The sequence below is a fragment of the Osmerus mordax genome, chromosome 14 (genome assembly GCF_038355195.1).
Source record: "Osmerus mordax isolate fOsmMor3 chromosome 14, fOsmMor3.pri, whole genome shotgun sequence".
NCBI lineage: Eukaryota > Metazoa > Chordata > Actinopteri > Osmeriformes > Osmeridae > Osmerus > Osmerus mordax.
The window spans coordinates 12,559,422-12,700,875 of NC_090063.1; the positions used below are offsets into that span (position 1 = coordinate 12,559,422).

Consider the following 141,454-nt stretch of genomic DNA (forward strand, 5'->3'; position numbering starts at 1 on the left):
AGGTAAACAAGTAGTGTCAGCTGGAATGGACCACCTAGGTAAAACTTTCCATGTCAAAGTAGCTTTTCAAACCGACCCGGAGAAATTTTCCCAAACACATTAAAAAGAGTTATGCAAATGGTTTACGGCAGCACTTACGTGCTGTATAGTTATATTAATCTGTATACACTGCGGCTAATCTTGGCACAGCCCTTTGTTTGCCTATTCTCTTAATCTGCATGGCTCATCACAGCCTACATCACGGAGAGTCCACAGTGTAGCAGTGCAGTGTGGACCCACCGTTAACATTGTGTATGTGTGTTCACATCTAAGACACTGCATAGTTCCAGTAAAGGTCAGTTGTCCACTGGTGTGTACAGTGTACAGTGTATACACGCCCAACCTCCTGAATGGAACAAACTTTTGTTCCTGCTCTTTTTATAGCTTCTGAGCATTCTCCATCCATTTGTACAGTACAAAAAAGGCTAAAACAGACCGGTTGCCAGACTTGAGAGCAAACCCTCCTTTGTTGCCTCAGCTTGCCTTTTCCCTGCACTTGGTTCTCATATTTGCTGTTCAAACACTTTCAACTTTGACTTGACTGCAGGGCTGGCTCACTCAAAAGAGCGAGGCGAAAAAAAGGGAGTGAGAAAGTACAGTTGGAGTTCTGTGCTACCCAGGTTGTGTTTTTTTCCCCCATGTTCTGGCAACCCGTGCGTATCTGATGTGAAGCCATGGCTTGCATCACCCGTGTGTCTGTTTGTCCGTCCATGCTGGCTAGAGAGCTCTGCCAGATGCCTGCCGTCTTGTTATCTGTGGAGGCTCCGCCTGCTTCTGCCAACGCCACGCTGTGCCTGCCAACCACCTTATCACACACCAGGACACACTTGGTGTGAGGGCATGTTACACACACACATACACACACACAGGTGCATACATGCACACCTACATATCTGTATCTCAACCACATTCTCACTTTCTCTCTGTCACACACAAACACACAAACCTTCCACCGTCCGGAAAACTCTGTTGATTGGTGTAACATGCCCCACAACGGTAACCATGTCTCCGTTTCTCATCCGTCTTCAGTGGAAATGGTATCAATCTGTCATAGTGGATGTTCCGTGTTGTGTCTGGTGTGTCAACATTAACCCGTAGGCCAATCAAAATACAGCTTACCCCCAAAAAGCACCTGTGTATGGGGACAGTGGAGAAAGCAAACTATTTCCTGTTTTGGTGGATGTTTCTGTGTAGGTGCATTGCAATGCTCTCTGGGACTGGAGGATGAGGTGTTTATGGGGCTCCTGTTGTGCTGCTGAATGACAGCAGTGAATGGCCTTTCCTGCTGGCCCACATACACGCACACATTCAAAACTGACATGTCTTCACATGGAAGGAAGAGTAGGATCACTGCTAAACCACCACTGATTTACAAACCATGTATGTACTCACACACACGTGCACACATGCACATTCACACAGAAACAGAACCCAAATGGAGTATTACTCATGTGCTCTCTCCTCCATTGTCCAATGTCATCCATTGGTGTGACATAATAATCACAAATCCTAGGTCTTTTGTAGAGCTCATTTCGCATGGTGTTGTTCTGTGGCACTGCCATTTCAATACCTAAAACCTAATCCCTGATCTGGTACAGAAACTGCCTGTGGTGGTGTGTTCCAGTGCATCCTAATCTGCCCCCCCCCCCCTCTCTCTCTCTCTCTCTCTCTCTCTCTCTTTCTCTCTCTCTCTCTCTCAATTAAAGCTTTGTGTCCAATGGCAGCCCTATGTTCTTCCTGCTGACTCTCTGTGTACATCATGTCCTTCCAGTCAAAACAAGCCCAACTGGCAGTGCTGGCAATGGATGGAGAGAACATGTAGCAGACAGAAGCGCTGCTATGAGACAGTGTCCTGTGAAGGATTCTGAGGGTTTGCAGGTGTGTATGTGTGTCCCTGTGAGTGAATGTGTGTGAAGTGTGTATTTGCATGCATGTGTGTTTTGTGGTGAACTCACATCCAGGTGACCGACCACAATGTGAGTGACGGGGTGAGACCACCATCACCCCTAACTACCTCAATCTGTCATACAGCCCCTCTCATGCCCTGCTCCCCCCTGTTCCTCTCATCAGTTGCTTGCAGGTGCCCTGTCTGTTGACCTCACCCCAAAACCCCCCTCACCTTTGACCCCTTCACACCTGGGCAACTCCCACAACGACACCCCCCGGTGCGAACTTTGACCCCCCGCCTGTCCGTCACGTGGTCTGGACTCTGCTGCTAAACACATTAGATAAACTGGGTGGCACTGTAGCCTTCCCTGGGTCTGTGTCCCTGGGTCTGTGAATCACAGCGTTACAGACACATGTTTATACATTTATATTTCTATCTGTGTTGTATATATGTATTTCCTAAATTTCCCTTGGGATTAATAAAGTATCCATCTATCTATCTATCTAGTTGTGTGCTGTGACAACCAGCAAATAATATATGAGCTCACCATTCAGATTTAAGGTGTTGTGATAGCTAGCAGGAAAATACACACTAACTTTGTTTAAGTTGTCAAGAAAAATATCTTTCAACGATAGTAGTTATGTATTGATTTAAATTGACAAAAGATTGGCTACACTTTTCACACTGCATTATGCTGTTTGATCGTGTCTAATTTATTAAATTACTACTTCCAGCTTTTTCCCAAGGCAATCAAGTCATTTTTCTCATGCAGACAGAAGGTGGCAGTCCCTTCCCACTGCTCTGCTTGGGGAGACAACTTCAAAGTCCACTGAGACATCTTTGGCTCTCTGGCTCTCTGGCTCTTTGGCTCTCTGGTTCTTGCTAATACGAGATGTAGCGATGAACCAAGGTGCCTCCAAATATAAAGAGTTTGGGCCAAGGGTGAACTATTTCTAAACACATGTTCATATTGCTAACGTAAAGCTGTGTTACATGGCAAAATGCAATGAAGAAAGTATATAGTAAATAAAGAAAGTAAATATTTTCAACCTAAACCCATTCCCCCCTGTGAAAGGGAATCAGCTGGTTAGGCCTCGACACACCTCACACACCACCATGTTATTTCCAAGAACTGTTGCTCAACAGATATAAACACTGTTTGTTGTTGTTGTAATGTTCTCTTTACCTCTTGCATGTTTTGACAGTTTGGCGTGCCATGACAGAGGGAGACATACCAGACACAGTCCACATGTCCCCCCCCCCCCCCAGGCTCATCCACAGAGGTGCAAGATGTTCGATGCTTCCGACCAGCAAATAATCCTAACCCCCCCATGATGTATCCAGAAAAGGTTTCACAGAAACTTTGAAAAGATTCCCTCCTTCAAAAAAATCTCATGTTGTCTGCTTCTCAGCTGGCCTGGTTCTTCTGTACCTCTTCCTCTACTAGACATGAAGTGCGCTATTACATGCTACTGTTCGTTTTTTTTTTATCCTCGCTAGGCATCTGATCTGTCCTGTCTAGACCTGGTATTCAATATGTCTATGGTTATGGGGTCACGGCCCCCCCAGGTTGAAGACCTGGGGGGGCCACCACAGAGACCACCACAGCACAGAGCATCTGATGTGGTCTTTGAAGGAGGAGGGAAGGTCTGATGATTTGGGAGGGGTGGAGAGGCCTGCACATCATCCGTTCTCACCACCAAACCTTGTGAGCATAATCTGAGTGAGAGCAATCTTCTCTGCAGTGTGTTACTATGTGTGTGTGTGTGTGTGCGTGTGTGTGTGTGAGAGAGAGAGAGAGAGAGAGAGAGAGAGAGAGAGAGAGAGAGAGAGAGAGAGAGAGAGAGAGAGAGAGAATAGGGCAGAGGTGACCAGAGAGAAAGAGAAATATAAAGAGAGAGACTGCACTTGCCACACACACTGCAGCATCAACAAGACCACCAAGATATACCTTCCTCTCTCTCCCTCCACCTCCTACCACCACCCCCACCACAACCTCCCAGGCCCCAAACTATCTTTTCTTGGCAGCCAGCATTGTGTTTCACCATATCATCATGGCGAAGGAGAAACTGAGCCTTGGCAGGGAGTCAAAGCAGATCAGACACAACCATGATATGGTCTGGGCTCGGGGGGGACGGGGGGGGGGGACGATGACAGTATAGTGTTCTCTTATAAGCCTTCTCCCCCCCATCCTCACTTCCATTCTTCCCCCCCCATCTACTACACCACATATCATCCCTTCCAACCGCCCTCAATTCCAACTGATCCCATTGACTGGTTGATTCTCCCAGACTTGTGGGAAAGCCAGATACCTCCCATGTGTTCCACGAAGCAGTGCATCGTGGGTCGGTGGTGTGGCGGAGGTGCCCCGGGGGCCATGTCACCGCCGCAGTAATCTCATAATTAGCACAAGGAGCTAGGGAAGGGTTGCCAGGTATGTGCCACTTCCAGTGAGTCTTCACTTGTTTTGGGACTGGACAAATTACTGTGTTGATAGGGATCTGATCTCACTGCTCAATGGCTAAACAAGCATCATATTTGGCCTGTTTTAAAGAGTGAGAAATGTCTCTGTTTTTAGGAGAGGAAAAGAATGACTTGGCATTGACCTAATGATAGAATTTCCCTTATCCACAAAGGTAATTTACAAAGAAAGGACCCCTATGTGTGTGTGTGTGTGTGTGTGTGTGTGTGTGTGTGTGTGTGTGTGTGTGTGTGTGTGTGTGTGTGTGTGTGTGTGTGTGTGTGTGTGAGAGAGAGAGAGAGAGAGAGAATGTGCACAACCATGTGTTTGCATGCGTGCGCACATGTGTTTCATTTGCTCCTCCATTGAGTGGACCACCAGGCGATTAGGCATGAACTCTGCCTTTGAGCCTAATACAACTGATTGCTGACTGATCATTGCTGGAAATAGTTAAGGGCTTAGCTTCCCAGTTCAAAGGCATTGGTTCTGAGCCTGCCAGTAGTCATTTCCCTCCTTAAAATCACAAAATAAGCCTTTACAAATTAACACTTTGATTTCCACAAAGCTGCCCATGGCATATTAAGGACTGAACATGGATCTGGCTTGATTCAGGCAAGCTGATGTCTTGTGGTCTCCTTGCAACAGCAGAAAGCATTCAATAAAAGTCATTATGAAATCCTGACAAGAAATCTACGTTTCAAATCGGCTCTCTCACTCTACTTATCTCTCTCTGTCTCTCCACCGACATAGGTTAGTAGTGTGTCGCTGTTTGTTGACAGCAATTTCAAAGGTATTTTCGACCCTACAATTAAGTGACATGTGATGGGACCCCGCACGCATACATTGTCGGTGACTAGTCCTTGGCTTTGGCGCTAGAGACCTGGCGAAATACTCCTTAAAACACGCACACCAACAAAATAAATTATTATGGGATTTTAGTAATATGTAGTCACTTACTAAGTTATCCATAACAAACTGCGTTAAACTATGGAATTTACAACTGTGAGCAGCCTTTCAGTGCGTCAACAGTTATTGGTCATCACGATGGGTTTCATTGCGCTCTCCTTTGCTAACCAGCACGAAAGGTAGGGTCGATACAGATTTGGCATATTTAAATAACAGTTTTTCATTTGGCCATTGCAATTGAATGACTTTGAGAGTCAGTTAAAGTAGTACTGACGTGAGTAGTACTCTAACGTCCCATAAATGTTATAGTCCGACTGGATTCGCAATTTTAATCAAACTAAGTGAAATAAACGACATTTTTACGTTGTAATTGTGTAATGTGTGGCTTAACAATGGTTTTCCATTCAAATCTTTTAGCTCATATTGTAGTTCAATCCTGCTCGCCAGCCCAGCTGATTCAACCTAACTGACTAGTTAGTAAAGAGCAAGGCCTGTGTATACACCTAATTATGCACATTTTTACACTTGTCCACGACAAGTGTAGAATATCCACAAAAAGTTTGTAAACTGGTACTATCCTACTGATTCAGCTATTCCTTGAATTGTTCAAATAACATCTTAATAACAACTTTTTTTGTCTTTCTTCTTTTTCTAAGGGCTGTGAGGACCGAGTCGGGAGGTATCAGGGGTCTGTCTGGACCAGGGTTTTGTAGCTTTGGGGGATCCATGGCATGCTGTTTGGGGTGGAGGAATGTTAACGGACTCTGTCGGCGTAAGTCACCTGGAAAGCATAACAATCATCCAGTTCTATTGAATCTGCAAGCAACAAAAGCAATACCTAGCAGAACAGCGTATAGGAAACCTCACAGAGGAAGTCCAGAATGGTCTTTGCACTTGGGCAGTAAACAAGTCTAGAGACAATTTATAAATTGGAAATGTACAAGTTATTGACTTTTATTGACAGTTATTGAAGTATTCTAATCCTTCTTTTTTGTAAGTTATTGGTAAATCATTCTGGACATTTTCCCATTCATGTCTGTTTTTGTGTGGATCTATCTGACTGAACAGCGGTGTGTGGAAAGCCATGTGTGAAGGGAGAGTGTGTGGGTCCAGACAAGTGCTCCTGTATAGCTGGTTACATGGGGCAGCAATGTGAAGAAGGTAAACCATCCTATACTTTTCCCCCCTCATAACCTGCCATTAGAGTAATAATAACGTCTGTAAATTTGTGTGTGTGGATGTGTGAGGTCCATGTGTGTGTGTGTAATGTTTGCCTGTGTGTGTGTGTGTTTGGACGTGTGTGGATGTACGTGTGTGCATTCTAGATGTGAACGAGTGTGGCGTGGCTGTGCGGCCGTGCTCCCAGCGCTGCATGAACCTCCCAGGGAGCTACCGCTGCTACTGTGACCCCGGCTACACCCTCAACACAGACGGACACACCTGCACCCGTAGGTACACACCTACCTGCTCGCCTAAAAGGGACACGCAGTTGACAAACCTGTACAGTGTTCACAGTGGTACCGAGAAAGGCGCCTTTAAATAAAATGTATTATTATTATTATATATTCTACATGTTCTACATCTATATTCACGGTCCGTGGGACACAGAGCCAACTCCTCCATAAACAGATTCAACGTTTGCATCCATCGCAGAATGGAACATACCAGAATGTTCAGACGTATGGTGGCATGTGTTCCCCGGGGGTGTTCCAATGGTCTGTGTCTCTCCTCAGCTCCAAGCCAGATTCTCCATGTGTGTGTGTTACAGGAGAGCTGGAGTGTGTCTCTGGTCGTTGTCAGTTTGGTTGCCAGATAGAAAAAGGGGGAGAGGTGCACTGTCTGTGTCCCCCCGGCCTCCACCTGGCCAAGGACAACAGGACATGTGAAGGTAGGCTTCATCGGTAACCCCTACGCTCACCCGCCATCGCTATGGCCAGTTTTTATGGCAACAGACTTTTATTCTGTTCTGTTATCTATCATTAAAGTCTTATTGTGTTAGCAGCCCATGGAGCGGATGCTATGGTCAGAGGTTGCCAGATTGGTGATTATCCTTCAATTAGAGAACAGGTGGAAGAGGAAAGACAGTTTCCAATGCGTTGCTTATAGGACATGCTGTGTCCCCACCACACACACACACACACACGGCACCGAGGCCAGCAACACCATCCCATTAAGTTTAGCCTTCTGACGATAAACCATAGAATTAGCCCCTCTGCTAAGAAAACAGCCCCACCCCGCCTCATTCTCTCCAATACACTCTCTTTAGCACCCAGCTAACCAGCAGTACTCACTTACTTAAAGTCCCCCCTCGGCCGTAAAGAGCTAGATGCCTCCAGCTGTTTTAACGATGCCAGTCAGTCCTCACAGGTCCCCCACCCCCCCCTCTCTTTTTGGTGGTAGTTATAGCCTCATTCTCACATAGTGTGGGAACGACCAAGTCCACTGGGACTCAGTAAAATCACCACTGTTATTAGGACCTAGCTACCTAAGGTGCTATTAGCACCACAGGGGTCCCACTGTATTCAGGGGTGTGTGGCAGTAGCACGCTACAAAAAAAACAGACAATTGGGTGAGCACAGTTAAGTATGACTTATTTTTGTGCTACAGACCTACAGGTTTTGCCATTCTCAAGTGTATATTCAGTCTATAGTTAAGCTTAGTATAGCTTTTTACATAACTCTGGTTTCCTGTTTAGGTTAACATGAACAATGAACTAATGAACAACTTTCGACTATGGGAGAGGGCTGCTTTGAGGCCGATATAGTGCAAACCAGTTCAGTTGTTGAACAGCGGTGTACATTTCAAAGATGCTGTACAAAGAGCTGAGAACAGGGACAAGCTAGTCATTTGTCTCTCTCTTTTTGTCTTTTTGATGTGACGGTAATGATTGTTTTGAGCTGGGAAAAATGACCCTCTGTCTTGTCGGCGGTCTCCCTACATGTTTCCATGCGTTCCTTTAAAAATCTCAGGGATGACTGTGTGTGTGTGTGTGTGCTTGTGTGTCTAGTGTTCTATGTCCAATATAGGCGGACGGTGAGGGGGATATTGTCAATCACACACTTCCAGGGACATTGTTTCAATTGTTTCAAAAGTGTTTTTCTAAGATGTTGAGAGTGTGCGCTGGTGTTGTTGTGTTCATCTTTCAGATGTGAATGAGTGTTTGGAGTTGTCTGACGTGTGCCCACCTCGGCGAACCTGTAAGAACACCTTCGGCAGCTTTGTGTGTGTGTGCAGGGATGGCTTCGTGTTGGGGATGCTCCACAACTCTGTGCAGTGCCGAGGTATGTGTGTGTGTGTGTGTTTGACCTACTTAAACACATGAACGTTGTTCCTCCCTCTGCCAGCATCTCTAAGAAGCCTGGCCACATGTTGCTCGTTTAAAAAAGATGCAGATTTAGTGGTGGTGGTGCTGAGCATGTGTGTGCGTGGGGGGGGGGTTACAGCTGTGAGGAGAGATACTTTTTTTTCAGCCAAAACCACAGCCCTCTGCTCTGTTTTGTGTCAGACCTGTCAGTGACTGGCTGGATCAACGCACACCCTCACATGTTTCTCTCGTGTGTATTCACCGTCTAAGAGACGCAGCATCTGAATGAGTCCTCTGGCAGCCAGGGAACCCTGTTGACTCCATCAACCACCGTTTTTGTTTGGGCTCATCTCCTAGAGGACTGGGCCTCGAAAACCTAAATGTGTTCACATTTAAATGTGATATTCTCCCCTCACCTGTTCTTTCTTCGCTCCTGTCTAGACCACGACGAGTGTGTGACCGGTAGTCACGGGTGCAGCCGGAACGCCCGGTGCATCAACACAGACGGCTCGTACATCTGCCAGTGTGCGGAGGAGTATGCAGGCAACGGGCTCACCTGCTGGCACAGGAAAACCACTCAGTCAAAGTCTACCATGTACTTCCAATACAAACTGTCCAAAAGAACTAAATCCACACAACCTTTGGGGTGAGGATGACTCTGATATAACACCAATTCCAAAGCAAAAGTTGGTGTTCATTTTGAGTTGAGAGGATAAATGTGCCGATGTGTGTAAATGTGAGGGGGCAGGACTTCAAAGGAAAATTCAGGAGGTATTGGGGAGAAAAATGGTGGAAACGAATATTACTTCTCACTCATTCTGGCAACATAATGTAAGCACAGTAATGTTAAGAATTTGCCATTCAACTGGAAAGTGGGGTCACTTTGTGTTTTAGCCTGTCATTGGTCCCCCTCAACAACCAGTCAACAGGGGTGTAGATATATGGTACCATTAGCAGTCAGGTTGTTTGATGTATGTCGAGCCACTCATTTCACGAACACACTCTATGACCGACCACACTCTGTAGTTTGCCTTTCCGTTTGTGTTTCTGGTCAAAATGTCACAGCGTACAATTTTACTTGTTTAGGTTCCCAGATAATAACTCTGTCACACGATTTTCACTGCTTTGACATTTCCAACTAACGATGTATCTCGAACAATATTTTATCTAGGTTTTTATGTTCTTTTCTATAATTTGTTCTGAGGGTCACAGCCAAAGAAAACTAATTTAAATGTTGTGCACCAGTTTATTCCTTAAAAAAGAAATATTTTTATCAATATTTGTTAATAGAAGGCTGACCTCTGGTGGAAAGATAAGGATAAATAGTTATTCTTTGCGTCATGTGTGCCTGTGAGATGTGATCAAGAACCTTTTTTACAGTCACTATTTCACAAGAACGGAAAAGTGAATTACTTTCCAAGAGAAACCTTTGATTCAAAATTCCAAATTGCAGACATATAGTTTCGTCCGTATTTCAGGTGACTTTTCATTTATGTCAATAAAGGGATTTGTTGGTTGTAAATTGACATTTTTCATGCTCATGTAAGTGTGTGTGTATGTGTGTAGTTTGTCGCAGTGGTCATGAAATGGACAGTGTTGTTATTCTGTCCTGTTCTTTCAGCCTTTACCCTCCTACTCTGCTCTGCCAGGATGTTTGGCTAAAACCAGATATTCTCAGACGCTGGACGTCACACACGAGACAGCTGACCACACAGCAAGAGAGCACAGACAGGTCAGACCAAACAAACCAACAAGGGAAAAACACAACATAGCAGTTTTCCATCAGCAACGCTGCCGTTTGCAAGGTTAGCAGCTTAAGCACGTGCTAACCAAGATTAGTACGACACAGGACGAAATTGCCCCCCTAATCTGATCTAGTCAGTTCGGAGGTTCTAGAATACAAAAAAATTTATTATTTTAATGTGATCCTAGATAATACAGGAGGAAACTTTATAGAACGCAAAGCATGCAAGAGCTAATAAAGTCGTTTTTCTATACTATTCCATTCCTTGGGAGTCTGCAGTGACTGCAAATGTTGGCAGGGGGCGCTAAGTGCTACGCGAGGGCCATAGTGTTGGGATGGCCATGGCTCTGGGCCTAGGATGAAGGTGTGTGTGTGTGTGTGTGTATGCAGTGGGAACAGGCAGCTGCCACTGACTCCATTCATCTCAACAGCAGGTGTCACATCGGGGCCTCTGCATTGCCCTCACAAGTGTGCGTACACACACGCGCACACACACAAACCAACAAACACACATTCACAGACACACACACATACACACACACACAGGGTGTGCGCGGGGGTGTGTGGGGGGACCTGGAACTACTTACAGAGAACAAAAGGGTAAATCAGGAAAAAATGCAGCCTCTTCGAATAACTTTCACCACAATGCGGAGAAAAAATCCCCGACCTCACTCCCAGAAACGCAAGGAAAAACCTGGTTTCTCTCTTTCAAAGCAGTCGAAAGTGTCTTACAAAAGCACAAATAGAAAACATTTTCGTTAAAAGGCTCCAGGCCCCCTTTATAAAAAAGGACCTCACACCAAGAAATGTATAATGGCTACCAGAAAATGGTTTATTTACCAAAAAAATTATACGATTTCAAGCCAAAGCGCAAGGCTACAAATGAAGGACAACAAGAGATGGGTAGGGCAAGGGGTGGGGGCGGAGAGAGAAAGAGAAAGAGGAGAATCATTTGGCTGGGGATAGGTTTCTTTCTGCTTGTGCTTATTATTTCCTGGTATTCTGTATATATGACACAATAAGGAATCTCATAGTGGAGTAGCCAAGGAAACCGGACCTATTTGCAGGACTACCCTCTGAGCTATAAAAAATGAAAACAATAAATATGTAAATACAATTTGTCCTTTTGTGATGACAACAACTTGTTGTTTCTCTCTCTCTTTATCTCAGAGGGAGGACTCAAGCAACCCTTGTGGCTTTCATTATAAAACAATATTAACATTTTCCGAGCAAGTGAGCGATGACGCTGACAAGTGCATAGAGCCAACGACAATATGCAGGGCGATGGTAGTAAGGAGTCCTGCCACCCACATCGCTGAAAGAGCACGCTTTCAGACACGGCCGCTGAACTGTAAAACCACACAAACCCCTGTCTTACCCACACTGTCCTATTGGCTTTAGACTGAAATAAGCCAGTCATTCTCTCTCTCTCCTTCTCTCTTTCTCTTTCCTTTTCTCTCTCTCTTGTCCCACACATACACTGTCACACACACATAGTTTCGGTGAATGAATAAGGGAAATAAATGAGTAAATACAGTCCAATCCCAAGAGTTGAACACAAATTCTAACTCTTGATAGAAAGCTGCCTCAACTCCTCATTTCATCTGCTTTTCATTTCCAGCACCCCGCCCTAGTTTGTGGTAAAGCAGGCGTGATACTCTGTGCTTACACAGCCCACCACCATAACATGGCACCTGTCACCTTGTCCCCTATTTGAGTTGAAGTTTTGAGCTGTCAGTAATGGCAATGTCCTTTAACCATGACTTTGTAATCATGCCTGTGTTCTACGATGTCGGCCTTAAAAACATGTGTATTAATCTCTTTGTGATCCCTAGAGAAGGGAACCATGTGCACACACTCAATCTCCCCCCTCTTTGGCATTCCTCTGTGTTGAAACTCTCATTCATATTAATATAATCCTGATGGATGTTCGGCTATGTGGTAGGTAGTCTTGATGTCTGATGTGGAAACACTCCGACTTCAAACATCTTAATAAGTTCACTGTCTCCCGCCCCCAACCCCAACCCCACACACACATATACATTCACTCTCTGAGGACCTGCTGACCTTTACCAATGACCCTAATTCATCGTTCTCATCCATGTGACGACTTTGAACTCTGTTTGCACAGTGGAAGTCGTCCCCTTTCTTCTTCCCCTATTTTCTTCCCTACTTCGCTTCCACAATGTGAAGCCATCAGAACCACCCAAATCATGCCATGAAAGAACGTTCCTGACCTGACCGGAATACAGTATGCCTAAATCATTCCTAATATGCGAGCCTAGTGGCCCCTGTTGAAGGGATTATCCTCGAACAGAGAAGGAAAGATTTCCAGCTAATCTATATCGGAATGCCCACTGGAGAGAGGGCTAAGGGAAGTGGCTGGGACGAGAGGTTGCTCTTGGACGCCAACGCGGCTCTTTATTCCTTTGTACGGCAATTAGGCCTTCGTCGAATGAGGGCAGGAACCTATTTCTGACCTGGAACAACCCGAATTTGCCTGGAAATTACAGAAGGGAAGGCCATGGCATTGGGTAATTATGTGGCAGCAGCTTAAGCAGGTCCCACAAGCGAAGAAAAAAACAACCCTATGAGCTGGCAACCACGAACAATATCAGGGTTGTTTAATGAACACTTGATCTCTCTCCGTCAGTTGGTGGCCAGGACGTTTCTCCTCCTGTGTTTACGTCTTCTATTTCCTGACTCTTGGAGATGATATGCAACTATGTTTTAAGTATTATGACTTGACTGGTGTTTGCCTGGTTGGCAGGCTGGGTCCCCCTGGCCGCGGACCCCCTGCGTTATTTTCCCATGCTGTCCTGCACTCAATAGCAGTACATGGGCGGGTGGAAGGGTTAGAATGGAGGGGAAAGGGTATGTGTGGCAGGGTGGGGAGGGGGGTGGGGGGGCAGAAAGCGCATCCACTGTGAAGGAATCAGTTGCATGCAGATTGAATCAACGAGGGGAAAAAGGGCAAAAGCTGTAAATTTAGTTCACAAAAGGCTGGTCAATAACTCAGTTCAAATGGAAAGCGAAGCTGCTGTTGCAAGGGTTTGCCAGTGGAGGGCCGTGTGGGTAGTAGGGATGGAGGGGAGTGTGGGATGGAGTGTGTGAGTGTGTGTGTGGGGGGGGGAGGTTAGCATTAACGGGGAAAGAGTTTGTGTATGTGTGGGGCGGGGGGGATGGTCTGGCAGCGACGGAGATGGGTGCAACTTTAATTAGTGCTGTATTGGAAGCAGGAACAGAGGGTGCGTTGTGAAGCAGTATGCAACAGCTGCAACAGCCACGTACGGTTCTCTGGCAAGACTCTACTTCTCTCCATCCCTCCCTCCTTCTCTCCATCCATCCATCCACCCGTCCCCTCCTCTCCTTCTGTCCCATGCCAGCTCAGGTGTCTGGGTCTGCCCGGGCAGAGCTGGGTGGCACACACGGTTGGGCGGATCTGCGTTGGCAGCGGGGCACAGTGTTGGGGAATGTCTGAGAAGGCCGCTGGCTGGCATGCTGGCTGGAAGTCCCAGGGGGGATCACTCGATGAGACCGAGTTGTAGCCAAGTCCTTGTCACCAGCCAGCACCCTTGTGGGGGTGGCACAGACACACTGAGACATACAGGGTCCAACTGTAGTATGTTTGAGACTTACGTACATAAATATGAATTGCATTTTCAGTTCATCAGAGTAAGGCGGTTTCATGGAAAAGTAACTTTAAACATTTTATTGTACAAACTTGTATGTTAAGCAAACTCGAACATCCCCAAACGGTTCCTGAAGGTTTCACTGCTTCCATTTGTAAAACCTACCGACCAGGGCCAAACCGAACCTCAACTTCCACTCAAGCCTAAACCCAAGGAGCAGCCCACAGCCCCAGGCCTCACCCCAACATGACCGCGCTGCAACCACACTACAGCCCAGTCCAACGTCAAGATATTATGAACCGTTGGCTTAGATATCGTTTTACTTTAGACCTTTTTCTGTCTATTTTGGCACCGCCGAGATCAACACTGGCTGTCTGTTAGCTCAATGAATTACTGCCACAATATTTCAGATTACAAGAGGTTTCAAAATGTAGAGGTTGTTTTAATGGGAAAGTGTAAATCATTTGACATGGAATGTTTCTTGAGTCCTGAATTTGAGTCCAATTTTCCACCCAAAGGTACCAGTGCTGGCTTTTACGCCAGATATTGCCAAGACTCGCTGAAAAGCCCCATTGATACACTGTTTTAGATCCGAGAGAGAAAACTGGGATGTTCATGTTTCACAGTGATACTAGACTGACCTCTTGTGGACAAATGTGGAAAGTGCATGCAAGAAGAAGATTAAGCAAAAAATTATATTGTTTTTATTATTATTGTAGAGTTGAGAGTTGACCTGTTGAGAGTAAAAAAATGTGTTGTTGAATCCAGCCAGACCAAGTACTTACATGAGCAATGGTTCAGATGAAAAATTATGTGACAATGATTTCTGCGTCTACAGTTACACAACAGAGAGCATTCGGTTCATCGGACCAGTTGCATCCCAGTACTATGGAGGTTATTGTGTAGCTTTTCTACCAGTGGACACAAAAGGGGTTAGTCACATTGGGGGTTTTCAAAAAATTTGCTGAATCAGGTTAGAAAGTCACCAAACACACATCTCTGCCTTCAACTATGCTCCCAACATTCCTTAACTATTATAGTGAGCTGTCAACTATATTTGCATACGTTTTTATAGGTCTTAACTGTTGTTCTCTCTTTTTTGTTTTACTAATTTACTCATTATAATTTTTTTCTCAAAGTCCTGAAGAAATGCTATTGTGAGAAATCGGTATTGTATGAGCTTATTAAACGAATGTTTACGTTATTAAATCAAAGCAGTAGGTGACAAATTCACACTCCCTGTGAGAATTAGACAAATTCAACCAGATGGCCTACATTTGCTTTTACCTCAAATACCCCCGCATTTTTTCTTCTTCTAAAAAGGTAGTACGTCAGACAGACGCATGACTTACGTACTCAATTTTACGCACGGGCGCGCCATATTTCCTCCCGGCATTTGGTCCTCATTGGGAACACGTTGCATGAAACTCCAAATTTATATCGTCACGTTACAGATACAATTTTGAACTCTAAGGAAACGAACACCAAAGCAGCGTATACGGGTGAGTCAATTATCATGCCAGTGATTCATTTAATGACATATTTTTAATAATAACAATGAAAGGATGACCGTCTACCAATTTACTAGCTAGCTAAGCTATCCGTCAGGCTAGCTAGCTAGCTACTTAGGTGGATGGCCGCACTGGATCGCCAGTGCTAACGTCAGAGTAACTATCGTCAGCAATCATGTAGCTAGCTAGTGTGAATTTTAAGACTGCAAGCTAGCTAGCATGTGTCATTTCTCGTATCTTGTGTCAGCTGTTGTTAGCCAGCTAACTAGTCATGTTAGCTGCACTTGATTAATATGAAGTCTTTGTAAATTAATATATGCTAATTCGTGAAACCCAGCTGAATTACTATATTTAGCGTCGTCCAGATGTGTTTTAGGGCCAAAGTAGATAGATAAAAGTTGAAAGAACGAGTTATCTAGTATAGCCTAGACAACGTTGGGTTCAAAGCCAACGCTAGCTACTGTAGCCTAGCTATCTAGTTAGCTAGCTATTTTAGTTTAGCAGGTAGAGTATATTAATTAGTTAACTACATGGAAATTCAGTGCATGGGGACATTGCAGACATTAGCAAACTGATCAGTTTAACGTTCTACCGCTTATCTGTCCATACATTGACTAAGACTCTAACTAGAACGTTTTGCGGTTATTAGTAGTTTTATTGGTTGGCTACGTGCTAACCCAGCTGTGCCAACTTTACAAACGAGTCTTGCGGTACTTGTATGTCAAATTCAAATCTTCAGTCCAATCATTTGTCACTCGCTAGGGTCCGTTATGGTGACAGTTGCCGGCTTTGTTAGCTAGCTCTAGCCTGTTAGTTTAAAATGGAGTTTGGGATGACTCACGACCTTGTTCTCTGTTAGCTAGCTATCTGCAGCAGCAGCAGAGGGGGAGAGGACCTGATCTGCCGAGACCTGATAGGAGGTAGTCAGAATGTCGGAGAAGAACACCCGAATCGCCATCGTCAACCATGACAAGTGCAAGCCAAAGAAATGTCGTCAGGAATGCAAGAAAAGCTGCCCAGTGGTCCGAATGGGTAAGATTGGAAATCATTAATATATCATAAACCTTGAAATCTGTCACCATAGTAACAGTATGCAACATACCACAAGCCCCAAGGCACATATGCCAACGTCATTTATTTTTATGGTATCCTTTTGATGCTTTCATGTACTCCTTTCTATTATGCAGGCAAGCTGTGTATAGAGGTCACCGCTCAGAGCAAAATTGTCTGGATTTCCGAATCTCTCTGTATTGGCTGTGGAATCTGCATTAAGGTAAAACATAATAATTTGACCATGACCAGTGAAATGCTTAATAGTTGGTTGAATGTGGCAAAGTCTTGATAACTCTACCCTTACTCCACCCTCATCAGAAATGTCCATTCGGGGCCTTGTCCATCGTCAACTTGCCAAGCAACCTTGAGAAAGAGACCACTCACAGATACTGTGCCAACTCTTTCAAGTTGCATAGGTAAGTTCAGCCCCAAGTTAAAGACACCGGGAGCAACATCATGACAAGTTTTCATCTAGCGTTTCGGTCTGATTTGTTTTTCCAAAATACAACCCAATGTGTGGGACATGTTTTAGATTACCTATACCCCGACCTGGGGAGGTGTTAGGGCTGGTGGGAACCAACGGTATCGGCAAGTCCACAGCGCTGAAGATCCTAGCTGGAAAACAGAAGCCCAATCTGGGAAAGTTTGATGTGAGTGAGATCTGCCCAGATGGCCACACATCAATCACAGTGATTTCAGTTAACTTTTACATTCCCAGCACAAGCTCTTAAAGGGATTGATCATGGGGAGAGGGGCAATGGCATTTGTAGCATTCCTCATGTCATACCAGGACTGCGAGCTGAAGTGTGTAGGCCAAAACTAAGGCCAAGTCTCAATTAAATTAACATAGCATTCATATTAACACTGCTGAACCAGGACTCATTGAGAGTTGAGAGTATATATATGACTCCGTACACAATAAAGGAAACATTAATGTCAACATGTCTGTTTGGTGTGCCCCAGGCTCCCCCAGACTGGCAGGAGATCCTCACCTACTTCCGGGGCTCGGAGCTGCAGAACTACTTCACCAAGATCCTGGAAGATGACCTGAAGGCCATCGTCAAGCCCCAGTACGTCGACCAGATCCCCAAAACGGTCAAGGTCAGTCCCCTCTCAGCCTGTGTTGTATCACACCACCACCAGAAGGTCGATGAACCAATGCGGTAGTCGCCCTTACACACTGTATTAGTAGTGGCAAAGTCATGTGATCTCCAGCCACATGCATACCAAACATGAACAGGAAGGCTTTGTGTCCCAACGGGCCAGGTGCTACTACCGCCATGTGTAACCGTGTTACTGTGTTGTGCCACCAGGGGACCGTGGGTTCCATCCTGAGCAGGAAAGATGATACCAAGACGGAGACCATCGTCTGTGACATGCTAGGTACGCCGGCTCCTCCTTCCGTTCCCAGCCCAGTAGTCTTTTCTACTGTCCAAATGTAGTTCAAACCTTCTTTTTTTTTGTGGGAAATGTTATCTTACAGGCCGACTTATTCCAAGAAATGATTGTGGAAATTGTTTTAGAGAGCAGACTTTGTTAACTTTTCCGTGTGTGTCTGCAGATCTGACTCACCTCAGGGACAGGAATGTGGAGGACCTCTCTGGAGGGGAGCTGCAGCGCTTCGCCTGCGCCGTGGTCTGCATCCAGAGGGCTGACATGTAGGTCCAGAGGCACTGCCGCCTCAACCAAGAGCACCCCAAGTTCCTTGTTGAGTAGCTCTGATCAGCGCAGTGTTACTATTGAGGTTTCCCGTTGTCGTTCCAGCTTCATGTTCGACGAGCCGTCCAGTTACCTGGATGTGAAGCAGCGTTTAAAGGCTGCCATAACCATCCGCTCCCTCATCACCCCAGACAGGTGGGCAATAAATCAATTAAAAACATCTTGTCTATCCATGGAAAACGGGAGTGTGACTCTTAACCCCGTTTGTTTCGTGCGTGTGTCCCCTCCCAGATACATCATTGTTGTGGAGCACGATCTGAGTGTGCTGGACTACTTGTCCGACTTCATCTGCTGCCTGTATGGGGTACCCAGCGCCTACGGTGTGGTCACCATGCCTTTTGGGGTCAGGGAAGGTACGTGCCCCTTCCCTAGCACTCCTACATCCAGAGTCCAGTGCCTCTCGACGCTACACCATACAGTCATCGCTAGGACTGGCTCTGCAGGCTACACTCTGTGCCGGTCGTCTGTAAAGACAAGTGATCTGGCTCAATTTGAGCTCTGCTACAGTGCACCCCAGTCTGGCTCTGGCAGGCGCTCTCTGACATGGAAGTTGCCTTAGAGCCAGCTGGAACACACCTCCAACATCAATCTTGATGCGTTGTTGCCTAACCTGTTGTGAATGATTTCTGAATGCACATCGAGCTCTCTGGGGGCTATGTTGCCCTTGTTAATGTTGCCAAATTTGGGTCTTCTGTCTGATTGTGTAACTGGTTGATACTAATGCAACCAATTACCAAACGTTGAACCTACAAACTATCTCACACTTCTTTTCTTCGGACCTTCTCGCGCCCCTCCCTTCCTCCCTCTCTTCAGGCATCAACATCTTCCTGGACGGCTACGTGCCCACGGAGAACCTGCGCTTCCGGGAGGTGTCGCTGGTCTTCAAGGTGGCGGAGACGGCCAACGAGGAGGAGATCAAGAAGATGTGCCGCTACCAATACCCCCACATGAAGAAGGCCATGGGGGACTTTGCCCTGGAGATCCTGGAGGGAGAGTTCACAGACTCTGAGATCATGGTGATGCTGGGGGAGAACGGTAAGTAACGTGTGTGAGAGAAAGAAAGAGAGGCTGCTCTGTGTGTGTGTGTGTGTGTGTGCCAGGGACACACTATTGTCTGAGTTTATTTTAATTTCTTTTTGCCTTTCTCAGGGACGGGCAAAACAACTTTTATCAGGATGCTGGCGGGGCGTCTGAAGCCAGATGAAGGAGGTAAGCATTGTCTCACCTCCAGTCTTATGAACAGCTGCTTAACACCACTGCTCCACTGGTATCATCTCAGGAAATCCTCGAACATCAACGTTGATTGTGTCTGCTTAATGTTTAGGTGAAGTGCCTGTCCTCAATGTCAGCTACAAGCCCCAGAAGATCAGCCCCAAGTTCAAAGTAGGTGTCCTTCCTCCTCGTTCAACCCCAGCTGCCTGCTCCTGCTCTCAGAGGACCACACCAGGCTGGCCCCTAACCCTCACCCCCCCTCTCTCTCTCTCTCCACACAGGGCAGTGTGCGGGCCCTGCTCCACGACAAGATCCGGGACGCCTACACGCACCCACAGTTTGTAACAGACGTCATGAAGCCCATGCAGATCGAGAGCATCATCGACCAGGACGTAAGTGACATACTGGCATTGTCGTGGTGACCGCAGGCGCCGCATTGAGCTGGTTTTGTAGCATGTCAACACTGGACAACATTTTTTTTAATGATCCCGCGTGTCAAGCTTTTCTCATGGCAATGCAGCACACTAGACACCCTTTCATTGACTTCAGTCGACTATGTATTAGAAGATAACTTTTAGATTATTTATGATTATTTTATCATGGGTGCTGTCTGACCATTCAATGATGTGTATGTGGATATGTTCTTTCCATCCACCTTTTCCTTTTTCCCCCTCCTCCACTCCCAGGTCCAGAACCTGTCTGGGGGGGAGCTCCAGAGAGTAGCCCTGGCGCTATGCCTGGGCAAGCCTGCCGACGTCTACCTTATAGACGAGCCCTCCGCTTACCTGGACTCAGAGCAGCGTCTCATGGCTGCCAGGGTCATCAAACGGTACGGCCAGACTTCAGGAGAGCGCCACCTACAGCTTGGGGGTGGTCCAGTCCAGTGTCTCTCGACGCTACACCATACAGTCATCCCTATGACTGGCTCTGCAGGCTACACTCTGTGCCGGTCGTCTGTAAAGACAAGTGATCTGGCTCAATTTGAGCTCTGCTACAGTGCACCCCAGTCTGGCTCTGGCAGGCGCTCTCTGACATGGAAGTCGCCTTAGAGCCAGCTGGAACACATTGCAGTCATTCTTAGAACCAAGGCATAAGAGGCCTTGCAGGAATTGGGAGATATCAGCTGCTGGAGTTGTTTAGAAACAAATTTGGTGGAGTGCATCGAGACTAGTTTACTCATTTGAGCTATAGTTATCTTATTAAGTGTGTTTTATTTGAGCTCAGTAGGACCCTAAAGCTAGGTATGTTAATGCCTTTGTCTCCGCACGCGTCCTTAGATTCATCCTCCACGCTAAGAAGACGGCCTTTGTGGTGGAGCACGACTTCATCATGGCCACCTACCTGGCCGACCGTGTCATCGTGTTCGACGGCATCCCATCCAGGAGCACCGCCGCCAACACGTAAGCCCCGCCTTACCTGACGCCTGGCAACACAGCCAGGCAAACCTCTACAACGCTCCAGATCCCTTTTGTAATGTTTAGATCCCCAGCCCTATTTATCAATCTGCGCTCTGATATATAACCTTCACACCTGTGTAAACGTGGTGAATCTACTGGCCTAAGCCTACATAAAAATAAAATAAAAACTTGGGTAGGGTAGAATAGGAGGGTTGCTCCCTTGTTGTGAACTTAAGATGGTGTAGAAAGTTCCAGAACCGTCCCTTATCTCTCCGACCCTCCAGGCCGCAGACCCTGCTCGCTGGGATGAACAAGTTCCTCTCGCAGCTGGAGATCACCTTCAGAAGAGACCCCAACAACTTCCGACCAAGAATCAACAAGATGAATTCCATTAAGGTACCATGTCGGAATTGACAACAAAGATGTTCTGTTTACAACCTAGCCGAATACAGTTTTTTTTTTTTTTTGCATTTGTTTCACACCTGCATATTCTCTCCTTCCAGGATGTGGAGCAGAAGAAGAGTGGCAACTACTTCTTCTTGGACGACTAAATCCCATTCCCTCCTTCATAGAAAGAGAAATCTCCATCCTCCTCACCCCCATCTACAGTGGAAGAGAGAAAGACACTGGCCCAGCAGCAAGCCAAGTCCTGCCTTCCAGGGTCCATGGAATTACAACAGGGTTTCCTTGTCCATTTCCCAGGGGAGCCTCCCATGTCACATGTCTCACACCATGTTCAGATGGCCAAATCAAATGACAAAATATTCATTAAGTGCTAGTATAAGTCATATAGAATGTGTGGATGTGAGTCCCCCTGAGAAATGTATTTGAATATCCTAGCTGAGCTCCCACCTATGCTAAGGGTTAGGGAGTATAGTTATATATATACATACACACGTCTTTGTGACCCAAAGGAGTGTTTTAGCTGAGTCATTTTTAACAAGAATATCTTAAATAAATTGACCCCATATCCTGTGCATGGCCATGTTTTTTTTTTTCCCAAAGAAAAACATAAATTGACCAAGAAAATTAAATTTCTTTCCTATCACAACTGTACATTTGAAATGGATATTGACAAACTATATGTCTTGTAATCATCACAGACCATGGTCTTGAAAGATGACCATAACTTGCTCTGGATCATAGACCTTACTTGCTCCAGGAACCATACATTATTTAATATTCAGTGCATAGCTACAGCTAAATATACAGAAGGTGTACAGTTATGCTTTATTGATAGAAATGATGAATGGGTCTCTGGTCTTCACTGAAATTGTTTTGTTTTCAATTTCTGAAATTCTCACCCAAGTTTAATGTTTCTTCACTACTGCTTGTGATATCTTATGTTTGCTGCTAAGGCATATTTGAAGCTTGCTGCAAAAGTTTCTCAGATCAATGGATCACACCTTTGATAAAAATGGTTGTGTATTTAACCAGTGTCATCTCCCAAACCAACCACTAGATGGGGCTAAATATTAAACATATTTGCTGCTCTTTTGTATTGGTGGGCCTATACCTGCAATATGGACACGTATCTTGTTTTGTAACTCAAAATGGCAAGTGTGTGTGACAAGAAAAAATAATCACCAGAAAAGAGTATATTTGTTTCAATGTTTTTAATTCTGTTTCTGAAAGTGCTGTTATTTGAGAATAATCAATGCTATAGCAGAGGTTATCGACAGTTGGTGTGTGAATCATGCATAACATCAGAAGTTGACTATTACACCACCCTTAACACAAGTCGTTTTGCATGACCAGGACAAGCTTTTTACAAGAGGGTAAATATTTGGACCAGTTGGAAAGGTCAACCTGACATCCAAACATGTTTCAACATTTGTTATTTTTCTATAGTAAGTGCCAGTTTACCAACTGGATAGAGAAGAGGTAACCATAAAAATAAAATACAATGGGCATGAAGTCTGAGCGGGCCTTTAGCCTACATTGCAGAGAGGGAGGTTGTGGCAGGATGGGCTGGGCCTGGACGGTGGGCTGGTGGTACTGTCCTGAGAGGCCTGGGGTCATGACTGACAGGTCTCTACTTTGAAGGAAGGTTGTAGAGTGAGAGGGGGCAGTGCGGGACTAGAAGGAATAGATGAGAGTGTGTGTGGTGGGGGGAGGGGGTATGCTTTGTCTACTGGGAGTAAAACATGACACCACTCTGAACAGGATCTGTGGGAAGGGAGGGGGCACATCAGTTAAAAGGAGTATCCAATCAGATTACAGCAGATTACAACCGGCCCTGTAAATGCATTACCGGGTCTTAACCCCACCACCACACACACACTCACATACACACAGGGGGTATAGAAAGGGCACAGCTGCAGCCCTCAGGCGTGAGGGGGGGGGGTGTGGGTGCTTGTGGTCGTTCTACCAGGGATCAGTTCAGGACTTTGACATGACATCATCACTGCATGTGGCACTCTGTCTTAAAGATCAAATGAAGCAAGGGATGTCCCTGACCTTATGCTGTAGTAAATGTGTAGCGTTCAAACATTCCCCACATGCATCACCATTGTGTTTTGCAATGAAACTAGGCTTATGTACATGTATACAGGCAAGCTGGTCCTCATCCAGATCACCCCACCCTGACATTATCTCGTTCACATAGCATCTATCTATTTATATTAGCAATGTATTTATATTTTCATCAGTCCTACCAAAGGCATGCATATAATATATAAAAATGTTTTCCATTCTTGTTCATCTGAAAGTGCACGTAGGGACTTCTGTTTCATCCTTCATTGTTTTGTTCCAAGTGTTTCAACTTTTAACTATTCATCCTTCTTTGTGTTACTGATTAGCTCTCACTGTTGTAAGCCACCTGCCCCTCCCACACACACACACACGCACACATTCACTGACACCCATAAACGTACATAGCTATATCCCCCTCCTGTTTACCCCTTCACCATGACAGTTGACCCTAAAAGCGCACCAATGATCTAATCCAACGGTGATGATGATTATTCTGAGGCTGAACCAAATCCGTCATCACATCTTTTGTTTTGGGAACCGTGCTATTTTCTGCCTCTGCTGATATGCGTATGGAAGCCCAGATCCAGGAAGAGGTGATGTCATGACACTATCGTTTACAATGCCCCCCCCTCACACACACATACACACACTCCCCCACCCCCAGATGTACAGACCACCACCTCTCGTGAGAGATGACCTCACTGGACTGTATTGAAGGAACATCTGTGTGATGTGGCCAGGCAGGAAGGACTTGCATACAGTCCCATTGTAAAACAGCCACATAGGCAGATACAGCCCTGACTCAGGGGTGAAGTACTGCATCAAATCCGCTTACCAAATCCTGTCTTTGGAGTTGAATTAGGTGTGTGTGCAGGTGCGAGATTCTTCTTCTCGCCCAAGAAGATTCACTTCTTGAGGGATTAACACGAAGTGTTACGAAGTCGTAAATGTAAAGTTATAGAGTTCCTTCCGACATTTTTCTACCACCTGCTGCCTCTCTTAAAATCCATTCTGAGAATTTGTACGCCCTATTGTTTTTCATGCTGTATGTTAAATATGCACACTGCATGCACAATACATACTACAAAAATAGAAATATGTGTAAATCAGAGTCTGACTACATTGGAAATCTTTCAACTTGCACAGAACGGCATGGATGTACACAGAATAAATACCATTCCTCTTCAAATTTTTGAAATCCACCTGTAGAATACCCTCTCGATGTTTACAATTAGTCATTTTTTAGCAGACGCTCTTATCCAGAGCGACTTACAGTAAGTACAGGGACATTCTCCCCGAGGCAAGTAGGGTGAAGTGCCTTGCCCAAGGACACAACGTCATTTGGCACGGCCGGGAATCAAACTGGCAACCTTCAGATTACTAGCCCGCTTCCCTCACCGCTCAGCCACCTGACGCCCGTAGCCCCTAGGACTACGATGTTGTAGTCCTAATCCCCCCGTAGCACAGTTGTCTTCTCCACAAGTTCACTGTGTCATCACCGTCTTCCCCCCCCCGCTGTGACGACCCACAGAGGATCTCTGTCTAGTGCTCCTCATTCTCACCACCTGGGGACAGCTGAAGATTCCCCCAGAGAACCAGGCTGCTGTTTCTTCAGTGTCACCCGGCCGGTAGGCCAGACCACCCTCCATGGTGCCCTGTCACGGGGGAGCTCTTGTGTGGGGAAAAGGGGGGGGGGGGGCATCAGACTCCAACAGGGATTTCTAGACACAGTTGGCAGTTGACTGTGAGTCTGTTTTTCAACAATGGGTTCAGTGTTAGAAATGTCAGCATTTCCTGACATAGATCCACAGCATTTGGCTGCCTAAGAGATCTAGGAGATCGTTGTAGTGTGCCTGTGTTGAATTTAGTAAAAAAATGAGGGATGTGGTTGTAAGGTGCGCGTGTGTGAGAGAGAGAAGTATCTAAAAGAGTGTGTGTGACTGTCTTGTTCATTGTTTCCCATCTGTATGGACTCACTCCCTGGCATTGCATTTTAATGTGGAGATGATTGACATTAACCAACCAGAGACACAGCAATGTGCCTAGGGCCCCAATCATGATGACCTAAGTGACTGACACCTTCCATGCTACTGTATGTGTCTGGTGCAAGGGTCTGTGTAGGTGGAGTGAGGGGGCTTTGGGGAGGGAGGAGGGGGGGGAGGATATCGCTCCTCCGCACATTATTTCTAGGACTTGCGGAAGGCTGCGTCTTCAATCGAGGCGCCCGTTTGAAACGCGAGCCGGACGATAGGCTGCCGAGGCGATGACTCGCGTTTCTCCACCGGCCCCTGCCAAGCAAGCGCCTATGCATGCTGCCTGCCAGGGACCGGGGGGGGGGGGGGGGGGGGGGGGGTGAATGGCATGTGTGAGAGAGTGTCATCCCAACGCATGTATGTCAATCAGCTCCAAGCATTTCCACCCCCGTGCCAGTTCACAGTACTCCGTGGTGACTGTGATGTAAAAGTATCCGACCCTCAGCTATGTTCTTCCTCTTCTGCCCGCCGGCCAGAGACAGGCAGGGATCCAGTAGTTTTAAATGGATCCCGTTCTCCGTAACCTTTGACCTGATACTACTAAGTGAACTCACCATGGCGGAGCGCCCACACACTGGCCATTGACTGACTGACTCTTCAGACCAGCGGACACTACCGACAGGGGGCCAGGGTTGGGGTTGGGGGGTTTAGTTGAAGGACTATTTTATAGGAGTATCTCATGACCCTGAGGTTATTACCTTGTAGGGCCAGTCACACTGTACAGAACTGTGGTTATATTCTGGTCAGATCACGGCAGTAGACAGTGGAGCATCTTCTTTCACATACAGTAGGCTATGGTACTGGCCCAGTCCCAGCTCCCAGTTCTAGCCTAATTCCCAGCCCTATCCCTAGGTCGAGACCTATCCCCAGTCCCTAGCACTAGCCCCAGTACCTACACCCAGCCATAGCCCTAGTCTCTAGCCTCAGCCCCAACCCCAGCCCGCCCCAGACCCTAGCACCAGTTCCAGCCCCAGCCCCAGTCCCAGTCCCAACCCGTCCCAGACCCTGGCACCAGCCCCATTCCCAGTTCCAGTCCCAGACCCAACCCTATCCCCAGCCCATCCCAGGCTCCAGCTCCAGTCCCAGTCCCAGTCCTAATCCCAGACCTTATCACCAGCACCAGTTCCAGCCCAAGCCCAGCTAGTCTTGTTGCCCAGTGTGAGAGAGCAGGAGGGGATGGGAAGATGGTGACCCTTTTCTCCTCTCCTTCAGTGCTGTCCAGCTGTGTGACGGCCAAACAATAAGACATGTCATGGAACGACCTCCCTGAGCAGCTCTCCCACCACCATCAAATACTGGGATGGCAAGGGCATGGGGTGGAGAGCGGCTCCTCAAGTTGTTCCACCCAGGGTTTGGTTTTATTCTCATAAAGGCATTATCTCATGGATGGGATTTACATTGATTCAGAGAGCTTTGTTGATGTCTATGGCAGTGTTACTGCAATTACATCAGTATCAATAATACAGTACTAAGAGCTAATAGTTTAACAGTATCCAATCCAGTTGATCTGTCAAACCAGGACTAATTCTATTTCACATTTTAGTGTGATAACATTGATTAAGATTGCAGGAAAACTGCACCGCCATCATGGATTTACTTATTGCAAAGTTGCTTGCTTATTGTACCATGATGCAAAAGACAAAAAAGCATGTTTCGCTGCTATCATTCAGCAAATATTTGCATTAATAATTGCAGCCTGCTTCTTCTACAAACAAAGTAGGCTTCAGTCGGATGAAGGCACCCAGGGCTGTGACTGTGGATCAGAGGATAGTGCAGGAGGTGTTTGTGGGGGGGAGGGGGCGCAAACTGACACTCTTTTTCTAAATAGCAAAGTAATCAAATTTGCCGACAATTCTAGTCTAATTTGGGCATCTGTAGTGCCTGTCTTTCCCTCTCAACTACTCCCATCGCGCTCCCCAGATCGCACTGTTTTCCCAGATTTTACATTCACGTGCAGCTTGCTCTCGCCTTACTCAGACATTCTGTCGCCAGCTCCGTGACGTAACCTGCGCTAGGAGCGCCCACTTTCAGTGGTTTTCCTCCGCCGCTAAATCAGCCCGTCTTGAGGATAATATAGTCCCCCATTTCACAGGTTCCTGCGACCGGCTTTTCTCACAGTTTGGCAGTGGTGCCTTTGAACTTGACTAAAGACTCAATTTATTTGTAGGCGGTGCTTTAACGTATAAACGAGAATTCCTTGAATTTTCCATATTTCCAAGTTTTTCATGGAAGTGTTTATGTTGTGTGATTTACAATAGCATCACTGGTATAGGTCTTACAGTCTATCTTTTAATACTAGCGTACTGAATGCACTTTTCTTTGCAATTATACTATTAAGTCACTAACATTACAACGCATAATACAATGCAGGCAGACTTTATGCAAAAACAGTCCAGTTTCAAGAACCAGAAAGGAGATGAGGAAACGATATTTTAACTTCTATCCTTTTATAGTTGCATGATATGCAACATTAATAAGACCATTTGATGACAAGCAAGACTCTAGTCTATTTTAATCTCTTATCTATGTATAGATAATATTGTTTACGACTATAAGCTTGGACTGTCCGTCGAGACCTATTTGCTCAAACAGAAAGGTGAGAATTTGAGATGGTGTATGACATGAGTGAACATGTTCTAATGTTTACCCTCGCCTAAGAAACTTTTGTTCTCCTGACAACGTAAATAGTGCTTATCATATCACAATCAAAGCAGAAGAGTGGATTGCTTAACACAGTGCAGTTCAGGAGTTCGCCATCAGATAACCAACACCAGACAAGAGAGCTATCTGTCTGTTAAGGTTGCATGATACTCTGTGGACTAGTTTTGAAAAGAGACCGCAAAAGAAGTTAACTTTTTCGGAAAATATACAAGCTGAAAATCTGTTGCAGAAATGAGTCACAACAGAGATGTTTATTTGCCCAATGCAGAAAACAAGTTCACGTGGAATATCTTTTTGTATGGCAAATGCATTTATATGGATTTGCATGTAGGCTATTGGCCATATGCTTATTGTCATCCCATTCACGTAGTTGTAGTTTGGGCAATTTCACAGTAATGTTAAACACAATAAAACGCTATTATATGGTTCAGTTGTGATGGAAATGCTTCTCAAAAGAGGGGCTGTGAGATAACAATAAAACTGGCACTGCATTAAAAAAAAAGTGTGTTTACTGGCAAAAAAATCCCCTTTAACTTCACGAAAGAATACATTGTTTCACAGTTACATAATCCATTCCGCAGAGTGCATGAAAATGTTAGATGCGTAAAAGTAGGGCTTGTTATTCACGGACCGCCCCAAACTGTGTACCGCGGCATGATACTGGCGCTCAGCGGAGGGTGCGACGGCCCCGCGACTCACTGACGCCAGCGCGAGTAGACCCAAGACGGGCAGCCGTATGAAAGCACTGGAGGCAAGATTGAAAGCGGCACAGAAGGTACTGTTACTTTATATATTTTTGTCATACTCAGCAAGGGCAATTGAAAGAAGGCTACACTCAATTTAGGGTTTTGCCAACTTTTCGGACGTTTTCATACAAAACTTCAAGGGTAAACTTAACTTTGAGCAATTTAGCATTCTTTCTAAGCCTTCAAACTTTTCTATCAGTCTGATGGCAGAAAATATTGACAATTGGCACTGTATGGAACTCATTCGCTAATTGCAATCTTGTGTTATCAACACTATGACTGCAGCATTACCACATTTGAAATCGTGTGAACGTTTCTGATGTGTGGATTGATGGTGTGAATGTAAAAGCGGAAAGTAGCCCAGTCTAACGAACTACTAATTACTTGAAGATGTACCATTGTGATAGCTGACTGAGCTTTTGTGTTTTATCTGTGTAGGCTTGTCGTTTTGCGTTAGCTCACGCAATCAGTTTCGGTTTTAGACGTACCTAATCATATTAATTCTTTTTTGCACACCTTTTCAGAGTGATTTAGTGCCAGTGTTTTTAGTCCAACAGTACATCTTTGTCTTAAAGGATGATTTGATTGATCTTCTAGCAACACAAAGAGCTGCAAAATCCTAAGAATTACTAAGTGACTTTTATGTTGGTCTGCGAGTTTACACACGTCTTAACATCCTCCAGTGGAGGTCTTATGCTTTTGAAAGACAGGGTTGCAGCATCAACATATCTCCTGAACGCAGTGTGTGTGTTTGTGTGTGTGACAGAAAGCAAGAGTGAAAGACTCATGGCAGCCAGGGCCAGATCTCCTGACATCATTGAAGATGACATATCAGATTACCCAAAGGACACGAATTTGTCCTTGTCCGTGATTTACTTCAATTGTTTTATTCCGTTGCATTCAAATGAACATATTTTTTCACTGTCTCATTAGTGTTATGGCTATTTGTGTATCTGCCTTTGTAGCTTGGTCAGTCCGAGCAATGTAGGCAGTAGAATGTGCAAAGGTGCCATATAGTTGCTTGTGACAGAGCTGAAATCAATGAGGACTTTTACAATCTCTGGACATGCATCTAGAACAGTACGTTGAAGCAATAATTCAATTTGAGTTACAAGGCCTAACCTTGAAACCAATGACCACATCAACCTTAAATCTACCGAGTTTTCGTAGCATCCTCTGAAGCTGTTATTATGAAGTGAAAACAACGCATCACTTTCAACTGTCTTTTCGTCTGAGAGACGGCTATCACGTTATAGAACGATGAACTAATTCAGAATCAATTCTCCTGCATAGATATAAACAGAATGACATTGGAGTGTTTTACACGTATGCCTGTGTGCCAGTCATAACAGGATTTAGGCTCGCCAGCCTCAGTAATACCCATCCGTAGAACCCAGACGCCCTCCTCCACCATATGTAGAGGCGAGGTGTCCGCCCCACCACAACACCAACCCCAGAACCCCCCCCCCCCCCCCCACACACCCCCACCCCCTGAGTGCCAGGCATGGTTGGGATTGCTGCCCGAAGCCCATGTGTTGGTTTCAGGCGTGAGTTATGTCTGTGGTCACATGTGTGGAGTTGCCTGTCTGGGTGGAAACGCTAGCCTAGATCAGCTACAGCAGCCCTCTTGGGTCATTGTTGTGGGGTGGTTTGTCTGGGTTTAACAGCTGACCACAGCTCAGTTCCACCAGCCCGTCTGGGTCAATGCCGTTAGAGGCCTTTTCATGGCACAGAACTGACCCAGGATCAGCTTGGTATGTCCTCTCCAGGTATGTGGTGTGACGGCTCTGACAGGGGTGTTGACTGACCCCAGTTTAGTTTAGCACTTGTAGTGGTCTGTCTAGGTCAACGCAGCGTCTAGTCAGGGTGTACAGCATCTCACGTCGGGCTGCAGCTATTTCAGGCCTTGCCGTAGACTACACTATGAAGGCGGGAAACTTGTGGGTGACTGGGGCTTAAGACTACTACTTGAGGGCTTGACTTTCATACTTGCTTTAGCTTATCTGTTTTTAGCCTCATCAGAGACGCTAGCATACTGTGTGAATGTCAGGTTTTGGTGGGTGTATGGTTGCAGCCGCCAGCATGCGGCCTGTGTATAGCGGGTTGTTTTTGTTTGTCATTCTTTGATTATCAAGTATGCTTTGTGTACTGTCTGTGTGTGTGTGTGTGTGTGTGTGTGTGTGTGTGTGTAGGCGTGAGATTTGGTACTGTCTGTTCTGCGGGTTATGTGACACACTTGAATGGAATTGTGTGGGCCACATGGTGAAGTGCATTACAGTGAAGTCTAACAGTAACTATTTACATAGGCATAACTCTTGTGAGAAAACACACTTGTGTGAAGTGGTGGGTTTACCTCGAGAGGCTGCAGGCTGTGTGTGTGTAGAATTTGCATCCCCTTTTTTCATTTTCTTTTTCCTCATTTCTCACTCTCTCCATCTCTCCCTCACCTTCTCCATCAAGCAGACACACACACACACACACACACACACACACACACACACACACACACACACACACACACACACACACACACACTGTATACTCACTCATGCTCCCTAATGAATGCACAAGGAAAATCTCTCTCTTTCTCTCAAATTCTCTTTTTCTCTCCATCTCTGCCCTCTCTAACTCTCCATCCATCCACCCCCTCACTCGCTATCCCACTCTTACCTCTCCCCCCTCCCCCCCCCCCCTCTCTCTCTTTCCCTCTCTCATTCCTCTCTGCTCCCTGTTTTATAGCCAACGACTCAATTGAGCGGCCTCTAATGGAGGCCCTATCCAGGGCTCTGCTGATAAATAATGTAGCTTCTTCATAATGTCCCGTCCCCTGGGAGGGCCAGGAGAGCATCGTTACTGCCTCCTCATCGTCCACAGCCCGGCCCTAAATTGATTAACAGACACTGAAGCAGGGCAAAATGATCCATGCGGCTAGTCTCTAGCGTCTAACTGCTACCTAGCATTAGTGCTAGCCAGGCGGGTCAACCCCACTCACAGCTCGCCAATGTCGCATGATCCCACTCAGCCTCCGATTAGCCCTTTAGCCCGCAGCTCTGGCTAACGGGCTAATGCCAACCCATTACCGAGGGAAATTGCGGGCTGAAGCGAAGGGGATACCGGAGTGATTTTTATGGTGCTCTTGTGTAAACGGTGGTGTGTGTTTCAGGTTTAATAGGGGAGGTAGAAGTTGGCCTGTCCGGACAAGGTATTTATGCAATTCTTCATAGGCGGGACTTGTGTAAGAGAGTGAGAGGGGTTGGGGGGGTGGTGTGGTGTGGGGGGGCAGTTTTCAAAGAATGTGTTGGGTAAGGAGATGGACAACTGCGAGGCAGAGGGATAGATGCTTAGGATGTTAATGTGATTTAGGCTGAGGGAAGCTTCTAGGGATCAGATTATCTTTGATGTAGAGGTTCACTAGGACCCACTGATGACCGATTTGACTTTGTTGAGAATCGCTGCTCCGTATAATGTGGGTAAATTGAGACAGTTAAAGTATACTTTCTGTGTAACCTTTTTTTTATGACTGAAGTGGCTATCTAATCCGATACCTATACCATCGACACTTATCTGTTGTGTTCCCTGAATGAAGTCCCATTGCAAAACTTGACCATAAAAATGTCTCGTGTCTTATTTCAACTGTTTCAAATGTGAACTGTGGACTGCATGAAAAATGAAGGGCCTTTTGTGGCGCCATTTGGTTTGGACTTTCTGATGGGCAACTTCAAACTAGCATTGTCTAAAGAAGCGTCAACACCAACTCAGGTCTCGGCCGCTTACGTAAACATGTGGTCAGTACAGCGGTCAGATGTTATAGATCCCCAGGTTTGGAAATACCCTAGAGGAGGTGGAGGAGGAGGAGGAGGAAGGGGAATGGGTCCAGCTGCATAGCGATGACAGTAAGCAACTGTGCGGCCTGGTCCAGATGTTATAGTGTGTGCTTTCCTGGAATCCTGGAATTGGATTAAAAGTTAGTCGTTGGGTCTCTCTGCAGCTGGTCTCTCAAACATGCAGTTGGGCTTTCAGTAAACCTGTGAAGGCAGATGTTTGTGACGGACTGTTCTCCTGCAGTCCTCTTTACTGTCCCTCTCCTCGTCTTCAGATGCATTTGGAATATCTTCTCCCGCCTAAAGTGTCAAGCAAGAAGGACAGCGAAAGAGGCGAGAGAGAGCGAGAGAGAGCGAGAGAGAGAGAGCGAGAGAGAGCGAGAGAGAGCGAGCGAGAGAGAGCGAGAGAGCGAGCGAGAGAGAGCGAGAGAGAGAGCGAGAGAGAGCGAGAGAGAGCGAGAGAGAGCGAGAGAGAGCGAGAGAGAGCGAGAGAGCGAGAGAGAGCGAGAGAGAGCGAGAGAGCGAGAGAGAGAGCGAGAGAGAGAGCGAGAGAGAGAGAGAGAGGACAAGAGTGTTTTCTCTCCCAGCCCCAGGATCGTTCGTTCTCTCCACCTGCAGAGAGGCCTCCGGGCCTCCAGCAGGAAGTGAGGGCACTTCTGGGACGGCGATGACAGAAGCGGAGAGATAAACGGCCGCGCTGTTTACTCCCTCTCCCAGAAGCAGAGCTTTTGAACAATGCAGCGAGGTGGCATGGGAGTGTGTGAGCCCGGCCACGCCTCACACTCAAAGGATGTCGGCCCTCACATGTTCCCCTTGATGTAGCTCCTCTACACACACACACACACACACACACACACACACACTCAGACTCATAAGCAGAGAGACATACGCAGACCATCAACCCCTACCTGACAACAGTTAGGCCCTGGCTTTTTAAATTAGCCAATGTGATTGGGGCAGCTGGGCTAAATATAGGAGCAACTCCCCTGCTTTACTGTCAGTGTGGTTAGCGATAGCAAGCCTCCAATGACGCCCCCCCTCCCCACTCCGCCCAACACACACACACTAACACACCAGCTGTTGTAAACAGCACCTGTTCTCACAGAACCTCAGTCCAACCTGGTAGCCCGCACTTACAGTGGCCAACACAGATAGAAAACGTCTATCTGTCTATACCACTGCACACATAGCCGGAAATACCAGCTTGTGTGAAAGCTTGAGGTTGTAGGCAGAGTGAAGGCTTGATGATGTTTTGGTTTCTGGTAATAGGAAATCTAATTTAGTCACTGTGTTCACTGTCAGAATGCTTTGTTTGGGTCAGAGAGTATGAAAGGATGAAGTGGAATTCTGTGTGTGTGTGTACGTGCAAGAGCAGGGCAGTGATAGACACTGAGAAGATTTGCGTGTGTGTTTGTGCGAGTGTGTGCACGCATTCTATTTTAGATTCTAGGCATACCAAAAATACCTCCCGGTTCATGTTGTGACACTTGGTGATCCTCAACTGAATTTGAACTTGCTTGTAGTTTCCAAAAACAGGGGACCAATTTATTCAATGTCCTTGGTTACCTTGAAGGTGACAAAATCATTCACCTTCTTAGGAAATGGGTGTTTGGGGACCACAGTGAATAGGCACATTTACCCACACACCTCTTTGTTTTGTTTTACGGTCCCAGAAGTCGCCAGGCTCCTCTTTGGTGGATGTTTTATGGAACATTTCTCTCAACCAAAGCAACCAATAAAGTTGTGTTGATATTTCAACTCAGACAAGTACCTCAACAATGCATGTTGTGTCAAATGACTAAACCATCGTTAGACCAAGATTAAATGCTACCACCCTCACCATTTGTATTCCAGTCGCTGTAATGGCAGTGTGTGTTCATATCGCAACCAACAGTGACATTGGAGAGTGCTAATGTGACGATTCATATGGACAGGAAATCATGTGGAGAATGCGCTGGTCAGCGTGTTCACGGTCAGGCACACCGGCAGCAACTTCCAAGAAGTCATAACAGAGTGACATCATTGGTCGTTGCCTCAGGCAGGACCAATAGAGCGGGCCGGGGCTTTAAGATTTGTATGGTTTGGTTTCCAGGCAGAAGATGTGTAGAGCTGCGCCTTGAGCGGCATGTTTTATAGTGTCTCGTCAATGGTCTTATTGTCTGTCTATTTGTCGGTCTGTCTGTCTTATCTGCTGGTCTGTCTGTGACTGTAATTCGACAGTGTGTTGTTATGCATTTGTGATAAACCGGTCTTGGTTCTCTCTCCAGGTGGTTCGAGTTGAAGCGATCCTTGGTTTTGGGACACTGAAGCTGGCAGCTCCATCTTTCAGCCCCCACAAGAAGAAGCAACATCCCTCCTTCAACGCTCACCCTTTCCCTCTTCTCCCTGGACTATCCCTCCCCAGTTTCCTGAAACTCCTTCACACACACACACACACATACACACACGCAATCAGACACGCACGCACAGCTGTCCGTCCCTCCAAAAAAGCCTCCGCGTGGGACCGATAGGAGGAGGGAGGGTTCCCCGTCCGAAAAATGAACGTCACGTCGCTCTTCTCCTTCACCAGCCCGGCCGTGAAGCGCCTGCTGGGCTGGAAGCAGGGGGACGAGGAGGAGAAGTGGGCCGAGAAGGCGGTGGACGCCCTGGTCAAGAAGCTCAAGAAGAAGAAGGGCGCCATGGAGGAGTTGGAGAGGGCCCTGAGCTGCCCCGGCCAGCCCAGCAACTGCGTCACCATCCCTCGCTCCCTGGACGGACGGCTCCAGGTGTCCCACCGGAAGGGCCTGCCGCATGTCATCTACTGCCGGGTGTGGCGCTGGCCCGACCTGCAGTCGCACCACGAGCTCAAGGCGCTGGAGTGCTGCGAGTTCCCCTTCGGCTCCAAGCAGAAGGACGTCTGCATCAACCCCTACCACTACAAGAGGGTCGACAGTCCAGGTGGGTCCAACGTTTCAACCGCGCACGCAAACCTACAGCTGCACTCCCGCTTTCAAATCGATTCACGTTAGGACACATAGTCACACTCTCTGGTACAATGCAGGTCAAGTTCATTAAAAAGGAAATACTAAAACGGGTATATCTCTGCACTTTACGAAGATGCTTGAATCGTCTTCTGGTTTAGGTCATCGTTGCTCTGCATGTGGGTTTCCAGCTTCCAAACGGCTCTCTCTTTTTTCTCCCTCCCTCCTATCTTCTTTCTATATCCCCCACACCTGTCGGCCAGGTACTTGTCTTTTTGAACTGGGATACTTCAAAACAAACCTCTCGATCTCCAAAACCTGTCAAGCACGGACACAGACTCGTGCAGATACACATGCACACACACACACATATATACACACACATAAAAACCATCCAGGAACGGGCACAATCACACAGGAGCACAGTTTCCTGGCTGTCGATGCTGTTCAGAAGTCTCAGCTGCGTGTGTGTCTGTGTGAGACAAAGATATATTATTTTCTCTTGCTAGGGGAGAGGCAGGGGACATCAAATGCAGCCTTTTGTCTGTCTACTAAGCAGAAGATGAGTGTCAGCTGACCACACAGAAACAGCTGTGCACAGGGTGCTGGAGGAAGGGGGGGAAGCTATGGGCGGTGAGTGTGTGTGTGTGAGTGTGTTAGCAGGAAATTCCACCCGAGGGAGAATGGGGGCTTTGTTTTGGGCATGCTCTGTGCAGCCAGCTGGGGAATACACACACATACAGACACACACACACACACACACACACACACGGTGTTGCTGTGAGGAACACTGGGGCAGGAAGCCTGTCACTCACATACAACAGGAGGAAGGAGTGGTTGCCTGCCTCGCACACTTTTACTGGGGGCGGAGGAGAGGGGGGGTGTAAGGGTCCACGCTCCGTGATCTGAAACAGCTGTCTGTTCACACACATCCTCTCCTCTTCCTCCTCTTCACACCCCCCCCCCCCTCACACACACACACTCCCATCTTCTCTCTCCGATCCTCAAAGCTTTTCCCAAAACATTAACACAAGAGCTGGATGACATCTAATGATTGTGCCACACATCTAGTCTTACACAAACTAATTTGACATCAAATATTTTGGTTTAACTTCAGCCTAACATCGAACTAACTAAACTATTACATCAAATCAAACTATCTTTTTTTTAATACAAAAGATTTTTTTAAGAATAATTGAGTATTTGTATTTCTATAATTGAAATATGCCAATTTTAAGGGTGTGATGTCCTCAAAAGTATATTGTGTTTTGGTTTATCAACAGTTGGCCTAGTCATGCCATCAATGTTGTGGCATTTAATAGACAAAACTTTATTGGTTCAAGTAGTTGGACACAAGTGGAGAATATCTCTCTGGTTCCGAATTTCACACATCTGAATGAGTCTTTCAAGATGATCTTCCATAATGTTTACCCCGGCATGATGAATTCCCCCAAAGTAGGATCTCTTGAAAGGTGCTTTCTCCCAGAAGAATGTCTGGCACTAAGGCCAAATACGGCTGGCTTAAATCAACAAGCTGGATGCCAAAACTCCCAAAAATGCAGGGGCATCTGCACCCAGTGAGCAGATAGAGAGGGGCTCTTTATGATGCTGTAATTAAAGAACTCAGTCTGCGCTAGAGAGGGTCCATCGTTGTGTGTGTGTGTGTGTGCGTGTAGTGAATGCACGTGTGTGTTGGTGAGTGTTTGCCTGGGTAGTGCGCACGCGCGTGTGTGAGCAAGTTTGTGTGTGTGTGTGTGTGTGTGTATGAGTGTGTGCATGCTTTTGCAGCGCTACTAGACTCCAGGGGCTTACTGACACAAAGAGAGGGCTGAGCCCCCCCTGGCTGTACTCACTCGCAGGGTCAAGCCGTGCATCAGAGAGCAACACTTATCAAACCAAGGGAGCCTCATACACCTCAATGAAAATTAATAGCCCTTTCTAGATGAACGCAAAACTGTGTGTGCGGGGAATTTCAAAGCCTGGTTTTATTGTCAGTGTGGTGGTATATTGATTGTAGATCCTCAAAGAGATTTCTCTTGCTGATGAAGTGCAGTTTTATACATCGTTCATTTGAGTAACTCAAAATGGAAGCCCACTCTATCCACTTTAACTGTTGGATAGCACCACGGCGCCATTTTGTCCGATGTCTTACGGTTTCCAGAGAACGCAGACATTTTGAAAGGCACACACAGACGGATGGATTGAATGACAATCAACCGGACATTTCTTCTCCCTCTCTTCCCAGTGCTGCCCCCGGTGTTGGTGCCGAGGAACAGCGAGTTCAACGCCAAGCACAGCATGCTGCCGCGCTTCCGCAACCCCCTGCACCAGACCGAGCCTCACATGCCGCAGAATGCCACCTTCCCAGAATCCTTTGCCCAGGCCAACACGCTGCCGCCGGCCTTCCCCCCGACCTCTCCAGTAAACAGCTACCCCAGCTCTCCTGGCAGTGGGAGCAGCGCCACCTTCCCTCACTCCCCCAGCAGCACCGACCCAGGAAGCCCCTTCCAGATGCCAGGTACGTTCCCGTGCCATGGGGGCTCCCCTCCACCCGGGCCTGACGTTTGAAATGAAACCCCCCCGTGGACTTGTGTTCTTATGGTACCATCTTTCACCCCTTCCATCTACCTGTGCCTGCTACAGAGACCCCCCCTCCTGCCTACATACCCCCGGAGGAGCAGATGACTCAGGACTGCCCCCAGCCCATGGACACCAACCTGCTGGTCCCGGCCCTTCCCCTGGAGATCAGCAACCGGCCAGGTAACTATGGCAACACACACACACATAAACAGCACTCACAAGTATGTAATATATTACATACCATACATATAGCATATATACAGGATATCATAGGGAATATGTATTTATATATTGTGACATACGCAAGTATACATCAAGAGGAATAACTTTGTTCAGCCAAAAGTAAAACAAGTCCTTATCTACCATCAGAAAGACTACCGAACATCTATCCCTCTGTTTTAAGGTCGTTAGGGGTCAAGTAGAGAGAGCATGATGTGGTGTGGGTGCATGAAACCCAAGGGAAGGTTCAAAGCCTGGAGCAATTAAAGTCAGCCTCGATGCAGCTTTTTTACGAGTGCTTTAAAACCCTCTGTCTGATGTCATCTCTGCCGGTGGTCATTACTGAAGGCTCGTTAAGTACTGCCTGTGCTAATTACCTCCCAGTTTTATATCTGAAACCCTGCCTCGACCGTCACTACCTCAAACTGTGTGGTTGAACCACAACTGCGTGCAGGTTTTTGCACGCAATTCTTCAAAACCGCACGTACACAAGTCATTATTTATGTTCTTATGCTGAAGCTGTGGGAGCAAGCGACCATGCCCCTATTCTTAGATCTGTGTCTAATACAAGTGGCACGCTGCAAATATCTAATGATTTGGTTCTAGCCCAACACTCAGTGTCTTTTGTTTTTAATAGTGAACAAAATACACACACACACACACACACACACACACACAGAGGCACTGATAGCGGGAAGAACTGCAAAAATTAGGGAGTAGTTCTCTCTCCTCCACAAGCTGCATCCTGTCAGGGGGGGGGGGGGGGGGGGGGGGTGGGGGGGAGGGAGGGTTCTCCATTGTAAGCCGTCTGTTCTGGGAAACTGCAAGACAAAACACACCTGCTAGCCAGTACCCATGGAAGGCAGGAAGTTTGGGAGAAGTTCACGTTTAGATAAACACAATACATGCCCTAATCCAGAGGGTGCCACGCTCAGTTGGCACAGGGCTCACGGTAGACACATGGGGTGAGGGCATGTGCCATACATAGGCAGGGCAGCAAGTTACTCCTGTTTACTGCCTGTTTCACTCCCTTCAGCCTAGCTTGGACTACAGTCTTAAAGAGCTGGATTGGGCATTCTGCAATGCATAGAACTATCATGTTTTTTTTTACTAAAGATACTATAACTTACTAAACATGTTTGCAAAAAATGCATTTCTCCTCCCAAGATAGTTCTTGTATGTGTCCTTGTGTCCAGATGTTTTTAGCAGTGGATGTGTGTACGCTCACATTATCTGCGTGTCAATGTGTACAGGATATCTTACCCTGTGTGTGTGTTTGTGTTTCCTGTGCAGATGTTCAGCCCGTGGCGTACGAGGAGCCTAAACACTGGTGCTCCATCGTGTACTACGAGCTCAACAACCGTGTCGGCGAGGCCTTCCAGGCCTCCTCCACCAGCGTGCTGGTGGACGGCTTCACAGACCCCTCCAACAACCGCAACCGCTTCTGCCTGGGCCTCCTCTCCAATGTCAACCGCAACTCCACCATCGAGAACACCCGGCGGCACATCGGCAAAGGTAGGGCCGGCTCCAACCTGTGACCACATGGCGCAGAAGTTCTTGGATCGATAGTTGTCGTCGATGTGGGGATAGGCTGCTATTCTGAGGAAATATTCCAAAGAATGACACAGGCATGTGTATTGGTGCTGTATCAATGTTCTATTTAATTTTGTTATATTATGTGAATATTATACATTTTCTTTTTAATCTTTATTTTAATTTATTAATTAAATATATTATTATTGATATAGTATCCAGGGTCTTTACATTTAGAATTACGTCTTAAAAAAAGGGTTAACCTTGTTGGTTGTGAACCAGCCAAGAGCAAAGACTGAGGTAATTATTTGAATTTCCTTTTACAAACCGTACCTCAGCACGACTCTCTCCCCTGCAGGCGTCCATCTGTACTACGTGGGCGGGGAGGTTTACGCCGAGTGCCTCAGCGACAGCAGCATCTTCGTCCAGAGCCGCAACTGCAACTACCACCACGGCTTCCACCCCACCACCGTGTGCAAGATCCCCAGCGGCTGCAGCCTCAAGATCTTCAACAACCAGGAGTTCGCCGAGCTCCTCGCCCAGTCCGTCAACCACGGCTTCGAGGCCGTCTACGAGCTCACCAAGATGTGCACCATCCGCATGAGCTTCGTCAAGGTAACCGAGGGGGGGGCATCGTAGAAAGACACCCGCTGACCTCGCAGAGTACAAGATGGTTAGATTGTTACTTACATTTACATTTAGTCATTTAGCAGATGCTCTTATCCAGAGCGACTTACAGTAAGTACAGGGACATTCCCCCGAGGCAAGTAGGGTGAAGTGCCTTGCCCAAGGACACAACGTCATTTGGCACGAACCAGCAACCTTCTGATTACTAGCCCAATTCCCTAACCGCTCAGCCACCTGACTCCCTTTACTTTAATGATCTCCTAGACGAGATTGCGGCATTACAGCCGTGTAAAAAACTATTATGCACAAAGACAGGGATAGTGCTCTACATCCAGTGTATATACTGTACTCGCTGACAGTTGACTGTTTTCTTCTCTTGTGCTGCAGGGCTGGGGGGCAGAGTACCATCGCCAGGACGTGACTAGCACCCCCTGCTGGATCGAGATCCACCTGCACGGGCCCCTGCAATGGCTGGACAAGGTGCTCACACAAATGGGCTCTCCCCTCAACCCCATCTCCTCCGTGTCCTAAACTCAGCTATCCCCAGGCCTGTTGGCTGTCTAAACCCAGCATTTAGGTTCCGGTGTCGGGCGAGGGGGAGGGGGGGGTGGTGGTGGTGGGTATAGTCTGATCCTGGATCTGTTTTATCTCCGTCAAAGCAAGATGATTTTGACTGGAACATATTCAGATTTTGTGGCTATACAAGGGGCGGGTTGTTTTGGGCGGGATTTGGGTTTGTACTCTACTTGAAGGATGTCTGAATCAGGCACATTTGCAGATTCACAGACGGACATGGCAGGGGATGGGGCAAGTGAGATAGAAGCACCTGGAAGATACTTGATCACTGTGACCAACTGTAATAATCAGGCCATCACACTCATCTTCAACACAGGTATCCTCCCTGATCTGATCTTGCCACCGCAGTTTATACTCTCTTTTTACTTTTCCTTCTCTTCCCTTGATCCCAGTTTACATCCCAGTTTTCATTGGACCCTCGGATATTCCCGGGAGGGTTAATGACTGCCAGGTCGTTACAAATAAGCATGTACAGGGTCGTGGGTGGGGGAGGAGGCAGGTGACCAATATAGGTGGGCGGGGGAAAGATGAATTAATTGTAGCGGTGTTAAGTTTCTTATAAACATATTTAGAGGGTATGAAAATAACCAAGGTCAATAATCAACAAGTGTCTTCTCAGACATCAAATTGCGTTCATTCAATTTTTTGGTTTGGCATACAGAACATGTAGCAAGGTTTTCAGATGAACGCCCTTCGTCGGTTTATGACAAATATTCTCGTATGGGGGGGGGGGGGGGGGGGGCGGGCGGTGGGAAGTGGGGGGGATTGGGGAGGGAGGGTGGGTACGACGCCATAGGGGGGTTTAAGATATTCTTTTTTATGGGGGGGGGGGGGAATACAAGTGTATAAATATTGCTCATCTTGTGTTACACTCGTGTTCAACTGAATAAAATAAAATAGTGTTTTAGGTATTCTCACCATTAGAGTATTTGCTGTGCGGTCTGTTTTTGCAAAGCGTAGTTGTGTAAACATAGCATCACAAAAACAACTGGTAGACAGCAGGAACATCACAGCAGATGTGAAACCAGAGGCCTGGTTCTGTGTGTCCCTTGCTGTGTGGGGTGCAGCTAAAAAAAGGTGTCAATTGTAGTCATGTTCAGAATATGGACACTGATCCATCTCACCTATGCCTCATTCTTTTATTACAATGACAGCGCAAACTTGCTGAAAGATGGTTAAAATGAAACCTTTTGCATTGCATTTCTTGCCTGGGCATATTAAGTTGTTGACTGAAAAAAAAGATTTGCAATCAGTAAAAGTTACTGATGATTCTATAATGCATTTATTGTTTTTTGTTAAATGCAAATTGTTGTCTTTCAACTCTTTATTCTTAGAGGAGGCCCATCCACTATTAAACTGTTTAATTTTATTTTTTTTGTATTTTTTGACATGTATCTTTGTTTTTTTATCTGCACTTTCACAGATCACCTCTTTTCTTGTTTTTTAATTTGTGCTGTTTTTGCTTAGTAATCCCAGAAAGCAGTTTTATTCCATGAATATCAAGTCTCTACTGGAAGATTCAATAAAGTTTTTTCATTAACTGCAGGGTCATTTGTTGTTCCTGTGAATGAAAGCTCATCCGTGTGCACGCGTGCACAAATATACATGTGGATTTGACTTTACCTCCAAAGATGTACTCTACCACTTGAAACACAGTGAGCAATTTTTGCTCACACTCGCTCACAATCAAGACTAAAGCCACAGGTGTGATCTGGAGTTCAAGCGCCTTGCTTCTCTAGTACAATTCTCTCAAGCCTAATTGTCAAGTCCTGTGTTTGTTGGAGATGCACTTGTCTTTTACCCTCCTGGTTCACTTTCGCCCCATTTGGTCTGAGTGTGGTTCCTGGTCAGTAGAGGGGATAGACAAATGGTTGGCAGTGCTTGCACCGTGCGCCAGTTATGGATTTTTGGGGTCATGTGAGGTAAGGTTGTCGATCAAAGATGGCACTGACGAGCAGATAGGAAAGGGAAGGATGATGGGCTGGGTCAGTGAGATGTGAGGCAGTGGTAGTTAAATCATGAAATATTAAGGGTTGCGTGATTTTTTTTGTCTGATTTAGACTCAGAATCAGAAAGGGTTTTAATCGCCATGAAAGTTTGGAAGGAATTTACTTTAACAGAAAGGTGTATACATTCAACATATAGGAGTACATCTTAAATAAGTGGTGTAAGTTTAAACAAGTCTAACTATACTATACAAGAGGTTCAAAGTATAATGAACTAATAACTAATACAAAGGGGACAGGTATGTAAAATACAATAAATATAAAGTATAAAATAGCTATAATGTACAATATAAAAACACAAATAGGGTGCTTAGTGCAAATATGACATGGGTGCAAAATATGGCATTTATTGAGGACATTTTTTTTATTGAGTTATTAGTGCATTGCTATCACTTGATTCACTTGGATTGAGGGAGGAAGGCAGGACCTCACAAAAGTTCTAGAATTATCTTTGGATCCATCAGCATCTTCCTGTGGACATTGTTAGACCTGCAGAGTGCAGTGTGTGTAATTTGACACCAGATGGGGATATAGTCACATCAAACTTATTTAGCAGCAGCGTCCTAAACTCTGACTCAGATGCATGAAATAAACAACTTGTTGTGAAGGTGTAGAAACTCTTCAACAATAGTTGAACTTCACACATCTGCTAGCCAATTAAGACTAAACAGGTTTGAACCAAAGCTCTAGCGTCTCTCCAACCTCACCCCGATTGGCACGCCGTCTGAGCGTTGTTATTCCATACTCGTTAAACCTCCAGAGCGAATGGCTTTGCACACATCCAGGGTTAACTGCTGCATAAGTTACATCCAAGGTCCAATACCTGCTCTGGCTTTGCTATGTAACAGTGTGGGATGTAGGCCTATGTCAGAAGAGCTACCAGATAGCTCAAGGCTGGTAAGGCACTAAGGCGCACACTTAAAACACTTTCAACATAATCAAGCATCCTTTGAGATGAACAAGGAATGAAAGGATATTTTTATGTAGACTATTACCTGTGAAGCACACCTGGAACAGATTTCCCATACGCATCTCCCTCCGAAAAAAATAAAAAATATAATATTGTAACAAAATGTGTATTTGCTACCACCTATTGGTGGTATGGAAAGGGGCGGTATTCTTACGTCACCGGAAGTAGGAAGTCAGTGTATCAAAATAGCACGGAGGTCAGCGTGTGAGCGTTTTATTGAATAACAGTAGACAAAAACATTATGAAAACAAACATGTCATTTTGTTCTTTCACAGCAAAATCATTTCGACCATGACTCGACTGTAGATTGAACAAGCTGGGTTTTTGGAAAAGTAGGTAAGGGTGTGAGCGATTAATTTGTGTCCGAAAACGTAACCACTGCATGAAATCGTTTGGAGGTTGTTCAAGAGAAACCAAGCAGCCTAGGATCTTTCTTGAAAACGTTTGGTTAAAATAGATGATTGACTTGCACCCATTTGTGTTGCACCCGTCAGAAATCGTACATTAAATGCGGTCTTGCCTTGAATTTGTTTCCACACATTTTCTGTTATAGACCTCACCTGTGCTAATCAAACATGGGACCATCAGGGTACCTCCCCCTCATCCAACGTTTGGGCTCCATCTCCCCCTTACGAATCGTCACCCGTACCCCCTGGGCCCGCGGTCTCCATCAGGGTCTCCTCGCCTGCCCCCGTACCCGACATCAGAACTGCTTCCCTGGCCAGACCTCGCAGCCCCATAGTGGCCTGGGCATGGAGGCAGCTCTAAACCAGCACATACAGGAACTTAGCGACCCAGAAAAAAGGCTGCTGAATAAGCTGTATGAGGGGCTGATCCAGGGTCAGAGAGCGTCTCTTGCTGAGTCTATCACCTTGGTGGAGACCCAGCACCCCAGGAAGAAAGAGCTGGCCCAGGTGCTGTTACAGAGAGTTCTGGCCTGCAGGAGGGAGCAGGAGAAACGCAACGGAGGGAAGCCGCTGGCCTTCAGAGTTGGTAAGTAGTGTGGTTAAATGTCATGCACATTGTAGCTCCTAATAGGGGTGGTAATTCTGAAAGATTGTCCATTAGCCTGCCCTGCAATATGAACAGGTGAAGTAGCCTTGTAGTCAGCGCGATTGTAAAAGAAGCAGGTTTGAGTGGTTGGAAGGGTACTGTGATGGGTGGTCAATAAGAACACTCAGATTGCTTGAAAGAGAGAGCATGAAAGGTTAACAATGATTTGCGTGTGTCTCCAGGCTTGTCAGGGCCACCAGGAGCTGGGAAGTCCACCTTCATTGAGGTGGTGGGGAAAATGCTTACAGCGCAAGGTCACAAGGTGTCTGTCCTGGCTGTTGACCCCTCTTCCTGCACCACAGGAGGTAACTGGAACTTTCCCATTTCTGATATCCAAAGATATACCTCTAGTGGTAGCTTTTTGAACAATTTTACCAGCGTTTACCTGGTTACGGTGATGTCTGGTTTTTGAGTTTAAAGTGGTCAATGTAGAATACACTTTAATGTCAGTGTTTACTTGGGCTTGTAAAACACATGATAACTAAGTAAACAGTTATTGGGAAATACAAATGTAGCAGCTACTCGTAGTAAGCACATCATGGTTTCAGAACGATTTTGGTACCAACCCCCTCCCCCTCCCTCTCCCCCTCCCTCTCCTCAGGATCCCTGATGGGCGACAAGACCCGTATGACGGAGCTTTCCAGGGACATGAGTGCCTTCATCCGCCCCTCCCCCACCTCCGGCACCCTGGGCGGAGTCACCAGGACCACAAATGAGGCCATAGTGCTCTGCGAGGGGGCGGGTTACGATGTTGTGCTCGTAGAGACCGTGGGTAAGGACCCCTGAGTGTTCGGGACATAAAGTGTCTGCTAGAGGATGACACGATGGACACAGATGATTACATAGCTGGAGACATTCTCATAGACTTGTGTGCTAAGGTTGATTTGGCCATCTTAGTTCACATGGTGTGATTCATATTGGTCTGTGTTGTACCCCAGGTGTGGGACAGTCAGAGTTTGCTGTGGCAGACATGGTGGACATGTTCGTGTTGCTAATTCCACCAGCAGGGGGCGATGAACTCCAGGTAACTAGCTGCAGCATGGCTTTAGGGGCCCTCTTTTCTAATTAATTTATTTCCTACCTCCATCTCAAGTAATCTTTTGCTCAGAATATTGATAGTTTAAATTAATTTGAATGAAGTCTGATGTTTTCTGTCATATTTTCTGTTTCGATACTAAATCTAAAGATTGTAGATTCAGATTCCACCCCTCTAGCCCTCTACCAGATTACATGTCTAGACATCAGATTTAACAGTAAAGATTTAAAAAAAACACAGCCTTGTAAACAAACCCAGTTTCAAATACACTTAAGTACATATAATTGACCCCTTATTCCTGCATTAATGTCAACGTGTATGGCTGCATAGTCCACCTGGGTCAACTACAAGTCATCTAGGATGTGTTTATTTGATCTCACATGTTAATTATGGGACAGGTCTGGTCACTTGCTAAGTCAATGCATCCCAGAGAATTTTTTTGGCAAATACCATGTTACTTTTTAGCCAAAAGACTCTTTGACGAAGGCCTGACTTGCTTTGGCAGGGCATCAAGCGTGGCATCATCGAGATGGCCGACCTGGTGGTGGTGACCAAGTCAGACGGAGACCTGGTGGTTCCAGCCCGGAGGATCCAGGCGGAGTACACCAGCGCCCTCAAACTCCTCCGGAAGAAGTCCAAGTCCTGGAACCCCAAGGTCAGGAAGTCTGTTTATCTGTGTGTGGCAGGCCGGCTCAAGCTCGGTTATTCCAATCAATTTACGAAATAAAGGCTTATCATAGCCCCCCCCAACACACACACACACACGTAACCAAACAAGTCAAATCAAATAAAAATGTATTTGTATAGCCCTTTTTACACGCAAGCATGTCACAGAGGGCTTCACATACGCCCATAGAACTGCCCCTCAACCAACAAGTCATCCCATGAAGGAGTCAGTTGACCAGGCATGGATATGAAATCGATGATGATCTTAACGTTTTACCTCAATAGCCACGTTGTTGAGAGGAACTCTGTGTTGAGTCTTTTTGTGGGACTCTGCCGTCTTGTCAGCCGGGTCCCTTTGTCTCCCATCGGCCCCGTGCTGCATCTGCTCTGCTGGCATCGGGCCAAACACACACACACACACACACACAGCCCTCCTGCCGGGAGGGAGAAAGAAGGGGTGGGAACTGGGAATGGCAAGCTGCTGTGTCATGCGTTTCCCTGATTAGAGGCCCACCCACTCAGATAAAAAGCCTTCTAGGACTCTCTCTCGCTCTCTTTCCGTCCTTCAGTTTCACTATATCCATATTTACCTCTCATGCTCTCTCTGTAATCAGTGGTAGCTCCGGACAAAATATCCACTCCGTAATTGATTTTACGGGTCCCTCTACTCCATTGGTTGAGAACGTAATCATAGGATTTCTATCCAACGGGCCTTTTTTTGTGTGACTATCGGTTTTAGCCTGTTCTTGGATAGCAAAAGTATATTTTTGGGAAAACCATTACCATGTAATATAGTTGTAGGTCTGAGACAGTGTTCAGGGAGACTGGTTTGACCAGATTTGGAGGTGTTACTTATTTCCTCACCAGCGCTTGTCTAAGCATGCTGGCTGCCACCTGGGGGGAACATGGAAATCCAGAGACCCCACTGGGTGTCTGATCGCTGTGGGAGTGTGTGTCTGTCTGTAAGCGTGCGGGGATGTGTGTGTGTGTGTGTGTGGGTGTGGGTAGAGAAGGTGTGAAACTGTTGCACGTGTGACTGTGGGCTCATATAGACGCGACATGCCGGGTCTGTGAATGTACATGCGTGTTCACAAGTACCCCTCCCCGTCTCCTCCCCCCGTAGGTGGTGCGGGTGTCATCCGAGACGGGCGAGGGCATCGCCGAGCTGTGGGCCAAGATGGCGGGCTACCAGGACGCTGCCCTGGCCAGTGGGGAGCTCCTTGCCCGGAGGAGGGCTCAGCAGAAGGTCTGGATGTGGAGCCTGATCAAGGAGAACGTCCTCCAGCACTTCCAGAACCACCCAGCCATCCAGGCTGAGCTACCCCACCTAGAGGCCAGGGTGACCAGGGGAGCCATCTCACCAGGCCTGGCTGCTGACCTGCTCCTCAAAGCCTTCACCACTTCCTCATAAGGCCTGTATCTGGGTGAAGAACTGATTTGACTTGTGTTGGTGTGAGTTCTTAGAAGACTATGATTGAAAGAAGACTGTAAGCACAGGTGTACGAGGACCAGGTCACCTCACCGTGAGCATGTTTTCAGTGTCCTCTGACGAGGAAGAGTGACTGAGGGGTGCTGCCTGCGGCCGGGGACTGCTTAGATCTGCCCCTCGTTCCCTGTCCTCTCCTCGGAACGCCTGGAAGAAGAAGGTCACAAGAAACGTTACATCACATTTGCTTGGGGAAAGCCTGGGAAAGGGAATATAAGGAGTCAAGTAAAAACTTTTGAGACCCTAGTCAAAGAGGAGGGATGATCTTTTAGTACTGAGATACAACCTTCAATCCCCTAATACACTGCCTACAGACATTTCAGTTGGACAATACAGTTTATACTCCAGGAGTACATTGCATACTGTGTTTTTGGATAAATTAATAACGCGATACACTCTTGTTCATTCTTTCAGTTTTAAAGGAAGTTAAGTGTATTTATCAATAGCCCCCCACAGGTGTGCTTGTACTTCAGTCCCAATAATGTTCTGCAGTTACGTTTATTAACCACCAGAGGTCTCCCTCTCACCACTGACCATAAGCCACCTCTTCGGGTCCATTACCCTAATGACTCCTAAGATTTGAGTGACACCAAACCAGACGCAACCACACACACACAACCACACACGTGTAGAGTGACAGGTTACGGAGAGACTCCCTCCCTCCAGGTAGCTTTGTCTGTGGCAGGGCTGGTGTTCACCTCATCACTGATGCCAGCTCGATAGCATACTGCAGGGAATTATCAAAGGAAGGCTACACTTCATAAAGAACCATTGTCTAACTCTAACTACATTACAGCCTGTTGTCAATCTCTGTTGAGAGGGAACCTGTGTATAGCAGTAGATCCCTGGTTCATGGATGTTCTCCTTGATCGCCTACATCTGTCTGTTCCGGAGGACCAGGCGAGAGCCTCCCCTCCCCCACTCCCAGGTCGGTACTCGTTTGCTCCTGTCTGCGCCTGGGAGAAGAATGCCCCTTGAATGCAGATAGATTCATTAGGCCTGAGTAACACCCTTCTCCTCCATCACACCTGACACAAACACAAACACACACACACACACACTGTACCATTCTCCCTGTGGGTAGGGAACAAGCAGTCCTGCTTTTCTGGACACCATCCATACATACGGAAGAGCGCAAACACACACACACACAGACACACACAAACAGACAAACACAGACACACACAAACAGACAAACACACACAGACACACACACACAAACAGTGCAAGGCTCCAGTGTAAACACGCTATGCGGTTTCAGTGAGGGAAGATTAACTCAAATACTGCCGATACATCTTCGGCCATTTTAGCTCAAACACGTTAGGGCAGTCTCCAATGTAAGCAGGACACAGGGACTGGAACTTTGACTCTGCAAAGGGAATTTTTCACGTTTAAGCATAATTTTACATTTTTAAATCACCCGTTTTAAACCGGCACAACAATAAACAGGCCATGTGTTCACTTTCATGTTTCACAACAGTCAAGATTGAAACAGATCACAAAAAATGGTTGATGACAATGACTGCCGGGGGGATTATAAATTAGCATTGTCGTCGTGGACATGGATGTTTCTGTCATGGATGTTTCTGTCATGGATGTATCTTTCATGGGTGTTTCTGTCATGGGTGTTTCTGTCATGGATGTTTCTGTCATGGGTGTTTCTGTCATGGGTGTTTCTGTCATGGATGTTTCTGTCATGGGTGTTTCTGTCATGGATGTTTCTGTCATGGATGTTTCTGTCATGGGTGTTTCTGTCATGGATGTTTCTGTCATGGGTGTTTCTGTCATGGGTGTTTCTGTCATGGGTGTTTCTGTCATGGATGTTTCTGTCATGGGTGTTTCTGTCGTGTTTGGGTGCTCCTCCATCCCCCCGGATCAGAGTGAGAGGTGTGCGACACTGAGCAAAATGTCACTCCTCAGGTCATGGTCTGCCGATTGACAAAGCCCCCCCCCCCCCCCCCCCCCCCTTTTGTTGTTTTGCTCTACTCGTCACACTCTCCACACACCCTCCTCCTTTCTCCCTTCCCACACACACATGCACACACTGTTCTCCCACAACGTCGCCTGCCCAGCCTCCTGCTCACTCCGCTTCTTAGATACACACACACACACACCTCCTCCTCTCCCCTCTCCTAGCCGTCTCTCTCCTGCAGCCATGGCAGATGACGATGCGATGTGTTTCCTCTCGACTCAAAGCTCAGTTTCAAGACGGACGCAAAACGATCCAAGGAGCCACCCGCTAATGGGGGCCGGATTGGACAAGAGGGCGGTGAGGATGGTGTGTGTGTGTGTTCGCTGTAACTGTACACTGCAATTCTTTAAGTGGCCTACACATTTTAAAGTGCTTCACAGTGCCCTTCCTATTGGGTTCAGGCCCAACTATGGTGCGTGATGTCAATGCACAGAACAACCATGTCTCAACCAATGTAAAGGGGGCATGCTGATTGGCTAAGGATTGATAGTGTGTCATAAAGTGGGCGGTGACTGTTTAACCTGGCAAACACGGAGGGTTGGACTCAGTGGTTTGAGTAACCTGGGAGGGAGGGAGGGGGGTGGGGGGGGGAGCCCATACCCCCACACATTATCAGAGATGGCAAAAGTACATTCATCTTTCACTCAAGTAGAATACTTACTCCAGTTAAAGTGTTAAGTCTCGTGATAAGCACTGCTGTTGTTGCATCAGCAGTCAATAAACGGGACAAAGGAGGACACGTATTGGACACAATGTAAGGAGTGAAAGTAAAAAGTTGTCAGAAAAATACTCAACGTACTGATAGTCTACCAGAAAAGTCTACCTAAGTACAGTAACGAAGTAAACTATTTGTACTTTGTTACTTCCCATCTCTGCATATTATAACCTAGGGCCTACCTGATAAGTGTCAAATTCTCAGAAACACACACAAGCGCGTACACACACACACACACCTCTGTTTGCGGTGTATAATTTGGTCAACAGCCTATGGGTCAGATCATTGTGTGTGCGCGTGCGCGGCCGAAAACCATTCCTCAGCGCCGGTAATTGGACTTTCGGAGCGATTGGGGAACTTGATTGACCCCTAGTAATGGATTTGAGTGAATAATTATTTGTACTTCTGGTTGGAAGATGATCTGGAGGAGGGAAAAAGGGAGGGAAGGAGAGAGAGCCGGATCCAGTGGCGTGACTCACCCTGGCAGCAAGGCGCTAACGCTGGCAGCTCTCAATTAACAGAATCCAGCTGCCTGGTCTCCCCACATGCTAAGGGAAAGACTGATCAGAGAGACACCGCAGTTATTGATGAGACCCTGGTATCTCTTATTTCGGGTCTCTTTCTGCAGCAAGGAGCAGCAATTTATCTCTCTCTCTCTATGGAAATGTTTTTTGTTCAGTCCAGGTACTATGGTATGTTATTATTATTTTTTTGGAACAACCATAAACGCTTAACAGGCCGGGCTATGTTAATTACGCTCTTCAAAATGGCCAGTCATTCTTCCCGAAAAACCTAATATTGTTTGGATTGTAATAGGGGTCAATGTATTGAAAGAACAAGACATGAGTTAGCGGTTTGCCCCTAAGAGTCTGACAGAGAGAAAGAGAGCGAAGGGGTACTAAATGTTCTCAGGCAGTGAAAAAGACATCAAAAGGCATCAGTGAGGTCCTGGTATGGAAGCCTCCCTCGCTTCACCCTCTCCTCTCACTCTCACTCTCCTTTCTCAGTCTCATCTTCCCCTCTCTTGCGAGACTGTGTTCCAGATAAGTAGTAGGAAGTGTGAAAAGCAGCCACCTCTTTCTCTCTCCTCTCTCCCTTTTCTTTTCTCTGTCTGTCTCTCTTTCAGTCTCTCTGTCTCCCTTTCTTTTAGTCTCTCTCTCTCTCAATATCTCTCAATGTCTCTCGGTCTCTGTGGTTTAAACCACCTCATTATCTTTAGCTGTTCGTTCAGTCACTACATGTCTCGCTTTCCCCCTCTCTCCCTCCCTCCCTCTCTCCCCTCCCCCACCCCTCCCTCCTCATCTCCTCCTCCCCTGCTCTCTTGCCAGGCTCTATTATCTCTGGCTGCCCAGTGGCCTGGCCAGGCTGGGCTCCCAGGGTCCCAGACAGGCCATGTTTTGACAGGCAGCACTGGGCCACACACTCTTCCCTGGCTACATGTGCAGGTTAGCCTGACATACCTGTCCACAGCTCTACTACTACCACACACACACACGCACACAAACACACACACACACAGAATAACAATATAAACACAGTGGCTCATACACACTCACACACACACCGGAGCACTGCTGTGTGTGAATAACAACGCCCAGCCACAGTCCCAGACTCAACATAATTGAGCCATGAGAAGAAGCAGAAATAAAGTGGTACATCTTTTCTATTTTATCCCATTGTGTTTCCCGTCCCAGTCTCTATTTTAAAGGTCTTCCACGATGGTGGCATTAATGTGCTGCACTTAAAGGCCAAGCCACCAGTAAAAACTGTTCTTGTCTTACACCCCACTCCCTGCTTTCCTTTTTGGTTGTGAGGAGAATTTTTGGACTGGATAGTGTCCGTTAACTACCGTTAAAGTCCACTCCCTCGCTCTCCCTTACCGGCCACAGTGTTTTTTTACGGTTATGACCATAGGGGGGGGAGGGGAAGGGGGGGGGGGGGGTTGAGGTTAGCCAAACATCTGAGCCCATCCAAAACACCTCTAAATCTTACTGGTCACAGAGTATTTATCTCCGTTTGTCTTTGATCCAATAAAGATGGAGACTGACTGGCTGAAAGATTTGTGCTTTGTGTAGGTTACATATGCCCAAAAACCTTTCCAACCCAGTGTGCTACTGCATTCTTTTAAAGAAAATATCTTCTAAACTGGTGTTTTGTCTGGCTGAAGTGCTTGCCATTTGGCCTGCAGTGTTTGGGGCTACCTGCCATACATTCACACTTTGCCACACCTGAGCAAGATGGTAGCTCCCAGATAGTTGGTCACTGTTCGTGGTTGCCCTGGCATGTTCCTGGCATGGCCGTCTGATCCTGGGCCTTGCCCCACAAAGCCGGGTGTGTGCGACGGGGCACCGGCCCTGTCCGGGACTGTCATGCCACGGTTGACCTTTTAGGGACCTGCGCCAGGGCGCTGGACAAGTGGCGAGGGAGCGGGAGAGTCAAAGCAGGCAGATGGGCTGTGGGTTTGATGCCAAGCACACTGGACCACGCCGGACCACTGGCCCTGGCAAGTGTGTACCAGCCAGCCGGACACAGCGCACTCTCTCTGGCAGTTAGAGAAGGGCCAGGTGTCTCTTGCTGTGTGCAAGCAGGGAAGGGGAGGGGGGGCATGTGTGTGTGCATGTGTGTGTGTGTGTGTGTGTGGGGGGGGGTTATACTGCGGTAGGCAGCATTTAACATGTCCAAATAAATCCCACAGTATGGCTTGCTCTGTGTGTGGGCACGTGCATATGCCTGTCATTTCCCATAGTGCACCTCTCAGCCAACCATGCAGTATGAACATTCGTCTTGGGCAGACCAAATAAATCAAGGGTGGTTTATAAAAGACTTGTCGGTCTAATTGTTGTGATAGCCATTCCTTAAGGGCCTTTGGGGTGGGTCTATTGAAAGTGGTGCCCAGAAGTGTATGCACTCCCACATACTATGTCCCTGGGAACTGACTGAGCTTGTGTGTGGTCAAGGGTCCACATAATGATATCTACTGACACCTGGAATCGTTATATTCAGGATCTGTGTTGTGGATCGATGCAGTATTATAATTCTGTATTACATAATACAGAATATATTTACATAATTACAGAGTATTTAAACTTAATGTACTGCTTACTTAGTGTCCTACTTTCCAAGTATATTGCATCTTTACTAAGAAATGTATGAAGTGAAATTAATTCATTCATTTTCTATGTTGACGTTAAAATGTTGAGCCTACTGGCAATACGAATTGTATTGTTCTGTGTATACGTGGCATGTTTATACCACATATAGTCATATGACAAACTACCTTGAACTTGAATCTTTATCTGTTATTCTGTAAGGGCTACAGTATTTCAATATCTCCAACGATTCCCTAAAAGAATAATGCCCTTAAACAAAATAACAGCATTTAGAAATGAAGGTGATTTCTCGAAAAGCAGGCAATTTCTCTGTCAGCACATCAAAACCCAAAAGCCAGTGTCCTCTCCCTTCCCCACAGCTACAAAGAGGAAGGCCTTGGTATTTACATATAAAAGAATGCTAAAGTCCTTCAAAGAATCCATATTTATGGCTATCTGGGTTGAGACAGGGGAGATAATGGAAATGGAAAGAGCACAGTGTGAAAAGGCTATTCTGCCCTCCGTTTGTCTCTCCACCAATGAGGGTTAAATGACTATCTGGGCACCTTGGCAACCATCGCTGTGCGCCTTCTCCTGAAGTCGGGGCTGAACTGGGTGAACTGTACTGCCTGCCAAGGTGCTGAGTAAATGTTCGTTAGCATTGCCACCTCTATTTCACTGAGCTAAAATGATTATAAGCAATAAAGACCTAGTTATGTAGGGGTTCTTCTGACGTTCATAAATATATGAATGTATAATATACATGCAGACCTAGAAGATTACAATCCATTCATTTGAATCAGGTGTGTTCAGCAGGGAAACAATCTAATAAAACATACAGCACAGTATGAGGACCAGGGTTGAAGACTACTAGTTTAAACGATCTGTCAAGCTCAAGAGTTAAGGTGAACAAGGTGGCACCAGGTGGGACTGAAATAGACGTGTGTGTACATCACATTCACATGAAAGAGATAACTCTCATCTCAAAGAGAGAGAGAAGTAATGCAATGCTGATGTACACGCACGTGCCATGCTAATAAATACAAGGATAACAAGGGTATAGATGTAGACTACGTGCTCTCAGATTTGATGGAAAGGCTCCTTTAGGAGGGCCTAAGAGTCAGCCAAACACAGCTTTGTGAAATGAGGAAATATGCATCTCGCTTTCAACCAACCACACAGAATCGACAGAAAAGAAAGACAAAACAGACATCTGGATGAATGTGATCAACGCTAATTTGTTTGACCCACTCTCCCTTCAAATGAGAATTGATGGCGGGATTCCAAACGTCCTGATTGGGAGACAGATGAGTGTACGGTGGCTTAATTGATCGAAGACAGGAATTCAGTTAGGCTAATTGAATCGCATTGTGAAAATCATTAAAAGCCCAAGTACATGGGATCATTTATTTAGTGAAGTAGCCAGGATGTAATCAGCCCATACTAATTATTTCAAAGCTCCCTGTTGTGGTTCCTATTGTGAAATTTATGTATACATGTATTTGTAGCAGATACTTTCATGCAAGTGCAGCAGATAACCAAAGACTAGAAGAACATATTTTAGTGTTCCGTCAGTGTTCCAATTCGACATCATCATATCTGATGTACAACATCAAATCTCCTCCCGTCCCTGGATTGCAGCAGTTTAGCAGTTCTCAGGCACATTGTGTAAGCGGCGCTTAGTTCAGGCAGGAAACTCAACACACCTGGTCCTCTCCTGGTTGATGATTGAACGTGTCCGTCTCTGCCCCTGCGTCCGAGCGTGTTCAGATGGGATGCAGGGCTCTTGATGCAGGAGTTTCGGTCATCATCTCTGTGCTGTAGTGCCCATCACTGAACACTCCCTCTGGTGCACATACAGTCAACATTAGGGGCAGCGAAGTAAATACATTTCAGGTTGCTGAGAGTGATTCAGATGATGCAATGAGGAGGATGAGAACATGGGAAATTCTGATCGATTCATTGCTGTCAGTGAATGCCTGGCTTCTCCGCATCAGAGAGTGGCAAACCTGGAGCAATACAGTGCTAAAATGGTACACCGCTCATTACAATATTAAGCTAAATTAAAGATTTGTCATGGGAATATAATAAAGGCCTCTGTGTACAAAATACACGACTCAGTGTTTGACTTGAGCTGACAATGAGGCTAGAACTATATACTGTTAAATTCTACGTGAAAACATTACTACTAGTTGGTTAGATGAACATGTTTATGAGCTGCTGTTACACTGAACCTGAATGTTGACAGCTTGCCACGCTGCCTTGTGGGCACAGTTCTGCTCCAACGTGGTGACGTACCAAGGCAATGCATTACTTTAGGCAGGAAATGGACCCTGTGCAACTGACCCTGAACTTGAACTTGCCACGCTTAATTTCCATCCCCATTCCACAGAACCGACAGGGAGCTGAAGCAACAACGCTAAAACATCCTATTTTAACATCCAATTAACATAAGTTGGAAGGAAGATTTGATTGCAGCAGCATGTTGAACCTGTGCAGGTACATGTGCTGCAGGTCATCTGTGAGGCCTGCGCTAGCTCTCCAAGTACCAGCTTTTCCCCACCTTCTTGGGAGATCAGGTTTACTGTACTACACTTCTCTATGTAGACAATATATCTTATTAACATTATGGTAGATCAATATCACAGATGCCTTGTGCTACACAAGGATCAGATCAATTCTGGAAAACTGGAATGCTGGATCTTATTTTAATGAATGGTGTACAGGGAACTTGATATGTTAACAATGTTAACAAAGACACATTAAACCTGAATACCAGAGTGAAGGTTATAACGTGAGCAAACCCAGGGATATGCAAATGTTCCTTGTGACAGACATTTTTGCTTAATGTCAAATTAGGCATGAAAGGCACTGTTCACGCCATTGTGTAATGACTCACAACAGCTATCCATAGAAACACAGTAACCTAGGGATGGTCGTAGTCTTCTAATGCCATGGTAACAGTCTAGCCTAACAATAGGGGATTTACAGTAGAGTGTGTAATATTCGTTTCAATGGATCTCTTTGCAGAGTGGTATGATTGCCCCCCCCCACACACTTTTTAACATGGGTTTCACAACCCCCTTCTATTCTTTATAGCATGCAAACTGTGTGTGTGATTGCATGAATGTGTGTATGTATCTTACCCAGTGAAACTGAGGCACAAGCCTGTGTACACATGATCCCCCCCCCCGCCCCCACCCTCCCCTGCCGACTCAGGTTGCCCCAAGTCTGGACACGCCAGGCCCCAATGCCTTGTGGGTAATCCCCCTTCCTCAGTGGTGCCCCCCATGGTGCTCTCTGAATCAGATTGTCGTTGAACCCCACAGAGTGATGTCTCACCCGGGGATTGGGAGCTGGGGCTGCCAGAGGGGGTGGGGGTGGCGGGGGGGCTCCTAGTGACACATGCACCCCAGCTCAGGCGCCAGTGGGCAAGCGTGTAAATACTCGCCCCTGCCTGCGCCGATCCAAAATGGTCTAATGAGTGAGACACCGCATGAGGCTGTGGATCATCCACGGAAATATCCCAAATTTGCTGTATACACCCAAATGTTGACGTTTAAGAAATGGAAGACTTTAAATATTTTAATTGTTATATGAAGTATATACATTTACTAATGTGTACATAGTTTACTTGTACTGTAATACTGTACCATTGTTCTCCGTAAGATAAAACAATCTCCCACATCAAGTAAAAATGAATGTGTATCACACAGCATATGTGGATGGAAAAATAAACGAATAATAATCTATTTCTACCCTAAAACAAACTGGTTTTCCCCCCCACAGATTGACAGGCTGCTTCAACAAAGCATCGCTCCTGCTCCGTACCAAATTGATTCCAGAGATTCTTTCCTCAGCCCTTGTGGCCCTCATCTCTCCCACTCCACAACCACAGTCTCCCAGTGGCAGACCTTGTGTATGGGTCTGGTGTTTTTGTTTTCTTTGCTGAGAGCAGACGGAGGGTGGGGGGGGGGGGAGGGGCTGTATGTCTTCACTTAAAGTCTCTGTGTCCTTGCATGCTAAAGCCGACCGCAAACAGAGGGTAAGAGTAGGGAGCCTGGGAAGGATTGTTGCTGGGAGGGGGAGCGTGACTGGTAGAGGGAAGGAGAGAGAGATGAAAGTATGTTGAGAGAAAGAGAGATAAATAATGGAAAAAGAGGAATAGGGGAAAGAACTACACATGATGTGCGAAGAGAAAGACTAACAGACAAGTGGCAAGCAAAAACTGAGACCAAGGGTGAGATGGAGAGAAAACATAGATGAAACAGAAAAAGACTAAGAGCAAGAGAGGAGAAGAAATAAAAAAAAGCAGAGTGAGATACAGAGAGAGAGAGAATGAGAGAGAGAGGAGCCAGGCAGCTGGGAGCTCCCACAGACATGCACTTCTGTCTAAGCAGCTTTCCTCTCAGGGCGGGGTCACGCCAGGTCATGGCAGGATTACACTTTTGGCAAACAAGAGGGAGCTCCTCTCGCAAAGCCGCGCGCGACTCCCCCATGACTCCCACCAGCTGTAATAAAGCCAAGGCGGCCTGAACCTACAAACAAAAAGCTAACACGCTATCGATCGCCCCGGCCAACTTTGGCGAGGAGGTGTCGATAGGTCGCTGCTGTGCAGACAGCTCGCGCTGGGGGTGAAGGGCTATTATTGTGATGAGGTTTCAAAAAATCACCAAAAAACTCCTGGAATATTTTTACACAATGCTCCATTCTGGACAATTGGTCATTAATTTGGTCAATGCGAGGGTTCAAGTTAGAATCCATAAATGTTTATGAATATCTTTACTATCGTAGCCTAGATCCCAACAACAAAATTCAAAACAAGCCCTTCCATCAATATCCATGTCACAGTGCTGGAAGTGTGTGTGTGTGTATACAAGTGTGTGCACAGGTTCATCTCCACTTCCTAATCAACACTTCCACTTGTAGGGAGGTCAGTTGTGCAGGAGAGTGGTGCCCTGAGCGCTGCTTTCAACTTAATTAAGCAGCTTTAAACACAGCGGAGAAGATTCATTAAGACTGAGAAGGAGGTGAATGGCCAGAAGGCAAACATGGCTGTGCCTGGGAGGAAGAAGAGGACGACGACTCTCTTTCTGGAGATCGCTATTGAAACCGCAAATAGGTCAATATCGTGGCCATGGGGATCCACGGGTTATTTGATGTTTGGATTTGGTTGAATCTCTCCAAAAGCTTTTTTCATCAACCATACGTTTTCGATGTATCTTTAAAGTGGTGGATAATATTTAAGGCATGTACAGTACATCTGTGAAAGCATGGATTAAAATGTCACTGACTTAGGTCAGAAGCTTGCAAATTCGATGGAGATTTAGAGCTGCTAAGGGAAGCCCTTTGAGTTGATATTATGCATGTGATTCTGCATGTAGTAGCAGTTATTTAGGTCATTTTGGTGTACTGCAATGAAAACTAAAGAAAGGAGAGAGCGAGACAGAGCGAGAGGGTTAGGAGAAGATGTGACCCTGTTTTGATTCTCTCTGTGCATGTGAAAACAACCCTAATGGTGAGTGCGTGCGTGTGCTGTATGTGAGGATGAGAAACAGTAAGAGTGTGTGTGTGTGTGAGGATGCAGCCTGTCTCCCTCCGGTGCTAGTGCAAGACAGGGCCCTTTAAAGGAGAACTCTGGACCAAGGTGTTCTATAGCTGGAGGCCTAACAGTGATAAATGAGTCCCTTAATGTCTGCAAACACTTTATCTCTGCTTCATCTGTTTTCATTAGGCAACACCAACCTTTGGCTGGGCGGGAACGTGCTACTGCTGCTGCTGCAACGACGCAGAGAGAAAAGATGCTTCCCACATTGGAAATCCACATCTGTTTCTCATTGAAACACCTAAGAGTTGTTATATTATTGTTATTGTCCTTATCGTTTCAGAATAAGGACTCTTAATCCTCCTCTCACATGGTTTTGTTCAGCCATATTTTTATGTTGCGATTGCAAAGCAGACCATCTCTTGATCCTGTGGAAAATTGGTAGTGGTAGCTTCGGATTGTTTATGATTTAAACTTTAAGTGTCAGGATTCTTCTGAGATTCTTCTGAGACCCGGAAAGAAGAGAACTTTCAGTGGAGCATTTTCAACTTGTGAAAGCCAACAGAAGCAATGTGACGCAAATAAATAGCAAGGTTAAAAATAAAACATCACACCCACGGTAATATCTGATGTAAGCTTTACTTTCAAATCCTGTTACATTTAGAACTGGCAATTTGAACATAAAATAATGCCAAACAAAGAAAAAAAATATACAAAAAAAACAAAAAAGGTACAAATGGTCTATTTACCAGTTATTGTCACAAACAACCCTGTACAGCCTTAACAATGGAGTAATAAAAAGCTTTATACAGCACATACCATTTTTACTGAGTGCCAAAAGATTAACGAAAAACGAAATGAAAGACAGTTGAGCCTTGTCGAGTCATAAAAATACAACCAAACTTAAAGCTAACAGATTGTAGATCGTGCAGTTCGATCCTAACAACTAAATGCAACCCAAAAAAAGTTAGTTTTGAGATTAGAGAAGCACAGAGAACTAGAGAAAGAGAAGAGCAAATGTCATGCATACTCCGAAGTGCTGAAAAGGTAGTCACGCGGTTAACATTAAAAGTCACTGTGTGCTGCTTACAATTATGCAAAAATAATAATAATAAAACGTAGAAATAAGTGCTTAGAAATACTGGTTTTCCGAACTAAGATCAGAGCCCTGTTGCCTTTTGCCATCTAACTAGGAGATAGGGGAGCCTAGGGAAACGGCAGCCATTCCGGATGGTGTCATATGTAGTATTAAAAGGCAGGACAGACTGAGCAGTGTCTTCACTGTTCTTAGATTTCTTCTACTTTTCTCCGTTTCCTTGAGGCTTGGACACTGAAAACCAGTCAGACTCATTCTCAAAAGTCGGTCCCCTTCCACCAAGTGGCACTATAGTATAAAAGATTATGCAGATAGTAGAGGGTGCTGTCTGACTGGGGTTGAGGGAGGGGGGGGGGGGGGGGGGGGGGGGGGTTGGGTGACAAGGGCTCCATTAACTCCTATGATGCAGCAACTGGCACAGCATGCCTGACAACATTGACACAGCAAAATGAACTGAGGAAAATCATTACAGGGGCAGGAGGGGGTACTTTAAAACCATTACCCTACAGGAAGTGACGGATTGAATCCTAACATCACATCCTGTTCTAAGCTTTATTTTGGTCTTGACAATGCGTGTTCTCTGTTCAATTGCCATTTATTGTATTAATTTTGTATAAAAACAAGGAAATAAACACAATAACAAATTATTAGAAAATAATACGTACAACAAACAAACAAAAAATGAATAATAATAATAATAATAATCCCTTTACAAATAAGAAACCATTTTGGCTTAAAGACCACTTAGGCGCTGTCAATTATGGGTAACATGGAAATAAAATTAAAATAAAGCCTTGCCTGTACTAATGTACACTGTCGTGGTGTCATGGGTACTCTCCTTCTCAATTTTTCCATTTGTATGGATAAATACATATTTCTCATATTCAAAAGTGCCACAATGTGCAAAATTGGCTTTTCGCAATTTAGCCTGGGCCCTGTGGTACCCAGATCTTGACCTCTGCAGTCTAATTCATGCAATTTGTATTTCATCTGTGTTCTCCAATTTTGCGGAGGAAGACCTCTGTAAAACCATAAATGTCTACACACAAAAAAGTCAAGGGGTTTGATTCAGCTACATTCCAAGCCATCTCAAAAAGAGAATGATACAGCTGATTTCATCACATGGGTTTAGTTTGCGCTGTCAGTGAAGGATAGGTCTTAAGTGCTTTTGGTTTGAAATGTGTCTAATATAAGTGCAATTAAAAGTCCAACGATACAGAAAGAAGGGGGGTTGGGGGGGGAACGGAGTACCATGTCTGCCCGCTTTACAGAAACTACGGCACAGAACAATCCTGAACAAGAGCAATGGCCGCTTCTTAAATTGCACCAACAGGAGCCTTTTATCCTTAATTTACAATGGGTTCATAATGGATGTTAGTAGAAAATTCTCCACCTACGATCAAAAGGCTCAGTAAAAAAAGAAAACATACAAGAAACAAAAAAACAACGCTTAACACAGAAGGCCACCGACACGCCTCTCGTTCTCTTTATCGGCACAGAACGCTGCCCTGCTACATCTCTGTAGAACTCTCTCATCAGATACATCAACGGAAAAACATACATTCATTCAAGTCATTTTGGAACAGTTTCGTTTCTATTTTTCTTATCTTTTTTTTTTTCTTCTTCTTTCCGTTTCACAAAAATTACAAAAAAGCCCCAAAAGCACCATTGAATCGGTCTGTTGTGACCGGAGGCTGTGGGCCGGTTAGGCCCAGGGAGCCCCGGTCACCTCCACAAAACTGTTTACTCATATTTTCTCATCTAAGTATAGGTGCGTCTACATAGCCAGGACTGATACCCACTGGATCTCAGGGTTGGGCTGGCCCATGGTCTTCTTCTGGTGTGAGTTAAGGAAGCTGAATAGCATCCGCCACATTGACCTGGAATCTAAGACTGATTACATACTATGGCTGTAGAACCAGCTTGTCTGTTTTGATGGTTAGGTGGAATTTTAGAACACGTTTGGGCAACATATGCTTGGAGATAGGGCTCGGGAGTCGGAGTTGAGGCCTGATTGGTGGTTAAGGAGTGACAGCTGTTCTAATTGGCCATTGGGCCAAGAGAATGAAACGTATGACATCGACTGAAAAATCCATGCTGGGCTACCACAACAACCGTTGCCTGAGACAAAGGTGATATCAGTCAGCATTTCTGCATTATTCAAAACCAACAGAGGTCAAAGCAGAGAGAAGGGGGGAAAGGCTACAAAACTATGTACATGTTTGATAAATAATTAAGTGCGTGGTTTGAGGCGTTGCTTTGGAAACAAGCTTTTTCCCCAAAAACAAAAGCGCTCCGTTTCATTGGTTCTGTCCAGGGGTCATATCGCTAACACTTCTGGGTAATTCATATCTGCTCCCCTGAAATGACGTCAAAGCTAGCGGAAACACAGAGGCAGGCATGCTATTCTGATGCGTAGCATAAAAGACAAAAATGCACTAAAATGTAGCACTTGCAAGTTCTGTTTCTTTACACATTTTATCTCGGCAAACAACCGAGTCAAACTGAAACGTAAAAAAAAAAAAAAAAAAAAGGGGTACGTTTCTGATAATGCAGTTGGGTCCAGGTCAGGTCATTCAAAATTCCAAAAAACAGGAAAAAAACTGTATTAATTATTCAATCGATATAGGAGATAAGAAAAGCAGCTTTTTGATATAAATGCATTTGAGCACATACAGCCTTTTTCTCTCATAAATGTCCCCCCCCCACTGTCTACAATAACAACCATAGAGTCTGTCTGGTCCAGCTTATTTTGCTGGTCTGATTGGAAAGTTTCTCCCATTGCAGTGGATTAAGGATCATTCACACCACTGTCCAATAAGAGAGGGCCGAAGAGAGCGGAGGAGAAACAGGAGGAGAGAGCAGAGAGGGCGGTCGAGGTCACATGGTCTTGAGCCTCTCCGTTAGTCCCAGGTAGGCCAGGAAGGAGTGTTTGAGTGAGGCGGGCGAGAGGGCGGGCGAGGAGGAGAGGAAGGACGAGGCTCCGGTGGACTTCTGCAGTCTGGAGAGGGGCAAGTGCTGGGAGGAAGAAGAGGAGGAGGGCGGGGGGTGGAATGTGAAACGGCGTTGGGAAAAGAGGGTGGTGAGGGGGATCAGGTGAGCCCGCTCGCAGTTCCTGTACTCCTCGAAGACGCGGCGGGAGGAAGGGAAGAAGAGGGAGAGGCCGCCGCTGGGGCCGCCCCCGCCTCCGTTGGTGTTGGCCGGGTAGTGCTGGGAGGCCGGGGGCGGGACTTCTTCTTGGTGGGCGGACCTCCCCAGGGTGAATGACAGGGCGACGGACTGCAGGGCCTGGGAGGCGGTCAGGCTCATCAGGGGGCTGCTGCTGCCGCTGCCCCCGCTGCTCCCGCCCCCAGCCCCGCTCCCCAGGAGGAAGTGCTCCTGGACCCGCCCCGCGGAGGACCCCTGGGGCGAGGAGGACCTGCCCCCCAGCTGGGCACGCAGGAGCAGCTGTTCAACCTCCTCCTCCGTCGCCTCTCGGGCCGCCGCCTCCTCCTCGTCCTCTTCCTCCTCGCCCCCCCCTCCTCCTCCTCCCGCCCCTCCTCCCCCCACTCCCCCCCCTCCCCCCGCCTGGTGTTTCTTGAGGTGGCGGCTGAAGACGAAAGGGTGCGTGGTGGCGAAGGGGCACTCGGGGCAGCCGTAGGTCTGGCGCGGCGCATGCTTCAGCTTCTTGTGCAGGTTGAGGTTGTCCTTGCGCTTGCAGCTGTAGCTGCAGCGGTCGCAGTGGAAGGGCCGCTCGCCCGTGTGCACGCGCACGTGCTCGATCAGCTTGTTGGCCGTCTTGGACAGGTAGCCGCACTGCTCGCACTTGTAGTGGTTGCCCAGGCGATGGCCGCGCACGTGCGCCTCCAGCGACGGCTGGTCGGGCCGCAGCGCCTGGCAGATGCGGCACCTGTACTCCATCTTGTAGTGCGTCTTCAGGTGGCACTCCATGGCCGCCGGCCGATTGGTGGAGTAGATGCAGAAGGGGCACCTGGGTAACGACGTAGAGGGGGGTGAACATGAGAAGGGGGCGGGGCAGTGGGAGGGACATGGATACACAAACAAACAGCACCAAGGGGTGGTTTAGTCACACACACACAAACACACACACACACACACGTTCAAGAAGCCAAAATTCACAAGTTGCACTGAAACACACAGGGATGAAGACAGGGGAGGAGAGAGAGGTGTGGGTGTATGCAAGCTGTCTTAAGTTTCAATTCTAACCTTTAGGGGGGGAGATGGTTGTGATTGGGTGTGTTCAGTTTTAATATTGTGTATGCATGTGTGTGTGTGTGGGGAGGGGAGGGTGGGATGGTGGTGGGTGTGTGAAAATGGTGTGGGTGTGTGTGTATGCGTGCGTGGGCTGGTAGACAGGTTGCAGGAAGAAAAAACAGGAGATTTGGATGAAGAGAAATGAAGAAATGAGTGGCACTTACATTTAAATAGCACCATTCATCTGCTCAGGGCCCCAAAGCGCTTCACAAACCCTGCAGGACAAAATCACCTCAGAAAACCTCGCATGGTCACAGCCCTCTCCCTCTCTGTTTAGGTACCGTTTTTTCATCTTTCTCTCTCTTTACACACATATATATATATATGTATCTTTCTCCCTCCCCCTCTTCCTCACTCTCTGGGTCTAAACACCCACTTTCTCTCTTGACTTCATGCTCCGGTGAGCACACTCTCCACACCACACGAGAGGACACACTGATAAAGAGGTGTGTTCTTGACCTGAGCTAGCGGGTCAGACATGTTTAGACTAGTCGTGTCCGATCCTCCTGTTACATCGAATAACCACCGCTGACCTCTCATAGAACACCGATAGCTAATTAGACCCTTATTTTACTGCCCTCTGCCGTCTGTTATACGTTCAATACACACGCACACTCCTGGACTAGCATGTCAGAGATGGCCGTAAAGGTTTGGCCTCTTTCACTGGAACGTGTGGACATCACGGCCGGCGGGATAACTATGTGTGGGTTGTGGTGACGATCATGGTGGAGAAGGTGTTTGTTCTGGTATCGCAAGTTCTGAGTTTAGTCCTGTTCTTTCCCTGCTAAAAGAGATGACAAGAAAAGCAAGGCCGCGGAACAGGATGCGACTACGCCTGTCTGCCTTCTCACAACTTGAGTCTTAGTTCTACCCGAGACAGAAGAAGACGACAGCTTGTGTCACTGTTGAATTGTTCATCTTTCCTTGCCCTTTGTCTGCAATAGTAAATGTACAAGGAGGCTTTGAACAAAACTGTCAACACTCAACTACAAAACGCTACTTTGAAAGGCCTGCACATTGTACAGAACTTGATCTTGATATTTCTGTTATCTACCAGGCTCAAATCTTGCACCACAGCATGTGACCATCTGTAATAGTGTGAAGGTGCTAAGGCTGCAATTGAATGCACACATTTCCACACGGTGACCGCTAAACATTGTACACTACACACTACACACTGTAAGCTACACACTATCAGATAATGTACACACTTAGCTAGAGACTTGAAAGCTACACTGAAACACACACACAACCTTGTGTCCCTCGGTTTATGTACGAGATCATGGTTTGTTGTAGCTTACTGGTAGCTATCTGCATGCACAGATTGTGTTGTCATGGTAAAGAACTTTGACAGCGTACAAATAAATTACAAATTAAAAGACAGAAGAAATGACAGTGGCTGCTGTGAAACTTGAGATGGACTATGAGAAATGTTAACTTCCTGCTGCTTGTCTGTATCTGTTTGCTTTCACTTCTGACAGTATCTGAGTGACTTTATAAAAAATAATTTACTCTGAAAGTACAGTAAATACCAGAAGACATAGAAATGCTACACATAAAAAAAAGAAAACGAGAACTGAATAACATTTCGTGAAATACATTATTATGTCAGTCACCACAGACTAATCAAGTCGTCGTGTGTCTTGTGTGTTGCACTAGACAATGTGTCCTGGCAGTGACACTGGAGAGAGCAGATGGGCCTATCGTTGTCTTGGCTAGGCTGTGAGTGTACATGTAACACAGTACTTCAGAGGCTCCTCCAGTATTGGGGTGTGGAGCAGGAGGGGGGATGAGGGTTAGCCAGTTAGCTATGTGAAGCTGTGGGAACCATGCTAATGCTTATTGGGTGTGAGTGGGAATGAGGCTAACGCTAAAAGTTGCTGTGTGCGTGCTAAAAGCTAAATGGGTGTGTTTGTCTGCGAATGCCTGCATGTTTGTCAGTGTTTATGTGCGTGGGTGGATGTAAACCGCTTTGAGTGTGGGTGTACACACACACACACTTTCCACTGTGTGCCCTTACATGCATCACCTTAAAACTGTGAGTAACTGTGTGCGTACAGCATGCGCTTCTCTGATCATATGCTCCTTTAAGAGTCATTTAAGTGTGCAGAGATGTACTTTTGTGCAATGTGCCCCAATGCGTGCATGTACTATGCATGTGTACAGCGCTCAACTTGAACGCCTGCCATGACCTGAAATTCACGTGCGGTGCACCTTGGTGTGTTCGTGTGACGTCAGGGAGGAGGACAGGGAATGGTGGGTGAGGATGAGGGGTCGGATGGGGGGTGGGGTTGAGGGAAGGAGGGATGGACGGAGTAGGAACCTCTGTCTGTACTTGCTTTCCTTACTTGAGTCCTCCGCTGGGGACGGTGTGACACTTCTTGTGCTCCAGCAGCTGCTCGGGCGTCTTCATGAACTTGTGGCACACGTCACACTCGAACATGCGCGTGATCAGGTGGATCTGCAGGTGGCGCTCGTACATGGTCCGCGTCTTGCACACAAAGTTGCAGAACACGCACTCGAAACCTGCCGGGGAAGGAGGCGGGAAAGGGAGAGGAGAGAGAGACAAAAGGAGAAGGAGGGAGGGAGGGAGGGAGGAGAATGAGATGAGTGGACACTGAGCATGATTGTAGTGGCTGGTTAAGTGGAGACTTTATGGTCCCAGTTTGTCTCCAAGGGCCAATTTGGCAGAACAGCTGGAAGTCAGTAAAGTAAATACTGCTGATAGATAATGGTAGATATGGATAGACCAACAGTGTAATGCCAAAACTGTACGGAAGAAAATATAGACATAAAGCTACATTTGTATAAAGAATATCAAGCCAACGTTAGTTGAGGATCTTGAATGTATTTATGGAATTCACCAAAACCCTTCTCCAAGTCCAGCTCTTTTTACTTTGAACATTTCCCAGGATTCCTTGCCTTTTTCAGACTTTTCTTCGTTTCCTGATCCCGAGTGGCTGCCGGAGCTGGATTGGCTGCCTGCGGAGGAAGGCGGAGCCAGCAAGTTCTTGAGTTCCTCGTTGCCGTGGGCAACGTCTCCGCCCTCTGAGCTGTTGAGCGAATCGCTGAGGGCCGAGAGAGAGGAGGAGGTGCTCTTCGTCTCACTCAGGGGGCTTCGTGAATTCAGACCTGAGGAGAGAGAGAGAGCGAGAAGGCGAGAGAGAGCGAGAAGGAGAGAGAGAGAGAGTGAAAAGGAGAGAGAGAAAGGGGGGAGAAAGAGAGAGAGAGTGAGAGAGACGAAGAGAAAGAGAGATGAGAGGATTGTGATAAGTCCAACTCAAGAGGTAAATCCTCCCACTGTGCACACACTTAATCGTCAACCTCAACAGTTCACATCCATGTCCAGAAGGTTTCCTGCCAATAATCCTCATCACCTCATTTCCCTAATAGGCCGAGCCTACAACAAAAAGGTACAATGGTAATCAAACTGAAATGCACGGCAATCACTTTGATGCAGTATGCCACACGCTGCGTCTCTCAGTCCTTACACACAGACACGCACACACACCCCAACGCGTACACAGACAGACACGCACACAGACATGCATGCAGACGCACATACACACTAGGATCCTCAGGCAGCATCGGCTGCAGTGCCATGTCCTCCTTGCTGCCAGCCCAATCACGAGCCAGCGTGCTTTTTAAAAAATGTTATCGATCTCCTCCCCTCTCTGCCTGCACTTCACCGGGATGGAGAGGGGGAGTGTTAAAGGGACGAGGTAGAGGGGGGGGGGGCGGGGGGGGGGGGGGGGGGGCGGGTCACGGCCAAGGAAACCAAGATGGGGGGAGCATCTCAGGGCACGGCTCAACAAAGGGCAGGAGGGGGTGGATCAGGAGGGGGTGGATGGAGAAGAGAGAGCAAAAGAGAGATGGAGGAGGGGAGGGTGCTAGATGTGGCTGGTGAAATGGCTGACAAGCTAACCTCACCCAGCCTTTCAGTATGTGCACAAGGCACACACTGCATGTTCTGAGGAGCTGTAAGCAGTATAGTATCCACGCCCGCTCTAAACCTTGACCTGGCAACCACCCTTATTCAGCAGTCCATTTACAGCAGGAGCCGACCGGAGACTAAAAAGGAACTCATCTTTTCCTCTCTCTCTCTCTCTCTCTCTTTAGGAGACAGAACCTGATCGCCTTCAAGGACCCGCGTTGCGTTCAAGCGTCGGTCCGTCCGCCCCCGATCCCCTCTTAAAGCCATTACCCTGACGCACATCTTCTTCAGGTCTGGCACGACCAAAGCCAGCTTCGCTATCTGTTGTGACTTTAAAGCGTGTTGAACACCTTGATACAAACCTCTCTCCCCGTGCTCAGCTACCGACATGAGAATCTCAAATGCATTTCTTCACCCTCCAATTGGGCCCATAATTCCGACCTATTGTCTTTAGCATTCAGAACAAGTCTACAGTTAGTCCCCCTGATAGTGAGCTAGCGAGGCTATGGGTAAACGCTAACACAAACTGCATGTCTGTCTCAACCTGTTAGCCTGTTAGCCAGCCCACCCCCCTGCAGTGGGAGGGGCAACAGACTGACCCCTCGCCCATGTGGCGGACACAAGTCTTCACAGGGGGGGCGGCCTGAGCCACGTCACCTGCTGGGCTCAGCCATTTCCTGTCTAGGAAATGGCTGAGGAGGAGGGCTGCCTTCGGTTCGTGAAACACAGCAGCTGACAAATAATTGGCCTTTTCCAGCCTGGCTCAGCCCCTGTGTGTGTGTGTGTGTGTGTGTGTGTGTGTGTGTGTGTGTGTGTGTGTGTGTGCTCTAAAGGGGTGGCCATCTTGTCTAGAGGGTGAACCGAGATGATGAGACTGGGCAGTGGAGTCACTATGTAAACTCTGGTTGTCTCTGAAGGACCCAGGACCTATTGATTTTTCTCCTCAGGCACGATAAGGGCCAGCCCTCTTAGATAAACAAGGCCACTGCGGACTCCGTGAGGACCCCTCAGCTGTCCTTTCCGGACCATCCCACACAAACACACTCAACACGCACACACACACAGGTGAGGAAGAAGGGCACGCTTTTTCTGCGATAAACTACACAAAAGCAGGATCGGTCAAAAGCAACAACAACAATATCGACCAGCGGACAAAGGTGCAGGCCTTGAGACTGTGGACTGCATTTCGAACTGTATACATGTACCTTATTGAGTCTAAGAACACAACTCATAAAAGATGGACAAAAACTCAAAACAAAAAAGCAGCAATATTCTCTATTGGGTTCAGGGTCTTTCTTTGAAAGTCTCCATGAAGGACAGAGAGGGAAAGGGTGGAAGACACAGGAGATTATAGTTGTGTTTTGTGAGAAAGGAGAGTACAGTACTCTCCTTAGAAGGAATTTAATTTTTTACGAGACCACTTTACTTCCTCTTCACACAACTTGTCTGTAAACACAGCATTTTGGACTCTCAAAGGTCAACAAGAGGCAAAACTGTAGTCCGACTCAAGCACTCCCACAAAAACGTCAAAGGCTTATTCATAGGACCTTTCATCCACGCCAAACAGAGCTAACCAAATGCTGAAAACCGACTAACTCCTGACCTTCACTTGACCCCACAAAAGCCTCTGACCTCCAACCCTGGCGGTGACCAACCTGCGTGGCCGGCGCTGACATGGGTCTTCATCTCGGCCTCCTCGGCGCAGACGTAGTCGCAGACACTGCAGCAGAGAGAGAACATCCACTGCTCCTTGTCCACGTGGAGCGACATGTGGCTGACGAACTGAGCGTTCAGCTCCGTCTGGAAGCCACACACGTGACAGCTGGAGAGGGAAGAGGAGAGGGGAGGAAAAGGAGAGAGGAGAGGGGAGGAGGAGGAGAGAGGAGAGGGAGAGGGGAGGAGGAGGGTAGAAGAAGAGAGGAGAAAGGGAGAGGGGAGGAGGAGGACAGAGGGTAAAGGAAAGAGGAGAAAGGGAGAGGGGAGGAGGAGCAGAGAGGGTAGAAGAAGAGAGGAGAAAGAGAGAGGGGAGGAGGAGGAGAGAGGGTAGAAGAAGAGAGGAGAAAGGGAGAGGGGAGGAAGAGGAGAGAGGGTAGAAGAAGAGAGGAGAAAGGGAGAGGGGAGGAGGAGGAGAGAGGGTCGAAGAAGAGAGGAGAGGGAGAGGGGAGGAGAGATGGTAGGAGAAGAGAGGGAGAGGGGAGGAGAAGAGAGGATATCAGGAAGAGAGGGGAGGAGAAGAGAGGAGAGGATATCCGCAGGAAGAGAAGAAGAGAGGAGAGTTATGGTGTACTGTACATCTCATACCCAATCTGGCAAATATCAGTTTACGTGACTGTGTGTGTCCATGAGTGTGTGGCAGTAGTACCTGTAGTAGTAGGGGCAGTTCTTGCGCTCGGCTGTGTCGTTGGTGACGGCCGTGACAATCTGCTCGGCGTCCGTGTTGAGCAGCTTGACGGAGTGGATGGTGAGGTGTTGGTTGAGGTTGGCTCTGCACTTGGCTGCGTAAGGACACAGGTGACACTTATATTTCCTCTCCTCTGCAACGACACACACGCACAAACACACACACACGCGCACACACAGCATGAACAGACTTTCATGAATGCGCACAGCTTGCAGGTTCTACATGTTTTTAAAATGCGGTAATTTGATGCATACACGCACACCACATACACACATTGACATACAAACACCCCCCTCACCCCCCAGAAACTTGCCCCAAGGACAAAAAGCCAGGCAACCTTTATGTCGCCGGGGAAACCAAAAAGACCATCACTCTGACATATGCCCCTGCTCGTGCTCTCTGTGGTGTGGCCAAGCTGTTCACAGCCAACCGCCTCAGATGGGCTGTGTGTGTGTGTGTGTGTGTGTGTGTGTGTGTGTGTGTGAGAGAGAGGGGGGGGGGAGTAGGGTGCAAATATGTAGGCCATGCCTTACACCGATAATACATAAGCAAAACGGCAGATTGTAAAATAGAAGCCAAGTAAATGCGCGAATGAACTGTCGTGTACAATAGAGTGTGTGTGTGTGTGTGTGTGCATGTCTGTGTGTGAGCCCCGAGAGAGAGAGAGAAAAAAGTGACAGGAATGTGTAAGCGTGTGCAAACATGCCTTTTTTACACCACAGAAACACACATTGCCAGACTGTAGCTTGTGAATTAGATGGCAATTAGCAGTGCTTATCACGTCAACTTAAAGAACATTAACAACGAGGATAATAGCGTTGCCAAAATCATGTGTTATGTGTGTGTTTGAGCGAGAGTGGGAGTGTGTCGGAAAGAGTGTGCATGTGTGTGTGTCTTACCAGTGTTTCTGCCATGTGCGTGTGTTTGTACAGGAGGAACGCGTGTGTGTGTGTGTGTGTGGTTACTGGGTGGGTAGTTAAGCAGTGTGAGAGGACTTGCTTGGTAATTACACAGGTCTTATTCCCAGTGAGACTAATCATGGTGTTAATCTGTTTAAAGGAAGAGTAATCCATTCTAGCCAACCCTGCTCACTTACCCAGGGCGTTTCACACAAACACACACACCTTGCATACCAGTGTGCTATGGTTTTCTTTGAAATACCATACGTGTCTGTGAGAGCTGGTGTGTGAGCCTAAATGTGTGTGTGTGTGTGTGTGTGTGTGCCTCCTCTCACCTGTGTGTAGAGACAGGTGTCTGGAGAGGGTCTGTTGTCTACCAAACACCTTCCCACAGACGGGGCAGGGGTACAGCTGCTCACTCAGTCTCCACTGGGCCACTCCGTTTCCTGGCTCCCCGCCACCCTTCTCTGGGTCTGGAAAACACACACACACACACAAAGTCAGACAAGTCACCTCACTGAAACTGCTCCAGCAATAACAATGTATATCCAGCAAAGGGCCCACTATGCACAGAGTACAGTTAACAGACACCTGCTTTACACTACAATAGATACAGATAGTAACAGATATTTCACAGTGTTTTGGGTTTCAATGCCAGTGGCAGGTATAGCACGGTGTGTGTTTGTGCACACTATTTCTGTTCTACGATCAAAACCCCTCCTCGCTTCCTCGAAACAACAAACGTGTCCTCTAAACGCCGCTTCGTCTTGGCTCGCTGCCGCTCTTGTTACAATATGCTCGCAAAGACACGCCCAAGTGCCCTCCGCCACCTATCTGTCCTGAGCCCCAGTGTCTCTCTCTCTCTCCCCTCTCTCTCGTGAGTATGGCCTTCCATACTAATCAGGCCGTCTGCATACTACTCTGCCCCCTTCTTCCACCTCATCTCCAGCATACAGTAGACAGAGGTGAGGAGGGAGGGAGGAAGGGAGGGGGAGAGAGAGGATGGAAAACAGTGCAATGGGTGACAAGGAGAGAGCGAGAGATGAGGGTGACTGAAGGGGGAAGAGAAAAATAGGGAGGGTGGAAAGGAGAGACAGACAGGGGGGGGAGAGAGAGAGAAAGAGAGGGACAAAGAGATAGAGGGATGGAAAGAGGCAGAGAGAGAGAGAGGGACAAAGAGAAAGAGATGTAGAAGAATGGACGGAAGGATCAAAACTGAAAAATCACCTCCCCGCCCGACAAAAGGAGAGAAACAGAATTAACCTTCTGATGAAGGCACGACACACAATAAGGATTCTACCCCCCCCCCTCCCACCTCTCCGCTAGATAAATAGATAAAAAGTAACTGGACGCGGTGTACGCCTCTCTTCGCTCTTCTGCACAGCACAACGCACAGCTCTCTGCTCTTGATCTGTGCGATCAGACCACGCAAAAGGTAGCCAGGACCAAGCAGAGAGAGAGACAGAGAGATTAGTATCGTCTGTTAGTATCAATGGACAGTATGCTTAGTACAGTATGGCTACATTACATCAAATTGAATAGGGTTTAGGACAAGATGCATACAAGCCGTCCATGGGCATCACGTCACTGGAAGGAAAGTGATCCAATGGGCTTGAGAGGTAGAAGATAAACACTTATATGGGGGACAAACCGAAAGGAGCTCAGCTCAGGTCTGAAATACAGTATTATTGCTAGCGCTGCATGTTGGCTTCGCCCGTGTCTCTGACCTACTCTCAGTAATATAGTATTTAAGGTAGAGGCTTCCTAGAACTAATTACCTGTTTACACCAAACTTGTGAAAGCAGCCGTACGAGAAGCATTGAACCCGTCTGCCCTGTCTTGATTCTGAAATGCACCAGCACCATGTTCCAGACAGAACCCACCAGCACCATGTTCCAGACAGAATACACCAGCACCATGTTCCAGACAGAATACACCAGCACCATGTTCCAGACAGAACCCACCAGCACCATGTTCCAGACAGAACCCACCAGCACCATGTTCCAGACAGAATACACCAGCACCATGTTCCAGACAGAACCCACCAGCACCATGTTCCAGACAGAACCCACCAGCACCATGTTCCAGACAGAATACACCAGCACCATGTTCCAGACAGAATACACCAGCACCATGTTCCAGACAGAACCCACCAGCACCATGTTCCAGACGGAGGCCAAAGAACTAAAGGGATTCGTAAGATGCATTTTGGCTGACTGACACAAGCTACACTTGCACCCGGGAGTCACTGTTTAATACTAAAAGGACACATTTTTTTGGCAAGAGCTGTCATACGCAATACAAGCTGGTAGACAAATGGGGGCATTTTGGAAGGAGGCAGAGAGAGAGGGGAGGAAGAGAGAAAGAGGGGAGGGAGAGAGAGAGAGAGAGGGGAGGGAGAGAGAGAGGGGAGGGAGAGAGAGAGAGAGGGAGGGAGAGAGAGAGAGGGAGAGAGAGAGAGGGAGAGAGAGAGAGAGAGAGAGAGAGGGGAGGGAGAGAGAGGGGAGGGAGAGAGAGAGGGGAGGGAGAGAGAGAGAGGGGAGGGAGAGAGAGAGAGAGGGGAGGGAGAGAGAGGGGAGGGAGAGAGAGAGGGGAGGGAGAGAGAGGGGAGGGAGAGAGAGGGGAGGGAGAGAGAGAGAGAGGGGAGAGAGAGAGAGGGGAGGGAGAGAGAGAGAGGGGAGGGAGAGAGAGGGGAGGGAGGGATAGAGAGGGGAGGGAGAGAGAGAGAGAGGGGAGGGAGAGAGAGGGGAGGCTGTGTTTTGGGGGGATTTTTTTCAGGGAGATTTAATGGTGGAGCATTAAAGTACAGATGTATTGGATTGTGGGTCTGAAGGACGTCTTCTTAGTGAAGGCCTGACTGTAGCCAGAGCTGGCCGGAGCACTTCTCCTCTCTCCCTTACTCTCTCCTTCTGTCGCTCTCTATCTTCATCTCACTCAATCTCCCTCACCTTCACATCTCTCTCTCTCTCGTCTCCTTTGACTCCCTCGTCTCTTGCTCCATCTTTCTTAGCCATACTCCTTCCCTTTCTCCCTCCCCTTTACTCTCGCCCTGCTCTCTTTCTCACTCGCTCCCTCCCTCTTTCTCTCTCCCCCTCCTCTCCCCCCCCCCTCTCTCTCTCTCTCAGGCACAGTAAAAAGGGGTTTGAGTTCTCACAGGGATACTGCGGGATATTCCATCTTCATCTGTGTGGATGCACAGTCGTATTAAAATGGAACAGCTACAAATGACCCAGCGGCGGGGTCAGCGTGTGTGCGTGTGCACACTGCTTCTGGTCCCCCATCCAAAGAGCCAATGAACAATAACTAAGACATCACGGACTGTGGCTTTACAAGCCTTTAGAATTCCAAGTGAGGTGTCAGCTGGAATATTAAAATAATTAGACCTACAAGCCTGAAGTAGAATCGCTAGTTTTGTAGTTTATTAACTTTCCCGTCGACCCTCTTGAGTAAACCTAAGATCGATGTCCCCCACTTTACAAACTGTAGCCTCTACAAGAGGAAAATAACAAGTTCTAAGTTGTGGAGATGTTGTGCACAAGCCGGCCTGGCCGCACACAGTGCAGCTGAAGACACAGTGCTGTTGGTGAGTCAGCAGTCATATGGGCCCCTCTCTCCGACTGACTCACCGCCCCCACACGGGCCACTCAGACACCCATGGGAGTGTGACACCCAGCTGACAGTGTGTGCGTGTGTGTGTGTTGGTGTGTGTGAGTTGGCACAGGCAACCTGCTTTTGCGATGGTGACTGGCAGAAGGGAGAGGTGAGGGTAAAGGAGAGAATGTGTGTGTTTGTGAGTAGATGAAGTGTCTGTGCTTGGACTTTCTCACGCACACAAACCTACACTATGCCGTATAGCTGTCAAGGTGCAGAACAATAATAAACAGGGAAGGTAAAGTCCACGCATGCCTCGTCTGCCACTGGTGTTGATAGCTTGGGCTCTCATTAGCTGGTTCACTTGCCATTATATAGACTTCCCTCTCAAAGTCTGTCTCTGATTGGCTGAGTCTTTGAATCTACTCTCATCTATTGGTTAAGAGGGTGGCAAGCCCAGAGCCTCTTCAGCGGCTTGGAGCTGAGAACATAACCACATTAGCTGTCCTGAGTCAGAGGTGGGACCCAGCTATGGGCGGGGTCAACCAGGGCGCCCAGGAGCCAATGGCCAGCAGCGACCTGGGTCCCCGAAGCGAGTGACGGATAATTTGTCCAATTAAGGGGTGGCGTGGGCCTTGAAGTGGTTAATGGTTTAATTAGCGTTATTAGAGATGGAGAACAAGACGCACAGAGGAGGAAGGGGGGCTTGAACTGGGCTGGAGTCGGACGGGCGGGGGGAGAGGGCGAAGATGGACCTTCCGAGTCATGCCACACAACGCCAGACTGACACACACACACACACACACACACACACTCTAGGCGTCCAAGGGCGTAACACACAAACACACTTTCCATTCACTCCCAATCAGAGACACACCATCGCATCGTTCCAACTGCCTGTGTCTGACATACAACTGTGCTGGTGTCGAGACACACCCATGACGGTTCCAGGTCTAATTGGATAATAGCTGCTGTGAACTTGGGCCAATGAGAGAGGAGGAAACTAATAGACGCGAGCCAATAGAGACTACAGCTGTGATACTGAAGCCCTGCCCAGCTGGAACGAAGGAGAGAAAAAGAGAGCGGGGGAGAGACACAGATAAAATATAGACCCCCCCACACACACACACACCTCCCCTCCAAAAAAACATGGAGAGAGGGGAAGAAAAAAAAGCTGAAAACACCGGGGAGAAGAAAAAAGGGAGAAAAAAATGAGAAGAGAAAAGAGGATGAAGAAAACAAGACAGAGAGAGAGACAGAGAGAGCGAGAGAGAGAGCAAAACAGTCCAGAAGAAGGAAGGCAAGGGTCTCTGCACTGTGCACACTCAGAGAGATGCGGCTGCAGCGAATTAACTTTCAGCACACCCCTGACACGTTGGAGCCAATCGGATCTTCATTAAATGGGCCAGGACGCTGGACGAGGGCGGCCCTGGCTAATTACCCTCTGCATCTCTGCCCGGCGCCGGCTCTGAAGGGAGGAGCACGGAGCCTCCAGATGCCAAGGAATGGGAGAGGTCAGCGCGGGGCTTCCCAGGCTAGAGGCCCCGAGGCTGGGTAGACGAGGCTAGCGGGGAGGGGGGGGATTCTGAAGCTCTGATGGAGGTGGGTAAAGAGGAGGGAGGGGCACACCGGAGAGGGCTGCCCAGGGTGAAGGCCCGGGGGTTAAGGTGTTGGTGGTTCACTGAGAAGGCCAGTCCTGTTATGACTTAGCACTACTATGGGTATGTGAGTCAGTGCATGTGTGGGTGTGAGTGCAACCGTGCATGTCTTGTGTGTGAGTGTGTGTGAGTGTGTGTGAGAGTTTCTCACCGTGGAGGATGGTCCTGGCGGACGAGCTGGCCTCTGCGGGGGAGGAGCTCTTAGAGCGCGAGCTGAAGGGTGATTGTCTGAATCGCTCGTCCAGAAACGGACTACGAGTAGAGTCGCACACACACACACACACACCCTCATCAGCCACTCCATATCATCGCAATAGCTATAAAACAGGCAATTAGCACAAACAAATGCTTTCTGGGACGATAGACAGTAGCGATATGAAAGTAATGAAGCAAGATTCAAAAGTCAAAAATACGAATATATGTGTAGTGTAGCAAATACACCAATATATGTGTGTTTGAAGATTGAGAGAGAGTTAGAGGGAGTGAAAGAGAGAGTGAGAGCAAGGCAGAGTGACAGAGAGAGAGAGTTAGAGGGAGTGAAAGAGAGAGTGAGAGCAAGGCAGAGTGACAGAGAGAGAGAGTTAGAGGGAGTGAAAGAGAGAGTGAGAGCAAGGCAGAGCGACAGAGATAGTTAGAGGGAGTGAAAGAGAGAGTGAGAACAAGGCAGAGTGACAGAAAGAGAGAGTTAGAGGGAGTGAAAGAGAGAGTGAGAGCAAGGCAGAGCGACAGAGAGAGAGAGTTAGAGGGAGTGAAAGAGAGAGTAAGAGCAAGGCAGAGCGACAGAGATAGAGAGTTAGAGGGAGTGAAAGAGAGAGTGAGAGCAAGGCAGAGTGACAGAGAGAGAGAGTTAGAGGGAGTGAAAGAGAGAGTGAGAGCAAGGCAGAGCGACAGAGAGAGAGTTAGAGGGAGTGAAAGAGAGAGTGAGAGCAAGGCAGAGCGACAGAGAGAGAGTTAGAGGGAGTGAAAGAGAGAGTGAGAGCAAGGCAGAGTGACAGAGAGAGAGTGTCTTACCTGCTCATTCCAACCATGTTGCCATCTTTGTGGTCGTTGGCTTTGCTCACTTTTTCTGGAACAAGTAAGAGGACAACGGTACATATTAGCACCAATGAGAAATCATTAACAACTCATTTGTGGCTTTTATTGAACCATCAAGTGCCTATTCAGGGGAGCATTGATTGCTCAGCGTGTTGGAAGTAGTTCATACTGGCCTACAGTCCTTTTAATGGTCATGCCAGCATGCTAAAAACCCTGGGAGCGAGTCTGGTTGTCCTTCTGGTCTACACGTTTTAATTTGTTTTGCCACCGCAGAACAAAGACATGACTGTTCTTAAGTGTAGCATTCCTATTTCACTGTCAGTGTGATTACCTTTTCTGTCACCCTGTTGCCAACAAGCCAATTACATATATATTTCCGTTAAACCCAGGGAAAGATTGTGGTTGTCCCCCTCAGGCCTGAACGCCACAGTAATGACCTCATCCCCAGCCCAGGCTCCCTGGGTGGCACTCTGCAGCCCAGGCCCCCGCCCCCTGCCCTCCACCCCTCCCGAACACCCCGCTCTGGCGCACGGCTCGCCAAGGACAGAGGTCTCTCTGCCGTTGCCATGGCGATGCCGCACGGGGAGAAATGTAAAAGGGGGGGAGGGAGGGGGAGAAGGGACGTGTGTGTGTGTGTGTGTGCAGCCAAGTGCGCTTGAGCCGTCATGTTTGAAAAGGAGTCTAGGGAAGTCTAGAGAGAGAGAGAGGGGGAGATAGAGAGGAAGAAAGAGACGGAAAGGGAGAGATGGACGGGAGGGAGGAGGAACGGGCACTTTGCAGACACGGCTCCCTGCGGGGACCTATGTGAGTGTGTAAACGGAGGGGGGGGGGGGGGGCAATTGTAGTAGCCATTTTTCTCCCCCCAACATAATTCAAAGGTGCTCCTCTAAGTGAAGTGATCAGAGTCCTACTGGAACTGGACACAAGACAACGGCGACGCCCCCCCTCTCAAAATCACACACACACACACACACACACACACACACACACACACACACACACACACACACACACACACACACACACACACACACACACACACACACACACACACACACACACACACACACACACACACACACACACACACACACACACACACACACACACACACACACACACACACACACACACACACACACACACACACACACACACACACACACACACACACACACACACACACACACACACACACACACACACACACCCTCTTGGGGAAAATGGTGTGTCTTCATCAGGTAGTACAAACAGCTGCCTCCTGCCTCAATGTCATTGTCAAAGCCAAATGGGAAGAAACCCGAAGTACCTCATGTGTCATACATGGTCCCCTCTTTACCGCCCAGACCACCAGAGCAGAGGGAGGAAGAGATATGTGGGTTTAATGGGCTGGTGTCACACAGGGTCCAAGGTTGATACTTGGATACCCCAGGGTAAGAGAGGGGGGGCTAGTGTGTGTGTGTGGGGGGGGTAAGTACTCTGTGCTTGTGCATGCGATCACAAAAACTGCTTGTTTGTGTGTGTCTGGGGAGTACATGTGTGTGTGTGTGTGTGTGTGTGGGGGGGGGGGTCTACCTGACAGTTTGAAGAGTAGCTCGGAGGCCATTTTGACGGATATGTCCTGGGAGAAGAGGTCTTTCTGGGGGCGGGCCAGACCCTCCGGGAGACTGGCCATTGGCTCGCTCTTTTCGCACGCCGCTAAAGTGCTGAAGGCCAACAGGTGAGAGGGCGCCGGGTCGCTCGGCGGGTCCACCTCCATAGGCTCCGCCTTCACCTCCATCTTCTGGTAGTGGGCGTCCTTGTTGCTCTCTGCAGATTGGACGAGAGGACGGTGAGTGGAAGAGGCAGGTCCAACCCTGACGCAATTATCTGCCAAGCTCAATTATTACAAGCGCGTAAACAACACCTGCTGAGGGAATTTAATCTCTCTCAAACACTCATTTTGAAATAGATGCAGATAAACGGTGTGTATACCGAGGCACAGGGCAATGCCATTTTCAAGACAAAACACATACCAAACAAAAAAAGAAGACATTGTTGAGTTATGCTCTAAAACGTGCAATTATAAAACTGGGGGGAAGAACATTCTCGGAGCCATATCGACCATTCTGAGACTTAATCAGTGAGGGACTATAGCGAGGAATTCCAAACACAAGACCAATAAGGGAGAATTCCTCTTTAAAGCTGGTGAGAGCCGGTTATCGTCTCAGTGCAGGGTTACAAGGGGAAGAGGGCATGGCCGGGGCAGCCACTGGCTTGGGGGTGGGGATGGGCATGGGGGAGGGGGTGAGAAGGGAGAGAGGGGGGGAGAAGGGGACGTCAGACAGCCGGTGCAGGTTCACTGAAGCAAACAGGAAAGATGTGAAGGACATCAAATATGTAACAGGCTGAAACCAAACTTATTACGACCCTGTGGGCCCTCGGTGCTGTGAGGCGAAGTGTTTCCCCTCTCTGATATATATTTGGTCTCTCTCGCACTGGAATGACGGCAGTTCCTGTTTGGAATGTGGAAATGTGTTGAGAGAGTTGATTTACTACACATTAAAAAAAGACAGGCCATTCCAAACCTCCAAGAGGGTGATTTATTTATATTTTTTTATAAACATCACTAGTCTTGTTTTTTACTTTTCTTTTTGTAAAAAAAAAAAAAAAAGAAAAAAGAAAAAAAAAAGAGGGGAAAAAGAGAGAAAAAATACATTGTAACTCATTCATCAGAGTTCAAAGGGCCGGTCCAGGGACCTGGGCTAAAATTAGGTGAGACGGAAGATGTTGTGAGGACGTGTGTGGTAACGCTTCTTGACTGGGCCAGCTTGTCAGACACAGAGATGGGTGGAGGAGGTGGGGGCAGATACGGGGGCCGCTGACATGGTGACTAACGACAGCTATGAGAGGTCGAGAGGAGAGGAGATGAAGAGTAGTCCAGATGAAGAGTAGTCAAGATGAAGAGTAGTCCAGATGAAGAGTAGTCCAGAGACAGACAGGAGGGAGGGAAAACAGGAGAGGTGGAAAGACCGAAAGAGGGAGAGAAAGAGGAGGGAGGGAGGGGGTACTACTAACCCCAGGTTGACCCCACCCCCCCACACACAAACACCCCTCATTGTGGCACAGCTTCTCTGGGGAGCCTAAGCACGGCGAGTCACCGTTGTGTGAACCCAAACCATATTCTGTGTACGCCTAAGTGCACGCGTGTGTGTGTACCGTGCATTTTCCAAATGTGTGTACACTGTAAATACACGCTTCTGCACTGCTGAGAGGAAGTGGTGTGCTCCCAGCAAATGCGGATTTGTGCGGGTGCGTGTGTGTTCGCTGACCGGACGTACGGTACATCTGCGTGTGTGTGTGTGTGTGCGTGCTCTTATCCGTGCACACTGTGGCTCCAGGTGTCGAGGGTGGCCTGAGCCAGTGAGGGGACACTGACAAACACTGGGCCACTAATCTCTTAATCAGGTGCCCAGAGTTTACCATGATCGCTGGGCGAGGGAGAGACGGAGAAGCGGGGAGGCGGAAGGAGGGTGATGGGGGGTGGGGTGAGCGGGAGCTGCGAGGCCGGGGTCAACCAAGGGACACGCCGTGGGTTCACCGCCCCTGCCGTCAGGGGCTGGGCGGACCGCTGAGCCACACACACACACGCGCTCACATACACACACACACACACACACTCATACTAGAGCGAGAGAGAGGTAGCTGTGGTAAACAAGCTTACGTCACAGAGAGGATTCATAGAGGGGTCATCTGGTCATAGTCACCCAGAAACACAGAATTGCACAAAGACACACATCGTTCATAAACACACTCAGAACATTAAACGAATCACGGTGGTAGGGGGTCTAAGGGATATTTCTTGTGTGTAAGATTGCACAACCCATTAAAAACTACCCACAAAAATACATAGACACAAACACACACACACACAGAGGTTATGACATTATGTTCTGGAGCCATAAAAAGCAGCACTCATTCAATCCTGCTCCTGTGTGTGTGTGTGTGTGTGTCAGTCTGTATGTGTCTAATCCCCTCTGGTGCAGGAGCAGTCTCGGCGATGCACCAGCTGCCACTAGCCGACAGCATCCGGTCTGGAGGAGTGTGTGTGTATGCATGAGTATGTGTGCACGTGGGCTCATGTATCTGTACACCTCCCTCCAAAACAACAGTACCCTGACCGCATTTCCGACAGCATGAATCACGTACTGTGACAGTGATCAAAAACATCAAACTGAAACCCGGCGGCGTCCTTCCACGTCCTCGGGCTTGCTAGCCCCCCCGCCCCTGATACCGAGACAGGGTGGAAACTGCCGCGTTTGCGGGCTCCTTCGTTTCGCCGTCACATCTTTGACCCGTCTATTTCAATCAGGCAGCACAAAGGACAGCCGTGCCCTGTTAGCAGGCTAGACCCTGGCTAGAGGTTATGCTAGGCTAACGTGCTGGCTACACAAAGACTTGAAGCTTGTACAGAGTACAAGAGAGAGAGGGAGAGAGGGACTTACAAGCCTAGTATTTGACACCAGGCAAGGTCTTCTATTCTCTCAACACACACACACACTAAATAAAGACACACAAACAAAAGAACACATACACAGCTTTTAAAGTGTCAACAGACGTAAACAGAAAGAGGGAGTAAGAAAGAGATGCAGTGCTGTACTAAGGTAGTAAAGGTGGAGGAGAAAAAAGAAGATATAAACGGGGAAAAACAACAAAACTAAAAAGGCAGACACCCAAGGGCAAAAAGAGGAAGGAGAGAAAAGGAGGAGGACGAGGGGAAACGAGGAAGCGAGTGAGGAGGAGCTGTAGATGACAACCTTTCCTCCTCCTCTCCTCCACCCCCCACCCTCTCTCACCATCCCCTCTCATCCCACTTTTCACCCTTTCTCCCTCCCTCTGCCTGCCTGCCTCTCTCTCTCCCTCCCTCCGCCTCCCTCTGCCTCTCTCCCTCGGTCGACCTGCTTAGACAGGGGTGAAGAGTTCATGAGCTTCAAAGGGGCTGCAGAGTGCAGCCTGCATGTCATCTGGGAGCAACAGACAGACAAGCCCAGCGGATCCCAGACCAGGCAGATAAAACAAGAAGCTGCAATATGAAAACTGCTGAGTTCTCAAGCTGTTCCCAGACCAGCTCAAAATTAAAGGGGGCGTGCTGCTTACCAGCATTAACACTGATTTCAGACCATCTATAGATCAGGTGGTAGGAATATGCCTATGGGGGCCCAGTAAGGCTGACTTCAGACCAGTTGGCTTTCAATATCTCTTTCAATCCTCTTAGTCTGATACGGCTGTTGAAACTGATTTGAGATCAGTTATAAGAAGCCCTGATCATACGAATGTCTGACTAAGCAGTTTAAAACAGCCTGCAGACAGAACGATACAGCTGCTAAAGCTGATCCCAAGTACAGACGGATTTAAAAACATCAACCCAGGGGTTGGATTCACAATAGCCGAGATGCCACTAAGAGAGAGAGAAAAAGAGAGCGAGAGAGAAAAAAAACAAAGCGAGGGAGGGAGTGTGAAAGAGAGAGAGGGAGAGTGAGTGGCAAAAGACAGGGATGGAGACAGAATAAGCATGAGATGGAGAGACAGGGACTAGAGAGAGGTCACAGAGTGGGCACTGAGAGGGCATCACTAAGGCACAGGTGGAGTGCTTCAGACAGGGCTTAGACTGAACTTCTGTCCATTCATACGTGGGCCATCCCCTTTAAGCAAGCTCTTCAACGTTAACACCCTTATCCCATCATTATCAGTAAACTACATTCGTAAATACAAATGATAATTCACCATCGTGAATACTTCTGTATTTGTTCATGTTAATTTTAATGGGAAAGCTCTGCTTGAACAAAGCCGATTGGTGAGTATGTGTGTGTGCGCGCATCTCCCTGACCCTGCTCACCCACATCCCCTCAGGTCCAACATCACCCACCCCCGCCACGCTGATCACGCGGCCCCTGAACGCCATGTCCAGGCGCTGTGTTTCATTACCGAGGTCGCGACCTCTGGGGATGGAAGTGAGGATGGGTATGGGCTGCTGTGGCGGGGGGGGGGGAGAGAGACATCGAGGGTCTCTAATACAGACGGCCTTCCTGCAGCCAGACAATGGTGTGACTTCACACTTACGAAGGAGGTGGTGGTGGGGGTTGGGGGGTGTTGAGTGGGTGGCCTTGCTGTCACCCCCCCCCCCCCCCCTCCCTCCTTCCTCACCACACGGTGCTCACCCAGGGTGCCCAAGGCCTTACCTCCCCACCCAAGCTCCCTAACTACCACCCATGGCTCCGAGCCTCACTAGAGCATCGCCGCCCCCATCTGCTAGCTGTGGTTGGCCATGGGCGCTAGGGACCGGTTAGCCTAGCGTAATTAGCCCCCAGACGCTAACAGGAAGCTTTAAAAACAGATGCGGGGTGGAGGGGGCTCAGCACAGACTGAAGCCGTTTGGTAAGCAGGAGAGGCAGGGAGGGAAGATTCGAGGAATGACCTAGTTTAGAGGAACGATGCTACACTGCGTCAAGGTGCTACCGTTGGACGGGCTCATCCTACTAGGGTTTTTTTTTGGTCAACGAGCTGGTTGGTAATTCAATTACATCCCACTTGCTTTTGTAGTTGTTTTTTTATATTCGTTTTTAATTTAGAAATTTTGGGGGGGGAGGATGAGGAGAGGAGTTCTGTCTGTAAAATATAGTTTTGCCTCAAATTCAGGGTAAAAAAGGGAGGGAAAAAGGCAAATGTTTTAATTTTTTTTTTTTTTTTTTTTTTTTTTAAAGCACCCTGGCATCGCTATGGCTCATCTGCTGCTCCGTGCCCAACTTGACTTGAGGGGTCAGTGTGGGTATGGATGTGATGTCTGAGTCCCTGGGTGACCTCAACAAAAGAAACGCTGGTGCCATGACCTTTCCCCTGGCTGCTTCCCCCCTTCCCTCCCTCCCTCCTCTCAGCCGTCAGGATTGTCAGTCGTCGAGGCTCCAGAAGAATCGTGTCAGGGCCGTCAACTCCAGGCTGCAGGCTCTGATGACAACCTCCGCCGTTACCATGGCGACGGAGGATGATGGCGATCTCTCTCCCTAACCCCGGGAAACAGCCGGTATGTACTGTAGCACATACTGTACAAGAGGTGGGCTGAAAAAGAGCTGAGAGACGACTGAGAGATGACTGACAGCCTCACGTTATAGTCCAGAGGTGGGGGGGAGACAGACAGAGAGAGAGAGAGAGAGAGAGAGAGAGAGAGAGAGAGAGAGAGAGAGAGAGAGAGAGAGAGAGAGAGAGAAGAGGTGATGAAAACGAGAACAAAGGCAGCACAGTGGAGGACTCGCACCTCATCTCTCTCTCTCTCCCTCTCTCCGTTTCACACGTATACCCTCCCCCTCTCCCTCATTTTTACTCTGCCGCACATACTGTACCTACACAGCCCCCCCCCTCTCTCTCTCACACACTCACACACACGCACGCACGCACGCACGCACGGTGAGAGAATGCTACCCAGGGGAACAGGCAGTGGAACGGCATGTGTATGGAGCTCTTCACAGAGCTCCAGTATGACTCACTCAGAACAATGGCCGACGGTGTGCATGGTGTCCGTCAAACACACACCGGCACCGAATGAGGGGGGACTGCCGAAGGCATCGCTTTCTGTTGCTTCAAAAGCACACACACATCTCTGGGCAGATCCTTTTTCCCTTTTTCCCCACCAGACACACACATACAGTACCACAGCACATCTGTGACACATCCGAACAAATACACTCCATAGATGTGACACTCGAGAGAAATTACATACTTGATAAGCCCCAGGGGGCACACACTCCACTGGCACACAGTGGACAAACACCTGCCCAACACACACACTTGAACTAGGCCTCGCACTTGACAGTTAGCAGTGGCTAAAATAAGCAGCCGCTTTAAACTTTCATTAGCTCCCGTGACACAGCGCGTACTGCCATTGCGTAACAGCGGCAAACCAGGGCCACATACAGTGGCTATTGAAGACATGGCGTGCCTGACTAAAAGTAATAATGACTTCAAAATGAATTTCAGCCTAGCGCTGCAGGTTGAGATTCAAATATCAAGCTCTGAGTGTACAAGTCAGGTTGTGTTCTTGGGAAAACAGGAGGTCTGGTCTTTGTTTTAGGGACACAGTGCCTCAGTGAAATCTGTTTCTCTCCTTCATCGTATCCGTTACAGGAAGCCGGGGCGTGGGGGTGGGGGGGGTGAGTGGGAGATGCAGAGTTTTGGGTTCAATGCACCGGTGGACCTAGCTTGGATCGATGGCTTTGTTTTGGACCAGGTCGTTGCGGGGAGGGGAGAGGGAGGGGGGCAGAATTGACCCTCAACCCACCTCCCTTCTCTGTCGCAAGGGACAGAAAAATGCCGATGGTGAAAGAGAAGAAAGAAAATTGAGGTTATGGAGAGGAGAGGGGCCTGTGTTGTCACCGGAGGATGCAGACGCTTTCTGGGTGAAAACATTTCAAAGAAGTCTCATTTCACAAGATGAGCATTTTGTCACCTTTCCAGACCCCTCCATTATAGATGTGCATATAGTGCAACGCTGCAATCCCAACACAAAACCAACTGCTTATTAGGTCACATTTTCCGCCCTGATTCAGAAAATGCTTTAAAAGTTTAAGATTTTTGTAAACAATTAGGTAAAATTCTTGTTCAACTTTTGCTATACATAGTTCAGGTTGAAGTTAGTCTGAATTTTATAACCCCATTATTTCTCTGAACTCATCATATCAGAGTCACCGCATCGGAAAAACGGATTAAATCAAAGATTGCGGGGGATTACAAGCTAATAATTATAAAGATGCATACGCCTTGTCAGAACTCAACAGGTCAAGTCAGGGTGTGTGGAGCTTATTTGAATATGAGTTATTACCCAGGGTCTACCTCGCACGCGCACGCACGCACGCACACACACAGAGACGTGCACAAAACCCTTCCCCCATCCTCACCTGACAGCTTCATCAGCAGCTCCGAGGCCACCTTGACGTTGATGTCCTGGCTCAGCAGGTTGTTCTTGGCCATGGGGCTTCCCTCCCTGGGCTTCAGGGGCCTGGCTCGCTCCGTGGCCCCCAGGGCCCCTGCGGCCCCCAGGGCCCCATCCTGGCAGAAGGCTGAGTAACCTGGCAGGCCGTGGGTCTGGGGGTGTTCCTCTGCCTGAGGCTCCTCCTTCATATGGAACGGAGCCTTCAGGGCCTCTTTCTGATTGGCCGCTGCAGAGGGGAGAGAGATAGGAGAGAGAGGGGGGGGGGGGTGAAGAAAAAAGAGGGATAGGGAGATAAAGAAAAAGAGAGACAGAGGCAAAGAGATAAGGATGGTTAGCATCTGAGTGTAGCAGAGTTCAACTTGGGTTTGGGTCCATTTGGTTCTTGATTGTTTGAACCCAGCAATAAAGCGTTGAGTCACAAGATGTCACACCTGGCGTCTATATCCTCCTGCTTTTATGAAGCCTCCAACTCTTAGATTTTACATCTTACAAAAACACGTGTGCGCACGCATGCACACACACACACACAGACCTCTCACACATACACACCCTGGCCATCAACATGTGCTGGGGCAGATAAAAGAGGATGAGAGGAGGCGGGGTGGGAGGAGGAAGGGAGGGAGGGGGTTATTGGACCAGCCTGAGTAGCAGAGCTGTAAAGCTGCTGGGCGCAGGGGAGTCTGGGTACAGTGGCTCCTGGGGCAGTGGAGGACCCACACAGAGGGGGCGACCTTATGACAAGGGCTCTTCCTCACTTCCTCCCTTTCTACCTCACCCCTCTCCCCTCCCTCGATCTGCAGGGCATGGCTGAGTACAGGTTTTTCATACTTTCTGTGTTGCCTCCCCTCCTCTTCTCTCCTACAAAGTCATTTGCCGGAGAAACTGGGCCACATCTAATCCGCCTTAGATGAATAATTAATAATTAGACATGGAGCAACTTCCGATGGCCGCCAAGAAAAGAACAGAGGGGCCAACGCCACTCCCAGCCTCGCTCCCTCTCTCCATCTCTCACACACACGCGAAACTAAATACTCCATCACACACACACACACACACACAGATCCACCCACATGCCTACCCACCTAAATAGACGCACGCATTAAGGAACAAACCCATTGCCATCAGTTCAACACGCACACACACACACACACACACATACATACACAAGTGTGTACAAGACGGGGGCCATCCCTCTCGGGCAGGTTGTGGCCCGGCTCCTCCGGCCCCTGCGGAGACCTGCTCCTGTCCTCACCCCTTCCTGTCACACCTTACATCTCGCCCCTGCCCGTGTCATCAATCTGCGCCGGCGCCTGTCTTTGATTAATGACTATCTGCGCCGGAGGTATGAGAGGGCGCAGGGGGTGGTGGAAAAAGGGGGGGGAGGGGTTACGGGCGGGGGAGTTAGGGGATAGGTGTCAGTAGGTTTTGACCACCCCGGACATCACCGTAGCGCCATGAAACCACGCTGAGGTTTTACTCGGAGGAGTGTGGGTGGCAAGGAGAGAGAGGGGTTAGGGGGTGAGCGAGGGGGTGGTGGTGGTGGGGGGGCCTGATGACCTTCACACTGGGGGGGGGGGCAGAAGCTCGGGGTCGCGGAGAGGCACCAGCTGGAAATGTCACGCCGTCGGGTGTCAGCGGGCTGGCTAAGTATAACCTGGTCAGCACCTGGAAGGACGTCCTCTAATTAGGAGCGTGTTCGGGGCCGTGTTGGATCAGACAGGGACAGCACGCTTGGCCGCGGCGACACACACACACATATATACACACACACACGTGTGTACCGGTCAGGATATACGGTTCAAAATTGCACAAAGAGGCAGGCATTTGCGTTCACAAACATCCACATTTAACCTGTACACCAACAATATCATACACTGACACACAAAAACCGCATTTCTTTACTCCTCTCTCTCTCACACACACTTCCTCCACTACTGTCGGCAAGCGTGTAATAAAAACAGGGAAGCGCTCCTTCTCTCTCACACACACACACACACACACACCCTCTGTTCCAGTGACCTTTACCATTGTCACTATAAATAGAGGTTTTTTCCCCACTCCGAATCTACATTGCGGAGTCCACTCAATTATTTAGTGTGTTAATCCGACTGGGCATGTGTTGTTTTTTTTCTATTCTATTTTTCTTCTTCTGGCACGGAGTACGGTCCTGAAACAAAAACACTCCACCGCATGGGTACTGGCCCAACAGCCTGCCTTGATTGCGTAATCAATCCAATGCGCGAATTTGTTGCAGGGGGCGGGCAGGGGAGGAGAGAACAGGCATGTCCAGGTGACTGGGCATCGCAACTAGGAGTTTGTGCATGTGTGAAGATGATGCCATCCACCCCTGCAGTCTAAGGTGTGTGTTTGTGTGTGTGTAAAGCGTGTGTGTGTAAAGTGTGTGTGTGTGTGTGTAATGCAGCAGGGCTGTCTGTGGCCCTGGGGTGACTGTGCTATCAGGCTGTCTCTGTTATCACGGCCCGATGACACCTGCCACCAGTCACTGTGGGCTCCTACGAGCCAGCGATACTACATGTTCCCCTCTCTCTCTCTCTCTCTCTCTCTCTGCCAATCTCTCTCTCTCGCTCGCTCCCCCTCACTGACTCACTACCCATCTGTATTCCCCTCCCTCCTTTCTCTTTCTCTCTCTCTCTTCACACATCCCTCTTCACCTCCCTGTCTCTCTTCACCTCTCACTCGCTCTCTACCTCTGCTCCAGCCACACTCCCTCTCCCCCTTTCTCCCCCTCTCTCTCCCTCTCTCTCCCTCTCTCTCCCTCTCCCTCCCTCTCCCTCCCTCTCTCTCCCTCTCTCTCCCTCTCTCTCTCGCCTCATCCGTCTCGCTGCCAGGCGCTTGTCCACTCGGCCTCACCTCTCGCTCCGCGGCCGGGGCTGGCCGTCAGGCAACTTCATTAGCTTGCCACCTCTGTCACGCCAGCCTGCTCCCCTCCTAACAACCTCAGCTCCCCCTTCTCACCAGGGGAAGGAGGAGGAGGAAAACCCCTGAACACAGACAAACGCCGGAGCCGCTGGGTTTCCAGCATGAACGGAAACAACCCGGACAACAAGCCAGGGTCGGACGCTCGCTGGACAGCAATACTGACGGCTGCATGTAGTGTGTGTGTGTGGGGGGGGGGAGAAGGCATGGAGTGCAGAAAGGGTTGTGTCAAGTTTTTCTTCTGGTGCACAGGGCAGACTTTTCAGATTGCACATTTTTTGGGGGCGATTTAAGTGAGGAAGTGAGATGAGATATTAGGCCTACAAGATGTAGGCAACATACACACAGACACACACAAACACAGTCCAGGCCCTTATCCCAGGAGAAGACAGATAAAGAAGACAAATCCTGCACAGCAGTCAGACAGACACACACCTCCCACAAGCCCCAGCGTGCCAATTATTCACACCCCGGTCGAGGTCATGCTCGTTGTCCCTGTGTCACCACTGAGGAGTGTGTGTAAGGGGGGGAGTGAGCGGGGCCACTGTGGGGACCTCTATTATTAACTGAGGGTCCAGCGGGCTGCATGTGTGCACCGTGTTGGGGGGGGGGTTTGAGCAGCCGAGCATTTTTCAAAGCACCTTTCATCTGCGAAATCAAAATGTGGATCACACTGGAAGGGCTGACACTTGTGACAGTGCGGGGGAGGAGATGGGAGGGATGAGAATCAAAGGGGATTGGTCCAACACCCGAGGGGAAAGCAGGACAGCCCAAAAATGATATGCCTATTATGTCAGAGGTCAAAAAGAGTTCACAGTTTTTTTTTTTGGTTTTGTTTTTTTACACCAAGGGAGCCGAGGTACTGCTCTCTGTCCAGATAGCCGTCACTTCATCTACGTCTTTTTTTTTATGCTCCCCTCATGGCTTTTTACCCCTCCCCAACTCTCTCTCCCTCTCTCCCTCCCTCCCATCCCCCCCTCTCAGACCTTGTGGGATGGAGGCACAGACAGCAAAGCAGGAGGGATGAGCCACTCGTGCACACACTCAATCGCGGTTGGCAGCGAGGTCAAAAGAAATGGAGTGGAGAGGTCCCACGAGGAGCTTCCTTCTCACCTTCCTCCTTCCTCCGTCTCTCCCACCCCCCCCCCCCTCTCTCGCTCTCTCCCTACCCCTTCCCCCCCCTCTGCCTGTCTCCTCTCTGTCTCTCTGCCCTCTATATTCCTGTCTGCTAGCTTGGCGTGTTGAAATCAGCCAAGGATTTAAGGCTCTCCTTTTCTAGCCTCGGGTCCGACACCTTTCTCTCCGTCCCCATTAAGCGAATAGAGTGCTTGGTTAATCACAAAAAAAAAAAAAAAAAACATTCCATTAAAATCCCCTCCATCAACACTCAGTACCAGTTGCTATGGTATCTTGGCAAATATTGTCATTTTTCTTGTGTGTGTTGTCCATCTCATCTCATCTTCTCCCTGAGTGGCGGCTGCGACCGCAAAGTCTGCCACTCGACGTGGGAGCTGACACTGCAAGGAAGCCATCTTGGCTCCTGGCAGCTCTTCATTGTGAAGTCTGGGAGTGAAGTGGGACTGCCACCCAGGGGAGGCTGGGGGTGGGGTGGTGCAGGGGGACGGAGGAAGGAGTTAACTAAGCTCGGCCCAGTCCCCACGCATCCTAGCACGGGTCACAGGCTGGCGCTGAGGGCGCTAATCATTTCAAATTATAAATTCCTTTTTAATTATGAATTATGCATACATTTTTAATTAATCTAATGTTCCCAGGGTTTTCTCTCTCCCCCCCCCCCTCCCTTACTTGGAGATCTCAATCTAATTACGCCGCATTAAATGGAAAACTGGTGGTCGTGCCCGCGACCCGTAGGGTGATCCCGCGGTCAGCCATTTTCCATCAATCTCGCCATTGTCTTTAAAGTAAAGCCCTCGTTTTTGACATGGCGGCACGCTGAACTGCATCCAAACATACCTGCCCATGTGTGCTTCTAGCTAACACTAGCATGTTTACAGTTGTTGGAGGGGGTAACAGATGGAGGGGGTTCATGGAGGTTGATTGGTGAGGGACAAAAATAGCATTCGCCATCAGTCTTAAAAACACTTGGAAACTTTTTTTGTTGACGTGTCCTTAATGAGAGGCCTCCTCTGGGGATAACACTGTTCATGACACATTGAGGAATCTATCTTAGCTAATAGGATAGCTAAGATAGCTAACAGCTAGCAGCTATGGTCAACCACGCTCGCGGTCTTTACCTGAGAGCTTCATAAGCAGGTCGGTGGCCGTCTTGGTGGTGATGTCCGGGCTGAAGAGCGAGGCGGCTGTGGGACCGCTGGGGCTTGACCTCACCCCGACCCCGACCGCGGAGAGGTCCAGGGAGTTGGCGCTGCTGCCTGGGCGCTCCCGGCAGAGGGCAAAGGGCGAGAGCACCGATAGCTCCCTCTCCTGAGGCTCCTCCTTGATGTGGACATGGTTGGAGGAGCCGTCGCCCGGGGGCGAGGCCTGGAGGCCCATGTCGGAGTGCAGGGGTGAGGTCTCCGCCCCTCTCAGGTCCCCCGGCCCGGGACAGCTGTCGCCCATGAGGGATCCCTCGCCCTCCGTGTCGGTGGTGGCCTCCTCCTTGACCTTCAGCTCGTTGCGTGGGAAGTGCTGGTGGCAGCGCATGTGGAGCTTCAGGCTAAAGTGGCGCGAAGAGGTGAAAGGGCAGAGTTCACACTGGAACGTCTCGCCTCGGTCCTGGTGCTGATGGACCTAGAATGGAGGGGTGATGGGATTGGGGAGGACAGAGGAATTGAGAGGATGGGTAGGGATGGAGAGGATGAGCGCCGTCACATTAGGGTTAGACATCCAAGATCGCGTCCCTGCGTCTTCTCAAAACACTCGAGAATGCATTCCTCAGACCTTCTCCATTTTAAGAAGGGAGCCAAGGACACAAGGAATCCAGGCTAGACTTTCTGAGATGCAACCACAATTTCCTCTGCCCCTGAAACCGAGCACTATCGAGTTGAAAGGAAGTATTTCCTCGTGAAGCTTACAGGGGATTTACACACTAAGCAAACACTCGAGGCCATGTTCCTCTTGCATGGCAATAATGTCGCGTTTGTGCAATGCTACTGTACCTAGGGGTGACTTTGACTAACGCATGCACAGCCTATCGTGTCAGCAATTAGTTATACCGACAACATTGGGGACCGCTAATGTGCGATGGGAGAGGGGGAACAAGGTCGATAGGTGAAAAAGACATTGGAGGGTCGTCCCCATAGTCTCACCTTCATGTGGGACTTGAGATTGTCTTTGCGAGCGCAGCGGAAGGGGCACAGGGGACACTGGTGGCTTTTCAAGCCGGTGTGGATGACCATGTGCCTCTTCCAGTAGCTCTTGCGCTTGATGACCAGTCCGCAGACGGGGCACTGGAACGGCTTGCCGACATCCTCCGGAGAACCTGGGAGGTCAAAGGTCATTCGAGAGTTAAGTTATATAGATGCGTTTCCAAAACGTTGTTTGTTTTTGCTGTGTAGTGATTCGGACACAGCTTGCTTTTGTTCTTTTTTTCCCAAGCGTTTAGTGTTAGGATTGTTTTCATGATGGGTGAGAAACCAGAGTAAGTAGAATTCAAGAACGTTTATTTACATTTTATAAATGTGTTTCCAATATGTAGTGTAAGTGCACTTCGTAATAACTGAACAGCGATGAGTGACAAAACCAGACTGTATATGGCATTGGATGACTAGTTATGGAACTTTTAGAGTCTCTAAAAAAGGTCTGTTATCCTTCAGCCTGGAGCTTTCAGTGAGCTGTCCTTTCTGTCCACCTGAACAAGTTGGAACCACGGTTTACCCTGGATGTATTCAGCAGGAAACAATGAAGACTCCAGGATGTTTTAGAGTCTCCGCCATTGTTGTTGGCTTCATATCCGGCATCCATTACCGTTTAATTGGTCTTATTAGAAAGCGGCAGGATTGCATTACAAATTCTACAGGAGGGGGGGCGTCGGGATGGCTTCATAAGTATTCCAGTCCAGTTCCTTAAAAAACATCTGGTAATCAGTGTTTGGTGAAATTACCGTGCTCAGCCATTCATTGACCCGGGGTGTAAAACCTCGAGACTGCCTATTTGCAACAATAAACCGCCATCTGCGGCCCCTCCTCTCCCCAGCGCCGAGGAGACGGTCGAGGGGAAGGAACGGGAGGAAGGGGGGGGGGGGGGGGGGGGGGCTTTGGTACTGGAGTATGGAGAGAGTGAGGTAAAAAGAGTGGTGGAGGTGTGGAAGGGGAGGAGGGTGATTGGTGGTGGGGTGGGAGTGGGCGGGCTGGTGGGGGGCAGCCGAGCGTTTGGAAATGTACACGCCTGTTTTCCGCCCGATCGAAATGAGTTACTTCAAAAGACAGTGGGTTGTACAAGCTCGGATATGTATGCAAAGTACTGTACAGTATGTCCATCACTAGACGTCAATCTAATGCTGTTTTGCAGAAGAACTGGCGGGCGGACACCAGAAAACAAGACATGACAGTCAATAATCAAGGTCACATTTGTCAGTCTGGCGACCAAACTACTACCTGGGTTTTTTTCTTTTTTTACAGCTGCAGGCGACCTTGACGGGTCTTTGGGTTCCGACAGACCCCCTCCTTAACATGCAGATCACAGAATATTACATCGACTGCCTCTCATCAGTCTGGAGTCAATTTGATCCAGCCATTTTAGATTCGGCAGGGGTTACGACACAGTCCCTCACAAGTGGCCATCCATCTCCCGGGAAACACTCCCACCTCCCTGAAAAAACCTCATTTAAGGTTGGTGTGTGTGTGTGTGTGTCTTTGAAGGTACGAATGCATGTGCGTGTGTATGTATGCATGCATGTCTTTGGGTGTATGTATATATATATATATATATATATGTGTGTGTGTGAGTGTGTCTAGCCGGTGGAAACTGAGAGGCTAGTTGTACTTGGCCAGGAGTGTGCTGTGGTGCAGCTCTGAGCTGCTCCGCTGAAGGCCCCGGGTAGGAGGGGACGCAGCCAGGAGCCAGTCTGTGGAGATGGATATGGACTCCCAGGCTTCCCACTGTGCCGAGCACACACTGACAGCCCCTTTTGGCAGCCAGTACATCCGAGCGCAAACGAGACGGTCTGGGAAGGCAGGCCAGGTCTCGGTCGGAAGCCCCCTGCCGTGCCCACAGACCTTTTCCCAGACGCGGGCCAGCCACGACTGCTCTTTCTCCCTCTCTCTCTCTCTCTCTCTCTTCTCTCGCTTTCTCTCTCTCTCTCCTCTCGCTTTCTCTCTCTCTCTCCTCTCGCTTTCTCTCTCTCTCTCCCCTCGCTTTCTCTCTCTCTCCTCTCGCTTTCTCTCCCTCCCTCTCTTTGTCTTTTGGCATCCTCTTCTCAGCCACTTCAGGGGCTGACAGTGAAACTGAGGCTACACTACAAGCCTGTGTTACTGTGGCAACACCAAAAACAATACGGAACTAGAGGCAAGTCTGCTGTAAAATGCTAGAGTGTTCGCTGACATGACAGTAAGCCAGGTTGTGGTGAAAGCAGTCTCAAAATGCTTAGGCACTCTGAACTCTGGGAAAAGTGAATACATTCATCAGGTGTGGAATGCCCCTGGAGTAACATGTTTGTAGTTAGATTTTTGGTTTGTCTTTTTTCCTGCTGAGATTTAAGCAAACGTTTTGAGGAAAAGTCTTTTCAGATATTTTCAAAATCAGAATGTGCAAGGTCAAGTAGAGAGAAATCATAAAAATAAAAAGGCAGGCAGCTCTTCAGATTTTGTTGCTATTCAGTACATATGTAGAAGGGCCTCCGTTTAATATTGAAACCTTGTTGTAAACCTTGATGGACTTTATTTCTACCTAAAGCGGGGAAATCTGAATAGGCCTAGTATGTCCTCGAAACCTACATGCACAAACAACTTGTAGATACACACCAAAAAATCAAAAACATATTGAGAGGTGGAAGGATAGGTAAACTTTACATTTCACTTCACGAAAGATTATCCATTGAAACTTCAAACGGTGTGAAACGAGCTTTGAGCTACGTTCTCTCTCGTTTGGTGGGTGTGTCAGATGCATTACCCAATCAGCAGTGACGTGTGACTAAACCCCGCCGCATTAAAAAGCTTGTGCGCAGCTGCCATAGATGCAACACTCACATCAACAACAGGTACACAAAACGCACCACCATTTTCCCTCAAAATAAACATTTTCCCACGTTTTGTCCGGGCTGAAAGCGCCCCTGGTTTACCTGCATGGCTGCTGGGCTTGGCTCTGCCCTTGGGGGTGGAGGGCAGCAGGAGGTCCAGCCCCTGGGTGGGTGTGGGCGTCTTCTGCTGGTTCCTGTCCAGCAGGGGCTTGACGTCCTCCTGGAGCACGGCCACCGACAGCGGGGACGACGCCTCCTTCTTGTCGGCGGCCAAGAGGTTCCCCGCCGCCCGAGCCGCCACCTCTTTGAGCAGGGCAGCCGAGGACGTCATGGAGACGAGCGACAGGAAGGAGCTGGCCGAGGGCTGGTGGTCGGAGGCAGCGCCCCCCGCTGACGACACCTGCTGGCTCCGCTCGCTCACCTTCTTGGAGAGCGCGGCGAGGGTGGAGCTGGCGGACTGAGGGCTGAAGGGGGAGGTGAAGGCATCGAAGCGCACCGCGTCTTCCCCCCCGCGGCCCCCGCTGCCAAGGGTCGGCACCGCGGAGGAGGCGGAGGAGGAGGAGGAGGACGACGAGGAGGAGGAGGAGGCCAAGGCGTTCTTGTCCTGGAGCACGGCGTTGGCCGCCGCCTTCAGCTTCTGGATGGCCGAGTCCGGAGAGAGGCTGGAGCCGCTGGCCGAACAACCGGCCAGTGGCCACTTGTCGGCCACGCCCACCCAGACAAAGCCGCTGCCGTTGCTGGTGGCAACCGAGGCAAAGGGGTCCAGGGGCTCCTGCTTCACACCGGCTGATGGTGCCAAGGAGGCGGGCGAGGCGGAGGCAGAGCTGGCGTTGTTGTTGTTGTTGGCCAGTTTCCGGGCAAGAGCACTTAGCTGCTGAGCGTGGTGGGACGAGGGGGAGAGGGTCAGGGGCGGAGCTAGGCCTATGGGCGGAGACTCGCCCCCGCCTCCTCCTCTCACGGCCCGGCCCAGGAGCTCGCCAGCTTCCAGCTTCAGAGAGCCAGCTTCCAGCAGACGCCGCAGGTTGCTACTGAGGGGTTTCCCCAGGGCTTGGGAGGCCGCCTCGCCGTAGAGCGACGACACGACCGACGACAGAGTGTCCTGGGCCGAGAACATGCCGCCGTCCAGCCCCAGCATCTCCAGGGAGGCGCGGTGGACAGGCGTGGGGCAGCCCAGAGAGCTCTCGCCGCCGGAGGTGTCGTGGTCGCCAGAGGCCGCCAAGCCCTGGCGTTCGTCGGGGGAAGAGCCCCTGGGGAGCAGCGCATCGTCCTGCGCATCACCGTAAGACGACTCAGAGCGCGCGTCGGAGGTGTTCCCGAACCAGCTGGCCTCCTCCTCCACGGGACCGCCTTCCAGCCCGCCCTCCTCGACGTTGTCCACATCTGGGAGGGAAGAGAGAGGGGACATTTTACTGAGGAGTAACAACTGAGGAAGAGGTCATCGTTGAAACTGTCTGGATTTCGAACTGCCACGAGAGGCACGTGTCACATGACATCTTTTAGAAGTAACTAGGCTAGATAGGACTAGATCAGACACTGATAATCCCTGGGGAGATCTCTCAATTATGTTTACCAACTGCAGTACACTACAAAGGCACTGGCTTATTATAGCTGCCCAATAGACTTCAGTACCCACAGCAGGAGGGAGACTAACTGTGATGGCAACGAATGAAAAAGTACAAAAATAGTTAAATTCATAGCTTTTCTATTCAAAATCCACAACTTACTCTACGTCAAGACACAACAACGTAGAAAGATTTTTTCATTACCCTTTTTTTATATGTTTTTTTTCCCAGGGTCTAAAGGAGTCGAGAAAAGGGGGTTACCATGGCAACGGGCCCTTCGGGAAGGCTAGACAGCAAAGATTAGGGTAATGGAGGTTACAGAACTGGATTAATATTCATGAGCTTGCGGATACCACCAGGGAGCCAATAAGGATAGGGTTAAGGTCACCGAGGGTCATTAATATACACTTCATGTATCAATATTCATAAGCAAAACATTACAGCTTGCCAGACAAGGGCGAACAAAGAAAAGTGAATATTCCTGATACATATTAACAAACTCCTATAAGAATGTCAGAAAGCAACAAGCCCGGGTGAAAACAAATGTCAAAACACAACAAGATTTTTGTTAAAAATATAAATAACCATGTGCATTAACCGCAAAACTAAAATCTGAGCAAAAAAGGGCACAGAGGCTCTGCCACATGTAAACCTTCCGCAAAGAATTCTACAAAAGATCCATTTGAACCACATCTCTCGCGCTCTCTCTCTAGCCTACCTCTCACTCAGACACACAGACACATATCAAGGCTGTCTTCACCCTGACGACCCTGACTGAAGCCTGCTGGGCTGCTCTGTTTACAGAGGACGGGACAGGAGGTGGGCTGTTGCTGGGGCAACCCCAGCCCTGCGACCTGTCGGGATCATTAGAGTCGACTCACATCTGGTTGACGTCGCTGACCGCTGTCCACAGAACTCACCGTAACTGCGGCCAGCTCGGGACTCCATGCACACACACACACACACACACACACACACACACACACACACACACACACACACACACACACACACACACACACACACACACACACACACACACACACACACACACACACACACACACACACACACACACACACACACACACACACACACACACACACACACACACACACACACACACACACACACACACACACACACACACACACACACACACACACACACACACACACACACACACACACACACACACACACACACTTCATCTTAATCTATCCAACATACACAAGTAGACACTTTGGCCTACACACAAAGGCCAACGGCTGAAAAACAAGAGTGATTCTACAGAACTGCATACATACAGCTTCTCTGCATCCTTACACGTGTGGAAGAGATTTGTTTGAGTGCCTTTACCTATGTGTGTGTGTGTGTGTCTAACCTTTCTCAGGTTAAGCCATAAGAATGTCTATGTGTGTGTGTGTGTGTGTCCTTCTAACAAACAGCTTTTCCGTGCTCCTCAAAGCTTTTAGTCACCTGAGAGGGGGTGACCCTCTTCCATGTGACACTGGGGAAAGCGGTTGGAGCCCTAATGGCTGTAATGTTGTTAGTGTGAAATGGCTAGATTGCTGACCCAAGGTCTCGCCTTCTGAGGATGAACTCTCTGCTTCCTGGGTTCAACGCTAAAGCTCGAGGGAGGCAAAGAGCTACTGTACGGCAGGGGCCAGAGGGGAGGGGGGGGGGGGGGCAAGGGGGAGGGGCAAAACGCTGCTGCTGCTCTTCTGCCCGTTGAGGCCCGACGCTCCTGCGGATTTGCGGGCCATGGGCGGACCACCCGGGGTGATGTTTCCCCAAGGTAGCGGATCAGGCTTGGACTGCAGGGGCTTTTGTCTCTCTCCCCCCCCCCCCCCTCCCCAGCAGCTATGTACTTGTGGGACTTAGTAGCAGCCATAGCTTAAGAAAAACATTCGCCTTGGAGATAAAGGCCTGTGTTTTACATTTCCCTTGTAGCACAGCAGACACACACACACGCACAGCAGACACACACACACACGCACAGAGACAGAGACAGAGACAGAGAGAGAGAGAGAGAGAGAGAGAGAGAGAGAGAGAGAGAAGCTCAAAGAGAGGGGCTCAGAGAGAGAGAAACAGGGAGAACAAGAAAGTGTGTGTGTGTAAAGACAGTGAGAGTGTGTGTGATAGAGGGGGAACGAGCGAGAAAGAGATCTGCCTTAGGCCAGGCCAAACACAGGGCTACTGTGCTGCACCGCTTCCTGGTTCACTTCTGAGGATGTCAACCAGCACAGCACTGCTTCACGTGACTGGGCTCCATCCCTGTTCAGCAACAATAAGGATGGATCAAACCGTGCTAATGGGGCAAGTGTGTGGATACGGATTTTTTGGGAGACAGGAAGCATCATGCCCATCACTGGGAGGGGCTTGGGGAATGTGTGTGTGAGGGGTGGGGGGGATGGGCTCGTTCTACAGGGCTCCACAACGGCGTGTCCATCACAGCGACAGAGACGCGCTGCATGTCAACAACATTCTCCGTTTGTGAACATGGCAGGGTTATTTTGGCTGTGCCTGTGTAACCGGCCCTTTGTCCTAAGGGGGAAGCAGTGTGTGTGTGTGTGTGTGTGTGTGTGTGTGTGTGTGGGGGGGGGGGGGGGGGATTGTCTGTGTGGGATTGTGTCTGTCGCCGGGCCAGACAGAAGTCAAGCAGATTTCTGCCAGCCTTGTCAGACACAATGATCCTTCGCTAGGGGAGAGAGGAGGGGGGAGTGAGGAGGGTTGCGGGGACGACAGGGGGGAGGCGGGGGAGAGAGAGGGGTTGGTCCGCAGGTCACCCACATGACTTGCGTGAGGCTGCCTTCCAACACACACACACACACACACACACACACACAGCAGCTATTCTGTGACTTAGCCGGGCGTAAAAGAATCGGCCTCCCTGACCTCGGGACCTGGCCAGGGTAGGAGGATGGAGGCGAGGGCGGGGCGGAGGAGGAGGGGACACAGGGGGTTAAGAAGAAGGGGAGGCTGCTTCAGCTAAGCAGAGCAGAGGCCATTAGCCGATTAAGGGCGGATGGAGGCATCGATACAGCGCGTCCATGCCAAGAGGGGAGTCACGGCCATAGCTTTAGTGCAACAGAGTGACAGGGAGGAAGGGGGAATGGGACAGAGCGAGAGGGGAGGGAGGGAGAGAGAGAGATAGTGAGAAAGGGGAGGAAGGGAGCGCAGGGAAAAATACCAATAAAAGTTAACCTGCCATTACTGTGGGTACAGAAACAACACAACATGAACTCAGGTGGGGAGCTGGTGACCAGGACGTAGGGGGCTGAGTGTGTGTGTGTGTGTCTGGGGGTGGGAAGGAGGGGATAAGGAGGGTCTGAACTACTAGGGGGGGGGGAGTTTTTTCCCAGAGAAGGCGCCGCGACGGTAATTAAGTGTCCGGCTGCGCCCTACCGGGGGTTGCCACGGCCGCGGGCTATGTTAATGAGCGCGCCCGCCGGTCAGGGCTGCCTTATTAGCGCACGCCGGACAATATGGTGGGAGCGACGCTCCAGCGGAGGCCTCGCGTCCTCGCAAATGACTAACAGCGCTCTCCGAGGAGAAAGGTAATTCTGTTAATTGGGATGTCTTGGATCCAGGATCTCTCTCTCTCTCTCTCTCTCTTATTTTTTTTTCTTTTTTTGGAAGCCTTTCCTTCCCCCTGCCCCTCTCTCCCCATCCATCGCTTTGCTCTGTGCCTCCTCCTCCTCTCTGTTCTTTCCGCTCTCTTTTTTCCATCTGTCGTGGAGGAATACGACTCGAGAAGAACAAGAACAAGAAGAAAGAGAGAGAGACACTCGCAGTCCTCCTTAAACATAACCAGCTGCATGTGACTGGACTGGCGGTCGTAAATTCTGACCCCCTTTGCTTGGCTGTATGGGACATCAATCTGTTAAGTGCATGGTTCGCCTGTCTTATTTTTTGGGATGGAAGAGGGTGAAGAAAAAAAAGAAGAGAAATGGCGCCTGGTTTCACTGTACATCCAAGTGGACTACAGTCACAGTGTGTGCTGTAATGTCTTGGCGATTTGGTCCGTGTTGTGCCTTTATGGATTTCTGCGAGGGTGTGTGGACCTGGTCGATCCTGGTTGTGTCCGAGGCAGGTCTCAGATCAGAGACTGAAAGGGAGACGGGCTGGGAGACGCGGCCCTCGACGCCTCACGCTGATCTGAGCGCGGGGGTGCGTGGGCCTGTTTAAAAAGGGGTCGCAGACCTTTACAGTATAGGAACACTGGGCATTTGCCGGTTTAAAAATATAGCACTTAACTACCACAGAGCTTTTAGCACCCTGCGTTCACACACTAACACAGGCCCCCACTTGAAATCAGTTGGAAACCTTGACCATGGGAAATACGATTACCACAGTTTTTCCAGACCTCCATCGTAGTGCTGGCCTTAATGTTGGCACTTAGAGTGGACACTGTTGAACCCTTTGGGCGCACTTGATATAGACCTGGTTCATCAATCATGGATGTGTCACAAACATGAATATTCCCTGAGGTGGGATCATGCAAATGCACCTCCAGTTCCCCACTGTGGGCAGATCTAGGATCTGTCCACATTCATTAAGCCACTTTAGATAACACCATCAAACTGACCCCATACCTGCATCTACTCTACCGTACTCTACTCTACTCGCATCACTCCAGGTGATACACTGACCACTGGCATCGCCACTTAGCCCCACCACCAGCCAAACCTACTATGGCATAGATAGATAACCTACAGGCCAAGCTGGCAAGGAGGCTTTTCCCCTCCCCCATCTGTCTTACACAGGCGGCTGTAGCGAGACCACACTCAGCAAGGACCAGGGTAGGATACAGAGGCAGGGAGGGCAGCTATTTATATAAACACATATGCATAAGTATATATGCATAAGTATATATGCATAACGGGCAGTTGTGTCTTAGCGAGGCGAAGGCCCAGCGCATGATATTACCATCAGCGTATTTTGGGCCCTGGCCCGCCAAGGGGGTTTGTGGGTACGTAGTAGTCAGGCGGCGTGCCAGAGGTGAGGCAGGATGGAGAAGTGTTCTTGGAAGAGAATGAGACGGCCCGGGGCCCCGGGACCTCCGCTGAAATTCCTCATCGCAGATGGAGCGCCCTGACTCACCCTTGGTTTATTTTTCCCTTCCATTTATAGCATTTTACGTAAAAAAACTAGGAAAAAAAAAAGAAGCTAAATAAAAGAAGAGACCGTGGCCGTAATCTCTGATGTGTCATCAGAGCTACGTGGTGAGAGGGAGCCAGGAACCTAAACGCTGTTTGGAGACCCGCTGAAGACACGGTCAACACACACACACTCATGGCTGCGATTGTCATTAGTCTAAAGCGTACTCCGAATTTACGATTTGGAGTTTGGGTTCAACATCTCCAAGGTGAAGAACAATAAACAGGAACCGAGAGAGAGCCAATGAGAGAGCTTGGGCTACTGGATAGATCTCCAATGATATTTTACATCTTCCGTCAGAATGAGAAAGTCTGTCTGACGAAAAAGAAAAGGAAAACGCCTTATCTTTGTGGTGGCGAAGAGTAATGGGTCAATTAAATGCTATAGAAAATACTGAGAGAGAATAATAAGTGAAAGAATATCATCATACCTCAACCAAAGCAATTTTCTTGTGTCTAAAACTATTCCGCCAGCCATGCCTCTGAATTCTGTTCTGACAAGGTTGGCAGACAATTAAGACTTACTAATGAACTTACTAATGCCTTTATTACAGTCATGTCCCTGCAAAAAAAAAAAAAAAAGATGTAAATAAAGAGTTTCCTGAGCATCTTCCATTGGCCACCCAGTCCATGTAGTCCACTGCCCCACCATCTACTAACACACACACACTGATCTGTTCTGTAGGTAGCCACGATTAGCTGTGAGCCCCTAACAAGGCCACGGTACAGTCGGCCCCTAACGAAGCCACGGTAAAGCCGGCATGAATACCAAGGAGCTGGCAGCTGAGCAGACACCTCAGGGTGGGCTTGTGGAGGTGTGGTGACGTAAACGTCACCCATGTCCCCAGCATCTGGATAGATGAGAAGGCTGCCCACTCACAAGGGAGGGAGGCAGAGGGAAGTGTGTGTGTGTGTGTGTGTGTGTGCGCGTGTGTAAGAGTATCTGTAGTACAGAAAGCGGTGTGGGTCCTACTGTATGAGACAAGGAGCGGTCCAGCCACAGTAAATCACCCTCACCCTGTACGACTGGCAGAGGGACACACACTGACACACTAGACAAGCCAGTCACCCATGGAGAGAGAGGCACGGGGGAGGTGTGTGTGTGTGTGTGTGTGTGTGGAGGGAGCAAGGGAAGGGAAAAGAGGAGGTACGGGAGCAGACAGTGAAATGGAGAGAGTGTGTATATAAGTGGGAGTGTGAGAGAGGACGAACAGTGAAATAGAGTGTGAGAGACTCTGCGAGAATTTGCGTGTGTGTCAGAGAGAGAGCGAGCAGGGAAGAGCTACAGAGAGAGGGAGAAAAAAAAGATGGCTTTTTTTAACAGTGGGTATTGGATCGACAGCAGTTTGGCAGAGGTGCCCAAGGCAATGCCTGCTTGGATTGGAGCTTGTCACTCAGGAAAGGGACACTAATCAGGATCGGTCCTGGTCCCTTTCCATAGAGGGAGGGGTGGGGTGGGGGGGGGGGGGGGGGGGGGGGTGGCAGCTATTATAGAAAGAATATGAGAGAGAAAGCGAGAGAGAGAGAGAGAGGGAGAGAATATGAGAGAGAGAGAGAAATAGTCACAGCGGCACAGCAGGAAATGCTAACCTCATTTACATGCTGGTCCAGGAGGACAGGGGTGTGGGGGTAGAAAAGAGCTCTCCGTTTCCAATCTCCATGTTAAATGTTGGCCAGGGCAGCCGCTGGGAAGGAGAGGCATTGTTCATCTGCCCCTCTTCTGCACCAGTACCGCCCCCCTCCGCTCTCATACACACACACCTCACCTCCTCCCTCAAGGTAAAAGGGAACACGCTCCTCAGACGAGGATTCGTTTCAGACCCGACCCGTGACTCCAGACTGCATGGATCAGAGGGACAGACGGGCAGGAAGGGGAGAGGGGTGGGGGGAGGGGGAGACGTATGGGCTTGTTTTCCCAGTGTGGTACAGCCCTGTGCATCGCCCTCTTCTCTGTTCTATCAAAACCAGGCTGTGATCCGGAGCTGGTGCGCTGAAAGCCGCCCCTCAACCCCCCCCCCCCCCCCCCGAGTCGGCTCGGTGGCATAATGATTGCTATGACAACCATCACTTAAAGCCACGGGTGGGTGGAGAGGTGTCTGTCAGACTGACCGGCTGTGCTCAGGAAGACCTCATCACCGGTTGCCAGGTTGGTTCAGGTCAAACCCCCTGCGATGGGAGGAGGGAGACAACGGCTACATGCAAAATCACCAAAACGCTTCCAGAGGAATAAACGAGCCGACCCAATCTAAATAGAGTGAGCGTTTGATGAGAGATGGAGGAAGAGAGAAATGGACAGCGAGGAAGAGGAGAGGGAGGGATGACTGCCCCTGGCCGGCAAACAAGCGCCGCGTCTGACTGTGCGTGCCAAATGAGGTTTTTAAACGGTTTTTCAGGGAGGATTTGCGCTAATCTAGAAAACCTTCTGGAGGAAGTGCAAATACATCTGCCACTGACCACTCCCCCGTGGTGTGTGTGTGTGTGTGGGGGGGGATTAATATAGCATGCCAATCGGAACCAACATGGCCCCTCCATTCAGAACACAGCTCGGGTAAGACAGACAGCCAATCACTACCTTCCCACTCCCATTCTGTCCAGTATCAAACAAGCTAGCTTTGACATTAGAGGCAACTTTGCTGAAGGCTCTTTTGAAGCCACCTTTTACATGAAATGCCTTCTTCCAGTCTGGCTTTCCGTGGGGCAGCTCTTGAGGACACAATGTCCAGCCATGCTCTAATCCCATTATGGCCACCAGGACAAACCCCAATGACCCAACGCCCTTGTTTGGGCTACAGGAGCCCCCCACCAACTTTTTCCCCTCCAGAATAAAAGTCTATACTTGTGGATGCTCCAAAATCATCTGCATGGTTTGCGATGGTGAGGTGTTTGTCCTGTAGTCTACCGGTAGAATTAATATCCTTCACTTACCTGTTTTTTCGTTATTTTTTCCCCCCTTTTACACATCGTAAATAACCTTACACTCTGCGCTGACAATGGCTTTCAAGAAGATGACTTCACGTCAGTGGTTTTAACTTCTCCCAGAGATTTTTGTCAAGCAGCCAAACGCTTCCTCCCTCGGTCTCGGTCCCTCTCTCACTCGCTTTAGGGATGATATATTGTTTCCCTTGAGAGCTGTCAATACCTTAAGGTCCCACTATTCTGTCTGAGCACCCCCCCTCCCCCCCACACACACACACACACAAACACACCTCCTTCCTAGCACTTTTAATCTCCCATCCCCTGCGCTATAAAACAGTCCTTGTGTCATTCAAGAAAAGAAAAAGCAAACAGAGGGCAGACACACAGCTGCTGGTCAGGACCAAGCCAAACACGCTCCCCAATGCTCTGCTCTCGTCCGTCTCTCCGGGCAATGTGGAAACCAGCACACCAATAGAGAGGCGAGCAGTTTGCCCGGCTAGCGTGCTAAAGGCTAACGAGAGCCAGGCAGTGTGGATGAGCTTGTGTGTTTGTGTGTGTGCGTGATAAGAACGCATGTGTGTACTGGGGCCGTGCCTGCCCTCTTCCACCCACACAGGAAGTGAGGTCATCTCCAAGCACTGCGCCGTGCAGAGTGCAGTTGGCGAGGGTGACAAAGATCTGCGTGTTGGCTGCAAGCCATTTCAAGCCCCCACTCCCGTGGTAACATACATTATGACGATAGGGCTACATTCTTTTAGCATTTAGCTTAAACCACGAGCTTCAGGGACTGGCGCTAGTGGGCCGTATGGATGAAACCAGAACCAGGAGGTGATCTACAGAGTTGGCAAGGTCATTCAAATGAGACAACTGACTCAGACAAGGAAAAAGAAAGTGTGTATGCTAACCTAGGCAAAAAATTCTAATCCGGGCCTGATTTCATGCACCAGTTAGACATGTTCCACGTGCTCTGAAATTTCACCAGCCTATGGGCCACAGGAACTTTCTTCTCAGAGACAATTGAAGGAAAGCTTTCATTCTTTGCTATGTAATTTCTCTGTAATTGCCATCTCTTTTTTAAGTAGTGAAATATAAGAGAGAGAGAGAGACAGAGACAGAGAGACAGAGTCAGAGAGAGAGAGAGAGAAAAAGAGAGAGAGAAAAAGAAAGAAAGAAAGGGAGTGAGACCCAACAATAAATCACATCCCTGTTTAAAAGCGTTCGTCTGGCACTACTGGCCGACTCCAGCTTCCCAGCCCTCCACCTCCTCAACTCTCCCTCCTCAACTCTCCCTCGCTCTTTCTCTCCCTCGCTCTTTCTCTCCCTCACTCTTTCTCTCTACATCCCTCAATCCCTCACGCCTGTTAAAGGCCTGTCCTGCAGGGTCTGGATGCACTTGTGTGGTACAACAGAGAAAAGCGCCCAGAGCTCTTAACAGCCTTCCCCTCCTCTTCTTTCCCCTCCCTCCCTCCATCTCCAACACCACCAGCTCTCTCCCTCTCTCTCGCCGTCTTTCCCAGCTGCACCGACGAGCTGTTCCTTATGAACTGCTGCCAGCTGAAAGCCCTGCTACTCCTGTGAGATTGCTATTACTCCGTGCAAGGGGGTAGGGTGTGTGGGGGGGTGGAGATCGCTATAGCCAAAGGGCTGCTCTCCGTGCTGTAGATCTCCATGTTGTGACTTGTCAACATGGGGAAAAATCGTTACCGAAGGCTGAGGACCGTCCATTCCGCCCTGAGATAGATGTGGAAGGAGGGTGAGGCAGGGGGGTTGAAACCTGGGCAAGTGGTGTAAAAGAGTGGGTTCTGTTTTGGTTTTTGGCATTTCTGGACCTCCAGTGGTGGATGATTTCGGTCAACCTGGGTTAATTGGGTCATCGTGAATTACAGCAAGGATGTTTTCTACTGGCCAACAGGGTGAGCGCATTGTAAACACTAGGGAGGGAAGAAGCACATTCTGTTCTTTGTCAAGACAACCTCTCAAATTAAGTGAATAAGCATTACTGTAGGCATCACAAAATAATTAGCTCAGGAGATTTACATACGCGTTTGCGGGTTCTACTCGTTGGCGCAAGCAAATCCGAGCTCAAATTACCTGCTTTATCGACTTCGATGAATTTGAGGCTGGAGGGAAGTGTGCCCAAACCTGAGCTAATTATTCTCACGCACAAACACACGCTAACAAACAACCGCCACAATTATTCTCAAGCGTCAACTGTCACCCCTCTAAATAAATAAATAACCACATAAACCTCAAAAACAAATGCTCAGACAACAATTGGAAACTTGACAACACCTGCAGGACTCGCCCACCCGTTTGCAGTGGCGAGTGCCGGGCAAGCTACAAGCTCGATGGGGACCCGGCCCGATAGCTTTCAACTTTCTTTTATTGACAACAAAATGCATGTATTTACAGAGGGAGAGGAGAAGAGCTGGGGCTCTGGCTGGTTGTGCCTGCTGAGAAGAGGCAGCCACTGAGCACAGGTCTCTGTCGGTCCTGCGACGCGCCAAGCAAAAAGGACAATCCGCCACCTCTCTCCTGGCCTTTAATTCTTTTCTAAGTGAATGCCTGTGTATAATTATTCGCTTGGGCTACGTTGGGGCCAGCACTGGGAGAGAGCTTGAGCCCCATCAAACTGGGGGGGGGGGGGGGGGCAGGTGGGGGGAGGGGGAGCAATGGCTGCGGTGTTGGTGGTGGGTGGGGGGATTCTTGGCTGAAATTCCCCACAAATTTGATGCCAAGAACGAAATGGAAACCTCCCCTCGTTTTCCTTTCCCCTTAATCCAATGTTTTCAAGCCCTGGCCCTGCCAAGGTCATTATAATCATAGCGAGTGGAAAGGAGCCAGTGACCTGCCATTACGCTAAGGTACGAAGCCACCCAGACGCAGCCTGGCCATTGGCCGGTAAGGAGGAGCACGGGGCTCAAATCAAATCCCTCCATTTCAAATGCAGATAACCTGAGAAACCGGAGAGGGAGGGGAGAGGAAGGGAGAAAATGTCTACCCTCTCCCTGCCCTCGAGGTTTTGCCCTTCATGATATGGTCTCGCTCTCGCACTCCCTTTCTTTCTCCCTCCCTCTCTTGCATGTATTTATAGGTTACCATTTCTGTTCTATGAATTAGGCCAAGGTGTATCTGAGTGGGTGAGGAGGAAGTGACCATCACTTGAAAAAGCTTTCAGTGGAATTAGGAGACATAATTATGACCTGTGATTATCATAGATGATTCATCTGTTGCTATTTTTTGTTTGTTTTATTAATAAAAGGCTTTCCTGAAAATGTGGACTTTTATTCAAGTTTGGCAACCTGAAAAGCTGTACACCCAAGCCTTGGCTTATAGGCAGATACGTTTTAGAGTGTGTATTTACAGTAAGTAATAGGCCAATAGAATTACACAAACAATCACGCACCCACCAAGGTCATAAAGAATGGCAGTTTTCATCGTGGCACCAAAGGTCATGTTTACTTGTCAAAGTGAGAGCGCTGTACTGTACTGTGACCTCCACTGGCAGCTTGTGTTGACGTGTGTGTGTGTGTGTGTGCGGGCACGCATGTGTGTTGTCCTCCTCTCAGATGCCATGCGACAGAGTCGACGCAGCTTGACGCCATGCTCCCAGAGTACGCAGCCCAAATAACTATGTGGGTCTGGGGCTAAGACGAAGCACCTTTGGCTCAAACGCCCAGCGTTTCAGTCGGCCCCCCCTTCACTGCAGGCGGGCCCCGATGAAGAGATTTGCCGTTCCAATACCGTGCCTGCCGCCTGGCGCACGACCAATAGGTGTTGTTGTCAGAATAATGAAAGCAAACAGGACTGACAGCCAATGAGCTGAGGTGACACTTCCATTCCAGAGTGGGAGGATCCGAAAGGGGAAGGGAAAAAAGGAAAGAGAAGCAGAGAGAATCCTCTGACAAATGCATTGTGTTGTGACAAGTCTGGGATAGAGGAGTGGGGGACGGGGTATTTGGCACACCTTCCGAAATAAAAGGCTTCTTCTGCCGCACACTATAAGAGGTGCAGCCGAATGGATTAGCACCATGTCTAACTAACAAAGTAGAACACACTTCTCACTGTTCGTTTACACCGTAAATGTGTTCTATTTGATCATGTTCAGAAAACATTTCCATATCCTATCTAATATTTAAGCTAATATAATTCTGCGTGTGTGTGCGTGTCAATATGGAGCATGACCCCGTGCCATGCCGTCCAATCCAGTGGCGTACATTCTCCGTCACTAACATGAGAGTGTGGGCTTACTGTCCAAATATCTCTCTCTCTCTCCTCCTCCTCGGTGCTCTCTCACTCAGCCTCCACCTCCACGCCTCCCAGCCAACCGCTGCAATTTCCCCAAGTTCAACTCTGGGTCACCTGACACCTGAGCGCCATATTGGTGGATGATGATGAAAAGCAAACTTATTTTTGGATGTTTTGAGATGCTGGGGTTATGTGTATGTTTGTGGGTCTGTATTATTTGTGCTGGGAAGACATAGGATAGTTATTGGCTACTGATGTTAACTTAGAGCTGATAACTGCATTTTAATTAAATAAAATAAGCTATTGAGCTTTGCAAAATGTCCTTTAGAGGGTATGCTGAACAGTTGGCATTGTTTGACATTTGAGAGATGAAGATGACACCCTGTCATTAAGGTAAATTCATTAAAACATCGTTGATTTATGGGATTAATCACTCAATTATTCATTGCATTTGCATACCAAATATGACTCATTAAGTGGTGTTCTTATGCATGTCTTCAGAGCAAAGCACTTCAATGGCAACATTGCCTCACTTGGCCAATTCCTTAGATCAGTCTGCCTGTTAGTAATCCTCTAGCGGACAGAGTGTGTAATTGCAGCTTTTCATTAGCCAGTGGACTGATAAAAGCACAATCTTAACACCAAAGCAACGGAGGGTCAAAAAAACAAAAATGTATTCGATTAAAGTCAAAGATACATTTCATTCCTTGTTTAGACATTTGGTTGCGTTGACACGTCTCGCGACAAAGAAATTGGAATAGGCTCTAGCAATTTACCGTCTCTACCCGCGGTATTGATCGTAGTCTGTCTGCAATGAATGGCTGCAAAGGGAAGGAAAAAACCCTGAACTTCAGGTGACCGACCATGGCTTTGACATAGCCCCGCATGCAGACAACCCTCGTAACAGGGAGGGGTGGTAGAAGAATACCTCTGCTTAAATATTCTCACCATACTTTCAAAGAACTCGACGTACAACAGCGCGAGAAGTCTGCGAGCGACACACACAAACGTTATGAGCCGCGGTAAAGAAAGTTAGACATTTATATTACCAATAAATTTGAAGTTACCGATCTTTGCTAAATCGCGCTATTGCTAGGAACAGTAGGGCATGGTAGCCTGAGTCTGGCTTGTCTGATCCGACTGACCCTTCATTTTATTGCGGCCAGATTCTCAGATCCTCCCCTTTCTCCCCCGAAAGAGAGTAGCTCGCACGGACAGATAAACCAAAACGCTCGGCCATAATAGCACATACAACCGATACACAAGCTAACTGACCGCAACCTTTAGGGGAACGGGACCTTTATCGATTATACTCTAATAAAGCCACGTACCGCTTTTCACTCGCTGGCTAGCTAACGTTACTCATCGCCAACAACATGGCTGCCTTGCTCAGACCTAAAAAAGGAGAAATAACCTACGCCGTGTCTTTGTCTGTTTCACCTCTTTAACCCTAAACTACTGCGCAAAACACACGGAGAGCCATTAAAATAGCAGAAATACAGCAAACGACTTACGTGAAGGCAGGCGCTTGGGTTGCTCCTGCTTCCTCCTTGGCATTTTCCCCCTTTATATCACATTCTCCTCGTTGTTTTAGGGATAAGAAGAAAAAAGGTTTTTTCCCATTGAGATTGTAGGCGCGAGTGATGGCAGGGACTTGGTCGTGCACCTGGCTTGTCCTCGGTTTAAAGTGTATTGTTGGGAATGGGAACACAGGCGGAGGAGGTGCTGTTGTTGTTGCCGTGTCTTGACTATGGCTGCTCTCGGTGTAAGTGTGTGTCTCCGAGCCCCTAACTAACACTAATGCAGGGATCAAAGGGCAGCAACAGCAGAGCAGACACACACACTCGCACACACACACTCTCGTGCACACTCTACACACTCGCGCACAGACACACACTCTCTCTCTTTCTATCTCTCTCTCTCTCTCTCTCTCTCTCTTTCTTTTTCTCTCTCTCAGAGGAGCTCGCCCGCGAGAGCAGCGTAGAATCGCACAAGGTGCCCCTAAGCTTCCAGGCTGTATTGCTGTCCAGCAAACATAAAACATATTTGAAAACAAGAAAGTAAATATGAATCTGGGTGTAGTTTATTTTCAATTGGTATTTTGCTACGTATTGTAATTTTTTTACGATCATATTTCTCGTTCAGATTTAACAATAAATCGAATGCATAAAAAATGAAATTGTAATGAGATTGATAATTAATTTTGTGTTAAATTTCGATGTCTTGAATCTCAATTTTTGCAGTTCCAACAATCGTACTTTATAAGTGACAATAATACAATTATATAATAATTATAATGATAATTCTTTGCTTTGCATTTTGTAGCATTCCTTTACTATTTTAAGTTTACACAGATATCATTTCATGGTTTCCATATTCATTACTGGGTCCAGTTACGTCTAATCTTCTTCATGGAGAAATTATAAAATGTTTTGAAAGCAACTATTAATGAGTCAGACTGATACTCTAACGCATCACTATTTCATAGTTATTAGGCTACTTGATTTATGACTTGTAATAACTCACAGATCAACTACTGGGGTGTGTTCACCCAGGAACATTACCAGCCTTACAATGTACAGACAATAAGAACCTTGCACAGCTAACAAATTAGCATCAACACATTTCATGTAATTTGCTTGTAAATAAAGCTTTGTTGATTATGGTTCTCTTGTTGCATTTGGGCTGACCCCTGCCACACACACACACACACACACACACACACACACACACACACACGCACACACAGAGAGAGAGACACTTGCACGACAGACGTCATGTACATGTACAAACACAACTCAAAACACACTTTACAGCTCAAAACGAATACACTTTGTACCCACATAAGGTCATAAGTATGTGATGCCACAAGAGTGGGATCCTGAATTGGCACCAGAGTGGCGTTTTCCTCTCCTCTCTCAGCTAGGCGTTTGGGCTTTTTCACATCGCAGCCTGTGTTTCACTCCCTGCTGTACTCCTCCAGGCTCTGTGCTCTTGGCCCGGCGCATACTTTCACACCTCGGACGTGTGTGAGGAGAGCTGTGTCTTCATCCCTCCATCCCTCCCTCTGTCCTCCTCCTGCCATCTCTGCCACCCACCCACCCCGACGGAGGCGCAGGAGGCTCGTTACCGTGGCAATTAGCAAAAGCCCAAATTAGCCCTCTTGGCTGTCCACAGGTGACAAAGACTGTGCTTTGCATCCTGCTAATTAGGACACAGAACAACATGATTAGAATCCACAGTGGTTGACAGGAAGTCCAAAGAGAGGCTGGACAATCTCAAGCTATGTGATGGATGCCTAGAAGCCTGTTAGTGTATAAAGGATCATTTACTCAAGTCACATGGACGTCTCAGGAATTAGCTTTGAACAATTGTCATGACAAAAAGGAGCAGACATTTTTTAAATCATCAAAACACATATTCGGGTGGTGTGTGTGTGTATTCATGTTCTCTGTCTATGTTAAAGAACAACATCTGAAATCACAGTGAAAAATATCTTCTTTTTATTATATCAAATTTTTTTTTTACCTCTGTCACAGTTGTATTTAATCATAACCATTAGGGGGGTTGACACAGGTGAATGTGCGAGTGTGTGTGTGTGGACAGCTGTGTAGTCCAACTTACGACCACCTGCAGCTGAGCTCTCCATTGAGGTGAGCAGGTGCAGAGTTGACAGCCAAAGTACAAGTTCCCTCCTCACTCCATCGACTTTCCACACAGTCAAAAACATCCTTTTTGTATCGATAGTACAGTCAATGCAATAGTTACCTTTACTATTACTATTACCAGTACTTTAATAACTTCCCCCTCAAACAAAAAGTTTTGTTTGGTAATCTGTTTCGGGATAAAACATTCTAAGGACAACTATATACATCAAGTCACTTCCTAATTACTAAGATGTTTTACATTTCTCTCGATAGTTAAATGTGTAGTTTGTATGGATGCATGAGTCTATGTGTTGTTTTTGTTCAACTTGAGTTTAGTCACCATAGGAAGACAGGTCACTGGGCCTGTTCCATGACCCCTGCCATGCCAGGCTGATGAAGTAATGCTGGCAACAGGACAATCCGCTGATAGTAGCCATGGTAACGCCAGTATGACCTCACTTGGGGTCACACCTAAAGGTCGTTGCTCTGACACCGGCCCTGTGTTCAAGCTATTGCCAGGGTCTCAAATGTCGACATGCTAGAAAAGCACACAGTGTCCCCTCAGAAAAGCAACTGAGATAAATTACAAACAAACAGTTTATCCGTATAATATTACTTGCATCTGAAGATCTATTGGTAGTCAGAATTATTCATGGTCAGTATTATCATGAAATATGCATACATACATTACATTTGAACAAGAAATCAAAACATAAACCTTGATTGGGGGTCTTTGCATTACGACCAAATCAATTTCCGATTTAAATTGGATATTAAAAAATCAGCAGGATTTGTTTGGACTAGATGCCCCCCTCCCCGCCTTTCCTGCCTCATAACTGCACTGTTCCATTGCTTTAAAAACAGCTCATTTTGTGTGTTGGCATTATTACTACTTATTAAAATGGTTCCCCACAGCGGTGCGCAGCGGTTAGTGAGGTGCTAAATGAATTTCAGGTGCTTTGGCACGAGGAGACGGAGAAGACAGGAGAGGAGAGAGGAGGTGTCTGCCTCAGGGCCCAGTTTTCTTCTCATTTCTCTCTCTTTCTCTCTCCGTCTCTCTCTCTCTTTTTTGCTTTGCAGCAGGGTCTTCCTTGCCTCTCATGTCCCGCGTGGGCTATGCTAGGCTAACGCTAGGCCAGGCTACTCTGATGTCGCCCTGGGGTAAACGGAAACATCTGTCCCCTGCCTAGCCGGCGCTGTCGAAGGGTGATAAATTCTGTGGGTGGCTGGTGCCAGGGTTGTCCGGCATGCCACCTGTCCCCCCGTTCCTCCTACCCTACCCTACCCCCCCAGCCCCTGCCGCCCACTGCTTCTCTTACATTGACAAAAACACATACATGCATGTGCACACTACATACTCACACACAAACCTTCAGACTCTCTCTTGCTGTATCTCTCGCTCTCATACCCTATTCACACAAAAACCTGCCAGTTCTCCATTTTTACTTCTTCGTTCACACTTTATAGCCTAACAATTATCCTTAACACATGAAGTTATTTAAAATTGTATTACAATTTGTAAAGGAACATTGTGGCCATACCAAAAAGCCTGACATAAAGCTAGACAAACACAACACCGTTATTGAAGATTTTCATCTTTAATAAAGGTGCTTGGAGGTCAGTGCAGAGACTCAACTTTCCTCAGTTGGTCTTGTCTCACATACCCCCACGTTCGCAATTCTTGTTCCTAAGCTGAGCACTTTGTTATCCTGGTTGAATCAACCTCTTGACCTGTTTCACCAGTGGACTCACTCACACAAACGGCTCCCGTGCCACCTGCTTGTGTTTTTTGGACTTGGGAGAAAGGGGTATCTCACACACAGACACACACATATAAACACACAAACACAGCAAAGTCACATAATACACACTCTGAAACATGTACACACACCTCCACTCTGTACCCTGATGGTCTGCCTGTGGCCTGACAGTGTGACAGAAGCAGGTGTCTCGCCTTGCCCTCTGGCCTTCTTCTCTCTCCGCTCTGCTAGGGACATTTGGACAGAGAGAGAGGAACCTCTGTCTCTTCCCTGTCCTCTCCTGGGTAAATATCCCAAAGGAAAAGGCCTGGACTGTATACACGTGTGTGTCACTGAAGGAAGTCATGACCCGTCTTGCTAGACTATATGTATTGTATGGAGGTTGTTCAGTCCTTTATGTCCTTGAGGACTCAAACAAACACTTCTCGGTTTATATTTAAAGCTAGGGCAGCAGATGAAAGACATATGTTGACCTGATACAACACACAGCCAGCAGTATCCCTGACAACCTTCACAACACTAGAATAGGCAGTAGTAATACTGAAACATACAGTGCACTGTACTTAGTTTGCATTTATCTTCTCTGTCTCTCTATATCGCTCTCTATATCGCTCTCTATTTCGCTCTCTCTCGCTCTCTCTCTCTCTCTCTCTCTCTCTCTCTCTCTCTCTCTCTCTCTCTCTCTCTCTCTCTCTCTCTCTATTTCTCTCTCTCTATTTCTCTCTCTCTCTATTTCTCCCTCCCTCCCTCCCTCCCTCCCTCCCTCCCTCCCTCCCTCCCTCCCTCCCTCCCTCCCTCCCTCCCTCCCTCCCTCCCTCCCTCCCTCCCTCCCTCCCTCCCTCCCTCCCTCCCTCTATCTCTTCTTCTCCCTGTCAGTGTGACAGAAGCAGGTGGCTCACTTCCTGCCCTTTGACCTTCAACATTTCCCCTGTAGCATAGTGTACACACACACACACACACACACACACACAGAGGAGGAGTCTAGGTTGCTCCTAGTGAACTGGGGGAGAGGTCTCTTAAAATCCTGTGGGACAAAAGAAGGGTCCTCCAACTCAGGGAAAATAGTTGTTTTCAGCCCACATTGCCAATTCTGTCTAATCAAACTGCCATCCTCAGATGGCCTGAAACAATCCCTAGATCTGGATCCTAGTGCTTCATTGTTGTGGTCAGCTGAATGGACCATTTTAAACCAATATTTAATCGCATAACTGATATAAATGGCGCATGGGGAAACCAAATTTGAAAACTTCTAGCAAGATGATTGTGAATTCCTGTTCAGAAACTCCACCCTTTCCATGAAAAAACAATGCAGAATAGCTTTATTATGCCATTGAGTTGATTCAGTTTGATGTCTTGTAATTTTCCCTATTCAGGGCAGTTTATTCATCTTAATGGTCAAGGACTTCCTTCCCATCAATATATACGAGCAAACCACAGATTGTTTTGGCTGTGGCCATACACAGTCCTCACATCGGCTGCCTCTCTGTCTTTCTTTACTTGAATAGCTTATATAAATTGATAATGATTATTATGAATAGGTATTATTAAGTACTATGTGTACATTTATTTTGTATTACTGTTTTTATATTATAGGCACTACTACAAATACCTTTATAGTGTATACTTTTATAATAGTTATTTATTTGTTTTACATTGATACTTTCTGATCTACATTTAGTCTGGGGCCCCTGTGCCACCTTTATTTCACGTTGGCATCAATAAAGTTCAATCTAATTATTCGAGTAAATTGTTTCTAGTGCACATGAAGCATTAGGACCAGCTAGAACAGTGATTTAGGACAGGAATCCTTCCAACACCCTTTTATGAAGAGTGTGTGTCTGTGTACTGTGTGTGTGTGTGTGTGTGCGTGTGTCTTCTGTGTGTACTGTGTGTGTGTGCTTGTCTGCTGTGTCTACGTGTGAGTGTGCTTCTGTACGTTGGGTGTGTGTGTGCATAATAAAGAGAGAGAATGACGATTGTGTACTTGTACAATGAGCATGTAAGTTATGAATGTGTGCGCAGTGCACATGTGTGTGTGAGGCAAACGAGAGACAGAAATAGAGACAACATGAGACTGTGTTTATGTTGTATGTGTATAGTTGTTTGCCTGTGTATGTCAGAGGGGAGCCTGCTGATTAATGTCACCTCATTCTGTAAATGGAGCGTGGTGAACGTGTTCTGATATCTCCACGGCTCCTCTCAGCGCCAGCCTGATTTTATTGCCATGCTCTAATAGGATATTGCCGCTGTCGCAATTTAGATTAAGTTCCATATCGTTGCTGTTGAACTGAGAGGTATGTGCATGAGAGAGGCAGAAAAAGGACAGAGTGATCGTGTGTGTGTGCGCGTGAGTTTGGATTACGGTTGCATCATTTTATATCATATCCCATGTGACCCCACCGTTCAGTTTTGCTAATGCTGTCGTTTTACAGTGCACATACACAGGTGTGTTATTCTCTCTGCATCGACTGTGTGTTTGGGAGAGAAAGCTGCCCCTTGTGTGAACCTTTGTGTATTTAAAAGCATTTCAGTTTCTCTATCTAGAAAGCAAATCTATCCAGCACATCAAGCCAACAAATTGCCAATACACAACATAGCTTTTTTAAATTCTGAACAGCATTCATTTGACTACAAGTCTATCCCGGTTGACCTTCTACTGCCAAGCACACACACACACACACACACACACACACACACACACACACAGGTAACAAAATCCTAGCAGTGCAGCGAGACGGGGGGGGGAGTGGCGTGCCTTTGTGAGAGCATGTTTTTGTCTGTGAGGAACATGCTGGCTGTATGCAGAGGAGCCTGCCCTTGGTCTGTACTCCTTTGTTTCCACCCTGCCTCCCCAAGCCCCTCCCCTCTCCCCCGCCAGCCCTCCAATGGGAGAGTCTTCAGGTGCTGACCTTATCGGGTGGAGGTCAACGTCAGGTCAGGGATCCGTTGCTAGGCGACCATCAGATAACCGGCAGTGGTAGGCGTGCGGCTGGGCTCCGTCGTTCACTGCTTGTCATGTAATCTCATTCATTTGCAGACAATTGCATGGACGTCAGAAAGGTTATCTGGCCCATCCTGTCGTAATGAAACACATTAAAATATTAAAAACCAGCCAAGCCGACCATTGGCAGCTCCACTTGGCACCGAACACTTTTCTGCTCATGCCAACTGTCATGCTGTAACATGAACCCTTTTAAATAGCTGGTGTGGTAAGCTGTGTTCAAAACGAGTCAGCCGTCAGAAACACCTAAAGGAGTTTTAAGAAATGGAAGTTAAGGGATGTGTAGAGATCTGTTTTGAAGCAATCTGTTTGGTTGTTTTCTATTTTTTATTAATTTTCTTTTGTTCAGTTTCATTAGGCTATATCCATGCTGCAACATGGCAATATTATGAGTTGTGTTACATTATATTTACAACCCAGGGGCACAGCTTGTGTGTGTGAGGTGTGAGTGAAAGTGAGTCGGTATGTCTGTGTGTGTGTGTGTGTGTACGTAGCAAATACCTGATCCATTCATGACTCACCCGCAAGAGGGGAGGGGTTTGTGTGTGTGTGTCTTTGTGTGTGTCTGCATGTGTGTCTATGCATGTGCGTCGTAGGAAGTGGGGGTGGGGTGCGACGAGTGTGCGTCTACCTACCACCTTTTAATAGAGGCAACACAAGAATCCAGAATGGCGGGACGCCAGCCTAAACAGAGAGCCGTGGCGTCTTTTTCGCAAATTCCATACGGACACACACACACACACACTTCCTGTTCCTGGTTCCCTCACCCACTCAGCTACTCCGCCACCTGGACATCCACACGGACAGACTCTTAGGTTCTCCCAGACGCTGATGAACGACACCGTTCGGTGTCGTGCCACTCGTCTCCTTTCGCACGGTGTACCAGCGAGACAGGAAGAGATGCTCCGTCTTACCCCGGGTTCCTTTATGTGACACGCGTGCTTTGTCAGTGTCACCGCGAGCAGGCCGGAGCTAACGGGCGAGGTCGGGAGGAAGTGGCCGTCAGAGGCCTGGCGGAGAGTGTGACCTCAGACGGCGAGCGGGCACTGAGGGCGCAGATAAGGTGTGTCGATCTGTCTACGGAAGCACCTCCCTCATACACACACACACGCAGACACACGCATCTCCAATATGGGGGTCGCTCTCTCATCCGGAAGAGATTGGCATGTTCTGAAAAGAGGCTACTGGTCGTGGTCTGGGCGGTCGCCAGCTGACATTCCGTGGAGACATATTGAGAGAGGGAGGGAGAGAGAGAGAGAGAGAGCGAAAGAGAGAGAGAGAGCAAAAGAGAGAGAGAGAGAAGAAAGAGAGAGAGAAGCTAGGGCAGATTTATCGGGCCGTTGGCTCGCCTCAGGAATTCTCTTGTAACACAGCACTCCTGTGAAAGGGATGAAGAAATTAGTGTAAAACATCAGCCCCCCATCCCCTTCTCCCCCTCACCAGCCCTTCCCCCTGACTTTCCCCCTGCCATCGAGGTGTATCTTGTGCTTGTCACCTCAGTCCCCCCCCCGTGCTTTTAAATGTCGATACGTGGAGGATTAGGGACTTGAGAATGAAAAGGAAGCACACACACTCACACACGGTGTTCCTGTGGTGATGAATATTTATGAGGGAAGAGAACAGGGAGAGAAGCGTAGCTGTACTCTCAGCTGTTGAGTCACAGGTCCTCAGTGGCAGGATGCACTGCTGGTCAAATGGCAACGAAAGAGCGAAAGAGAGACAGCGATAGAGACAAAGAGAGATGGGGAGAGAGAGGGAGGGAGAGAGAAATAGAGGGAGGGCGGGAGTAAGAAAGAGAGAGAGAGGAAGAAAAGTGAGAGGGAGAGAGAGGTAGCGATAGTAAGAAAGAGAGAGAGAGGAAGAGAGAGAGAGCAAGCTAAGACAGAAAGCAGAGGAGAGATGTGTGGGATTTGAAAAGAACTGCTTCTGGCTGTCTTCGATATTTATTCCTTTCTAAAGCAATGAGGTGTTTGGAGAAGAAGGCCAGCGATGTTCTAAATGCTACACTGCAAGGCGAGAACAGGGAACTCCCAACTACACTTCCCCTACCACACTAAAACTCTTTCACAAATACGGTGGTGTATTAAAACTTGACTCTGCAGAAAAAGGAAATGCCACCCTCTAAACTCAAAGCAAATTTGTATTCACAAAAAACAGCAACACATAATCCCCAAAACATTGTCATTATCAGTAGATATAGAAACGGCTGCCCTCCTTGTTCACGCACGTATACAGGCCAGTGGCTCTCCACATCTCCATATCGCCTGCCAACATCTAGAGGTTATCTGCCAGGTTGATGAACAGAGAGATTGGCTAGGAAACACAAGGTGTGACAGTATATGGCAATATGTTATGGGATGCGGACGGAGCTCATCATGAAAGCGGGTACGCGCGGCTTTGTTCCAAATGTCACGATGCATATTTATGGGTGCGCTGGAGTGCCTCCTTGTATAAGCACCCATTCACCATCCGTCAGACAAAAGCCACCAGGTTCTCTCTCTCTCTCTCTCTCTCTCTCCCCATCTCCCCCCTCTCTGTCTTTGCCTCTCTCTCTTCTCTCTCTCTTTCTCTCTCTCTCCAACTGCTCTCTCTTTTCAGAGAGTGCGCACCCCCCCTCCTCTGTCAACACCTTACTCTCTCTGTTCAACATCTCTCCCTTTCTCTCTGTTTCTCTCAGTCAAACACTTCTCATCTGGCCATCATCATTCTAGTTGTCCAATTGAAATCCTGTTCGAATTATAGTTTTTTCCCCTTTGGTACAGAATGGTGATGTTATTTTGATACTACCGTATATATTTTCACAGATATATTCTGAATCATTGCATAACAACTTCCTAAACCATGACATGACAAGTCAAGCGCAGAACATTCTGAGAATTCTTTCATTTTTCCTTGAAAGCATAAAGCATGACAGAATAATTTACAATTCCAACATCTTATAAAGGGATACCTCAAAGACATGTCAGATTGAGATATCACAGTCAATCAGATTACGATACACATGAGAGAATCAGCCAGACAGACAGACAGCTAGCACCAGACAGACAGCATCTTGCCTGTTTCCCACTAAGCGAGGGTGGGTTGGAGGGGGAGGACCTCCCGGGGGAGACCTGTGTGAGATGGTTGCTGCCGGGCATTGCAGCGGTGGATGGACAGGGTGTGGGATGGAGAGGGAGGGGGGTCTGGTGGGAGGACTGACAGTCTGTCTGTGGTCCCTGTGCTCCTGAGGGATGAAACATGCCTCCAGGGCTAGGGCTGATTTGTGTCGGTCCCAAAACTAACCCCTGGGGGACGCCAACCAGCCGGGCCCGGTTCTTTCTCCAAGCCTCTTTCTCTCTTCTCCTTCTCTCTGTCTACGGGAGAGAAAAAACGCTTGATGGAGAAAGGCAGAGGAGGGTGGGCTTTCATCTGTGTGTGTGTGTGTGAGAGAGAGCAGCTCAGCGGATTTCTTCTAAATTACCGGCAGTGATTACACCCGCCTCGCGCCGTGCCTGGCTCACCACCGGCCCCCAGGCAGGGTGGGGGTGGGGGTGGGGGTGAGAGGGGGGGCATGGTGGGGGGTGTTCTGTCAACTGTCACCATCCGCCACCGCTCCAAGCTGAGTCACTAAGTGGCGGTCGCTGGATGTGCCACTGGCGTGGAAATAACAAGGAAGTCACTACAAAGCAAGAGCATACTGTCCTATCATACACATCCCTGAAGGTAATCAGTTTAAGGATGACAAAGTGATCCAGGATTGGTGTATTTCATGTATTTATTTCTTTATTTTACAGTTATTTTTCTCCATCATTGTGCATGAGAAGGGCATCATCAGTATTGAAGCTCAGGTGAGAAAACACAAGGTTGTGCTGAAAGGAATCAATGACAGGCAGCTACGATGTACCGGGGCAAGGATGAAAGCCGGCCTTGGACATAACCATAATATCCAATGGATTAAATGACCGTCCAGGCGACTAGGCAGTAAGGGTGGTGGCTAAAGTCTCCTCTCAGATTGACGCTTTTTTGGACACTGCCTATCACTTCCAAGCTATTACTTCCATACAGTGAGGGATTTGGGAGAGGGAAGAGCAGGTTTACCGTGACAGGGAATGTGTTCTTTATTGGGGAAACTCCCATGAGCTTTTTCCATTATCCTACTGCATATCAGGCTTGACCCGGAGAGAAAACCTGTCCTCCCAGGGGGGTCAGCCTAGTCTAGACTTCTCCTCCCTGCCTCTAGATCGCCTGCGGACACAGGGGGGGGAGAGCTGCCTCCCAATCCCCCTTCTCCTCTACGGCATCCTCCTCCCGCATCACCCTACCCCCCCTCCCCTTCCCTTCTTTCTCACCCTAACAATCTTTCCCTACAGCCCCCCCACCCCCACCCCCTTCGGTGCCTCCATCCCACTGTAATCTTTCTATTTCGCCAGTCCACCCCTCCAGGTCAAGAGGTCTGGAGGTTGGAGAGGGATTTGTCTCTGAATCGACTAAGCTGCGGCTGCTGTCCATTCCAGCTGACCGCTGTTAGCCTGGCAATAGCCAGTCCGAGCGAGTCCCATCTGGTCAGACCGTATAGTTATTACAGTAGCTACCATTCTTCACAAGTCGACGGTAGAGCATGATAAGGTTGCCCAGACAAAGTGCTGTACACTGAGGTGAAACGTTATTGTTAACACATCTGCACGTGTCCTTGTTATTTCTATCAGGCAATACCAGTCTGGCTGCAGAGGAACCGAGGACAAAGTTGAACGAGGGTGTCCTTTCTAACAATACGTCTTCCTCAACAATACATTAGACATTCTTCCTGTTGATGGGATTCCAACACAATGCAAAGGGGCTGAAAGGGATCACTTTTTTTCAAAGAAGGGAGATATGAACAATAATATGGACCCCTCCTTTCCATTGATTGGAATTTATTTTTTGGAAAAATATGCCAATTTTGTGAAACGAAAATTTTTATTTGGCTCTTCTCATAACAGGAACACAACAAACCATAGCGCCCCCACAATGGATATAATTATATAATGTTCTCATGCCAAGAGAGGAGCTTGGAGTCAGAATATTGAATTGTACCTTTAGCTCATTTACAGTTGATCCCTACAAAATGCTCTTCTTATGATTTACCCCACAGTAGTTAAAAACTCAAAACAAACAGTAGCCTAAGCAAGGACACAGTTCACAGTTGGTTTTATCTTCAAAATCTTCTACATCACCGAAGCAGACAACCGGGGGAAGAAAAAAAAATCCTCCTCATCTGAATATTCATTAACCTGTGCCTAGGTGTATACAAGGCTCTTAACCACTCTTGTTTATGACTTAAGGACTTGTAGTACTGACCTTAGTTTAACAAGGTGGCAGATACCAAATTAACCTCTAGCCTCCGCAGGGCTAGCTATGCCCTGCTAACAAGCAACCTGTCTAGATGCACGAGGGCTGCTTCTGCCTCTCACATTCTGTCTTTTCTTTCTCTCTCCCAAACCCTTGCGCTCTTGTTCACATTTGTCTGTGAACACACACACACACACACACACAGAGGCCCATACAGTAGGTAGGGCCTACCTCCCCTACATTCACACTCTCCCTTTCTCCATCTATCTTCCCACCATCCTTCCTCTCGCTCCAACCTAATTTTTCTTGTGGCTCAAAATCGTTTTTTGGGTCAAGAACTCAGCGACTGTGGGTTATCAGATGGCAGACTTTATCTCGGTGAGGCACAACAGCATGTCTCCTGCATGAACCTCTTAGATGTACCAAGCAAGGGAATCTTCCATTTCATTAGATTTAATAAGAAAATAATCGTTTTTTTTTTTTTTTTTTGCTTTACATTCACATTGCATTACTGAGATAAAATGGGTCTTCGTGAATCAAATAATGGTTTGTAGATGGAACTTGCTTTCTCATGCATATTTAATGAAGTGCTATAAGTGGCACTGAAATCATAATAGCCCAATGTAAGGACATCATTATCAGCATGAATATTACAGGGCATGGCAAATATTAAGACTATCTATGTTTACTGTGCCATTCTAATTTGGGTATTTATGGCTAAATAATTGCACTGTGAAAGTGCATGAATGAAAGATTGCATCTTTTTGATGCAGTGATAGCCTGGCCTATGCCAATAGTGTGGTGTGTAAAACATTTTGAAACACAGGTTTGCAAGTTAAACATACGTTTGGATATAATACACTATGGCAATTTGTAGGGTGTGTCAATTTGGGTGTCATATTCGGTGGCGTGTCTATCGTTTTGAAGAGAGCAAAAAGGAGAGACGAAAACCTATATAGACGAACTGGTTTTGTCCCTTACTTATTACCGTAGGCTGAAGACCAGTATAAGGATCTGATTGGCCAGTGTTTTGCAGCCAAAACCCAAGATAAATCGTGCGGAGAACGTTGAGGCAAAGCAGTTACCGGTGGGTACAATATACAAAATCAAGATTTTTGGTTTGCAATATTCTGAGGACATTGTTATTAGTTGTATTCAGAGAAACTACCCATGCGCAGCAATTTTTAAGCCAATTTGTGTCCCTGCTTTCAGGACTGAAGGGCCTGTTAGCTTTTAGCACGCTAGCATTTAGCCAACGTTAGCGTAGTAGATGGTTACTGTAACATTAAACTCACAGCTAGCTAGATGGCTCTCTTTCAGGATAAATGTACGATGCATATTGTTACATACATTACGAAAAGTCTTTAGCTTTCTATCTGAATCATGATGCTAAACCATAGCGAGTTAGCTAGGCTAGCTAGTTACCTAACGCCTGACATTTAGTGCAATCACAATGCATGGACATGATGTCAAATTGACATGTTGTAGGCTACACCTATAAATAAAATCATATGTGACCAGTTGTCTAAAAGTTTACACACCCTGTCCTTTGTAGACAAGATGAGCCTCAGAAAGCAGACCCCGAGTGATTTCCTGAAGCAGATCATTGGCAGACCGGTGGTGGTCAAGCTGAATTCTGGAGTGGATTACAGAGGTAAACTTTAACTACAACGCGTGTTTAACAACAACGAGTTGGGTTTGGACAACTGTCTAATTACAAAACAGACACATAACTTACTCCATTGAACAAGGCATGATCCAGGCATGGTCCAGTTTCATCTCTCTCAATATCTACCTTTTTAAAACCTCAAATAATATTCCCTCACATTTGCAACACAGATGTCACACTGGAGCTACCGTTACAGGATCGAACCAGTTTCACATACCGTTGGCTGAAATGTTATTTTCTTTTTAGCATAGTCCTAAGTAAAGATAAGCAACACAATAAGTTATCTGCACTTCGTGTCTGTAGGTGTGCTAGCTTGCCTGGACGGCTACATGAACATAGCTGTGGAGCAGACAGAGGAGTATGTTAACGGCCAGCTGAAGAACAAATACGGAGATGCCTTCCTCAGGGGAAACAATGGTAAGGGCTACAGCATCTGAGTCTCAACAGCATGATCTACCAACTGCCGTTAAGTCTACCTGGTTTAAGCTGCACCACAAGCTATGAGAAAAAAAACATTGCAACTGCTAAAGTGCATTCATTCAGTTTTAAAGGTTAATGTTGCAGCTGTTTACCCTGTAATCATTTTCTCCCCCTCCTCCACAGTATTGTACATCAGCACTCAGAAGAGGAAGGTTTAATGAAGAGTGTTCTGTTGTTTCTTTTGTATGAATCACCTAACTGAGTTTCAGTGGATAATTGTTTTAAGGGGAAAGTGTTTTTTTTCCTATGTCTCCAAGCAGAAGACCATTTGGTTTTGTAAAATCGAAATGATTCATTAAATAGTTTTTTGGTAGTTTGTGTTCCAGATCATTTTAATGTGAGCTAGCATAGCTGTCATTCAATACAAAGTGGCACACTATTATTTGAAATATTGTCCTCCTTGTTTCTTTTTCTTGAGAACAATAACGACTCATTAATATGGGAACATTTACTATTGTGTGTTTCTCAGGGAAACATTAAGTTTCAACTGTCCTTTCTTGGCACACAGCAGTGGCAGGCAGTACATGAGTAATGTCATCTGATAATATTGTCCAGTCCCATATGATGACTAAGCCGATCGCTCCACTGATGGAGAGTGTGCTTCAATCCAGTAATGCACTGGCCACTTCCTCTCTGCCAACTCCCAATAACATAAGAGACCATAAAGCTTTGGGCCTACCATCAAACCGACATGCTCAAACTGTAACATATGGGTCGTTTTCCTTCCAACATTGTAAGGATAAGACAGTTATATGCTTTATACTGAAGTACATGTATCATGGCTACTACTTGGAATGACAACCTAATCACAATTGGTTGACAAACTGGGTGGGAGGGAACAGAGCATTACCAGTGGCTTTGGGAATTGTGTTAATTATTTATCAACCTATACCGTCTAGAATATTATCAGTTGTAAATGGCGCCCCCTAGAGGCAGTTCCAGATTCCATTCCAATAAACATGTCGGCACTACATGCCCCCCTCAAAGCCTCTGGTGCTTGATAAAAAGTAATGGAAGGTGTGAACGATTAATGTCATTCTGTTGTGTAGTGGTAACAGTTAGTGTTAAAAAAAAAAAAAACTATTTGGCAACATGTTCCTGAATGATTGATGTGATTTGATCCGGCACGCACGGGTACTCAAACACCACTTCCCTCTTCACAAATGAGATGGATGGACGTTTTTGCTCTGTAGAATCTCAGTCCTTCCTCCCTCCACCGTTTCTTTTTCCCTCTAAATACGTGCATGCGCTTCCGACAGACCCGGAGGGTTCTTTCCCTGTTGGTGGCCTGTGTAACTTCAAACATTCCATCACTTCATTACAATAACATAAGAACACTATAAACTTACGATTCATTAGGCTCTTAATGAGCTGGTGAGGCAGTGAGGTTTTCCCTCTCTTCTCAAGGGTGGATTTCTGAGGGCCTTGTTTTCCAACCCGAACATGCGCACTCTGGCCCTTGTAAGGAGACAAAAGGCTGCCAAGGTCAGACCCGACTTGAGGATGAAGGGCGCGTTATTGATCAAACTCCGCTGAGCGGCGGCTAGAGGAGGACGAGGAGGGGTATGTGTGGGGGGGTTGATGGGGAAATAGGCTGCAGTGTGCACGCACACACATGCTGACAGACAGGCACACTATATGGACAAACTGCACACACACATACACAAAGGATCATTATGCGGGCTAGCAGGGTTAGCGCAGGCAAATATTTACCTAGTGGTATCATAACTGAGCCGCTGGCTGTGCTGTCTCACAGGGAGCCCAATTAATATTGTTCACAGTAATGACCTGGTGGCAGACCCCATGCTATTGTACTGTGGGGCAGCAACCCATGTATAGTGAGTACACACACACACACACTCACACAGTGGGCGTTCATGTGTATTGATTTTAGCACCACAGTGTCCTTTGTGTCCACACCATTTTCCCCCCTTTGCAGCCCTTGAAATAAAGACTTGTATGAGGAAACAGATCAGTCTGCCCCCGTTCTCTCTGTCTCTCACCCCTCCCTCCCCCCCCCCCCTCTCTGTTTTACTCCATACACATAGGCACTCTTCATCAGTCTGCATTATGTTGTGTAGTGCACTCTAAGGACAGCCTGGTCTCCATTTACTGAGCAGAAAGGGGAGGGCTCAGGGTTACTTCAGGATGCCGCAGAGGTCTGACTGATGCGTGATGGCGAGGAGAGGGTAGAAGGAAGAGGAAAGAAGAGAAGACGGGAGGAAGTGGGGTGGAGGTGTGTGTGCGTGTGTGTGTGGGAGGGAGCGTGTGGGGGGGTTAGACAGTGGAGGTGGAGGGGAGGTGGGGTAGAGGTTACAGCCTTGTTATTGAGGAGCTGCCACCGATGGTGATGGAGGTAGTTGTGGTAATGGGGGGGAAGGGGGAGTCCTAGAGCACCACCAGCTGCCAACCCTGATATGACTGCAGGGGAAGGTGGAATCGCAGAAGAGCTAGAAGCCGGCAGGGAAGAGGGAGGGGGGGCACTGTGGCTTTGACACTGACAGACCATTGAGGCACGACTCCCTTTTCAAGAGAGTCTAAGGAATGTGACCTGTGGGGGCCATGGAGGAGGGGGGGGGGGGTCATTAGTAGACTGATGACGCTGTGATAACAACTGAGTACTGCAACGTTTCAAGGTGAAGCACCACAGTGATTGTTATTGTAATGACTGGTGTGCTGGCCTGCATGTGTGTGTCTGTATGTGTGCGTGTGTTCATGCGCTTATGAGCCTGTTGAGCAAAAACAACTGGGAGGGTACAAGGATCTGGGCTGTCCTTTGTGAACTTGACCTGTCCTAAACCCTGCCGGTTTGCATGTCATGTGTTTAGGATGTAAATGATGGTGCTCACCTCTCACATACTGCCCCCCCTCTCCCCCCTCATGTTCCACCACAAGGTCAAAGTTCAATGTGAGAGCTGACCCTGGAATACTCAAATACCTCTGATAATATGTGACAACCTTGTTGAAAGAAATGGCTTTTTAAGACCAGGTACCAAACATTCTAACTAATTATTCCGGAAAAATACTAATACTGTACTAATACTATTCTAACACTGTAACTAGCACCATACTTTCTGTGGTTTTAGTATTATATTTTATATATTTTTTATATAAATTTCTATTTATTTGTATATTCGGCACCTCACCTTGGTTTCAAAGTCTTAAGAAGTTAAACTAATAGCAATTTAACAATGATTCACAAACAAATAGGAAATAAACCCTGAAAACTCACCAGCCCCAGCCGAAGCTAGAGCACGTTTCAGGGCTTGTTTTGATCCAAACACAGAGGGAGCTGGCCTGGACTTCGGGCCGCCACCCCTAGGCTCCTGTTTTAGCCTGGAGCACAGTCAGCCTCGGTCAGGAATGTCCCCTCTGACCTTCTTATCTGGAAGAAGCTATTCCCAGCACGGGGCAGGAGCCCCACTGCGATTTATCTTGGCCCGAATGGCAGTGTGAAGCCTGTGGGCAGGGTGAGGAGGTGGCGGGGTTATGGAGGGTTGGGGGTGGGGGGGGTAACCTTCTGGAGACCAGAGGGCACAGTCATGGTACCAGGATACATGGAGTGCGCTATGTTCTACTGTAAGCCGAAGGCCCCAACCGACAGGCTATAACCTCCCATCTCTACCATGACCCACTTTCAGGCTGGCCATGTGACCTGCCGGGTCAACGCAAACCCAGTCTCCTGTGAGGGGCTCGGTCACGAGTCGAAAATGTTTTGCAACACTGCCCTACAAGGTTCGCTTCAGAATCACAACCAACAAAGAGTCGACCCCCCCCCCCCCCCCACACCGCCCCCCTTCGCCGCCTCCCTCACCTGGAGTACTTAAGACTCTCCATGGGACATTGTGCACTAACATAATATTCACCAAAAGACTACAAAGTACATCAACACAGACAAATTGTAAAAATATAAACTTTTACCAGTATCGCCATTGGTAATAATGCTGCACAGTGCTAGGCATTCCTGTATGAAGTGTGTAAATTCTTTTACACTTGCATTGTGATTAGTCTGTCCTAACGAGCTAGATTAATGAGCTGTGGAACTGAGTGAGGTAAAGCCGTGTGGCGAAGGCGGGGGAGGTGGGGTTGCTAAGGTGTCGCACCACTGCATCTGGCCACTTCCTGCTGATCTGGGCAGTACACTGCGCAGCGGCATAAAACGTCCCCAACAGTGCAGTCTTGTAGCAGGCCTTTTTGCCCATATATGGCCTTACCAGAGATGTATGTAGGCCTGACCTCCACAAACAGAACATACAGAATCCTCAACACAGAGAGATCCCAGAGATACAGAGAGCAGCCGCACACTGTGGCAAGTTCAACAAAAGTTCCCCAGGCTGCCATTTGCATTGAGATTCTTGTGAAATCAGACTAGATGGTCCTCTCAGTCTGTTTCCCCCTACACAGGTTTAGGGTAGAAGATTTGCATGAAATACAAACTAACCCTGCACTCAGGCAATTAGCCTCCATTACAACACCACTCTGAGTGCCAATTTGTCCGCCATGCTAGGTAATGCAGAGTGTCGTTGGCGTGCTCCCAACATGGTAATGGGATTGCCAGCCAGACCCTTTTGTTGTCGTTTCCTCGTGGAGTCAAAAAGAAAACGCTGGTTGTAGCATTGCTGTCGTGTCATCGGTTGAACCCGTTTATAAAAAAAGGGCGGGGGCGCCACACAATTGGGGGCCAGCAGACAAGCCATTACCCCCCCCCCCCCCCCCCCCCCCAATGTTTCACTGTGGGTAAAAAAGCTTCTGTTGGAAGGAGAGAGAACAGTATCTCTTAAATGTGTGTTGTATCACCCTCCTCTGATTCAATCTTCCAGAATGTCTCATCTAGTTAGAACCAGCGGCAGAGTTCTGCACCTTCCACTATTGAAACATGATTAGTTCACAATAGGTTGGGTTAATATGTTTAAAAAGAGGAACTTGCCTGAATGAACAGTATTTCAAGGCCACAAAAAATGCCATCTCTCCTCTATCATTTATTTGACATTTATTTTCTGCAGAGGAGAAATAACTGCAATCTTGGCAGATAGGCTATCAGGTACGGAATGTTGTATATCTTTTTAGTTGGCATGGAGCTTATTTCATTTGTCATTGCACCAAAATTAATTATCTCACCTTTTACCCACAAAGATGCGCATCCATATGAAATTGATAATTGCTTTACCCTTCTGTATTAAATATGTCCTAAATGGTGATGCTATGCCCTTATGTGCCAGTGTGTGTGCCTTCTTCTGTGTGTACCTGTGTCAATGTGTGTGTGTGTGCGGACTCTGAGAGGAGCTCATTGGCTTGACTTGGTGCACTCTGTGCAGCTCAGAGTGGCTGTGATATTGCTCAAGGGTAAACCCAGACAGAAGAGTTATGACTTCAGCCCATCTCCGGCCATCAGGGAGGTCATAAGTATGCCACCCACACCCACACACACACACACACAACCGCCCTACCCAAACGAACACACACACTCAGAGCGGTCAACCAAAATACACAGAGTTGCGCAGACACACGCTGCACGCACGCGCACACACACACACCTCTGCACGCTGGACTGGGGCCAGTCCCAGAGGCAAGGCACTGTCATAAACACAATTAAAGGCTCTCAGACTCCAGCCGGTGCTGGGTCTCTCTCCATCCCTCTTTCTCTTTCTCTCCCTCCCTCATTCCCCCTCTCGATGTCATAGCCTGTTATGGGACAAGCAGGGGTAGAGCACCTTTCAAATCAAGATATGATTCCTATAAAGCAGAAGTGGGGGGACAGAAGAGAAACAAGAGGCCGTTAAATTCAATGTGACACCCCCAGGTTGGCCACTTACGGTTTTTACTGGTCCGTGTCACTTTGAGAGTTTTAACGAGCATCGCGTCGAGTACAGGAGGGGTGCCCTCTGCCACACGCGCGCGGCGGAGGACACACTCCTGGCACAAACGCATCAGTCGGACAAGCGTCGGCGGGTTTTTCTTTTTACGAGGCAGCACAGGTAGAGCCGGGAAGAGAAGACGTCTGATAGACTTTTATAAACTGCCAAGAATGAGGGGCCGCCGTGAGCATTTAAACTGGTACATTATTACAGGGAGGCACTGAAATATTCTTACCTCACAACTCGCAACCCATCTTAGCTTTATTGAAATGATCAGCGCTCTGTCTGATAACTAAAATGCTAGGCCTAGGAGGCTCACTTCAGTCTGGTCTACAAGTCTGGCATCAAGTCTACGTGAGCAGCAGACGAATCTCCAACCATTTCAACGAATCTTCCATTTTTAATTGTGAAAAGCATTTGCGAATCGTCCCTCTATACTTGAGTAAACGGCACCACCCCGTGGGTAAGAACTGGTACTGCGGCCAGTTGTGTCAACCGCAATTGGGCTGCTGAGCTCCCCTTGTTCTTGGGTTTTAATTGACCTGGATCTGTTCCGCTCTTCGCTGTAAACGAAGAAAAGAAGAAGTGCCGGGAGACTGAAAATCCTGTCAGCTTCTCCCGCGAGCAATTCCCACCGCACAAAACTAGGTTCCCCCTCCCAAGATTCGCTGTTTGAAGCCGAGAAGAAATGAAAAATTAAAAAGACCGGGTGCTACAATGCCTGCCAATGAATAATTGAGAAATGTGAATTTCCGGAAAATGGAAGATGGACTTTTTTCTTTAAATAAATGCTTCTGTGTAAATTCATAGGAAAAATGTTTGCATACATTTGTGTCGAGACTTGAACATGAGTTTGTGCTGAGGCTCATTTGTGTGTAAAGAAATGGTCAAATATTAATTGAATCTTTCACACTGAATATTCCAGTATTAAACACAGAGAATGATTTCTCTCTTTTTTTGCTGAAAAAAACATTAAATAAAACTAATGGGACATTTGAGTTTGACACCAAAAGGAAAAAAGGGGAATAGCTGTCTAATATATTAATGTTGTCTGTCTAGGCCTTGGGACTTGTAAAAGAGAGTTGTGTTCACATTATTAAAACAACCACAATCAATATTATACATAATGGACGAGACTGTTCAATCATAACATTGTGGTTAATAGATAAAAATATGTAGTCAGTTTTCAGCACAAGGCCAGAAATCAAACACAGTAATTAATGGATCATTCATACACAGTATAGGCCTATTGGACAAACAACTGTATTTTCAAGAAACTATCCAATCAAATAAAACCTCTGTGTTGTGTATCACTCATGAAATACTAGACAAACAGTACACTCATTATCTCTGTGTCTATGATAGTAGGATACTGAGTTCCCACAGGAACTCCACACTGTATATACGCCTACTAAACAGGTTGTTAAAAGTGTTCGGTACCAACATACCATAGAAAACTACAACCACTTAAGTTGGGCTTAATAATATAAGGAAGCTTTACTACCCCGTGGTTCTTTGTGTCCCAGTGCAGTTATGTGTCACAGACTAACAGGGGCCTGTAGCTTTTACTGTTGATGACTCATCAGTCACCTTACCCCTCATGCTAAAGCCCACTGACAATTTTACGACCCCCCTTCGAGAGGTGATGGAATACGCAGTGTGGAGGAATGGGGGAGAGGGAGGAAGGGTGAGTCTCCCATCTTAATAAGTTATTTCCCATGATGCCCAGTCCGTATTGAATCATCTTTGGTTAGTAAGGTTGGCAGGGGAATGGTGAGGGTGTTGGGGGTTCGGGGGGAAGTGTGGGGGGAAGAAGGAGGTCCAACTTTACAGCCGTTAAATCAGGACAATGCTTTTTGTGTCACTGGAGTTTGGTGGCTTGGCCCCTCCTCGCTCCACTCCTTCCCCTCCCCCCTTCTGACACACCCCACCATTCCGACACAGCCACCCCGCCTCCCCCATTCTGACCCCCCCCCCCCCAAACCTCCTTCCTTCCCTCACGTTCTCACAGCTGCCATGTAGTTCAGGCTCCAAAAATAAATGACTTCTCCCTGGATGCGTTGTCAAGGCCAGGCGTGTTGGCAGGCCCTTGTACTCCTTGATGTGCTGAGGTTGTGTCTTCACTCACACTTGCCCTCCACTGGCACATAGCGGTAACTGCACCTGAATCACTTCCATCGCCTCCCTTCCAAGTATCACGTTTACAAAGCGGAGTCCAATGTGTCCAATCGGAGACGAGTCGAGTCTATGTCGGTTTGACCTGCTGTATACACACCATACACTTTCAGTTTCCATCTAAGCGTAACATCTAGACATAACAGTGTTATGTTTACGTCCCCTGTCCCCTCCCTTGACCCTTGCCTCAAGCAGGCCCACTTGGTAACCAGCCAAGTATAAACACACTGAGCATAGCGTAACAGTAGTTGATGTTAGGCTCTGTGGAGCTCGTACGGCAGCTTGCTGCTACACTACACTGTGAACTCAGGCTCACCTATCATCCTGCTCCCCTGCTTCGACCCCCTGGTGAGGGGGCCTATGGTTTGACGGTAGCAGAGAAAAGCAGCAGCGAGCGGGTGTTTGGAATGCCCCACCAGCATGGCCTAGAACTGGGCACCCCACAGGATAGCCCCAGGCATGACCCCAGGCCTAGAGCCTCCTGGGGAGTGCTTCAACGTCACACAAAGAGAGACAGGGGATCAGTGGCACAAAAGATAGATTGGCTTGCAGGCAAATGTTTTACTCTGGTATTCATCAGACACACTCTTAGGAGCATCCCATACATCTGTGATCCATTGAATTAGTTCTGCCTTCTCGTATTTGGTCAGATCGTTCTACTCTCCACAGTCTGGGCTCAGTCCAGTCTGCTGGCCATGAAACTCATCATGCATGGCATCTCTTAGGAACGCTCAGCTTTTATACATATTCAATGTATGAGTTATTGTTTTCAAAGAGAGAGAGAGAGAGAGAGAGAGAGAGAGAGAGAGAGAGAGAGAGAGAGAGAGAGAGAGAGAGAGAGAGAGAGAGAGAGCATGTTATTGCAGTCCAGAGGATTGAATCAATGCAAATCATATATCCACGCTGGTCCTTTTATTGAATTTAGCGAAGAAACTCCATAAATAAGAGCTGACTGTGTTTAGATGCAAGTAATGTAAGAGAACAACAGTCTGGATTCTGGCTTTGGCTTTTGGGGGTATCTGTTAAGTCGTTGCTTGTTTATCAAGGTGTACTTGTAAAATAGAATTAAAAACTATAACCAGATAGATTATTCATCCATTTAACACTTGTGGCTTGCATTATGTAGTGAAAATTTTGTTTTGTAGATGTTTCAGTAAATAGTTTAGTATCAGTAAGGGCTTGACTGGCGATCTGAGGAAATTCTTTCTATTATTTTTACGTTCACTAGAGGTCAGGCTTACACAAGTCATTCAGTACATCAGACACACGATAGAAGATGCTGAGTTTCATTTTATGATTTCTTTAGGATTAATATTTTCATTGAAACCCTCTGTTATATTATTACGTTTTTTAATAAAATAAAAAATATTTATAAAACCAACCTAACCCCAACCCTAATGCTTACTTTATTATTACTTTTTATTTTAAGTTAATTTCTTATTATATTTTAAATATTTGACTGATTTTTTTAAGTTCAAATATAATATTTAAAATAAATGACCAATCACAATATATATTTGCTCTCTATATTGTACAATTATAGCCTATTACTGAGCAATGTTGCATTGAAAGAAATAAACACAATAAACTTTTTCTGCATTGAAACAGTAGCTTCAGCAACGAAGTAGTGGCCAAAGTGAATGTCAGCAATCAGCAGACTCTAACCTGTTAGTATTCTCCAATTGAATCAAAAGTATAGCCTGTGGCAACTTTTTACTGATAGCAACTAGCCTACTGTATATGCATGCACTAGAGAGCCCTTCTATATGGCCCCCGGCTAAATGATGATTTAACAATTGCTTTCAAACACTGAGGCAAAAGTTATATCTTTTATTTCTTGAGAGAATTGTTTTAGCCTACTACGTTTCTAGACTTCGAGGCGAATAAGGTGATAACTCATGACACAATTACTTCTATTAGTATTGAAATGAAAAGATTAAATGAAATATATAGAGCATCAATATTAATAATCAATCAATACTAGAACAAACACACACTCTCACACACATAGGCCGACAGGTATCCTACAATGCAACTAAAAAAGACAATAGAGTGAGTATGAGGAAGAGAACAGTAGTGAAAAACTGTAAACAATCATTACAGTACTAGAAACTGGAGCAGGTCTTAGGCCTTGGTAGAACTATTTCATTCCACACATCTTTTTGGTAAACAAGGGTACATCAACTTTATCACTCACGTGAGTGGGCGTAGAGAAATGTGTGTCTATAAAAGCGCAGCGCTCCACTTCTCCACGGCGGGTGGTGAACGCACCCGCCGTTATGTCGCCTACTCTCATGTGGTTTTATTAATAAAAGAGAATTCCTTAGAAGCATCCCGTAAAGAAATACAGCTCTTGAGGAATGTCTTTCACTCTAAACAAACACTGAGGAAAGACATCTTTTGTTTTGGATAGCTTCGAAAGTAGGACCCCTAAACTTGACGTTCTCACTCTGCATCTGTATGTGCCTGTGTGTGTGTGGGTTGTCTGAGAGAGATGTATAACACACTGTTTATAACCAGACAGGTAGGCCTACACACATTATTTGTCTTTTACATGTACTGTTAGGTCACTCTAATACAGAGAATTCACCTGTGTCTCTCAGTATGTGTCAAGAGTTGTGCAGTTCACCAATGTTGAGCTTGGTGCTAATGTAAGCCACACAGGGAACAGGCTCACCATGCTGAAGTCTTTAACAACCTGTCAGTGGCCGGGACATTGTTCTCCAACAGCATTTAAAACTACCCTGAGGGTTAACCCCAGATAGGGCAACACAGTACTGTTGTAGTCCACACACACCCACACACACAGAAAGAGAGAGACCCTCCAATCCAAACACACACACATACAAACTCACGTACATGCTCACACATAAGACCAAACATTTCTACACTGACGCACACACACTCACACACACAGAACTTCCAATACACACATGCACACACACATACCCTGGCCAATACACCAGAGCAACTAATAGGGCTTGGTGTACTTGCTTACAATAATGGAAGTTCAGCCAGAGAGTTATATACTTCTAGGGTGTATAGACCCCTCTGGGAAGGATTGCATTAACCTATCTGGAGGGTGTGAATTGTAGTTAGGGGTTATTAACTGGGAACACCTTAAGCTGAGCTGTGTGTGTGTTTCACTCACTCAATGTCTGAGACCACCCTGACACACTCTGCCTCCCTGGAGTTAACCAGCAAGCAAGAAGGTTTAAGAGGGAAGCTTATGGTGATTATCACCATGTTGTACTAACCACTTCAGTAATTGGACTCTCAGCAGCCCTCAGCCGCCCCACCCACACTGCCGTGCTGGAGGTACAGAGTTAGCGCTACAGTGTACACAGCCATTAAGATACTATCACAAAGTATGGAAAGAAAGTTGGGTGCTTAAAATCATTCAATTGAGGTCTGAGCTTGACCTCTTGGGCAGTGCTGTTTTTGAACGCACAGTGTTCTACTTCCAACATTCCGCTTTGCGATATAACAGCCATTATGGCTGTGCGCTGGATGTGCTGGAGAAAAAAAAGAGAGAGTGATTATACTTGTGCCATCCACCAATTTTACTCCAATTAGCCAATTAAGGCTAATTACAGCTTTAGCTTTGGCACAAATCCTATTCTAATTCTCCATTCATCATTGAGCTACACTTTCTCTTCACACAGCGACTAGCCAGGCTCCTATCACTGACTGTTTCTCACCAGTACACTGATGGAGCCCCTCCCAGCACTGCCCAGGGTTAGGCTAAATGTTACCCAGGTAGAAGCACTCTGGCTCGGCTCGGGCACTCTGGTACTGTGGGCCCCTGTCCTCCCAGGCTTGCACAGAACAACACAGAAGAGGCCAGACTGTCTGGACATACACGAAGCCTTCTCTGTGGGGACACCATGGGGTCACAGAACCTACTCAACAAGACTGTCCAGCAACACACAGACACACATGTGCATACATACAGGACACACAGCACTACAGCGCCATACCCAGTGTAACCTCTCAGCATTATCTTTTGGTTTTATTCTCAAGTTTCTGGGTATAAGTGAATTCTTTCTGCATCTGCATTATTAAAGGGCAGAAATAATTTATCTAATATTTATTTATTATTTATATTTATACAAGAGGGTTGTCCATGGGGAGCAGGTCTCATTTTCAGGCTCATGGTTGGTAAACAGACAGTGGAAGAAACGACAGTTCCTCTGATTTAAAGAGACAGCCCTGCTTATGGAGACTGATGCCCTACCTTGAATTCAAATGGAACCAGAATCAATTTTTCATATTTTTCCGTGCGGCATTTGCATCTGACTCCCTCCTCCTCCTCCTCCTCCTCCTCTCCTCTCAAATGGACAATGGGAGAGACGGATGAGTTGGAAAAGTGGGGAAAAAGGGGCTGTGGAGAGGAAACCATACATGGGGCAATGTTTGGAAAACTGGGGTACTCATGTGCTGGGCCTGGAAACCTCCATATTCATCCACGCACGAGTGTCAGAGTGAAAAAAGAGGAGTAGGTGACCTGAACGAAAGGTCAGCAGGTTTTAGAGAGAGGAGAAGGCGAGGAGAGAGATTTTTCTGAATGGTGTCTTTGTATTGGACGACTCGAAGGGAACTAAGTGAAGAGAATGTGGGAAATGACTCCAGTCTGTGTTCCGTGTGAAGGCTTGAGAGTAGCTAAGCACTATACTGTATAGTTTAACACCAACTCTTCTATAGACATCAATCAAACAAATATACATTCAGTGATGAGACTTCAGTGGTTTGGTGCTTCAGTGATTGCATTATGACAGAGGGGGAAAAAAACTGGAAACCGTTCTATTTCAGCCAACTTTATTTATAATGTACAGGCACGCATTGGCCTTAACCTCAAACAAACCAATTTGAAGAAAATAGAACTGGAAAGAGAAAGAAAAACTCTCAATGAGTGTGGAAGCAACTTGCATGAGGAAACCACCTTCTTTTTCTCGGTGTCCCAGGGACGTGTCGTCGGCTGGCAAGTCAATGTGTGTTGACGGCTCGCAATGTTTTCTGTCACAGAAGACAGACTGGCAGAAGAGAGACGTCGAGGCCAGACATGAGTGTGTGTGTGACTGTGTGTGTTTGTTAACCCCAGTGTGTGCCCACTCCTCACCGAGTACCCTTAAAGTACGAACAAAATAGCTTTTCAAAGGGAATAATGTAAAACAATATCATGTCAACGTTGGCTGTACTTATATTTCTTAGGCTCTGCATTAATTTTAGAGCAGTGTTTAAAAGTTGAGGAAAAGGAGGGCACCATTCCAACTAAGAAGGTGTTTGGAGAAAGAGGGAAGGGAGAGAGATACAGACAAGGTTATGCAAATGAACGAAATGAACGTCAAAATGGCGGTGAAGAATTGATGAGGACAGAGAGCGCTTGTCTCGGCTTCTGAGGGAGGACGGGGACAGCTGAGAGGGCGACTGACGTTTTCCCGTTTCAAAGGAAAGTTTGGCGCCGCTATCATGGCAGCCGCTGTGACTCCCGGATTAATTTTAATGTCCCACTCTGACGATTCCGTGTCACTCTCCCCGTCTCGTACTTTTAGAGAGGACCCACTTCTCTCTACGCGCTCTCTCTCACTCTCCCCCTTCCTCCCTCTCTCTCTCTCTCTCTGCAATGACATCTGAACAGACACTTGTGCATGCAACGCACCAGGACTCCTCCAGACTGAGCATGCCTCCTCCCACCCCACCCCAAAAAAACTTGGTAAAAAGGAGTGTCCATAAAAGATTAATCAACAATGTCTGTCTACTCCACTACAGCATTGTCAGGGAGATGTTGTAAAGCACACATTGTAAATGGATTATTCTACTCTCGCTCTCTCTCCCTCTGTACAGCTCTCTCTCTCTCTCTCTCTCTCTCTCTCTCTCTCTCTCTCTATCCCCCTTTTTGACAAAAGTCACTTCTGCCCCAGGTTGGAGAGAGAAGGACGGGGGTGACAGGGAGAGAAAGAGAGAGAGTGGGGGGAGGGGCTAGGGGGGGGCATCCCTCCACGGGGGTAGACAAGTACATAGTGTGAGCAGATGAGCAGCACTCTCTGGGACTGCATTACTACCTGTCCCCAGCGCAGGGCTGAGAGGGAGCTACTTGCCTCCAGTGCATCAGTCCCCAACCCCCCCCTCCCCCCTGTCAAGGCCCTGACACACTCGTCAAAAATTACCCAACCCAAAGTGACAGCCCCCTCCCACACCCTTTTCCTCCAACACCGCCCTTTCAGCTGCCCAGTCCCTCTCTCTCTCTCTCTCTCTAACTCTCTCTCTCTCTCTGTCTCTCTCTCACCGGTAAAGAGGAGAAGCCCCTGTGCAGCGGGCCGGGACTGCCGACGCCGGGACACAGTGGCGGTCTGACTTTATTTATTCGCCTCCGCGGGCGAAGGGAGGTAAAACAATATGGATGGGCACCGAGATCCTCATAATGTTAGTTTTAGCTGTGGGCTCTCTGTCATCAATATCCCACTGCCTCTGAAGATAGGGGTTGTGAGATAGGACAGGGCTGCCGTGTCAGAGTTTGGAAAGAAAAGGCGAGGAAAGAAAAAAAGATGAGAGGGATGGAGGTGGGGGGGTGATGAGTTTCTCTCCTCTATCTCTCTATCACTCTTTTCATCTCCTGTAAATTCCCCCCTTCCCTCCCTCCCCTCTCTTCTGCCCCCACTCCCTCCCTCACTCCCTCCCTCCCTCGCTGGCAGGGAGTGACATAAGTCTCTCATGCTTTTAGTGGCACTTCGAAAAATAAGATCTCAGTCAAGCAAAAATAATCACTCATCCCAACACTTCACTTAATCTGCCGTCGCTACCTCCACCATTTCAAGACCCCCTCGATCACATGTGATGATATTATGCATGACTTATTTAGTTCCAGTTTGAGAGGAGTGGCTGTGTATGTGTGTATGTGAGAGGGCGGGGGGGGGGATGAAAGAGCAGGAAGTGACAGGGAGGTGAAACGGACCCGTCCCCCCCCCCACTCCACCCCCTGTTCCCGTACGCCGTCACTGCGACACTCCAGACATTTTGTAGCAGCTTTGATCTATGGGACCTGCTCGTCTGAAGCTTTGGTAGAAACATACCTTTTTTTTTGTTAAATCTTCTTCTTTAAAAAAGATTATATTGTCTATCAAGGGAGAGAAAAAGGAGGTT

General features: G+C 47.8%; 5 protein-coding genes across 7 annotated transcripts; 4 read left to right on the forward strand and 1 right to left on the reverse strand.

Annotated features, from left to right (window-relative positions):
- Positions 1-15,357: 15,357 nt before the first annotated feature.
- On the forward strand, positions 15,358-22,465 carry abce1 (ATP-binding cassette, sub-family E (OABP), member 1). 2 transcript variants are annotated; one of them, XM_067250622.1, is made up of 18 exons: positions 15,358-15,476; positions 16,349-16,517; positions 16,673-16,758; positions 16,857-16,954; positions 17,071-17,188; positions 17,502-17,639; positions 17,852-17,921; positions 18,100-18,196; positions 18,303-18,392; positions 18,489-18,610; positions 19,071-19,292; positions 19,407-19,466; positions 19,582-19,640; positions 19,751-19,861; positions 20,156-20,298; positions 20,747-20,869; positions 21,151-21,262; positions 21,370-22,465. In XM_067250622.1, exons 2-18 carry the CDS (start codon positions 16,415-16,417, stop codon positions 21,415-21,417), a joined length of 1,800 nt encoding a protein of 599 aa, XP_067106723.1. In that variant the 5' UTR covers positions 15,358-15,476; positions 16,349-16,414; the 3' UTR covers positions 21,418-22,465. The 2 variants fall into 2 exon arrangements, with proteins under 2 accessions (XP_067106723.1, XP_067106722.1); XM_067250621.1 differs by having other exon boundaries at positions 15,366-15,476; positions 16,345-16,517.
- Positions 22,466-28,786: 6,321 nt separating this feature from the next.
- smad1 (SMAD family member 1) lies at positions 28,787-41,116 on the forward strand. Its single transcript, XM_067249924.1, has 7 exons — positions 28,787-28,810; positions 34,870-35,539; positions 37,808-38,080; positions 38,206-38,322; positions 39,655-39,876; positions 40,253-40,509; positions 40,909-41,116. The coding sequence occupies exons 2-7, from the start codon at positions 35,140-35,142 to the stop codon at positions 41,050-41,052; spliced, it is 1,413 nt and encodes a 470-aa protein (XP_067106025.1). The 5' UTR covers positions 28,787-28,810; positions 34,870-35,139; the 3' UTR covers positions 41,053-41,116.
- A 3,156-nt stretch (positions 41,117-44,272) lies between these two features.
- mmaa (metabolism of cobalamin associated A) lies at positions 44,273-48,667 on the forward strand. Of its 2 annotated transcripts, none has more exons than XM_067250741.1 (7): positions 44,273-44,405; positions 44,627-45,066; positions 45,309-45,431; positions 45,728-45,898; positions 46,065-46,150; positions 46,668-46,817; positions 47,952-48,667. In XM_067250741.1, exons 2-7 carry the CDS (start codon positions 44,649-44,651, stop codon positions 48,237-48,239), a joined length of 1,236 nt encoding a protein of 411 aa, XP_067106842.1. In that variant the 5' UTR covers positions 44,273-44,405; positions 44,627-44,648; the 3' UTR covers positions 48,240-48,667. The 2 variants fall into 2 exon arrangements, with proteins under 2 accessions (XP_067106842.1, XP_067106843.1); XM_067250742.1 differs by having other exon boundaries at positions 44,305-44,409.
- Positions 48,668-60,255: 11,588 nt separating this feature from the next.
- Positions 60,256-112,277, reverse strand: znf827 (zinc finger protein 827). The gene is made up of 14 exons (XM_067250593.1): positions 111,935-112,277; positions 96,635-97,912; positions 93,666-93,838; positions 92,652-93,147; positions 87,428-87,688; positions 80,079-80,312; positions 78,480-78,534; positions 77,620-77,720; positions 72,555-72,692; positions 71,282-71,453; positions 70,575-70,741; positions 67,908-68,117; positions 67,334-67,511; positions 60,256-64,701 (listed from the first exon to the last, which is right to left on the reverse strand). Exons 1-14 carry the CDS (start codon positions 111,975-111,977, stop codon positions 63,612-63,614), a joined length of 4,596 nt encoding a protein of 1,531 aa, XP_067106694.1. The 5' UTR covers positions 111,978-112,277; the 3' UTR covers positions 60,256-63,611.
- A 12,854-nt stretch (positions 112,278-125,131) lies between these two features.
- Positions 125,132-126,597, forward strand: lsm6 (LSM6 homolog, U6 small nuclear RNA and mRNA degradation associated). Its single transcript, XM_067250759.1, has 4 exons — positions 125,132-125,222; positions 125,691-125,789; positions 126,108-126,221; positions 126,408-126,597. Exons 2-4 carry the CDS (start codon positions 125,696-125,698, stop codon positions 126,440-126,442), a joined length of 243 nt encoding a protein of 80 aa, XP_067106860.1. The 5' UTR covers positions 125,132-125,222; positions 125,691-125,695; the 3' UTR covers positions 126,443-126,597.
- Positions 126,598-141,454: the final 14,857 nt, after the last annotated feature.

Coding starts and splice junctions, on each gene's coding strand:
- abce1 (XM_067250622.1), top strand. CDS start 16,415: ATGTCGGAGAAGAACACCCGAATCGCCATCGTCAACCATGACAAGTGC. Junction 16,518..16,672: donor CTGCCCAGTGGTCCGAATGG/GTAAGATTGGAA, acceptor TCTATTATGCAG/GCAAGCTGTGTATAGAGGTC. Junction 17,189..17,501: donor CCAATCTGGGAAAGTTTGAT/GTGAGTGAGATC, acceptor GGTGTGCCCCAG/GCTCCCCCAGACTGGCAGGA.
- smad1 (XM_067249924.1), top strand. CDS start 35,140: ATGAACGTCACGTCGCTCTTCTCCTTCACCAGCCCGGCCGTGAAGCGC. Junction 39,877..40,252: donor CCGGCGGCACATCGGCAAAG/GTAGGGCCGGCT, acceptor TCTCCCCTGCAG/GCGTCCATCTGTACTACGTG. Junction 40,510..40,908: donor TCCGCATGAGCTTCGTCAAG/GTAACCGAGGGG, acceptor CTTGTGCTGCAG/GGCTGGGGGGCAGAGTACCA.
- mmaa (XM_067250741.1), top strand. CDS start 44,649: ATGGGACCATCAGGGTACCTCCCCCTCATCCAACGTTTGGGCTCCATC. Junction 45,067..45,308: donor GCCGCTGGCCTTCAGAGTTG/GTAAGTAGTGTG, acceptor GTGTGTCTCCAG/GCTTGTCAGGGCCACCAGGA. Junction 46,818..47,951: donor CCAAGTCCTGGAACCCCAAG/GTCAGGAAGTCT, acceptor CTCCCCCCGTAG/GTGGTGCGGGTGTCATCCGA.
- znf827 (XM_067250593.1), bottom strand. CDS start 111,977: ATGCCAAGGAGGAAGCAGGAGCAACCCAAGCGCCTGCCTTCAC. Junction 77,721..78,479: donor AACATGGTTGGAATGAGCAG/GTAAGACACTCT, acceptor CTCTACTCGTAG/TCCGTTTCTGGACGAGCGAT. Junction 70,742..71,281: donor AACTGCCCCTACTACTACAG/GTACTACTGCCA, acceptor TTCCCTCTCCAG/CTGTCACGTGTGTGGCTTCC.
- lsm6 (XM_067250759.1), top strand. CDS start 125,696: ATGAGCCTCAGAAAGCAGACCCCGAGTGATTTCCTGAAGCAGATCATT. Junction 125,790..126,107: donor TTCTGGAGTGGATTACAGAG/GTAAACTTTAAC, acceptor TCGTGTCTGTAG/GTGTGCTAGCTTGCCTGGAC. Junction 126,222..126,407: donor CTTCCTCAGGGGAAACAATG/GTAAGGGCTACA, acceptor CCTCCTCCACAG/TATTGTACATCAGCACTCAG.